This window comes from Mixophyes fleayi, chromosome 4, assembly GCF_038048845.1.
Source record: "Mixophyes fleayi isolate aMixFle1 chromosome 4, aMixFle1.hap1, whole genome shotgun sequence".
NCBI classification, from domain to species: Eukaryota; Metazoa; Chordata; class Amphibia; order Anura; family Limnodynastidae; genus Mixophyes; species Mixophyes fleayi.
This window is the reverse complement of record NC_134405.1, coordinates 225452531-225596709: the sequence shown is the minus strand read 5'-3', so window position 1 is coordinate 225596709 and position 144179 is coordinate 225452531. Positions and strand designations below refer to the sequence as shown.

General features: G+C 38.2%; 1 protein-coding gene across 7 annotated transcripts; it reads left to right on the top strand.

Moving 5' to 3' along the window:
* The first annotated feature begins 34723 nt into the window (after nucleotides 1–34723).
* ATP2B1 (ATPase plasma membrane Ca2+ transporting 1) lies at nucleotides 34724–123088 on the top strand. 7 transcript variants are annotated; one of them, XM_075209384.1, is made up of 23 exons: nucleotides 34754–34822; nucleotides 56459–56574; nucleotides 61992–62418; nucleotides 85367–85564; nucleotides 87538–87792; nucleotides 87873–87998; nucleotides 88993–89124; nucleotides 94667–94705; nucleotides 95208–95363; nucleotides 99552–99766; nucleotides 101408–101650; nucleotides 102406–102647; nucleotides 109679–109916; nucleotides 110157–110336; nucleotides 110407–110494; nucleotides 110985–111091; nucleotides 115186–115377; nucleotides 116556–116769; nucleotides 116858–117069; nucleotides 117627–117734; nucleotides 117977–118159; nucleotides 118499–118585; nucleotides 121691–123088. In XM_075209384.1, the coding sequence occupies exons 3-23, from the start codon at nucleotides 62220–62222 to the stop codon at nucleotides 122000–122002; spliced, it is 3726 nt and encodes a 1241-aa protein (XP_075065485.1). In that variant the 5' UTR covers nucleotides 34754–34822; nucleotides 56459–56574; nucleotides 61992–62219; the 3' UTR covers nucleotides 122003–123088. The 7 variants fall into 7 exon arrangements, with proteins under 7 accessions (XP_075065486.1, XP_075065485.1, XP_075065484.1 ...); XM_075209383.1 differs by lacking the exon at nucleotides 34754–34822 and adding an exon at nucleotides 35114–35404; XM_075209385.1 differs by lacking the exon at nucleotides 56459–56574 and having other exon boundaries at nucleotides 34724–34822.
* The last annotated feature ends 21091 nt before the right edge of the window (nucleotides 123089–144179 follow it).

The window sequence follows — 144179 nt, the reverse complement described above, 5'->3', positions numbered from 1 at the left end:
TTTTAAATCTGCAGTGAGTCACTGTTGGAAACGTAGGGCCTGATGCTAAGTTAGGAGCAAAGCAAAAAAGGGAACAAATTTGCACCTTGGCAAAACCATATTGCATTGGAGCGGATGGTGGGTAAATTTAAAATGTGGGAACAGATTTATAGTTGGGGTAGGGCATGTCTTAGATTAACTTAAATTTCAGTATAAAATAAAGCTATAATGTATTTGTTTGCTACATGAAAAAGCAGATAGCACTTTCCATCCATGCAAAAAATAAATTAAGTTGCACCCCTTGCATTGTCACATGGTTTATCCAGGAGCAAATTTATTTTTTTGCTTTGCTCCATACTTAGCATCAGGCCCATAGTTGATAAAGTCATAACATATTTTTTTTATCTGGGGGTACCTTACACTGTTATGAGCAGCTGATTACAGATTTTTTAATGGTAGACATAACACACTTTCGTTTTTATTTTTATTAACTATATTTGAGTGTTCTGGTCATGACAATAAAGATAAACCTGTATTAATTATAATAGACACTAATGTCTATATTATTTGCCATAAAGTTCAAATAACTGAAATATTATCTATTTAAGTGTAGCATACATAATATGCAAGCTATTGTTACTTTTTATATTCCATTGCAAAAGTCATTTTTAATGCTCATGTGCACAAACATTTACAATCATGTTACAATAACTCTTTAAAAAGCTGTATTTGTCTAGATTTAATGAGCAAAATATCTACTGCAGATATGTGTTATACAGGTCCTTATGTAAATTCAGATTCTCTTATTAATAATATTAATGTTTAGAAAGTTTAACTGAAAAGAGTTTTATTTTCACTAAAATTGGAATGGTCCTTCATCGCACTATGAGAGCAAAATTACAGCATCAGCTTGAAATTTCGGATTCTAAGAGGGCTGATTGGATGCAAATAAGGAAACCATTTACAATAGAATGCTGAATTCTGAAGATTGTAAGCCAGCAAAATAATAGCACAATTCATTCTATTTTTGGATAGCAGGATTTTTATTTTATTTTTTCGCTATAATAAACTTGTTTTGACAATTCTTGAGATCTTTGAGATGGAACATTACTTTTGCATTGGATATATTAATGCAATATACAGATGAATGTGTTATTTATATATCTGTCCTGCATTTCCCAGATAAGAAAAGGAAAAACATATGACATTATAGGGCCAGTTCAATTAGCCTTGAGGTTTCATAGTAATCACTATTTTTCTGCACATATTGCCGCAATTACGCTACTGAAAATTTTGCTCTTATGAAGCACACACAAAAATGAGTGAAGATTGTTACCTACAACATCACGCAAGGTTACTACGGAACGCTGTGGGTAAATGAATTGGCAATTGGCCCCTATGTATGATATGAGCATTTTTGCACTTTACCGTTTAGCATATAACAGAGATATGAGAGACAGCAAGGACATGATTTAGCCTGTATCGCTGCTTCTTAGTGGTTAGTAATCATTTATCTGAACGGATGGGTCTTTGATGAAAGATTAAATAAAACAAAGGGGAAATGATAACAGACTAGCAGAATGGTGATTAAGAATGAGATAATACGATTTATCTTCATCAGGAAAAACCACTTGGTACCAATCCAATGTTTAGTGTATGATCTTATGATTCTCATTTGATGGAACAAAGCGAACAGGTATACCATAATACCGTAAAATAAAATGTTTAAAAATGTTGTCTAGCATTTCTTTCTGTGTGTATATATAATGATTGATCTGTAATGCACACACAAATCTAGTCAATTGCTAACCCAGAAGCCCAAGACTTCTGGACAGTCTGTTTAATTCTTAGTCATGCTCCGTCACACAACAATAAAACAATTTTATTATATGTGCCATTAAATGGTACAAACTTCAAACTCACAATCAATAGGGCACTGACAGAACATGCATACACATTTCCCCTTCTATTTGGAATTCAATAAAACAGATATCTGAATAAGATTTATCGAAGACATGCAAGTCAGTTAAATTTACCACAGCAATGAAAATAACCAAAGGCAAACAATATACCACAATACTTTGTGTTGATGCGCAGCAGACATGCTAATGGTCCAGGATGGTCATGAGGGAGAAATATGTCAGAAGGGGAACCAACTCCAAAAGATGGGTGTGGCTTAATTGGCTTGGAGTGTGGTTCATGCATAAGAGGTAAGGCCAGTAACAAAGCAGAGTCCATTCCCAGGAGGTCAGTGCACCATACTGAGCCCATTTCCTGACATTCAGTGTACCACACAGAGAGTAGTCCTTTTAGTCTACCCTACAGAGTTCACTGCCGGATGTTCAGGATAGCATACAGAATCCAGCCCCCGTGAACCACTTTTCAATACAGAGCTAATTGCCTGGGGGCCCTTTGTACAGATGTATTTCCAAGTCCATTATGGCCCAGTGTGCCCTATAGAGAATAATCTCTGGTGGCCAAGCAGTATTACGTAATTCTACTGTGCTCCATTTCCACTTCTGCACTTAACTCCAGCAGTGAATTGCAAGTCAGAGCAGGACAGGAAACATATTGATATGAGCCAATAATAGAACAAACTCATAGTAGTCAGTTTCTGCAAAGTAAGTGGATCTTCTGACATCCAAAAGGCTGAGAGCAGCTGTATGATTCTGCAAGATCACTGAGCATTTTTGTCAGGTCAGTGATTACAGTGAGGGGGCTTTGAAAGAGCCCCAATCAGGTCTGCCTTGAGCAGCCCCTAACTTTGAGATTTTGATAATAATCAAGAAGTGGAAAATTGAGGAAAAACTAGGGAAGACTCCTACATGATGCACCTGACATGCAGAGCCGGATTTAGACCTCATTGGGCCCTAGGCAAGAAACTGGTTTGGCCCCCCCACCCTGAAAAATTCCATACACTGGCCCCACACACACAATACAAATACGCTGGCCACACACACACACACACACACACACACACACACACACACACACACACACACACAATAGAAATACGCTGCCCCTCACACACATATTACAAATACAATGCCTGCCCACATACACAATATGTACATAATATAAAAATTTTACTTACCTTTCTATTGTCTTTTTCTCTTCTCTTCTCTTCTGTTCTTCTTATCTTGCATTCTTCTTTCTTCTTTGTCACGCTGCTCCTTGACTGCCGGGAGCCACGCAAGCAGGTCGCCGTACATGATATAGTAATATACGATAAACAGATAGCCACAATCGGTAACACACTACATAATACACTTAAAACAAAATGCAAAGACATCTACTTATTTAACAAATAATAAAGAAATAACTTGGTAATGCAGATTATTATGCAATTATTTAAGGGGCAATAAGTAAGAGTGATGGTAATGTACACCGTGAAGTAGATCTGAGCTCAAGAAAACAGGTCTAGGGAAGTAGGCCTACACATACGGGTGATATAAAAGTAAAAGGAGAACACTAGGATAGAAGACCCTGCTCAGGAGAGATTAAATCATAAAGGTATGGGGAAGACACAAATAGGGGGGCATCAAGTTGGGGAGTGGAGGTGATAGTTGAGGCAAATTAGTTAAGAGCGTGAAGAGGGTCCAGCTATTTCCACTCCACATAAACACTTTAGAGCAAATGGATCATTCACTATTAGAAACCACAATTTGTGAAATTCGTCCAATAGTCAGGAATAGAGCTTCTACGTTTCATACATCTCTTCTGTATACATTAAAATAACATAATAAAATTAAAGATGCCAGTGTGACACATTAAGATACAGTAGCTATATGTCACTAGTAAAGACAGTTTCTACAAATCAGACATATATTAATGTTCAGGAAGTCACTATACAAAAGAATGCAATTACTTGTTCAGCACGTAGGTTGAACTCATCCTCTTAATTAATTCTACATATAGAAGGGATGTTTCTAATTAATGGGTGTTATTCAAGTTTCTGCTGTCCTAGTGACAATCTGATAGAAACTGGGTCTTTGTTGTAAGGGTGTAAAACACTAATCAGTGGGAAATGTCTTGAGGCAAATATGTGCTCATTTGAATTGTACAGTAAGTGTAAATGATGAAACAAAGTCACAAAGATAACACTGTTTTATTGCCAAACCTGTACATCCACTTACATTCTATTAGTTTTGTTTTGCTTTGCAATTTCTGGATAACAGTGTCCAAGGAATGTAAAATAGTCCTACTGCATTTGGCCATAAAGGAAGAAATGACCTGGAAGAACATAGGGGTCCCACTATGAGGAAGAAGTGCTAACCGCTAAGCCACCATGCTGCCCCAATTATGCCCATGTGGCATGATGTTAGCAAGGTAATATAAGCCTCATTGAAAACATTTTTAACAAAAATATTTAATTAAAACAGAGAAAAAGTGTTGAAAGAGGTCCTCAAAAGTATAGTTCAAGCATTGACTGTACTTCAACTTTCACTTTTATATATTTATTTGCACCAGTGTGCCAGGTCATAAGTAAAGAAAGTACACACATAACTCATTGGTTTTGGTTATCAACCCGCTTAAATGTTATTGAAATAAATGTACAACATTGGTACACACTTCCATTCATATTTACGTTGAAACTATACAATGGCGTGTGTGTCTTTCTGGCAGACAGTAGAACACTGAGTAGATTGCATTATTGCGTCTTGTGTAAATATATATTATAAATGATATGTTGGAAAAAATCCATGATGGTAATTAAGAGAATAATAACATGTCTATCATGAGGCTGAGTCATAGCAATGACAGGCAGAATATGTGACAATACAGGATAGTTATTCATCACAGCTTTTAATTAAAAAAAATGAAAGGAGAGCAGAATGTTATTTTACAGTAACAGCTCCCGCTGGCAGGAATATATTTCCACCAGGTGAAACTTTGCCACCTGCTATGTGTAGATTTTCATCATTATTCTCCCCCAAAAAACCTATAAACTCCTATATTCAAAGGGAAACAAACATGTATTTACCCAGCAGGAAGGTAAAGACAACACCGTCATTCTATACAACACTTTAATTCTCACATTCCCTTCACATAGTCATACTTGCCGCTTTGTTGAGGTGACACATTTGTATTGATTTATACACTGCCTCGTTCCGTAATACTAATTAATGTGTTCATATCACTCTTTGTTTTCTTTTACTTGAGAAAAGATCTGGTGAGCTGAATACAATTACAATTTATGATGGATTCTAAACCTTCTATGTAACTATAAATAGTTTCACAAACACTGTAACCAGTGCTTGCCAAATGATTCAACTTTAAACCTGCACTGCAACTTAGTAAAGGAGTTTACTAAGGTGGCCCTTCATCAAGCAGGAGCATTGGTGGCTGCTCTGTTCAGCCATTTGTAGCTCCTCTGTTCTTTTTACGTGTGTGTTTGTGTGTGTGTGTGTGTGTGTGTGTGTGTGTGTGTGTGTGTGGTGCGCGCGCAAATGTGATCGGGTGAATCAATCACAAGCCACAATCAAGAGATTGCGGCTTGCGATTGGCCCTCCCGCTCACATCCCCTGTTCTGTCATTAAAGTTGGTGAGTGACATTGATTTACCAGTTTTGCATTACTGTATTTTAATTAGTAGAACTGACAGAGCCCCAGGTAAAATGGCTACATGTGTGTATTTTAATCATGTGTATCTCAAGGTCCATGCAGATCAAAATAAAGCAGTATATCTATGTCAGGTGTACAAAGGCTTATGTGACCTGACAGCATTAGTTAGAAATGTGAAAGTCCCAATACCCTATTTATACACAATACAATGTACTGAAGTATCATATGCACAAAATAATAGTGTCTTGCCAGTGTTACTAATAAATGCAAAATTTTTCATGCACATGAAATTAAATACAAACACCCCACTTCTGTCAATTACTGCATTATAAATCCAAAGAGAAGTAGTACAAATGTAAGTGACAAATAAAAAATCAAAATAGATGGCCGCAACTTGACATATAATAGCCACAATGTAAATGAATAAAGAACTGGAGGGGTCAATACACAAACAGCCAATCAGAAGCGGCTAAACAGTGCTGCTGCTGCCATCATTATCATCGGCATGTATCTTTACACCAGGGCTCCAGTACCCACAAAAGATATACCTCTAAAGAAGCGTATCTGGAGATGCGTCAAAGTTTAATTAGGTTGCATCTTCAGGGGCCTTGCTACACCTGTATGTACATGCCCTTCTTGTATTCAAACAATTGTCCTCCCGTGTTCCGCCTCTGCAAGCCTAAGGGGACGCAAGTGTAAAACATGTTCAGATAATCTGTCCCTGAAGCTCCAGGCAGCTTATATCCACCCGATGGTATGGTCTGAACACTCCGCCGTATCTGTTGATCTTACCTAACTGATATAGTCTTCTGACCCCGCCCCGCTACGTGGCACATCATTGACATCATCCTACACAATCCGCAACTTTCCCTTGAAATTCGAACCCTGTAAGACGAATATTTCCTCCTAAATGACCTTCCAGATATGCCCCCCACGAGCCTCTGGGAAGCCCATAAGGCGGTGATACGGGGTCATCTGATTAACATGGCCTCACATCGTAGGAAACTAATTATTTCTAAACGCACTTCACTAGCCATCCAACTTCAGACCCTGGAACGACAACATAAACTTTCCCCATATGAAACTACTTTGAACAACTCCTAAAAGTACGGTCTGATTTGAATCTCCTCCTCTCGGACTCCACAGCCATGGCCCTGAGACGGCTGAAACAGACATTTTATGAAAAAGGAGACAAAGCAGTCAGGATCTTGGCCGCCCGTTTAAGGGCTCAAACCTTCCAAAACAATGTTATGGCCCTGAAATCTGCCTCGGGCTCCCCCATCTACAGCCCTGACCAAATAGGACGAGAGTTTCAGAAGTTTTATTCTGCTTTGTATAATTTAGATAGCTAGAACCCTGGAAGCACCCCCCCCAGCAGAAACCATAAAGGCGTTTCTGAAACAAGCAAACCACCCCACTCTCTCCTGTGATTCGGTCCAACAACTAAATGAGGAAATCTTGTCAGAGGAAATACTGGCTGTTATTAAAGCAAAAATGCCTCTGAGGCGCTGGGCCCAGACGGCTTCACAGCGGCCTACTATAAGAGATTTTAATGCTGAAGATTTTCAAGTTTTACTTCTGGAAATTGGGAACAATAAAAACCAAACATCTCTCACTCCATGCAAAAGACGCCACTGCGAAAACTTGTGCAATTGTGGTACAGCTTTTTGTGATGCTCTGTAAAGACCATTCAATAGTCCTGGTCTAGAGAAGGAAATGCAGATACCTGTAATTAACACTACACTTTCCTAAGCTCTCTGGGGGAAAGTTATACATTTGAGTGGTAAAAAAGAGAAAATGTAATAATTAACTTTTTTGCAAAATGATCCCTGAATGGCTGAAACCTGGAGAAAATAAATACTCAACATCCTACAAGTGTCCCAACTTGCTTTGCATTGTACTCTTTTCGGCAGTTTCCAGCTGTCTTGCACTAGTCCTCAAAAGTTCCAGGTTGTCACAAGCACTGTTAAGTGTGCCCTATCCTGGTAAAAAGTAGGTGGAGCCATGGCAGTCTAGGAAATAAGTGAGATGGATCTGGGCCTTTTTGGGTTAGGTTAGATTATGGCCCCTACAAATCAAGGGTGGTCCAGGAGGAAATAAGAGGCATGCTAGTGGGCTTGGCCTGTGCTTTTTTTGCTCTCATATGTTGGAAAATATGAGTACTGTCTAATCAATTGAAATATTAATACCTAAAATAATACAAATATTATCTCTGGCCTACTATAAAAATACTCTGCATCAAGTCTAGTGCCACCAATTATGTCTTTAAACAGCATTATTTGATTTTTGACATTATCAGTTAACACTTATTTTATAACTTAAAGTGTTGTAGAAAAGAGTGCTGTAGTATCATAGGGGGAGATTCACTTACTAGCAATGTGATCACTGTGACTTTTGGATGTGCACATTGCCAGCCATTACAATAGGAATCTCCGCTCATTTTTCTGCACATTTCTATGATGTGCAAGAAAAAATGAGCAGAGATTCATGCCATAACATCGGTGAGCAATTTCTACATGGATGTTCCAGAGACACCTTGCGCCAAATTGAATCGCCCCCATAGAATCCTTTTAATCTAACTCAGTGGATCCCAACATTTTTTGTGTAGTGACATACCTGCCAACACAGATGCCACATGATTCATATTTTCCCCGTTACACCTGAATACTTGTGACACATTCAGCCTGGCATCAGAACACATAAAGGTATTCTGACACACTAGTTGGAAATCACTCATATATATATTGTATATGCATGGAACGGGACATAATTATACTATTGATTTTCTATCTTGCTGATGTTGTTGAAGATGAGTTACTGATTTATCATTTCATTCTCAGTTGACATTATGAAACAATGTATAAAAAAGTCCTCTGTCAATATTCCTACAAAATTCCTTTAGTCTGAACAATGCTCAAAAAGCTGAAAGAGAAGGTCATATGACTCTTATGTAGTCCTTGCCTTTCTTTACAATGTATTTTACATGTGACTCATCGCTATCATCTATTTTCTCTTCACTGACATTGGATGTAAATGTTCTAGATCCATAATCTATCAGAACTACAGGTACACACTAAATGGAAACGGCTCTACATCTAAATCAAATGTGTGAACACCTACAAAATGACTTTAATTGCACATTTATAGACAGCAATTTCTCACATTTGAGTATATCCTGGAGTGGCAGGATTTTTTAAACCACCTAACAAACACATTCTGCATAGACGGTTCCATCCATGTGATTCAATTTTATAGAAATTACAATTCGTGTGCAGTTTCACTTGTATAATAAAACAGCTTCACTTCTTTCCTTAGTATGAAAAATCATCTCTTAACAGCAAACAACAGATCAATTTGTCTTCTTTCTTTTTCTTCTAATGCAGTAATGCTATATACTTTAACTGCAATACATGCAAGTGTCTGAGCAGTGTAAACAAAGCTGACACTATGGTGTGAATATTTCATGAAAATGCGAACCCATCAGTATAACCTCCACAGATGTCAAGTTAAAACTTACCACAGTGCATTTTTTCCAGTTAAGTGAAGGGTTCCTATCTAGCAGTTGCCAGCTGGTCTCAGATCTCAATCTTGCAAGTTCTGGTGTTTCTTAAAAACTTCATTTTCACTACTTACTGCATAAAGAGCTCTCTAAAAAGTAGAGTGGCCAGCAAAATTTAACTTATGGAACCAACAAGAAAAATAATAATGAAATTAGGTATTTAAAGTGTATATCTGACAAAAGTTACTATAACAAACCTGTGTTTATGGTTGCTCCAGCTCACACTGCTTCTCTTCTTGCCTTACTTTCCTATATGTTGAGATGCGAGTAATGCTATATACGTACACAGGCCAAAGAGACCCTTGCTTCATTCAGGTTACTGCTTAGGTTCTCCACATGACATATGTGCATGCATTTGGATGCATGCCAATTAAATCAATGCTCTATTTAATATGCTCTGCCCTTTGACTATTGCATGAGCAACAGGTTTTGATCCTACAGTTACTTGATCATCTTGATCATCTGACTGTATTATTGAGTATGAACCTGGCTTTTTTTTTTTTACTACATTTATTTTCTTGTGACCCTGACATTTCTTTCTATTTATGAATCTGTGCTCTCTGAACCTTACCTTGGACAATATATTGATTTTGATCCAGAGCTACCAACCCGAGCTTTGTTTGTATCTGACCATTTTCCTGTCGGTCAGCATCTGCCTATTGAGACTAGCCTGATAGCCTTGATGATGTGTTTCCCACATCAAAGTCCCCCACTTCCTTGTGAGGATCTTTGGTGAACATTGGGTTCCCATTAGGTTTGGCACTCTGGGTGAACCACTAGCAGCATAATGGGTCCACATCTGGGAAAATTTGTGACTATTACAGTACTAGAGCATTGCAGGTTTTTTCTTATGTAATAATTAGAAATTGTTTTAGATTGCTTAACATAATGTTATTGGTACAACACTGTATAACTTTATTATTTTTGTTATTACTGATCGATTATTTATCAAGCATTGAAAGAAAGAGCGCTAATACCCATATTATGCACTCCGATGACTAAAATTTACTTATAAAATGTTTATTTAAGACCACAAATTTCAATATAATGCACAATAATAATGTATAGAGCTCATCATTGAAGTGACAAAGTTAACTGTGCCCAAGCACATGATTTCAGCAATGTCATGAGATGAAAAACAAAACATGATATAGAACAATAGTCAATGTCTTTTCCAGTCAAAGCAAATTATAATATGCATAACCTCACAGAAACATGGAAATGACAATTGCCAGATTTTGCTTTGTATATCAAAAATTAGCACAGGTGATATAAATGTTAGACTTCTGCAAATTGAAAGACAGGGATTTATTGAGCTAATACACTCAACCCCTTCAAATGAAGTACTACAGTACCATATACTTTTAGTGGTTTTAATTTGTTTTTCATTGGTTATGTTTTTATTGGTCCAGCGGCCTGTAAAATGATCTGATGGTCCTTCATGTCTTCACCTCTGATGAAGCATCTGGATTGGGCATGAAACAGTTGTTGGGTATAAGTCACATATAATGGCATCATTGACAAGAGCTGAGTGAAGCTGAGCCCAATTCAGGTTGCCATTGGTATGGTTGGCAACCCATATATTCATTTAAACCTTTGCAGTAAGGAATGTTGTACAACAGAAGATGACTATTAATAAACAAAAAAAGAGTTATGTAAATAAAAATGTATATGAATACGTTCCCAGAAGTTGTTGCAAAATCTGATTTATTAAAAGATCATCATAAAATATATATATTAAAATATATATATTATGTATATATATATATATATATATATATATATATATATATATATATATTAAAACATATATTGCAATACCTTATATATGTTAGTACATCTTTTGCATACATACAGAAAACATTCTCTACAGATATCAGTATGAATGAGCAGATGCTTACAGCACATTAGCCAAATCGCTGAATCAGATCTGTCAGAAATGTCTGTATATCAAACAGAAAAGCTGATTGGCCATAATAATAATAGTTGCACAGATGAACTCAATACTGGACTTGTATAGTTGAATTACGTCAATTAAGCAGAGTTCGCTGGGCATTCATATGCCTTGTGGTACATTCACAGATAATATGCAGCTGAATGTGTGGTCATAAATGTGACCATGTTATAAATTATTGTATGGTAATAATTACCATCCGTTCTCCTGAATGGCGATTGTCAATATCCACTTTAATATCGGACATCTCGGAAATAAAGATGCTGTTCTGTGCTCTCACACTTGTTCAGTCTCTGCAATGTTGAAAAGCCCAATCTCATGAAGCCAGATATCAGCAATAACTCCTAGATCCTATTTTCATTAGAGTATATGTATATAGGAATATTAATAAAGTCCTATTATTAATGATGCATACTTTTATTTACAACTGTAAAAGTCTAAATGAAGTTCTTGCATCGGGTAAGGGGGAAGTGTAATATGCTGTGTTACTAAAACACTACCGGGATCCAGCCAATAAAGATGCTGACATAGTGCTTTTTACTGTTTATGACAAACAGCAACATATAAACATGAGTTTCCACAGACGTATGGAACTGTATACTGAATTTCATCACATTTCACAATGTCTTATGAGGAAATTGTTCTAATAATGTGCTGACTATGGACATTGTCAATATATTTTCTTATCTTTTAAAGTGTGTGGTGTGTTAACCATTTTCAAATTGCATCCTGTGGAAAATTGTATTGTTTTGGAAACTATAAGTGTAAATAAGATGATAAGCTATCACACTACAGTAATAAAGTTATCTAACAGTATATTTCTGCAATAAACAACACACATTAACTAAGTCATTCTTTTTAAGCTAATTTATATTACAAATAAAAGTAAAAGAAATGCATGTATCACAAGGAGAGAAATACCCTGTTTGAATTATATGGAGTAAATCAATCTTGTGCAATATTTCTGCACAGTCATGGAAACAACAGATAAAAATGAATAAAATAACTTTACAGAAGTAATATATGTTAAATCGGTTACATTTTTCCATTGTGATTATAAAACATATTATATTGTTTTACAGCATGTGAAATTGCAGAAGTTCAAGGAAATGTTAATTCTGTCCCTAAATTGCCCAAGTTTAAAACCCCAGTAAAATATTTTAGCCAGCAAGTTATACTACAATGATGGTGTAATAAACTGGATATAAATAGCACAAACAACATGATAGGTCTTTTTTTTGTAGAGGCTTTAAAAATAAAATAAACTGTTCTCATATTTAAATGTCTAAATGTCTAGAGGTATAAATGGTATCTGTATATGAGGTTGGAGTAGGGCAAGGAGGGAGTTTGAACAAATGTAGCAGGATCTGGGGAGGGCAACAACAATAAGAGAATAAAAAAAATATACAAAATCCGAAATTAAAGTAATTGTAGGTAACAGAGATTTACTTTGATCTATTTGTCCACTGACCACCATTGAAATTGCATGTAAAAATAAATCAATGAATAAAACAGCCTTAAAAATGGGAGAAAATAATTTTGTTTGTTTAAAAATATTCACCATTATGAAGACCTGTTAGATTTTTATGAAAGTACCATCTATATTTTGAATTTCTTTTTTGTATTGTTGCGGATTTTACTTTTGGTACAGCTACTCTTATTGTATATTGTTTGTAATTCACAGTGTGCTTTTCTGTATGTATGCACAACTGTACAGTGTCATGTATTTGCCTTGTATTCAGCAATATCTCGGGTTTTTCAAGCCTGGTTTTTGCCGGGGCTTGGAGCGTCCCAGCTCAGAAACACCATACTGCACCTCGGACCCAGGAATTTCCTGGGTTGACCCCATTCATACTGCACAAGTCTGTGCCCTGGCAATTTGTGGGAGTCATCACTAGAGCAGTTTTCATTGGCTGAAAAATGGTGATGTCATTGAAAGGTGACTGGTTTTTTGATGCATAAAGATGATGCAAAAGTGGGTGGTGATTGTTTACCATTTACCACCATCCACCATTTCTCCTAAACTCCTTCTCGAATCTTCCACGGGCTCCCACCGATGACATCATCCTCCAGAGACAGGCAGACAGCCAATAGGCTTGTTTTCTGTGCAACCCGGGTTGAAAAACCCGGGTTGCACCATTCATAGTGCAGGCAACCCGGGTCCGACCCGGGAATTACCCCTCGATAAATCCCGGGTTGAAGACCCGGGTTTTTAGACCCGGGATTTTTGTCTTGTACCATTCATACTGCACCAAGACCCGGGTCGTTTGAGCTCGCCCCGGCAAAAACCCGGGATTTTGGTGCAGTATGAATGGGGTATAAGTCTGGTCTAACTCTGTAAGTATGGAAAATTGCTCAGTATGCTGGAATATTGCTCAGCATATCCTCTTCTTAACTGTGTATGGAAAAGGTCAAAGTTAGAGATGGGTAAAGTTTCAGCAACATTTTGTACAAATCAAATTTTTCAAGTATAACAAGATCTTTCTCAGGTGGAGTTTCAGCTATTCAGTGAATTTTTGCTAGCGTCTAGTCATGGTGCCAGTTTTCTTCTTCTATCAGCTGGGTCTAATCATCTGTTTCTTAAACGGTCAATTTAATGAGTATTTAAATTACAGTATAATTTTTTTGTGTAAGGAAATATGTTCTCTAATACGATTTGACCTAGCTAGGCCTCCTTTGTACCTAGCATATAATACAGTATGGTTCTCTAAACTATGTGAGAATGTCTCATATTATATATGATAGCCCCAGTAATTGAGTCCATAAAATATGACCTCTTTGCTGAAGAAGATGAACATCACCCAATTCATTTACTAGTTGCTAATAATAAATATATTCACAAAAAAATTAAATCATGAGTGTTGACCCTAAATACCATTGTAGAGAGGATAACCTTTTGTTCAAACAGTATTGCCCCATGCAGCTTTTTTATCACTACTTGGTAAATGCAGCATAATCAGAACTGCATATAGGGATCATTGACCCTTGTGACAAATGTGTCTATAGTATACAGTGTAAGAAAGTACAAAGTGAACACGAGAAGCACATGGGTGCAGCATATCTTATTGCATTGTATCTTGTTCATTCTCAATGCTTCTTGGTGCAGTCTTCATAAGCTTGAATCATCATCATCATCATCTTTGTTTATTTGTACAGTGTCACAAAACTCTGCAGCATAGGACAGTCACTATGACAAATCATACTAAAACAAATCATATATAAACACAAAACAAGTACATATGAGGGTGCTGAAGAAGGTGTAGACATGAGACAGAGGGCAGAGAGAACCCTGATCATGAGAATTTACAGTCTCACGGTAGAGCACAATGTTGATACAATGGGAGCTTGTGGGACTGTAGCTGGTAATAAACAGAGGGAGTAGTATCAAGTAGGGGTAGGATAGGCTATTGTGAAGAGGTCGGTTTTGAGCAAGTAAATGTTAGCTGAGAGTCTGGTCAGGCGGAAAGGGAGTTCCTTAAGTGGGTAGCAGCACAGTCAAAGGTTTGGAAGTGGAATTAAAAGGTGAGATGTCAGAGTGAAGGTGCTTAAAGTAGGTTTGGCTGACAAGAGAAAGGGCAGTGGAGTAAGAAGATTCTATACATTTGTAGTGGAGCAATTCATGATTTTCTTCAATTGGAGTACATTTGCATGTGATAGTTCTGTTTGGAGTTTGGATTGCCGGAGACCAAAGAAGAAGGTAAGTGTCAGGATCTGCCTGCAGCCCGCTGCATTGCATGCTGCTTTGCATTGGCAGCTCCTGCCTTCTGGACTTTGGACTTGTTATATTATGTTTATCTGGCAGTACCTTTGTTCACCAGAGGTGCTGCTTGTTATGAACACGCTCCCAGCTGCCGTGACTTTGGGGTGTTTGCTATATAAGGTCACACGATTCCAGCTCGCAGTCTCTCTTTACCTATCACAGAGTTTATAGACCTACTGAATTGCCCCAAACAGCGCTCACGCTCCCACACACTTCAGGTTTACCACCACCTATTGAATACGGGCAATAGGACCCCAATATACTGTCCCACACTGGCACACAATGCTTCTAGCTATCCACAGGCTAGCAAGACCTACACCAGCAAGTAAAGGAAAAACTCTTCACACCTCCAGATTGTTACACAAATGTAAATGCAAGCACACACAGCTTGTTAATCAAATGTATCAACAAATCACACACTGGCATTTAAAGGGTTAACTTGACCGAGCTATATTCTTCTTAACAGGCTAATAGATCTGTTAGAGTATCAAGGACACAACATATTAAATTATAGATTTAATATACAAAAGTACATGGCATACATATATAAAAAATAATGAATAAACAATTAATATATTGACATAACAAGCAAACAGTTTAAAATAAAAGGGGTTACATTCAGAGTAGCACTTATGTGAATAGCCTTTTCTGGCAAAGGGAATTTGGCTTGGAAGATGGACAGCTTAACAATGAGAATTGATTTCCCCAAAAGTCTGAGAATTTGCTGTACCTGGTCTCAGCCTTTTAAAGACACTTCCACACCTCTTTCTACCCCCGGGGGTTGTGGCCTGTGGCACTTTTTTTAAATCACCATTTACATGTTGCCTGATTTACTAACAAATTCTACTATGTGACCTAATTTTTCTGTGGAGCGTCACACAGATCCAATTTTAGCATTAATAAATCCCCTATGAATCTGTCCATCTTTTGATACTAAACACACCTTAATACAGTGTATTCTCAGAGCTTACACTCACTTCCTTAATTTCTCTGTGGGGCAAAATTCTTAACTTGACAAATGAGCTGCCCTTCATCATGCTATTGTGAAATATGTGGTTGATCACTACTTTTATTGATTTTTAGTGGCATACTTTAAACTGAATTATTTTTGTCTATATCACATATAGTCTATGTCAGCACATGGCCTCTTTGAGGCAGACAACATGCTGTGGTTCCTAAAAGTGTATTCAGGTGTCACAACTCAATTCCAGGCTAGGCTATATCTCACGGCAGGAGTTCTTTGAAGCTGCCATAGGTGACACTCCTATCTTCTCACACTGGAATGTGCAAATACGCATAAAACAGACTTTCTGTCTTCACATTTTACACTTTAGTAGCTGAACTTATCAATGGATTCATTTGATATAACATATTTACACTGCAGTTATGATTTATCTCTTATTCCTCACAAGTATGTGATGGGTTAACCCTCCTTATAAATAACTGTAAGTTCTCTAAGTTCACGACACTCCTATTGTGCCTGTTTCCTTTGTTATTGCTAGGGGTTTACCTGTGTCACTAATTACCTCCTGCACCTGGGTGTTCTCTATTTATACCTGCCTTTCTGCCTTTCTGCTGGTCATTGTTGTTTTGCTGCCTTCTCCTTTGGTTTGTCTCCTGGTTCTCCTGTGTCTTTGGACTTTATATCTGTACTATATCCCTCTTCATCTCACCATTCTTCCTGCATCTGCAGTATTCCTTGCAACCAGTATCCAGTCATCTCAGATATTCCTGTGCAGTTTCCGCATTATTTGATTTTTACTATTTATCTGCATCTTGATCAATAAACACCTATATTCTTTATCACATCCTGGGCTCCATAGCTGTTACTTTCTTAAAGCGTGACAGTAAGCGAGAGGAGTTTAGAGGCGGCAGTGTTAGCAGGTTTATCAAAAGGGAGGTTAAGATCTTAGATTTAACGACTGAAGGTGACTGGATTATGCTGCTGTTAGGTGCCGTCCCTGCGGTTCCTATGTGGAGCCGCCTGATAGTTCCGTCCTGTCGCTAACCAACAGGCTTGCAGCGTCCCCGGCCGTCTTCGCAAAATTCTGTAAGGGCCACCATGTACCGCCCAATGGTGAAAAACTCACTTGTGGGACTCATAGCAGCTGTAGCCCGTCCACCTATGTTAGCTATGCCTTGGCCTACAACTCAAGTCCCCCCAAAAATAGAAAGAGATAAAAATATAAAAATAGATAGAAGAAATGAGAAAAGGAATGTAAGAAAAGATATAATAAATACATAAATAGAGAGAGACATAAAGAGAGACATGCGAGAGATATAAAATAAAAGAACAAAAGATAAGAAAAGAGTGAGAGACAGGCACGGGCTGGGAGAGGGATGGCCGGGGGGCACACAGGCGGCCGCATCATATGACAGGGGATGCGCACTGCCGCATCCCCTGTCATGTGATGCGGCCGCCTGTGCGCTGACACGGCCGCCAGATGCGGCCGCGGGGGGAAAACTATGTTTTTTGCATCCCGGGGGCGGCCGGCCTACCCCCAGCCCTAATAGCCGTCTGACCCCTGCCCCCCGGGCCAGCCCGCCCCTGGTGAGAGAGATGGAAAAAAACAGAAAAGGTGAGACTATAACATAGAAATAGAGAGACAGCGATATGGAAAGAGAGATGTAGAAGCTGGAGAACACTTTAGTGTAATCTTGTGCCTACACAAATGGACTAGTTCTTACAGGCAGGCAGACAGATTTCTGGGCCAAGATAGCAACATCTGCAGGGTTCCATACTATTCCATCATCTGATTGAAGGAGTTGAGCACATTGGGGGTGTTCTTTGCTATGTGCAGATTAGATGAGTTTAGTTTTGTAATGAAAAGGAACAATGAGATTTCATGTTGTGGGACAAGATTATTTAAATGAGTTTGTGAGGTGAAAAGGCACATTCAGGAGGGAGGCATTCTCCATTAACAGGTACATGCACAGCCTTCTCCTTCCAGAAACTTCAGTTGTTTCTCTGATCAGAGATGCATAGCACTCAGCATCACCTTAATTATGCTATACTTATAATTTGACTCATTCTGTACCTTCCAGTTGCACTTTTGTGGGAAAGTGCATTTCTAGGGTCATTTCCACCAATGTGTTAACCTTCAAATACCTTACACCTAGTTTCCCATAAATAAAGCAAGTTGCTTGTCAGAGGTGTACATGATAGCCAGGTGTGCATTCCCCTCTCTGACAGTTATGCGTAGCATTATGGAATACATGAAACATGTGACATCACCGTTCCCCAAATGCAAGCTTATATTTTATAGAATATTTCATATTTCACATATATATGCTTGTCACTTGTGTACTATGTATATTTATATGTTTATATTCTTGCTGCATTTAAATAATAATAATAATATAACAGTGTTTCATTTCATAAAGAGCTTGTAAGCCTAGGCAATGCTGTGGAAAAAATCATTGGACATTCCCACTAGAGATAAGCACACACACCCACTTCTTATGTGTCAGTGCAGCCATCTGTGTGTGCTGGATGACACTATGAATGTTTGATTTCTATCTGAATAATTAACTTCTTCCTTTAATGGAAAAGAAGTTCTAGACATAAAATGGTCTCTAGTTGCTTTTCCTTTTTAGGAGCTTTGTGGTCCTTTTAATACAGCAGATCGCTACCCTGCTCTTTAACTCAGATCAAGGCTACGTGCATGCTTAACGTAATAAAAAACAGTTATGAAGCTGCAAAAATACAGCCCGACATAGGGAATGCCATTGTATTACATTATGCATTATGAGCTATTGCATCTATGTGTATGGGTTCATACATGGCTTATGTATCATGTCATGAACATAGGGAACTTACAGTTATTTATAAGGGTTAACCCATCATATAATTGTGGGAAATAAGGCCTAAATCATAACTGTAGTGTAAATATGGTATAATAATTGAATTCATTAATAAGTTGAGCTACTAATGTGTAAAATATGAAGTCAGAAAGTCTGTTGCATGTGTATTTGATGGCTCTGCACATCCCAGTGTTAGAAGATAGCAGTGTCACCTGTGGCAGCTTCAAAGAGCCCCTGCTGTGAGCTATATCCTAACACACGATAGTTTTTGGACACCGGAATAGACCTTTAGGAACTGCTCAGCAGGGTGTCTGGCTCAAAGAGGCCATGTGCTGACTTGGCTATAATTTTATATAGACAAAGGAAGTCAGTTTTAAAATATGACACTTAAAATTAATAAAAGTAGTGATAAACCACATATTCCTCAATAGCATGATGAAGGGCATTATATGCCAAATTAAGCATTCTGTCACAATGAGAAGTTAAGGAAATGAGGGTAAGTTCTACTAAGACACTGGATCTAGGCCTGTTTGGTATCAAAAAATGTACAAATTCATAGGATTTATTAGTATATTATTTTGGTTGCTGAGAAAGCAACTGCGGGACAGCTTCAACTGAATACCCGAACCAAACAAGTGGATGGCCAAATAGCCCTGAATTCACTAACCAAGAATGACCTCACTTACTGTATGGCTGGTGCCAAACCTGACATCAGAGTTACTACACCGCCTCTAGACTCACAATGACGTGCCCACATGAAGCAAATCAAGGGGTCCTTCACACAAGAGTACCAAGAGTCACCTTTACCTCGAGGAGGGCAGTTACCTGTGGCCAATCACTTATAGGTCCATGTATATCAGTCGCTGATCACAGTGGTCTCCCACCAAACTCTGTCTGCTCTGTATAACGTGAAAAAACAAGGTTGGCGACAAACATCAAAACCCTTAAAAATGAGAAAAACTGAGGCTAAGCAACGATCAAAGAGGACTTATATAACATCACCCTAACCACTCCCCCACCAGCTCCCATTGGCTATTTTGCAACTATCACAAGCACTTAACCCTTGGAGGCAAGTGCTCAGTGTATGTGAGCAGAAATATATTTGTTTAAGTGCTTTCGGCTCAAATGCCTCTCTTGTCATAGTGTCAACAGCCTGTCATAGCCTAGTGTTGGTCGCGACTGCTTCAACAGGACCCCGCGATAATGCCACTACACCTAGGCAATGAGCACTAGTGCTAGTAGTACTTTTTTGGGGTGAAAGGTGTGCTGTTTTTTATTTATTTTTTATTTTTAGCAAAGTCTGTACTGATGATCATCATTTATCATGCACAACAGGTCGAGCATCCCCAGTAGATACGCCTCCTGATAAGTATATCTGCGGGCGATTCCGCCTCTGAATGTGCCATAATTATGTTAAGATGTGCTTACTGTTTTTGCCCAATACTTGCCCATGCTATCCCTCCCCCATTCCATCACTCTAAGAGTGAGGGACTTGCGTATTTTTCATGTGCACAGTATGGAAATGTTTATACCACACAAAAAAATGGACTTCCATTCAACTCTACATAAGTTTCACAGTGTGCTTCATTGATGAGGTCAACAGTGATCTTATAGAGACTTTTGAATAATGAATTTACTTTAAATACTAATTGGAGGAGATACAAAAAGCAAAAAGATGGAAGTTAGAACGGAAACAATACTTAAATGATAAAATATTTCTAACATACAATTTGAACGGAACTTATAATAATATAATAAGTATTGGTCTGTGAGTGTATTAAACAAAGTTCAGGTGAAGAGGAAGAGTGTGTGGGTCCTAGGAAGGCAGGGGTTGTGTGTTAATAAGGGGAGAATATATGGTGTGGGGAGAGTACAGAGATGTTCACTAGAGATAGATAAAAGTCTTTAAACAAACTTTTTATTGCAAGTGTTGAGCTTGTATGTCATAAAAGTTAATCCAGGCTGCTGAGATATTATCAAATATGTCAACTTCGTCATCTATTAAAATACTAGTTATTGTTCTGAGTGATATGTTTGCCAAATGTGGTCAACAATAGCTGTTATCAGTTGAGGGTCATGAGCTTTGCAACTAACTGCAATCTAACCTTTGGCTGCATTTAATATGTGTTCAATTAACCTAGGTTTATGTGTGGGAACATTCACAACAGTACAGAGTATGAGAGAATATAAGGGACATGAGGACAATTGAACTCATATTATTCTAGTAAACAATGAACTTCGTTCTAGAATGGAGTACTTTTAGGACAACTCCATCACATGTGAGACAGAGTGCCCTCAGACGAAACCCCTCCAACAAAGATTAGACAAACTCGAGGCGATCGCATGGACGTGTGTACGAATTATTCTTTAATTAGTAGAATCAAGATGAGTTCTTTAGAGGAGGACCAAAATGCTTCTAAAATGGAGGGCTTAACCGTTGTTAAGAAGCAGACAGTGGAGGTAAAATAAGTGACTAAACTACAAAAATTTGAAGAAACTAGTGTTTGGGAGGCGAAGTACGCTTGCAGCTTGTTAAAAATGGAAAAACATTGCAGTGGAGCGGTTTCTGGCAAACATTTTGGGCCTGATTCATTAACAAACGCAAAATGAACGTAATATGTGTTTTTAAAAAACAATACATCGGTTATATGCATGTCTGTATTCAACAAGGCACAGATCTAAAGATACGTCTGTTGATCAATATGGGTCTAGGTTCGCTAGGCTTTAATAAACAAGACACTGCAGGATATGTCCAATACATATGTGGAATATAAAGCCACAAAAGAACGCACAGGAAAAAAAATTCAATTACAATCACCTATTAATAATATAATCATTAATGACAAAACATGAAAAAAAAATATTAAAAATTCACATACAATACATTTATTAGCATGTTATTAATGTCTACTGTACATAAAATACATTTTACAGTTGCTCCTGACTGCAAACTCATGTTCTAGCATACACAGCCGTCATCATTAGCAATCAGCACTTAAACAAGACCTGTAGCTGCAAGTGTTACAACTGAAAATAACGTACATCCGAGATGCCCAAAGCTTGAATCGAATGCTGCTGTGTGCGCTTGAGCTTGGTACGCCTTACTGTACATTGATTACATGCATTCGCCCCTGCCCCTTCCTGTACCATCCCTGAAAAACTAGGCTGTAGTAAGGGTCCTTTGCGCTCGAAAGATCAATTGAACTTTTCTGTGTTCTCTGGCTTATGGTCCAGTTCTGGGCATGCACAGGGTAATTGTGCACACAATACACAATGTATCACCATTTACGCTGCTTAATGAATCAGGCCCTTTATGTTATATTTAATCCAACGAGCAAAAGTGTTGGGACTGCGACTGGCTGGGAAGGCTAGACTATTCCATAGAGCAATTGTCCTTAAGGCAGTGGTTCCCAAACTGTGCGCCTAGGCTCCCTGGGGTGCCTTGGGGATCTCTTAGGGGTGCCTCGACCAGGGCCAGTGGGAAGCAAGGCGGGGGACTACATAGTAATTATTTTGGCTTAGGGGTGCCTTGAAAAAATTTTGGAGACCCTAAGGGTGCCTTGAACTGAAAAAGTTTGGAATCCACTGCCTTAAGGGGTTTGTGATCAGGTTATATCTGCATGTGTATTGATCCCACACAGAAAAAGCTAGTGTAAGAGGAAGATGCAGTGAAGCAGGTCTTTCTCCCAGTCTAAAGCTGGGTACACACTACAGGTTTTTCACCCAACTATCGAGCCAATTATATGATAAACGATGATTAGGTCCTATATCACATTAGTGTGTACACTCCATCGATCATGTTTTATCATAGCAAAGCACATTGAATCGTTTAATTTGATTTTATAACCAGACTAAAAACCTCCATAAATGACGCAATGATGTCATGACAATTTTGCATAGTGTACGCACTCACGACGATCTGTCCGACAATTCTGCTGATAGTTTTTCCAACAGCGACGCCTTTCTGGGGGTGTATATTTACTGTTATGATGTTGTCTCTTATGTTTCCCACGTGCCATGTTGTCTAAATGTGAAGCACATGGAAATAGTGATCTTTTCATAGTGAATTTATAATAAAGATTTTTACATGCTCTATAAGTCATATATGTGTTCCTGTATGCAAGTGTATACAACATGAATTGTAAATACATGTTCTCAATATTCTCAGTAAAGTCTCATTTATTTACTGATGTGACGTGTCCATTTCATCAATTCTGTATTATCTGCCAGTAATCATACCATCATACCGGTGTGACTCGGATTTTGGGGCCAAACTCGGATCACAAAACTTGGCAAAACGTGATTTTGTGTGTGCGTATATATATATATATATATATATATATATATATATATATATATAGTCCTCCCTCATTCTCTCAAGTACCATTTTAGAACAGACAGCATGTAGGGTGGAGGTTAGCTGCGTTGCTCTGCTCATAAAATAGCATTAAGGGTGAACCAGGGACATAGGAAAACAATATCCTATCATTATTGTATAGCAGTTTTGTAGAGATTAGTCAACTTGAACAGTTTGCTGATCAATTGCTTTTAGTTTCAATCTTTAATAGACTTTACACAGACTAGTGGCTACTGGTTGCTGCTAATGCATTGCATTGCATGTATATAATAGTGTCCCTCTCTGTCTGTCTGTCTGTGTGTGAGTGTGCGTCTATAGTAGGGAATTTAGACTGTAAGCTCCAATGGGGCAGGGACTGATGTGAATGAGTTCTCTGTACAGCGCTGCGGAATTAGTGGCGCTATAAAAATAAATGATGATGATGATGATAGTGCTAGACTGTATATGCAGACTGAGCTAGATAGATATAATTCTAAACTAACTAGTATATTTATTTCTTTGAGAAAAACAGTCTGCTTTTGCTGTCTGACTATTAGCAGCAGAATCCAAAAAAACATAGTTTTCCTTCTTTTAAAATTCAAAGTTTTGAAAAAATGGTGTCTGCGTGTGAGATTCAGCAGCAGTTGCACACCCCAAAAAGGCCATATATTATTATGTTCTAATCTTTTCTGTTCTCCAATACTTTAATACTCTAATTTGGAAGGGTCATTCAATGAAATCTATATTTAAAAATGGGAGTTTGTGTGTAAGCATTTTTTCTAGGCATTACTGGCATTCAGTGTCCACATGTAGAACATTGCAGCACCTGCAAAAAAAATGTCATCTGCCATGCCACCAACTGAAGCATGCCGATTGGATAAATTAAACAAAAACAAATTTAGTGCAAGGTACAAGAGATACAATTGTTAAAATGCTATTCACACACTAAATTTGCAACTTTATACAGCAGGCAATATGGAGAGTGAATGTCACGCGCCGGTTGATCGGGCAGCACACCAGACACCTGGCAGACTTACCTGCCTCCGGTGCTCCGCTCCGTCCTGGGCACTGCCATCTTAGATCCGGGTCTGCACAAGCGCAGACCCGCCGGCAGTATTAAAACCTCCCCCCCTCTCTCATTGGTGGATGGTTGTGGTGCCCAGTTCAAAAGGCACCTCCTCTCTACCTACGGTGCCTGTTCTTTGAGTCACCCTCTGGTGATAGAAGTGGCTTCCCTACGTGTCCTGTCTATACTCTGGTCTGCAGAGCTGCAGCTCTACCTGCGGCATCTACCATACTCTTGTCTGCAGAGCTGATGCTCCACCTCCTGCAGCTACCATACTGTTGTCTGCAGAGCTGACGCTCCACCTGCTACATTTACTACACCATGGTCTGCAGAGCTGATGCTCCACCTGCTGCATCTACCATATTCTGTTACTGCAGAGCTCACGCTCCATCTCCTGTTCCAGGGTGTCTACCTAGCTTCCTGGACTGCTCACTAGTCCTCCTATGGTCCTTTCTCCTGTAGCCTTCCCAAGGGCTTCCATTCAGTACTTCAAGTGGAGGCCGTGACCTGCGAGGCAGACGCAGCTAAGACCATACTGCTTTACGGCGGTTCCTCGTGAACACCATCTCCTCGTTAGACTCCGTGCCCTGCTTGAGCAGTACAAAACTGTACGAACCCTAGGATTCGCTTCATTAGCTTGATACCTCATGTGGAACCGTGAAAGTGAATAGGCAGTAACAATCCAATGTCATCAGATGGATAGAAGCATCAGTAGATATTTAGACAAGTTAATACACAATTGTAAAGAGCTACCTAATTTGCTGTCGCTATATATAAATAAATAAGGATGCTGAGAGATGAAGGTGCCCTGCACCCATACTACAAAAATTCAAAGATTAGGCACACAATACATTGCCAGAGTATTCATCAGTTGCCAAGAGCATGGCTTTCATTACCTTGTCTTACTTTTATGTTCTGTGCCATAATGCTGCCTTTCTGAATCAAACCAGGGGACTCGTATATATTTATGGGGAGGTAAAGCTGAAGAAACTTCATCCAACCCTGAAGTAAAGAGGATTGCCCGAGACTTACAGTGGAGATGGTCCCCAAGACCCATGTGTATGTATTGTATATAAATAATATTTATTCATGTACTTTAATTCATGCACTCATCATCTCACGCATTGACTATTGTAATTACCTCCTTACTGGTCTTCCCAAAATCAGACTCAAGCCCCTACAATTAATTTTTCACGCATCGGCTAGGTTGATTTTCCTTGCAAATCGTTTTTTCGTCTGCTGAGTCCCTCTGTCAGTCTCTACATTGGTTGCCTGTTTTTCAACAAATCCAATATAAAATTCTTCTACTAACATACAAGGCCATTAACAAAATCGCACCAACATACATCTCCTCACTTGTCTCAAAATATCTCCCAACTCGACATCTCCGATCTGCACAAGATCTACGTCTCTCTTACACTCTCATCATTTCCTACCATTCTCGGTTACAGGACTTTTTTCGGGCTGCATCCATTTTATGGAATTCACTCCCTCGTACCACAAGACTTTCCTCTAGTCTTCAAACCTTCAAGCGTTCCACCTCTTCAGACAAGCTTACAATATTCCTCTACCACCCTCTTAATCTCCCTAGGTTACCCTATTATCACCCTCTACACAAGACAACAACCCTCTGTACAACATAGTTGTTTGACTGAGCATACAGCCCTCTAAATACTTTGTAATCTTTGCATTCTAGCTGGACAAATATTCAATATGATTTAGCACTTACCCTTGTGTATTAAACCATTGTCCCATGCATTGTAAGCTTGCGAGCAGGGCCCTCTTACCTCTTTGTGTTACCCAGTATTGTTTTATTACTGTTTGTTCTCAACTGTAAAGCGCTGCGGAATCTGCTGGAGCTTTATAAATAAATGTTGATGATGATGATGATATTTATATGTTCTATTGGTGACGTGTAAGAAATATGTAAAAGAGACAGTTCAGATAGGCCCAAAGTTTCCCTTCCTACACAAGTAAGTATGTATAATTATGCAGATTTGGTTGCCCAAAACATGTCTTGATAATGCAATTGAAAGTCCACATTCTGAGAAATTAACAGGACAGATTTTGGAACTGACAAAGAATACATGTATCGATTGAGATATGATAGATGATGATTTATGTGATAGAGTTAAAGAACCGTAAAATATGGTTAATTATTTTTTAAATTGAATTGGAGAAAGCAAATGCACCGGTAGCAGATTTACAAAATTCTTCATTAAGACAACAGTGGACCACTACAGACGGCGGCAGTAGTAGATATTTAAACAATGATGAGCGGGCACAATGTTAAATGGTGGAGTTGAAGCTGGCATTGTCCTTGGAGTGAAGTAAATCTGTGTCGTAATGCTGCCCTTGTGAAACAAACCTGGGGACTGGTTTATGTGGGAGGGAGGGTGGGAAAATCATTGCCCCAGGGTAAGCTTCATCCAACCTCGCAGCAGAGGCGTTCCCCACGGAGGGGTGTACTCACTCTGATGCCAGAGCAAAAGGGACACCTCACACTGCCGCTGCCTCCCAGCTAGTGATAGGCAGCTAGGGTGAAATTGTAATTAAATTATTGCTGCCAATGGAGTGAACGTGGCAGCGTGCTCTTGGCCCCAGTTCTCCTATTTCCGTGCTACGGGTTCCTGCTCCTCATAAGCTTTTATCATGTTGAGTTAAGTCCTGGGGCATCCAAGTACCTGTGAGTGTGTCCAACTCTACGGGAAATGCGGCTGCAATAAGTGAAGATCTCTCCTGCTGGTTCTAAAAGTTTATGAATGTTACTGGGAAACCGTAACATTGTAAAGGATTATATCCTGTTACCAGTGGTGTAATAGCAATCTGACCTTACACTGTTTGGTTTTGCTATTAGTTGTTAGCTGACTCACATTTTTAAATAAAAACTGTGACCTTTTGCTAAATTTACATTGGGATCTGTGTGGTTATTTATTTGTTCAATTACTGTCTTAGTATGCAAAGGAGGTTTGGGTGCAATGAAAGGGAGATATCAACACTATGTAGTTTATTATTTTTTAACTTGAATCAGAGTAAGCAAACGCAATGATGGCAAAGTTATAAAATCCTTCATTAAGACAGCTCGTTGCAGAATTTGGGCAAAATTGGAGAAAATTGGGACCATTGTGAAGGGATCATTAAAAAATAGACTGGAAATTAATGTCAATGCAATAAATAAGTAAAATAGGGGCAAAAACAGCTCAAAATCACATTATGTTACCTATTTTTCACATTTTTTAATTAATTCCAGATCCAAAACCAAATCCAAAACCTTTCAGATTTGTTCAACAAAACAGGTATCAAAGATGAAACATGAGGTTGGTTTAGAACCAACAGCAGTTTCGAAACACGAGGGTCAGTGTGCATATTTATCTATCTATCTATCTATCTATCTATCTACCTATCTATTTATCTATCTAGAGTCCATAGGTTCAGTTCACTTGTGTACACCCTGCATCTGTACCACAGCACAAGTGAAGTGGACAAAAGTATATTCATCATGAAATGCAAGCACATGTATATATATATGTACATATAGGTCCATCAAATCTACAAAGTCTCATTTATTTACTGGTGAGAAGCAACTAAGCACAAGCTTTTTCATTTATTTATAAGAGATGATCATTATTTTTCAATAAATTTTAAAAAGTGTACAGTTGTGAATGGAGTTGCTAAAAGCACACTACATACAAAGCAGAACAAAGCAATGAATGGCGATGATGGTATTTCTTTAATTGATGTATGTTTGTGGGTGTTGTGTACGCTGAGGTTCAGCCCTTTATTTAAATGATGTTTGCATAGTGATGCATTGATAGCAGATATCTGTACAGTGTGTACAGAGTCAAGATAGTTTGAGCTGATAGTTATGACAGATGAAAATGACAGATCTCACGAAAAATCTTATAAAACGTGCATAGTGTGTACGCATGAATCGGCATGCTGATCCGGACTATCAGTCAGGCTGGGCTGGTGGGCAGGGGGGCAAAATTTTACCACTGTTTGGGCCGCCCCCCCCCCCCCCCCCCCGTGGATGCAAGCGGTGCATATTTCCAGCGGCGCACAGGCGGCCGCATCACATGACACGCGATGCAGCCGCGTCAGCACACAGGCGGCCGTATCACATGACACGCGATGCGGCTGTGTCTTTATTGACGTGTCGTGATGCGGCCGCCTGTGTGCCCCCCGGGCTGAAATGTGCCAGCCCGCCACTGCTATCAGTCATTGTTAAAATCGTTAGCGATATCACTTTGAGAGAAATTTTCTGTATTGCTATTTTTCTGCATTTGCACCCAGTTTTATTGGAAAGTGTATGGAGCCTCCTACTATAATTATAATGGAACGCACTTGCATCATCCAGATGTTTCCTAGGTGAACTTCAAGCAATGTAATAAAAAGCTTCAATTTCACAAATGTGGCATATATAGTAAAAATAGACCCAATGTCCCCTAGCTCACATGATAAATTTAAGATATAAGCCCATGTATAAGAAGGGGACAGGAAGAGATGGAGAGCAGCCTAGCACTGACGCAAATGATATAAATAAAATTTTAAACAAAGGGCACTCACCCTATTTAAGTAAGAATCTGGTGCCTGGGTCAAATATACATATATACTAGTTGCTTTCCCTTAAATTTATTTCCCTTAACTTATTCCTACTGGTTCTTCAAACATGATGACTGGTTTGGGTGTTAGATTTCCATGCATTTTTCATGTTCCTATACTTATCTGTTAAACCATACTGTACTTCTTTAGGTATTGAACTTCATTTTCTCAAGCTACCTGTTTGACTCTCATCTAAATTGCTATTCAGGCCTGTTCTGAGCATCACTACTCTTCCTTGTTTTGCCTTGCCTGTCTAGTTTGTCACCCCTGATCAGTTCCTGTGTGTAGATAGACCCAATGGAACTCAATTCCCTAATTCTCCAAGCTCCATCCAGCCCTATATGAGGCCATTCTTGACACCATGCATTGTTTGGTTTAGAATGGCCGTATCCAAGTTTCTATCCAAATATATGGTCAACATTTGTTCTTGATTGCTCTATTTACCTACAGGTAAAGATACACAGGTGTATCTTTAGCCTGTGTTATAGCGGTAACAGTTCCTATGTTGATGTCCTGGAAGTTTTGCTGGCCCTAGTTTGTTACATAATCATGTGAGCACTCTTCTTAGCTGGCATTTATACATGTTTTTAATCCAGTTGTGATGCTTATAATAAATCTGTGGTTGCCTTGAAGTATGTTGTATGTGTTACATGCAAACGTTTTGACAAGATATCTTTGATCAGTGATTGAGATTTTAGGCTTGAATTAACTGGTATCAAGTAAGCAGTAGACAAGCAAATGTGTTTTGTAGCCCAATCCTGTTATGATGAACAGTATATGTACGTCTTGTACAGTTTAGTCTGGATACAGAGTTGATAGTAACTAGTAGGACTAGCTTCAGGGGCCCTTCCTGCTGGCAGTAGGCAGTTACCTAAAGTTAACTGGGATTGCTAGTATGACAAAGGAGTTGTTTTCTTCTCCTATTCCAAAGACTGAAAGTAAGAAGAGATGACTAAAAAAGTTTGTCTTTATTGTCTAGCGTTCTTTTGCTCTGAGAAAAAGTAAATGTCTAGAGAGGATTTAAAAGAAACCTTTCTGCCTTCTACCCTCATCCATCCCACATCGCATTTATTAAATACTTCAGAACCGAAAATGTTTCTAAAATGCTTGGTGCCCTTTTCTTTAACACCACACTCAGGACCGCAAGTCAAGCCAATAGCAATGAAGTGATGTGTTAATAATTGTCATCATCCATATTTTGATGTGACCCACAATACAGCAAAAGGTCCCACAGACCTATTTTACAGACACAGTTACAAAATGTGTAATATGGGCAAGCGCTTAAGCACACCCAAATAATTAAATGCACTGTAGATGCCAGTTTATCTTGGTCATAATGACTCAGATTGCCTGGTCATATTCACAGTATTTTTGCACAGGTGGTCCATTCATCGCCATGAAATAGTATAGTAACAGTATATTTTTCAATGAAGATTTATTACAACAGCAGTATCTCTAAAGCACATTTGTTAGCAAACCTTATGTCACATTTAGGATGCTTGTTATAGTATTACTTCCTTTTGATGCATCATTCTAATCTTGGTGTCTTGAGAAATCTTCCTCACTACTTAATACTTTAGGGGTTTACAAAAACCTTTTTCGATTTTATTATTTAATATTTGTACTACAATTTTTATCATCATTTTTAAAACATAATTGTACACTTGATAACATTTACATTTAGAAGTAGTCGTACAATTCAACTCGAGCCTACTTAGACTGAGTTACTTGAATTTTTGTTTCCTTTACAATGTTCCAAATAGGTTGCTCAACTGAGTCTCACCCTCTGTGCTAAACTTTTCCTGCCAGCTCCTGCCAGCTCCTGCCACCCCTCCTTCACTCCAAGCAGGAGCAAGCTGCTTGCGACCTCACCTTAAGTACATGTGCCTGGTGGTTGAGGGGCAGGTAGAGAATGCTGCCGGTCGACTGTGTTTATAACACAATCGGAGCAGCTGGGCAGGATTCTCTGCCTGCCTCTCGGCTGCCAGGCACATGTACTTAGGGTGCCGTAGCAAACAACTTACTCTCTGGATACGCTAGTGATTACCACTATTTTTCTGTTTTCTTAATATAAACTCCAATACAGGAAAGCCTCAGAAAAGGCAGATTCAGTTGTAACATTTAATAATATAATTCAGGTCACATTTGAACATACTAATATTAAAATAAGAAGCAACATAGCAAGTCCAGAAACGGATGCCTCTTTCAAATGTAAGACAATTATAAATAAGTTAACATTGTCCAGTAACTAATTTTGGGCAGTAATAATTATAGAGACAATAACAAAGTCACTGAACATTTGGTGCTTCATGCTTGGGAGGAAGGAAAGTCATAATTGTTGCTTGTGTGTCCTTTGTCTTAGTCTGAATAGTGCCTAAAAACCTAGCTATTTATACAATGCAAACATGAGATTCTGTACATTGCCCAATTTGGGTAGGGCATAAAAAAAAACTTTCATGCCACATAAACGTTATTAGTGAGAAAGATATATAAACTGTCTTGGTCAGATAATTGTTAGATCTTACACAAAAAAACAAATGTTTGCATATTATAAAACATTTTTGAAAGTGCAAATATGCAAATTCATCGCGCATATGCTGTTTTGTGCAGTCACAATCCCACTTTTGTACATTTTTGCAGGGAAGCCAATGGATTTGTCTGTCAAGCTGGTGGTTAAAAAGTTTGTACCAGCCAATGGGAGCCTATGGGTGGATTGGAGGCATTTCTGACTAATTGAGGATTAGATGCACAAGTTTTGCACATGAGTGGAAAAAACGAGAGGTCAATTGTGGGACAGAATTATTTAATTGAGATATAGGGCACATTTACAAGGGTGTCCCCTACTTTCCATAGCATTTTTTTTTCATACAGAAGGACATTTTTATTGGACATGTGAGGTGCTGGATTATATTTATTTTAAATTAATAATAATATGTTTTTTACCCTGGTACCCACAGGCCAGCAGTTTTGCAGCAGTGTGGGCTTTAGTAAATTGTGCGTTTTCAAAACCACCCACAAAAATTCAAAAAATTGTCAGCTTTAATGATCTTTGGCTTTAAGAAGTTGCCTGCCATTGCTGTTCTTGCTTATAAGCTGGCTGTAGTATATTGTTTTATTGTTCTCTTACTTATGTTTTGGCCCTAGTGTTTTTCTGTGATTTTAGGATTAAAAAATTCAGAAAGTAAGTATAATATTTTATATTACCTTTTAACTGGATGTGAGGGGAGATTAGTGTTAATTTTGTAGAGTTATATTAATTTACAAAGAATCGTATTCATTTGGTAAGATGTTCAAGAAGGATTAGACATGTAAAGAACATTACATTAATGCACTGCTTTTTTATTTTACTTTATGCCTTAATACATATATATAATTTTATATACATTGTACTTTTCTAATCCTATTATTATTGCGACAAGTGTTTTTTTCTTTGTTCTGAAATCAAGCATTTGTTAACCTCCCTTTAGCAATCCACCCCCAGATGATTAAGTAATTGTTATATTCTCCGGCCACAGGAGGCAGGAGAATTCTGAATTATAGTGTTTTTGGCTCATCGTGTGTCGGCTGCACAGTCAAATCAATTTTTTTATCATAAGAGTGCAATGAGTTATGGAGAGCACTGAAATTCAGTATTGACCATGCCACCTGCAGCAGAGAATTTTACTGCTACTGCATCATGGGGTTAATATCCCCGCCAGTTCTGCTTGCTGGGGTTGTTATAAAATATTTCTATATGTGGATATTGTATTCTTTAAAAGCATGTTTTTATTAGTTACTAAACACCTCTTGGGACATTCATCAATGTCAATGCATATTTGTGAGGAATGTATTGGTGAATATAACATATAAGAATAATTTGTAAAACTGAAAAAATACCAATGTGCAATGCATTTTTTTGAGAAAACAGACCGTTTTAACCATAAAGCACATAACAAACAGCAAACTCACTTTCCTCTGTGGGAAGAGCCTCCATGCAAACACTCTGCACTACTGTTTGCAGGATTGCAAGTGCGTGGAGAGTAAGTGGACACCAAGACTATCTTTATTACATGTCATACTTTTATATTTTAATTATATTGGTATTTGTAAGTATAACAAAGTGCAAAGTGTTGGTGTAAAAGCAGTCCCATTGAAATTATAGACCAACACCCATTCTCTATCACCTCCAAAGATGCGTGAATAAAAGGTAATTTTAAGGGGGGTTAAAGGCTCAGTTTGGCTAAATGTGCCTGGCCCATATTCCTGTCAAATATTCCAGCCAGAACCTCTCATAAGAAGTAAAATTTTATATCCCCCATTGTATCCAGCATCTTGACAAGCTTAGCCATGTGTAAACCTGTACAAGAGGGTACCGTCGCACAAAGTGTGATTAACACAGAAAATGTTTTTTGACCGTAATGGAAACAGCTTCTGCTGTTCTAATCCAAAAACCACTTAATAATAAAGTACACAATGGACTATTAAAATACCTCAGACTCAAAGAGGGAGATTCAATTAAGAGCGATATCATTTAATTTATAAAACACTAAGAATTCCACAGTGCTTTATAAATATGAATAGGGAGGAGAGTAACTAGCAATTACCTGGCCTCATAGCAAAATCTTGAGCCTCTGCCAAGACTGGACCAATGCAGAAGCCAGACGACTACCCAGCTGCATCTCCTACGCACTTTGGTAGATTGCTCTACATCAGTTCCACCCCTAAAGCATACAATCCAGTGCTTAGGTGGCAGAATGACTCAGCTTGAGCAGCTTGTCGGCTCAAAAAGCTGTAACCAATTTATTAACTGGCAGCATGTCAGTTGTATCTTCTTCAGAGTACAATACAGGCCATTCTCTGGCTTGGTATCATTTTATTGAGTTGACCATTTTACCCTTGAGGGAAAGCATTGCAGAAGAGGGATCTTCAAATCCCTCCCCAGCAAGCTTTGTGCTCCTCCCCTCCCTCTTAATTATTTTTCTGATGGAAGTAAAGCGATTGCGATTACGATCGATTTATTATAGACTCTTTGCTGGGACAGGTTCTTATCAGAGATGCTGAACAGTTTTGAGAAGTAGCTACATTAAATCATCCAACACTGCAAAAAGAAATTATGATTAACATTGAAAAAAATGCATGGAAAGTAAAGCAAAAAAAGGAGTACCTGTGCACCCTGACAAAACCATGTTGCATTGAAAGGAGAGGTACATTTAAAATGTGGGGACAGATTTGTAGTTGGGATAGAGCAAGTCCTAGATCAACTTTAAGGGGCATATTCAATTAGCCACGTTACTCGCAAAAATAATGCAGCGTTAAAAGTATCACCATTATTACGGTAATTCTAAGCTGGATTTAAGCTCGTACCTCCCTGAGTTGTGAGCAGAAAACCGGCGTTAAAGGTACCGTAGTAACGGGAATTACGCACACTATTACCGTAATAACTATAATAGTGCGCAAGCCACGTTACTCTTGACAGTAACGCAGCCAATTGAATATGTCCCCTAAATTTCAGTGTAAATTATAGATATCAAGTATTTGTATGCTACATGAAAAAGCAACCAGTATTCTCCAAACATGCAAAATAATAAATTCATTTGCACCCCTTGCATCGTAACATGGTTTGTCTGTGAGCAAATTTACTCCTTTTTTTTTTTAACTTTATTCTCCTTAATGAACCAGGCCCTAAGTCTCTTTAACAAGAAATTACTGAATTACATTTGTTAGTATTGCACATACATGTCAGTATAGAAATGCTGACTATAGAGTATTGAAATGCTGACTTGGAATAATGTTGCATGTTAGTTACTTAATGCTCAGTACGAGATAAGACAGCAGGCATGAATGAGGATGTGTAATGAGATCAGATAACAAGTCGGTGTGTGAGCGCTGATACATCTTTATTGCTTCTCCAGTAACTAGTGATGTGTGCCCACGTACAGACCGAGAATACATTACACCCAGGGGCACAGCACACAGTCACCAGCTCTTGCACAACGCTCCCGTACCATATGTACAGCCACACACACTCAGACACAATGTACAGCGCGACGTCATGGAAAGAAGTACGTCAGGACCAATTAGCCAACAGGAATGGCCCGGGTGGGCGTGTCCAGCTGGGAGGCAAGGCGAGCGCGGGATGCGCGCACACTGGCAGTGCCTACTCCAGGGCGCGGACCAATGTCCGAGCGGAGGCGCTGAGGACGAGACGTCACAACCCTGGTGAGCGAGGAGCACGTGACGGTGGCGGGCAGCGCGAGGCGGGCAAGAGGGCACTGAAGGGGGTGTGAGGAGGGGGTGTCCGTGTCTCCTCCGGCTCCACACAGCAGCTTGCGGCTGCTCGCAGCGCTCCTCCCAACCTGCAATTAAAATATAGTGAGACACTGTACTTCTATCCCGGAGTTCCCTTTCTTGAGCCAGAGTGGGGAGGAGAGCGGCTGTGTAGTGACTGGAGAGTGTGCTGTGTGACAGGTAGTGCCGGCTGCGGGAGTGACAGTGCGCTGCAGAGTGAGTGTCTGGGCACGGGGAGGTGTGGGACGGGTGGCCGGCGCTCTGCTTGTCATTTCAGTCAGGTCTGTGTTTGTCGCCGGTCCTCCCCCCCCCTCCCTCCTCATCCTGATCACCACTCCCCTCCTCCCTCCCCCCATCACCTCTCCAGCTTCTGCCGCCTTCAGTCTGCGTGTGAGGGAGAGAGCGGCCGGCGGGGGAGCCGGGGGACACCATGCTGTGATCGGGCACCTCCTCTCTCTCCCCCACAGCTAGACTCCCGGGAGCGGGCTCCACCTGCATCACCTCCTCCACCAGGTAAGCGGCCCAGGCTTGGACATAACGGGATGGAAGTGCCGGGAGTGGCCGCAGCTGCAATCCATCCTTCAGGCATATTCCTGTGTGCTGTCTCTCTCCCAGCCATATTGCCCGTGTCATTGGCAGGTGCGGGCAGTGCCAGCCATTTACACCATCCTAGTCCATATACCGCCTCCCCCGTTATTGTTTGTCAGGGCAGATGCCTCCACAGGAGCAGGCCAGTGCCCTGCATCGCCACTGCTGATGCCACCAGAAGGGAAGAGAATGATGGTGGGATTAGGTGGAAATTGTTTGTATGGCAGCAGCACCGGTATCGTATTCCACAGGGCTGATTGGGCATTTGACACCTTCTTTCATCTGTGTAAGAGAAGTGCTAAAACTGCAAAGGGCGCACACCAGTTGGTTTTATGTCAGTGGGTATTGAGGTATCTGGCTGCTTGACCTTGAGTTAGCGCTGTACCTGTATCTCTGAATGTAGAGCTTTGGCTGTTTGCGAAATGATCTCCAACTAGGCTGAGGGGTCGGCGTGGCCCTGTGCTGAATGGCCTGACTCGCTTGCATTGTATAGGTCAGACAGGTCAGTAAATGGGCAATGTAAGCACACTGCTTATTCATGCACAGTGCTGTGGTGTGTGGCTTCATACTTCAGAGATTTGTGGTAACTGGTAAGGTGAATAGTCTCTACTGCTCATTCAGTCAAGTACTTTTTACTCCATCAGTATGTTTGTTTTTTTTTCCCCTTTCAGAAATACATATTGGTCTTATGTTATGTAGTGCTATTGGTTAGGGCCATTAACTTACTATTATATATGTCAGCAGGGATGGTAAATGAATTGGATTTATGAACCTTTTTGCGTGTGCTGGTCGGATTAAATAGCTGGGATTAGTCTCCTGGCTGCTTACTATTTCAGATGGTGAGCCTTCCTCTGCTTTATGCCGGGGACACTGCAATAATCTGGAATTTACCAGCTACAGGTTTTACTACACATTGCCATTTAGTCTGACTGCACTTTTTTTTGCCATTGAACTATATTTAAATGAACGTAGGCCATTGCATGGATCAGTCATATCTGTTAATGCAGTTTTGTATATGGTTTTCGTACCATGTTGTCTAGTTAAACTATATGTTGTAAATAATTTGGGATTGCTTCAATTTACTTTCTATGTTCAATTTGGGTAGCGATTTGACTTTTCTTTGGAATGAAAATTTAAACACTAGCCTCATGATGTTTTTTACTTAAGCACACCTCTTAAATAAGTCTTCCTGTGAGAGTAAATTAAGCAAAAATCTGATGAGCCAAAAATATGTTCGGTTAAAGTGATATACCTGGGGCATAATGACCATTGTAGTCAAATCTCTAGGCTTTCCCCTTCTTGGCTAGTAAAACTCGTCATGTTGTAAAAGTTGATGTGAATCTTGAGGGCTTGTTACTTATGTTTCACTGTGGTAAATCCTGTATGCTATTTTCATTACCTGCAGCCCTAGGGTCAAGTGTCAGCAGTGACCAGTTATTAATATGGATGTTCTCGTGCTGCTTTAGACATAATTTTTACTTTGTTTAGTTTTTTTTTGTGTAGAGTTCTTCTTTTCCCTTTTTTCTTCGGCAAGCTACTAATTTCTGAGGTGGTGGTTGTGCTGAGCTTTGATCTATTTTCTTTGATCCTTCAGTCACCGCAATGCCTGATTGTTTCTAGCATGATCTAGATTAGGAGCCTTTAGAATGGAGGTTTGTGTGTGAGACTGTCATTGCAGTATTTTTTACTTTAGATCTACATGATATTTTTACTGGTGGTGAGCACAAGAGAGAGAAGCATGGGGAACAGTTTCTATGAATACGATCAAGCTGTCTTTGCTGTAAGCCGCACAAAACTAAGGCATTTCCTTTTAATTTTAATACTTTTGGATGTAGCAAATGTACTATAGCGTTTTACAAGTCGTTCGATTTAAATATGTTTTGAAACATAGGCAAATGTTTTGAGGAAGTAACTTAATATATAACAGCTCAAATGACGGACCTTAATTTTATATATGTCTAGAAATGTACATTGCTCACGTATCAAACATTGTCATTCATGTCAACATTGTGTTTGTATGTTTAATATTTCAGGGTTATTGTTAAATCTTGACCCACTTTATTATAATTTCTGCTATAGAAGTGTCTTTGGTTCAAAATTCCTTATAAGGTGGTTGAAATGTCTACCTGCAGCTTTTACAGACATGTATGCCAATAGGGTTTGAATGAATGTCCAAATATCACTAACTACTTATTTTATACCATTTGATTGTTGCTCTATTTTTTTATTTATTTAGATCTTTATAACTATTTTGCTTTTAGTTGATACCATGTTACAAATGCAGGGCTTTTCCCAGTTGTTGACTACAATGACATCAGGGGGTAAATGTATCAAGCTGAGAGTTTTCCGGTGGGTTTGAAAAACCAATCAGATTCTAGCTGTCATTTACTTAGTGCATTCTACAAAATGTCAGCTAGAATCTGATTGGTTGCTATAGGCAACATCTCCACTTTTCAAACCCGCTGGAAAACTCTCAGCTTGATACATTTACCCCCAGGTGTACACATTACTGGTGAAATACAGTGCTCCATACAGTAATTAAAGCTTGGCTGTTGGGGATACTGTTTGTATCTATTGACATTGCATCAATATTCAGAACTAGAAATAGAAGTGTCAGATCATAATTGAATGAGTGGGTTCTGATGTATTTCAATGAAATTGTGACAACTAGATATAACACACATTCTATTTAATTTTTGGATTGACACATTTAAATTGAATTCTCAAAGTTGATTTTCTGGTTTCATATTTTATTCAAGTATTACTAATAGTAAACATATGTGGTACCTACTCACAAACATATATTATATATTAGTTACATGCAGCTACTGTAGATATTGCACTATTTTTACTATGGGCCTTTAAGATATGTGCTAATGATGCAAATGAGATTCAACAGCCAAGATAAGTCCAATCTTTAGCACATACAGTATTCACACTTTTATGCTAGTAATGGAGACTTTTTCCAATTAGGGGACACAGCGCACATGTGCAATTTCAGATGTGTGTCAATAGAGGCAAGACAAATGATCATTAGCACAATCATTTTGCAATTTCCATTGGTGGGTGGAGATGGGCAGATAAAGTGATTTAATGGGGGTAGGCAGGAAAATGCATGCCAGACTAAGATTTAAGAAATATTGGTAGAAAAAATGGGCAGTGCTTATAGATTACAGGATGGATGCAACATCACCTTGAATGACCCATGGGAGCCAATCTCTGTGAAACTAGTCAGATGTGATGTGGAGAAAGCATGTGGTTTATTTCATGTGTGTGTGTATTTATGTATGTGTGTGTGTATATATATATATATATATATATATATATATATATATATATATATATATATATATATATATATATATATATTTTATGTGTATATATATATATATATATCTGTATTAGAAATTAAGCACCATCTGATTTGAATGTAGACACTGCAGTTTGATATAGTTTCTTTGTAACCAGTTCTGGTAATAGGAATGTTGACGTAAACTGCAATATTACACACAGCTCAATTTATTTGGAGACAAAAAATATTTATATTGTAACTTAAACTTTATTGTATTGTCGTATCATAGCTTAGATTTATTACCTTTTTATCAGTCTGCTAAAACAATATAAATCGACAATAATTTGACATTTCAGTTAGTACAGTAATGAGGTCATACAACTAACTCTTAGGCCAATTTGTGTCAATCAATACGTTTGTAGTAGAGTCCACTTTCAGCTTCTTTGGTGCAGGTGATGTAAACTAGTCTATTTTGTAATGTGGTTTTGCAATTTGAGATCTTCAGTAAAGTATTTATATTGCAAAGTTATGCTTTTGGAATGTTTAACTTTTACACCTGTAAGTGGGTTAGAAGCTTAGCAGAGGATATGTCATATACTTATAATTTTTTTATGAATGTCTTTGTGTATTATCTTTGTTATAATGTTTGCATGTTCCTAATTCATGCATAAGATGAGGTCTAACTGGAGCTCTGCGTTCACATAAGTGATTGGTCACTGACCTCATTCCTTGCCAGGCCATTATTACTACTTTTGTCAGAGCATCCTTTGTTACAGAACATTTTGGTTCGTTTGTATCAAGTTGCTTATTAGAAGCTTGTGACATCAGACTGCATGTGACTGAAATAGAGCCGAGGTTTGCAGAAAGGCCATCTATATATGTCTCAAGCTTTTGTCATTGAAGGGGGTTCTGAACGTTCAAGTAACTTCTCTTGTCTCCTGGTTATTTTGTCACTCATTCTCATTGCTTTCATTCTCTAATAAAAAGACTTTGTGTTATTCTCCAATTTATGCATACATAGCCAAAAGTTGTTTGAAAGCTTATACATATTCAACTTTCTTGCAAAGATTATTGTCTGCATTCTCATGTCTATATTCATTTCTCATTGACTTCCTATTTGCCACCCTTCCAATTAAGGTTTTTTTCCCCAGTTTGTCACTACTGTTTTGTCCTGCAATAGCTTCTATTTGGTGTGTATATAAAAATTAAAAATAGCTTTTCATATCAGCAAATTGAAAGTCGATGATATTGACGCAACGGTAAGGGCGGACCAGTATGCAAAATCCATACCGACGCTGAAGATTTTTTAAAGGCAGGACATTGTTAGATGCGCTACTAGAGAGTAACTGTCTGAAGTTGATATTAAAGAAATTGATGGTCTGTAAATGTTTTGAAACAAGCCATGGCTGCCTTTTTGTCCTTAATTGCCAAAGACCGTTGTCTCTCTCTTCAGTTTTTATTCCAGGGTTGCGCAAAATTATGTGAAATTCCTCAGTAGAAAATATTTCCAAAGTTAGGCACCAGCATTAATTTTTAAGGTTCACTGGTTTCTGGGATCTGCAGAGCTCGGATTTAAGGTGTGCGGGCAGCGGCAAAAATCTGTAATTCGGTAAAGACGTAGCATTTATTGAAAGTATTTATTTAAGTTTTAATTGTATTTTGAGCATACCCCCCAAAATGTAGGTTGGCTTACAATGTATTACATTCTTACAATACGCCATTCTAATGAATAATTAAGTGGTGATCGTACATCATCTTTGTGCAAAGAAGGCAATGTTTTGGTTATCTGTATCCTATTTGCAATAAAAACACTTGTATAACAGAGATGTAGTATATGTTTAGTAGTAAATATGCAAAGAATTCTGTTTTTTTTACCTGAGGTTGCTGCATTCTATCTTGCTTATTGGGCACAAATTGTTCTGTCTAGAACATACAGTACATGTTGAGAAATTGTTAGTTGCCAGTCACTTAGCAGATTAATTTTTCTAGGCCATTTGTAAAGTATTTTACAACTCCCAAGGCTTTAAGTTTAAGTAGGTTTTGTGAAACAAATTCAAAACGATCTATCGCCGCTTGTTAATAAAAAAAAAAAAAAAGTGAATGTGTGTGAGACTAGGCATGTAAACCGCATTGTATTTATGTACACAAGTTTACAGTCTTTGTACATGTGTCTGTGACAAAACCAGAAGTTATCATGTGCATATATAAACGGTTCTTTAACAACCTTTTGAGGATGTTTACTGTGTGCTCCAATGAAAATTAACGTAAGTCTACAACTGCAGTGATGATCTGAAATGGGACAAGTGTTTGAAATAACGCATCACTAGTTAAATGCAAAAAAATACCCTGTTTTATTTGGTTCATTTATTTACATCTTCACAATCCTTTATATGGGTTTTGTTAGCTTGCATTGAAAATGCAAGTTCAACGCACAATTGTAATGCCAGTGCGTATGTACCTTTATGCTTGGCATCTTAGATTGAATTTATAGTTATTCCCTTTCTAGTTTTTTAGAGGTGTTTGTATAGGCATCACTATGTCCTCTTTAAGAGGTCAAAACACAGCGTTCTCCTTTTCATTTGAATGGCTTATTGTTGCAGTCCTTGTCACCTGTCTATTGTTCTACACACATTTCTTTTCAATGAATTGGATCTGGTATCAAAACACATAGCAGCTAGGTTTGCATTGTCTTCACGTTGGTCATGTATGGTGCATATAAGCATTGCCATGGTTGCGTAAACAGGAGTATGTTATGCTTTTAAATAAATAACACCTTTCTCCCTCTCTACCTGCACTGTGATATAGCTAGGCTTTCAGTCAACTATTTCTTTTTCCAGTGTAGTTTTCCTCATTTTAGTGTTTAAGTAGCAAAGTTTTTTTTTTTTTTTTTCTTCATTATGACAGTTTAGATAAATTATTTCATTGATTTCCATAAATTCTATTTGGTCTGTTTCTATAGTGAGTTACTATCTTGCCAAGTGTTAATAACCCCTACATGCAGAACTTTAGTGTCATCGCCAAATATGGACCCTTTTTTTCTAGACCTTCTACATGGTCTTTAATCAAAAAGACTGAAAAGGACACCTCCTCCAATAATACACCACTAATGAATTCAGCTTAGTCTGAACATGTTGTGTCTGCTTATGTGGAATAGTGTCACACTTCTGCAAAATCAAATCGATCACATCGGTTACGCTGCTAATATACAGTTTGTATCTTACCACCTCGTAAAAATGAATCAAATTTGATGCGACTAACTGGTACTCTATGAAACAATGCAGATGCTGTTGTCAAATTATTTTCCACAATTTGTCAGAATTTAATTCTTTCTAATGATTTAATACCCATCACTGAAGCCAGGCTTGCAGGTGTATAATATCCTGATTCCAGCTTTTGTAAAGGTTGGTACCACATTTCCTTTCAACGAGTCTTTTTTAACCGACCTGGTTATCATGGAGTCAAGTATAAGAAATGGTGGTCTATTACTGAACTAGGATCATTTAGCGCGTGTGAGTGGATGCCACCTGGGCTAGGTCTTGCACTTGTTTTGTTGTAACTGCATCTTATTTTGGACCTGTAACTTTTAGGGCTCATTCACAAATGAGCCCTAAATGAGCCCTTTTGTATTAGAGGTGAAATGTAAAAAAAAAATACAATTCCTTTCCCACCTTGCAGCTAATGTATTCATTTCTGTCCTCTGTTATAAAGAATATTTAAAGAGCATATCTTGTTAACATAAGCAGTTTAACTGAAAAATTTCAGCATTTGCTACATAATCTGATATAACTAGTAACTACTTGTATCTTATCAGCCATGCACTATGCACTTTGCACTTTTGCCTGTCTGCTAACCTTTTATTACTTGCATACTTGATTTGGGATCTTATTCTGTAATTTTTTAACACCCCCCCCCCCCCCCCCACACACACACACACACACACACACACACTCTTGCGCACACATTCTCTCTCAGAAGCAGTGTATATAACAGTTCTTCACCCCTCAAACTTTACTGTTGGTTTTAATTTGGGGTAATGGGTATATGCATCACACCTCTATCCATATCATTTTCCCAGTATGATTGTTCTGGCAACCAGCCCCAATCGTTCTACTGACCGTTGAACTTGTTTATACCACATCCACTGTGGACCTTACAACTATTTTCCATGGGAAAATTATATAAAAACTGAAAGAGAGGAGCCATTACATACACTTAACATGGAAATGCATATATACATACATATGCTATCCCATTCATAAGTATGTGACAAAACAAGGCATAGCTCTGGGAGGCTGGGCTGAGCAGCCTGATCTACCAGTTTAAACGAAAATTTAATCTGAAGATGATGGATCCACTGAGCCTAAAAGTTCCCTCACCTTTTATTTGGTAAGTCAGATTCCAATATAAATTAAGACCTTGAATGGTAATCTTTAATTCAAAATAAATCTATAAAAAACATTTTGGGTGAATATGTGAGGGTTCATTTACATGCTTTTTTTCACCCTTTTATCTCCTTGGTTATTGCTGGTAGTATGCGGTTTGTTCTATATTCCCAGTACCACAAATGTGTATAACTCACTGCTGGTCTTGGGCAACATGACAAACTTTTATACGAAAGGGAAAGAGTTAATACCGTATTCACTGTTCTTGTGGCGTCTCCTAGAAGAACGCATTAACACTAGACAGATGGTAGCAAATGCATACTTCTGCCAGCAGCAAACACCATTTGAGTCATCCTTACACATGCTAGTAGAGCAGATGGAGTTGTTAGGTAGAAAATAAGATAAATGTACTAAATCTTGATTTTGGAGAGTAACTTAACAACCCAGAAATCTTTAAATGCTGTAAAACATAGACCATACATTTTATAGTACTTCTAGGTGTGTTAAAAGGGCATACAATAGTCCACACTTTGTTTACCCATCCCTTGTAATCAAGATTTTGTGTGTGTAATATGTGTGTGTGTGTGTGTGTGTGTGTATATATATATGTATTCTTTGCTTTTTGAGTTTTTTAAGAATAAAATGAAAGTAAATTAAGTGGTATTTGCCAACATAAAATATTTAGATACTGCAATACAGCAAATGGTGCAGAAATAATTATGCCTCAAATTCCTTAATTGGTTTCTTTCAGGTTGTTTTGTCCCGATCGATGTTTCACTGCTATGGGGCAAGTCCATTCACTTCAAGAGAGAGCTTAGGAGTAGGGAAGGGGGAATAGCCTTGCATATGAGTGTACTGCATGCACAGGGGAAAGGGGGGGAGTTTGACAACTACTTTCGCTTTATTGCATAGTATAAGATAAGATTTGTCAAGGAACAGAGATTCTAAACTGTTATAGTTTGGGCAGCAGCAGTGAAAGCCAATTCGACATTCCTCAAGAACTAACAAAGACACAACTATAAATGGGTATTGTTTAAACATATTTAATTTAATTAAAACATTTGGCTTGAGTTCTTTTTTTCCAGGTAATATAGCATAAAATGATATCTCTCGGCTTACATGTGCATTACTGCTTGTTGGAGCAGCAGTATTATATTACCAATTATATGCATACATAAGCAATAGAGCTGTACAATTGTTACACAAGCAAAATACACACACTGAGCACAGGGCTTATAAGGTCTGTCCATAAGATCATGGACCATATGAGAAATGTCTGGGACAGAGGAGACTCAAATAAGAGATAATATAATTTAAGACAGTTGCATGCAGGGCAGGTTTTGTCTAAGGCTTAGAGGCAATATCAACAAAAGGCAAAAGCGGACAAAATACAATGGAAAGGCTATTGGATACGTGCTTTCTAATTGACTGAAATGTAAAATTTGGATATTTTCACTTAACACCCCCTTGCAAACACTCACCCACTGATCCTGCTGTGTAGGGATTCTCTCATTTGCTGCACAGCCAGGCATGCATGCTCACGACTTACTTGTCTGTTGCCTACTCCTCTTCTAGTTTGTGGGGGTAGAAGTGGGACTGCGGTCTTGTCACACTTCTGATCTGTCTTTAATCAATGCAGTCTATCACCATGCCAGCAGGTCCTCACACTGTAATTGTCTACACCTGTATTTTATGCAGTTCTAAAAAATTCCCAACCCCGGCACAATGTATAAAAACTTGCCCAACAACCCCCCCCCCCCCCACTCCTCGGTCTTTCCTTACCTTGGCTCCATAAAGCTGGTCCTCTCTGCCAGGTCCCGTCCCTCACTGAAACTGTCGGGCCGTGATGATGATGTCACGCCTGACAGTCAGTGAGGGGAGGGGGGAGACAGAGAGCGCCCCATCAGCTGTTGGAGGGGAGGGCGGCGGTGGTGGTGATCCATAGCCCCTCCCCGTGGATCGATCTCAAGCTGTGTGGCGGCCGTTTAAGGTATGCTCAGCGGTCGCAGCACAGTTTTCAACTACAATAGTAATTGTTTTTTAATTTTGAGGCGCCCTAGGCAACTGCCTAACCTTGCCTAATGGGAGTGCCGGGCCTGAATGCAATGGAAATTTGTACCTAGTGCGCCTCTACTTCATGGTCAGCCAGTGAATCATGCATTTGCTGATGGATATTCAGCAACCTGGTTTCCCATTCTGATGGGTCAAAGCAGTTTTGAGTTTGATCACATTGTGCTAAATGGTCTTATTTAGTAATAAATAACTGCCCAATCTCTATCCTAAAATACAAAATTTGCATTTGTGCTAGAAAAATGCATTACTGTCAATAGCTCATATTTTCTAATGTAATGTGCCGAAATTTATTCATTCGGGGTGTGTGTGTGTTATATATATATATATATATCTATCATATTCAAATAGTGGGATAAAACTAATAACCAAGGGAATTTTTGGCCACAATGTAGGCTTATTCCATTTTTTATTTTTTTTTATTGTTTTCTATCTTTAACTCTGACTATACACTGTTGCTTGGTTGTCACTGTTGATATAAATGCTAATTGTTTTTAGTGAACCTCTAATTATCAAGTGGCTAATTTTCACAACCAGTATATGACTGTCTGTTTAACCTGATAAGCCATTTACATCCTTGCTGGTCATAGGCTGTGTCTTCTCTGTCCTTAGTGGTCTTACTTCTGATTGGTGTTGCTGTCATGCTGCAGTGTAATTATTTATCCCAAAAGGAACAGTAAGGGAAAACTATTGTGATTTGTTGATTACCCAGTTTATACAGTATGACTACACTTTAGAGATATTATGTTTTGTAATTCAATTTTCAGGATGTACCTTTGTTTCTCTATTTTTGTTCTTGTCGTCATTTTAGTGAAGGAAACCAGTCTAGTGATAACATTAATGCACAATTTTCCTGTGCTGTGGGCCTTATGACTTCTGTGAGCCTAATGGAATGGTTCAGACTTTTTTGTGGCTTGTTCATAGACAAACGCCTTTATTTTTTTGACCCCTTGTTCATTAATGGTGAATGACCTGTATATGTTAATATTGAATTACTGGGTACTAAATTAATAAACTTGTCTTTTAACGCAGTGATTATAAGCCAAATTAAATTCTGCTTTATATCTATGTTCAGTTAAAAGATCTACAAGAAACAGTGATGAGCAACCTGTTAGAATTTGGAGGTCTCACATGTGATCCTCGAATTATCCAAAGCACCAAGTATTTGTGTGTGATGTGTTATAGGAACTGTTAGACACTGTGTACAGGAACCCTGAGCTCACTATGCTTGTTCCCATAGTCAAGAATGTTGATTAGTTCCCCTGAGAACCAGGGTACATGCCACTATCAAACTTTAATATTTCTACCCTTCATTATACACTGCAAGTATGTGAGTAATGCCTGTTAATGGGCCACCATTAGTAGTAATGCCCAGTAATGTACTAGCAATAAATGTAGTGCCCAGCAATTTACTATGAGCAATTTTAGTGCCTAGCAATATACTGGCAGTGATAGTAGTTCATAAAAATAAATCCTCAGTAGTACCCTGTAATAAGTCACCATTAGTAGTAATGCCTAATAGCAGTTATAGTGTAAAATATTGTTACTGTGCTGCTTGCATAAGTTGGCACCAATTTCCACTAATGCTATCTCATCTCACCTAGCACATCATGTAGTAGTGCTATTTCATGAAGTATTCATTAGTACCAATTTATTCACAAAGTGTCTGAAATCACTTGACCTAACATGAGGGTTACACTGCTTGCTTCTCATTGGATAGCTCTGGGGTGCAGGTGCAGTACAGAAAGATCATATGTAGGCCACCGATTGTGCACCAGCGTCTTAAGGTAAAATGATATATTACTTCCCTGTCTGAGCACCATCTTAAAACAAAGGCCAAAACTGGTGGTGGCAATGGTGGAGGTATAAGGAGAGAGAGAGATATATATATATATATATATATATATATATATATATATATATATATATATATATATATATATATATATATATATATATATATCTCCCTACAGGTTTATGTACTTTTGAGCAAAGAATATACTTTTTAGGTAATCAGGGGAGTTTGTAAAGGAGGGTTATATAAAGATGGAGCATTGTACTTTGTCACTTCTCATGTCACGCAGAACTTCAGAGTGAGGCCATGTTGCCTCATACACTAGATACATTTTTTTTTAGACAATTTGTGACTCTTTTTGGTCTAATTTTTGTAATTTTAAAAAAAATTCCACTGTCCCACACCCCAATCTGATCGAAACATTAAAGCACCAGACTTTTCATGGTACTTTGCATGTGGGAAGCCAAGGTCTGACTTCCCAGGATTTTTTTTTATTGTCCAAATTCAGCATAAAGTAGCCATATATGTTGGCAATTGTAAATACCCTTAACCTTGGTATGGATGAGTCATTGCTGTTTACATCAAGACAGTTGGTACACTTTGTCCATTAAATGACATTTAGTCTGGTGGTAAAATCACTATTTTACCTCCAGTGAATCTGCAGTTTTATGTTTATAATGCATGACAATCTGATAGTTGATTCTATTGCTAAACAGTAGGAACGGTTTGGCCATAGTGGTGAAGTGCCAAATTACACAGATGTGCTTGTCCAGGCACAATCGTCGGTTTACAGTGTAAAAGTAGTTGTGTACTCTCCCCTAGGGAACAGTATGGCGGCACAGTGGTGAGCATTTCTGTCTCACACCAGCATCCTATCTGTGTGGAGTTTGTATGTTCTCCCAGTATATATGTGGGTTTCCTCCCACAATCCAAAAATATACTGGTAGGTTAGTTGACTTCTGAAAAAAATGGGCCCTAGTGTGTGGTGGTAGGGAATTTAGATTGCAAGCTACAAAAGGGCAGGGTCTGATATGATGTAAATATTCTCTGCACAGCACTGAGTAATATGTTTGCTGCCATATAAAAAATATATCTTAACCTATGTACACACTACAGAATTTCTCCCGATGCGATATCTTAAATAACGATTTTACCAACAGCTGAAAGTCCTGATCAGCATGCTGATTCATGTGTACACATTTACATGATTTACCTTCAGATCTGTGCTCTTCATCTGTCACAACTATCTGCTGAAAAGATCGTGACTCTGTAAACTCTATGGAGATCTGCCTACACTGCTGGTTGTGACTGCATATATACTTCAGAATTTGCCCGACATCATTCCATTGTTTATAGAAATTTTTAGACTGGTTATAAAATGAAAAGAAACAATGTGCTTTGGTATGATAAAACATGATTGTGGGAGAGTACACACTAATGCAATATTGGACCCAACAGTCAATTATTGGCACAATAATTGGGTAAAAACTGTAGGGTGTACCCAGCTTTACATGATCTACCACGTCTGGTCATTGGCTGACCTTGATTCCTGTCCTGCTGAATCAAATTTTGATTTAGTACAGTGATGCATACTGCAGTGACCAGCCAAACTGCTCAATAACACTGCTGTAGTACACACACAGCCTAGTACAAACTGCATAAATTGATATTTAATGAACTCAAACGAAGTGGCTACACTTTAGTTTATATATTGTCAAGTCTATCCTTCAAAATTAATACCCGCAATAATAGGCTACTCTAATTGTTTTTTAACCGAAGAAACCTAAATTTATACTTTGTTATTTAACCAAAATCTGAATGTCCAGCATACTGATGTCATTGGGTAATTCACCAGACACAATTCTACTATATTGAATACAACAACTAGATCCCTTTTTTTTCCAGTATAAACAGCAAAGTGCATGCATATCTACAAAAATGTATGTACATCTACAATATGTCGAAAATATAAAGTCTTTCCTGTTTGAGAATGTATGAGGGCAGGAAAGCAGTTCTTTTGTTGATGATGGCTTGTACATTTGTGTGAATGCTGTTACAGCTCAACAAGCCATTTCTCGTTTCATGGACAAGCTATTTTCCAGCTTGTCAGACAATAAGTTCTCAGTGACGTACATAGTTACTTATCTAACCTCTGAGACTGCGATGTATTTAAGAGATGCCATTAGGGACGATGTTCAACAATGTTATGCAGCAATAATTAAATGCACCTATTTTACAATGCAATTAACTGGTTTTAAATTTGTTGTGAAATTTAAATGTTTAGTATCCTAAACTACAGTAGAATACAATTTAGTGTACTCAGTTTTAAGGCAGATTTTTTTTTTCTGCAAACCAATGCCCTTTCTTCTATCTGCTATCTAACTTTCTGTGGCTTCCAGCTTGCCTTCATTATGCTCCTGCCCTTAATAATATAATCATACAAATGGAATTGATAGTATTATTTGTGTATTTTGAGCACATATATATATATTAGATGGCCAAAAGTATGTGGACACCCCTTCTAACTATTGTTTGACCATTTTAGCTATACCAATTGCTAAGAGTTGCATAAAATCAAGCATACAGCCAAGTAATCTCCATAGTAGATCATAAGCAGTCGAACGAGTTTTACTGAAGCTCTCGGTGACAAGTCAGTTTGTCGCGTTTCTAGAGCTGTTCCAGTCTATAAGAGCCGTTGTTGGGAAGTGGAAACGTCTAGAAGCAACAGCCCAGCCACAAACCAGTAGGCTAAACAAGCTCACAGAATGGGACTACCGAGTGCTGAAGTGCGTAGTGTGTAAATATCCTCTGTCCTCTTGCAACACGCACTACTGTGTCTCAAACGGTTTCTGGAGAACAGGAGCTTCTTGGTTTGGGTTTCCCAGGGGCGAGCAGTAGCACACAAGTCTCGGATTACCATGTGCAAAGCCAGACGTTTACTGGAATGGTGTAAAGCACACTACCCTTGGACTTTGGGGCAGTGGAAGTGTGTTCTCTGGAGTGACCAATCAAGCTTCACCATCTGGCAGCCTGATGGCTGAAAATGGGTATTGGGTATGCCAGGAGAACACATACTGCCAACTGAAGAGTAGTGGAGGAGTAATAAGGAGTTTGATTAATAACTGTACGTCACTGAGAACTTACTGTTTTTCATGGTTTGGCCTGTGCGCCTTGGTTCCAGTGAAGGGAAATCTTATCACTACAACATACAGTGGCATTCTAGAGAATTGTATGCATCCAATCGGTTGGGGAAGGTCCTTTCCTGTTACAGGATGGCAATGCCACTGCACAAAGTGATGTGAACTTGCCTGTCATGCACAGAGCCCTGACTTCACCCAGTCGAACACCTTTGGGATGGATAGGAATGTCTTTTGTGAGCCAGGTCTTATTGCCCAGCATTAGTGCCCAAACTAACTATTGCTCCTGTGGCTGAATGGATGCAAATTCCCACATCTATGTTCCAAAAAATTGTGCAAAGCCTTCCTAGAAGAGTGGAGTTCTGTAAAACTGCAGAAATTGGCAAAGACGCTGCCCTCCACTCACCAGTGTGCACATAACTTATGGTGCAATATAGACTGATATAGGAGAAAAACAAATAGAAAGAAACCAAGTAACTTAGTCTGATGTTATGTTCCCAAATGCTGCGGTAGCTACCCTCAAATGTAAACTGTTAAAACTATTATATTCAACGTATTTGAAATTAAGCTGCAAAGCCTTCCACTTTGCAAAATTTGTGTTTTTTATGCTGCAATATCACCGATATTGGGCAAATGGCTTGAAAAGTGAGCATTGTGCCCGATGATCAGACTTGAGATTGTTTGAATCCTGTGTACTACATTGTAGTAAATGCATTTTGAAAGGTGACTGACTATAGGTCTATGTGACTTGTATTAACAGGCCCAGTGGCTTGAGAAGCCACATTGCTGGCTTTCATCTAGCTTGGACACTTCAGCCTGTTGCCAGCTTAAGACCATAACTTTCACTTTTCTTACACCAAATTTACTTGCCAGATTTTGAGAATTTATTTTCACATACACCACTATTTTGAAGCAGCAATGTCACATAGATTTGTTTTTTTTTTTCCTTTTTAAATGGCTGTCAATGGCTGCAAATCATTCCCCTTTTCAAAATATTTTTGAATGGTAGACAAGTATGGCTACCAGTAACACTCAATCTCTGCTGGAACACATTTGTGACTTCTCAGTGTTGTGTACTATGTACAAAATCTTTGGTTCTGTCATGGCAGACGGGAGGATTTTACAGTGCAAGAGGAGGCATTCCAAACCATGACACTTTGCAGACCTATAAATAATGACAGCCTGAAGAAACAAACCAAGGAACTTGTTATTGGCAAGCTTCTTCTTTTAAAGCATGCATCAGTAATTTATGTTAAATAAAAAAATGTGTTGGGGGCCTATTCAACATTGTTTGCCCACTTAAGAATCATCTGTCATTGCAGCGATGACAAATTACTTTAATGGTTAATTGCTCTGTCATGTCTGGTCAGTACATCCGATAAGGGGATGTTTCGGTGATGACTTTGTTCTAATGACAACTGAGTTTTGACCCAGTCTTTACTGCACAAGGGACAGTGCTGTTAACATAGGGGAGAGGATGGAGGCTGATGGAGAGGATTACACCTAGGACTTTTTTCGAGCTGCACCCAATTTATGGAATTCACTTCCTCGCACCACAAGACTTTCCTCTATTCTTCAAACCTAAAAGCGTTCTCTGAAAACCCACCTTTACTGACAAGCTTATAGTATTCCTCCACCACCCTCTTCATCTCCCTAGGTTACCCTATTACCACCCTCTACACAGCTAACACAAGATAACCCTCTGACCAACAGTTGTGTGACTGAGCATACAGCCAACTAAATACTTTGCATTCTAGCTGGACAAATATTCAATATGATGTATTACTTACCCTTGTGTATCAAACCATTGTCCCATAGATTGTAAGCTTGCGAGCAGGGCCTACTTACCTCTACTTATGTATTACCCAGTATTGTTTTATTACTGTTTGTTCCCAATTGTAAAGTGCTGTGAAATCTGCTGGTGCTATATAAATAAATGATGAGCAGATCCTAAAATCCCTTTTCTGTGATGCTCTCCCCACAGAATTGAATGACTAATATGAAAATTAAGTGGGAAGAAGGACCCCTATGAGTGAGCTGTAACTAAAGACTTTTTTTTTTCCCCTCTGCTTCCACACATCTGTCTCTGCCCCTAACAACACTTTGTGTAACTGACTTTTTTCAATGCAGTTTCCTGATTGATTGCATGGTATGAATTCAAACCTCCACTGAATTGTGGTAGGTGAGGGCACACATTACTTTTCATGCAAGTTACATATGTATTATACAGACAGTTACTGGTTAAGTAGTCTGATTTTGTTGATGGTGTAATGTAACAAACATGAGTATTCCTGGACCACAGGTTTCTATCAGTGAGTGTTATTTTACATCATTTGTATACCAGTTGGTATATAGGGATGCTCGAGAGACCGTTTTTTTTTTTGTGTGAGACGAGAACACTCAATAGAGGGCATGAAATGTTCTTTGAAAATATGTCAGATATTCTAAGAAGAACTATGACATTCACATTTATGCATGTAAGCAAATGTTTCTCACTCTCAGGTATTAAATAGTCTTGGCCATAGTATAGCTTTGTTATGTGTCTTTGGACAATATAAAGTGAAGCGATTGTGGTATGTATTCCAAAAGGAATACAATTGTTTTATACAAAAGGAACAAGTGCATGTTTTAAGCAGCAGGCTACTCATACGTGTTGATGGGTATAAATTGTAAATCTGTTCAGGAGTCCTGGGTTGAAGTCACCCACCATCCTTCTGGTTTGTTTGAACAGAGAAATAGTTACTTGGTAGGCAGCTGTCATCGAAGGCATTTGGTTGAGATGTGTAGTAATGTTGCAACTGAAGTCTGAGGGGGTAGTTGGGAATATAATAGTGCTTTAAACATAGGAAGCATATGACTGGGCTTCTAATCTACCAAGGACTTACCCTGATATTTAATTAAACTCCACCTCAACAATTTTTCTAGTGCCATAACTTTACCCTTGACTTACTCTTTTGGGCAAACTACATAACTAGAGTTCTCCTTTAAAACTATTGTAACGTGAAAATCACACTTTTTAATTAAAATAGTGCAAAGCGAAAATGCGTTTTGAATAACATTAGGAACAAACATGATTTAGCAGCCTCTTTCAAACCGAGTTGACACTTACTAGTTTACTGATGAGTAAGCCAGTTAGTAAAATATTGGAATAGTCAACATGGCTAAGGTGAGTGTTTTAGGTTGACAGTATTTAGACTGTTTGAATGCCAGTGATGAGACTAGGCAGAATAAACAATGGCATCTGATTTAGAAGTGTTGACAGAAAAGGAGATATCAGTAGGGGAATATTAGTGGAAGATGGGAACACCATGAGATCAGTATTTTAACTCCTTTAAGACCAGAGGTGCTTTATACCTCTGGCCAGACCCAATTCATTATTTTTGCTCTGCGTTGAGTTTGCAAATAACTACTTAATTTCTTCTAAGCAAATGCCATACTTTTTATGCATAACATATCAGGGTTTCATTTGATATATTTAAATATTTTGTTTTGCTGTCTTTAGCTACTGGAAAACTGACTAATCACACAAATGTATAGGGTTACTAAATGTCTGGTTTTAATAAGGATCTTTGGGAGTTATTGGAAGAATTATGGGGATGTGCTTTGTCCATCACTCAAATTTCCTGTGGCAATATATTTGTACTTTGGTATTATCAAACTGTACAAACTGCTTATAGTCTTTATTGTCGTTTGTAGATCTTGGGCCAGGATCCAAATAAAAATGTTCCTAGCCCAATTGCTATACATAATCACCATCAATGACGTAATCTTCTAATGAGACTCTGAATGAGCAGCTTGAAAAATAAACGAACACTGTACAACTCTCTCCTAGTGTAAAACTAGATCTGTGTGTCTAAAAGACAATCTTGTATAAGATTTCATAGGTTACAAATATATTAAATATTAATGTCCATCAAAATCTTCATTACTAGACCCACGATAGTGCAGTATCCCTTAAGCTGTCACTATACAGGCCAGTCCTGCCACTTGCCCTAGGTGCTGGACATCTGGTTTGGATTTCGGTACAAATAGGCAGGTAGTTGTAATTTTCTGGACTGGTGTATATGTCAGATGACAATTGGACCATTATTAAACATTCTTGCTTTATGTTTGCAGAAATATCATACTCTGGTCACATATGTGTGACCTACATTAGACCAATGGATTGGTGTTTTGAGCATGATCAAATTAATGATTTGTCGATATTTTACTTCAGGAGCCAAAAGATCATTTGGTGGTTCTTCAGTTGTGGGCACAGCAGATGGCGCAGTTAATTTGTTAAGCTCAGTTGTCCTAAACCAGGCCTGTCCAACCTGCGGCCCTCCAGATGTTGTGAAACTACAAGTCCCAGCATTCCCTTCAAGCTATCAACTGGTTGTCTACCAGCAAAGCATGCTGGGACTTGTAGTTTCACAACACCTGGAGGGCCGCAGGTTGGACAGGCCTGTCCTAAAGTGTGCAGGGCCCGGCTTGCACTGTAATGGGGATACCTCTTATTTCAAGGCTGACCAATATCCTTTACTCATGCACATCATGGAATCTTTGACTTGACTGCCTTTTTTTTTTATTTTTGCACAACAATAGTCGGGAAGGGTCACATATTGTGCAATGGAAAGAATCTAATCTGCATGAGTGCACTAAGCTCCAGCACAGTGTCATTGCAAACAAGAAACACCAGTTCTAGCTGAGTGAGGAAAAAGATTTGGGTCAGGTGTCCAATAAATGTTGATGCAATTTTGAAATTTGCAAATACTAATGACGATGAATCGGTTCTTTAGAATGGAATAATTTTCTCTATTAATCAAACATATGCTAATCATTGTGATCTAGTACTGATTTTATCTTTTCATAAAGCACATTTTTAAAGCATTGCAATTGTTTCCAGGTATGTTCATTTAGTATTTTGTAATGCACATTCATCTCCATGCTTTCTTCTGCCCCCTTTAATGACCTCTTCCTATAATATCCATCTAACGTGTTATTCAAGCTGGTGTTTAAAAAAACAAAAAACAAAACAAGCACTTTCTTGTATTTTGATCTTCATGGATAATGGCTAATGAAAGTGAACTTTAAGCTAATGATGTATTATAAAGTAGAATTACATCTTCCCTTCTCCAGTTGTAGTTTTTCTCTAGGCACACATACGTTTCATATGTATAGTAAATTATTTTCATAATATTTTTTTTGCAAGCACTCTGATTTTTATATCTCAGGATGCACAATCTTTAACTTTCTGTTTCATTTGCTTCTGAGGAGGATTTAATAACCTTATTTCGGTTACTTACTGGTAGTGGCAACTAAGTGGTTTACTATGTGGGATAACTGGTCGGTAGTGTGTAACCATATTTAGCCCTTCATGAAGTTACCTGGCATACTAAGCTTCCTTTCATGCCATTTTATTTCACCTCTGCACACATCCAATTGGAGGAATAACCCTGCCCAGACTGGTGATTATTTAACCAATTTCAGTCTACATTCAGTTCGTATTGTGTTATACTGGTTTTTTTTTTGGGTACAGCTGCATCTTTAGCTACACATCTAGTCAGTCGGAGGGCATGGAGAGTATTCTATGTTGAGAATAGTATTCTCAGGTCAACCAATTTGCAGAACAAACATTTTAAGAGCTCTGACACAGAAATTAGGGGGCCCGCTAATTTTAATATGTTGCATTATGGTTTCCATGAAATATAGATAAGGACCTCAGAGTGATTCAATAACTTTGCCTATACTAATGAATAGAAAGAATCCTTTCTAAATAAGCCCTTCTTTTTGATCTTCACAAATGTTCATCTAGCTGAATCAAGTGGTATGATTTCTGATGTCATTGTTTATAACTGGTTAGTTCTGATAGTCTCGCTTCAGTGTTCGTTAGGAAAACTTGTGTATTGTAAGGGATAATGCACCCCAACTGTAAATTAGTACAGGTATTTGTGACCTGTATAAGCTCCCAGAACTCCACTGTTGCTTTTAATAATTTTCGATAGAAGACGCAGAACCTAGTCTTCACCTAAAATGTGATTAAAGCCCAAAATGTGAGAAATAACAAACATATTTAACTTCAACAAAAAATGCAACACTTGAAAAATAGTAAGTTCGTCTCACGATTCAGTGGTTTGCTTAAGTAAGCAATAACTTGAAGTAATTTTCTGTGTGAGTTCATATTTGAGATTTTGTTCCACTTCTCCTTACAACACTGCTTCAGGCCATTGATTGAAGGCATTCATTTATGCACAGCTATCTTAAGGTCTGCACTTGGCCATTCCAAATCCTTGATTATTTTTTCTCTCTCCCTGATCTATTCAGCTGTAGATATCTGGTATGGCGAAAAGTTCATGGTGGACTCTATTGCGAGGTGTGCCGTTCCTGTGGCAGCACGACAACCCTGAAATCCTCACTATCCCCACTGAGCTTAACAGTTGGTATGAAAACCTTGATGTGCATTATTTCCAGACAGTGTATCCCAACATGTTTGGCAAATACCAAATTACTACACTTTGGTCTCATCTGTCTTATTTTCGTTCCAATGCAGCTTTGCAAATATAAACCTTACTGCGGGTGTTTTTGCCCTCTACTTGGACTATTGCCAACTTTCTTCAGTGTTCTTCATTTGTAATCCGTCTTTCTCAGTGTAGAATTATGTTTTTCAATATTCTTTAGAAGTGGCCTTCTAAACCTTTCCAGACTGCACATCCAGCATAGTATTAGCACGAGTCTGAATGCTCCAGACTACCTAGGCAAAGGTTCTGCTTTTATAGAAGTGGTATCATTTCCTGATTGGGAAAATAAGCAGTGCACTTGGTTAGCACCACTTCAAATTACCTTCTATTGATATGGGTCCAGTGAGAGTTTAGATTTTCATTCATGACTTCTGCATTTTGGCTCATTTTGGCTTATTTTATTTGTTGAATAAATGAGTATTTTTTTACATTAGATTAGATCAACTTTTAGAAATTTGAGTGCTAGATTGCTAATTATGCCCTGATTTGTATAAACATAGATTTGAGGGTGTACTGTGTGAGATTCAGTGACCAATTGCATCAGGTGTCTGGAGCTATCTTTTGACCTGTAGGTAAGCTGCATGGGATAAATAACTTGTACACACAGTGAGCAAGAAAAATAGAATTGCCAATGTAAAGTAATTTAAGAGCATTGGGATACCGCCTGTAGGCAGTATGAACTGTATGTAAAGTGCTGGTGCTACATAAATATATGCTGTGAAATGGAGTCCGTCTATGTCTGGAATTGTGTGGGAGGGATGCAGCACTATTTCTCTGCAAGAGTCGACTCACACCTGGTCTGTGGTGGAAAATGGTGTCCTGAACTTCGTTCCAGAATATACTATAAATATGATGATGAAGGCTATGACTTGGATAAACCTACATGTCATGCTATTCAAACCGTTGTTCAGCCACGTATGGGGGGGGGGGGGGGGGGAGAGATTTGGCATTGTTCTTTTGGAAGAAAACCTCCTGTAAGGTGGATGTCACTCAGTAGCATTTAGCATTGACCTATACTAAGTGACTGCACCCAAACCATGCTAGGAGAATGTCCCGCACACCGTTACTAAATAGTAAAGACCCTTCACTGTCAGAAACAAAGTTTCATGACTGTAGAGTTCTGTAGTTTGGTGGCACCTGTGTCCTGTGTTTGTAGAGAAGGGTGATTCATCTGAGAATATACCTTTTCTCCACTGCTTGGCAATCCATTTCAGTGATGGAAAAAGCGCAGGCATTTACAAAAGTACTTTGCTAGGTGTGCTGAGTAGCTTGGTGGTAGTCTGCATATCGATGCTGACTACACCGACAAGACTTACCTCGACATCTTCAGTCCGGATGGCTGCTTCCCGACGAGGATCCATGACGACTTCTGTAAACCGACTTCAACCAATCCCGAAGAAAGAAGACGCAGGCGCATCTTCATGACGTCACTGACATAGGCAACGCTGGTTAACGGCACTCTTAAGGGGGTAATGCAAGTATGCGGCCATGTACAATGTAGTTTTACAAAGAGTTCTACATAGTCGGTTCACAGAAGAGCCCTCATGGATCCTCGTCGGGAAGCAGCCGTCCGGACTGAAGATGTCGAGGTAAGTCTTGTCGGTGTAGTCGGCACCATTATGCTGTGCCCCACTCGAGTAGCTTATAAACTGCAACCAGACTATAAAATCTTTTAATGTTTTTGATAAGCAGTTGCTTTTCTTTTTTTTGCCTTCAGTTAATGCAGATGTCCCGATCCTCTGCTATTCCATTTTGTCCACTGCATTTGCTGATGATTTCCACTCCTCTGGTTCATGCTAACATCATCTTAGACACCATTGCTAGTGAAACATTAGCAAACTGAGTGGTCTGGATTAGCTCCTGCTAAATGCGTCTCAACAATTGCCCCTCTTCCAAATTCACAGAAGACTCCACTTGCAGCAATGCTAGCCTTAATTCTAAGCAGCCAGGTTAGTCCAGCATATTTGTATACATGACCCTGACCAAGCTGAGATGTTTGCTTTAACGCTTGAACCACTCTTGTACTTGAAGCTCTTGCTTCCAATGTGCTTGGTGTCCATGATCGTTAAATTTTGTTTGCTTTTTATATGGCTATTTTTTGTGTAACATAAATTGCTATTGTATTGGCCTAAAACAATGGTTCTTAACTCCAGTCCTCAAGCAGCCATAACAGCTCATGTTTTCAGAATTTCTGTCTGTGGAACAGGCAGGATAATTTCTGACCCAGTCACGTAGACGAAGTCACCTGTGCATAAATAAAGAAATCCTGACAACATGAGCTGTTGGGGCTGTGTGAGGACTGGAGTTGAGAAACTGTGGCCTAAAAGAACTATCCCAGGAAGCAGTGAAGACATTTTGTGGGTAAGCAGCGAATATGGAGCAGGCACGGCTTAGTTTCTGTTCATAACTGACAAACTTTATGCACAAGATAATGTTACTGTTAATGGATCATGCCTGCAGTTAGAGAAGACTTTCTGGACGGAGAAGAGTTATCAAAGTGTTGTGTATTTGGGGGGAGATTTTATTAGGGAATGTGACACTACATTTTTATTTAAAGAGATTTAAAGACGTTAATGTGTACATCCTCTCAAACAGGAATGTAATTCCAACTATTGTTGGTTACTGGAAAAGGTTGAATGAACAGTCTAACCTGGCTTTGGAATTAGGCGGCTATAAATTGCTAATCCAAGTATTGTTGATGGTGGCTTTGTGTATTCATACTTTTAATAGTGACTCTGTATTAAAGTTATGTAGTATTGCAGGCATTCCTAGAATCTTGAATGCTCTCAAAGATTTGCAAGTGAGGTTTAATTTTGACCCCCACAAAACCACCCTTAACTTGAACCAAATGTATAATCTTGGCGAGAGAATGTCGCTTTACTTTATATTTTCTATACTTCAGTCACAAATTAAATATATCAATGGAGAAAGGGATTAAAAGGCAAATGTTTTTAAAAATAGAACACGCGTTTCATGGTTCTCACCACCCAAACCTACTATAGTGAAGGCTATCCCATCTTTCAGGTCTCCTGGCCTATTGTTAGCAAAAGTGGCAGTTATTGCAAATGTAGAGTAGAAAACCATTAAGGTTTGTAAACCTGTGTACCCAGCCACACTGGAAATTTCAACAGACACATGGGAAGATATGGAAAATATCTAGGCCTAGTTTCCCCATTCCTTCCACTACAATAGAGTTTAAAAAGCAGCTACTATTTCTAGAAGGTTTCTAGCTTATTGAAATGCATGAAATGCTTCAAAACCCAAATTAGTGATGCATGTCTGCTTTTGATGCGCTGCACATTATGACTACAGAGTACTGGTAGGAACTAGTCCAAACATTCATCTTATTTTACAACCATAAGTACACTGAAATAAGTGCGTCTTAACCAATTATAATTTGGAGGTTTTTTTTGTTTTGTTATTTAAAATATTTTCATTTGAAACAAACTATGCAGCTTTCTGATCTTATTCCTAGCACAGTGCATTTACACGGCCTGTGCAGCTGCTTAGTCAAGATTGGATGGTCATGTCTCATGATCAGCTTGGCAACTGGATCCCTAGGATATCCTATTGCTTGGTATGTGTACATCAATATACTAATTCATACCTTTGGGGAATTGGTTATCCACGGAAAGTTCTACAGTAAAGGGGAGGGGGTTTAGTAGTAAATTTTGTAAGTATTTTAATGGTCTAATAATCTTTCACTTGTGGCTTCTTTTGTTTTTTGGCACCATGCACACATAACTGGGGGAAAGCATTCATTTTTGCTATGTTCTGTAAGTCCACACTGCATGGGTTTGTCAGGCCTCAGATGAACTAATTAGATTAACCAAGAAGCTTTCCTTAGATAATCATTTAGGGAGCCATTTCTTATGCCGAAGCTCACTGCTGATAATGTGCAGTTGAAGGTCAAATGCTTAGCAGAGAATAGCAGCAGCAGAGGCTTAATCTCAGCCAGGCAGTGGTTTAAAATTACTTAATGATTGCCTTTTTAAATATCCATGTGGATCTGAGACTTTTTATTTGGCTGAGATCTACAGGAGAAACATTTGCAATATTCAATGTGTAATTTATTTATTTAAAATAAATTCTGTTTCCCTGTGATGTATGTTGTAGAAGACAAATGGCAAGTGTTCTTTTCTTGGGTAGAATATGATACAAGGATGAATTGGGATAAGAATATCTTGTCTTTCTTTCAACCTCCTTCTTTGCAGGGTTACAAACTAGCTGGAGACATTTGGTGTTTGCTGTACACTGCCCAAAATAGTTGTACTTAAATTAGGCACATGTTTGAGAAGTTTGTCACTGACTGCTAGCAAACTTCATTAACCATGTTTGAGTAGAATTTGTAAAAATTGCATGTTTTTAAAGCTAGAATGAAAATTAGCAATTGGGTTTAAATAGCAATCAAGACCTGTTTTGCTGGGTACTTGTCTATGCAATCTTGCTTCAGATGCAATTTCTGAAACTAGTTTACAAACGATTGAAAGTCCCAGTGAGCATACAGATTCATGTGTGCAAACCTACATAATTTACCTGCAGATTTGTGATCTTTATCTCATAACCATCTGCTGAGCAGTTTGTACCTCTGTACACATTATACAGATATCTATCTACACTGCTGGCCGGGAGTGCATGCACCCATCCATCGTTGATCGTGGCTTTTTTATTTTTTTTGAATTTTATAAAATCAAATCAACAGATGCAATGTCTGTTGGTACGATAAAACATGATCGTGGGAGCCTACACACGAGCATGTTGTGTGATCTGCTTGATAATTGCATAGACGACAAAGGAAATGTTACAGTAGGAGGGCTTTTCCAACTTTGGATACTTGTTGTAGTGAGATGGTGTAATGGGCAAATTCTTGTAAACGTACCCTGGTATGTGTCTGTTGGGTAGAAAATATGATTGTAAACCTCACTGTGGAATATAATGAATAATTATAGTACTCAGATTTCAATTTTTATAATTAGAATCTGAGGAAATTGGTCACATTAATTGTGAAATTTATTTGCTTCCTACTGCATACATTTTTAAAATGGTTTGGTTAGGTCAAACTCAATGACATATATATTTATTTCAGCAGTTACTATGATTGGCAATAATATACTTGTTCACTGAGGTGAATGCTGTAAAGTGTACTGCCAGGAAGCATTCCCCTGGAAGTACTTTCCCCTTTGCTGCCCAAAACAATAAAAAATACTGAATGAATGCTCACTGTAATTTAAATGTAATCCTTTTGTTTGATTTTTCTATTCTTTGCATTATACTTTTCTTAATAGAGTGTTCGGTTTTAACATTTCCTTTTTTTTTTTTTTTCTTTTTCTCCCCCTTAGTGCATTCTGGATACAATTACATGAAATCACAATGTTTACCATGGAACAGTATTCAAGACATATCTGTGGAAATCCCCTTTGAGTTTTCGAACATCCTCTGACATGAACTTGGTATAGAGTTCTCACAAAGGGTTGGTTCAACAGCTTGGAAGAAAACATATACTCCCAACTGGATTTCCCAACTGTTTGTACTCATTTGGCTACCCTGAGGGATTTTCTGTGGCAAAAATGGCAAACAATTCGGTTGCATATAGTGGTGTAAAAAACTCTATAAATGAAGCAAATCATGGTGGAGATTTTGGGATCACAGTTGAAGAGCTCCGGACCCTTATGGAATTGAGATCAACGGATGCATTACAAAAAATACAGGAATGCTATGGAGATGTCTATGGCATATGTAGTAGATTGAAGACTTCACCGCACGAAGGTATGGCAAATCTGTCAGTGTTGTGGGTGTTTTTTTTCCCCTTCTATATGCGTTGTATAAACATTTATGTATGCAATTATTGGTGGTTGATCCATAATATTGATGATTGCGGTTCAAAGCTACAAAAGAAGAAAATTCAGCAAGCTAAGAGAATTATAGATATAAGTGATGTACCACTACTAGAAGCATTATGTAATTTCAAAGCATACTGGTTATTTATAAACCAAATCATGACATTTTGGAAACTAGACAATGTAAAATTCTAAATTTTCACCCTGTCCCATTGCAGCGGCTTACATAATTGTACCCTGTACCAACAAGTCTGTGCTTCGTTTAAATATCATTAAATGGAAGTCAGAAGTATTTGTTTTTCTTCAGGGTAATTTATACACTTCCTTGTCCCTGTCATATAAATGGATACCAATGTCCAGAGATCTGAATACATTTTTCCTTATGAGCCTTGTTGGTCTTTTTTGTTTAACTTTTTTTTATTTATTTTTTTTGAATGCCCGTATCTGAACTGAAATGATGAGCTTTTTTTTTTTAATAAATGTTATGTTAAGCTTTATGTTGATGCAGTACACACTGCATATTCAGTATGCAGGATTGCAATAGTTTTGGCACTAATAAAAGGAAGCAAGTGTACTCATGTCTGAGGGATGCTTAGATCATTAGTTGTACTACATGGAAATGTCCATGGATGCTTCCTGACTTACCGACTGCAGAGTTTTAAAAAGGTTACAATGTCAGCAGGACATTGGCACATTCCCACTCACTTTGAAAATGACACTGAAATCTGGAGATTACAATCTTCAGTAAACCTGTAACTGTTCTGCTCGTCACAGAGAGAGTACATTTAATGGACATGATCACCAAAATAAAACCATAAAATAAACCTTTATTTCATGCTGTTTTAACACTGACTTTCTTTGAATAACGCTGTTTAATGACATTTATTGTAGAGATCTTTAGGATGTGAATGATTAAGTATTCTCTGTAAAGCACTGTGTAATAGAATATGTAGGCACTATATAACTTAATAAATAAATCTATTTTATAGCTGGTTATGACTGTTAAACTCCTTCCCATATTTACAGACTTTAGATCTCTGGCACGACTTGTGGCTTCAGGGCATGCTGTAAACAATTAGATTGTGACCACCATAATTAATTTTGATCAGTCCATAGATCAGTAGTCGATAGTTTTGATATGCAGTAAGTCATTTATATTTAAAAAATAATAAATAGACCAAGTTCAAGGAAGAAAATAAACTCTTTAAATTCTGTCTGGCAGGAAATGGATGGACTCTGGTAATGGCTGAGTCTGCCAACAAATCAGATATGTGAGAAATGGTTTGAATGTTTTATATTGGGGTCTATGGTTCCCACCTTTTTTGGGTTTAAAATACTGCCGGGTCAAGAACCTTTTTATTTTATTTTTTCCTTTGTATAATGGAAATTAGTTGACTAATTTGTTCAAATAAAATGTGTTTTATGTAAGAGGTATGAGTGTGTTTTCATTAGGGCTAGATGACATGGTTCTTTTCAATCTGTGTCAGTTAGGCAAAGTTGCTATTTCGGGGTCATAATCACTTATAATATGTTAGACTCCATATACCCCAGAATGATCTGAAAGAACCCCATTGCATTCATTACAGCACAGGGCTGGTAATCTCTGGGGGATGTTGGAGGGCATGCTGTTTATTTCTGTTGATACAGGGCCAGCACTACCAATGTAAACAATAAATATTAATAAAAAATTGCATAAACGCTTTGAAAGTACCAGCTGTATGGTGAAGAGTGCTGCTTTGCTTAAGCACTGGGAGACTGAAGTAGTTCAACCTGGCCATACATGTAGGTAGGTGGCTAAATTGAAGGAGATACAGATGGTCCCCTACAGTCATGTCTGTACCTGTAGCAGTTATCTGCTGTCATATGGGGTACGAAAATGGCAGAGCAATCACTTTGCACATGGTCTGTAGCTCTTCCCTGTGGAAGAGCTATGGACGGACTTGGTTGTCCACTTCTGGCAGTAGACCAGTTAGACACTGATGTCCAACCAAAAGTTGTATAAGTGCACACTAGATACCGTGTTTTAAATTCTTTTTGAGAAGAAGGGGTGTTGGACATCGTCTATGAGTTGTGAAGTGCATATAATGAAGGTGCAAGCCTATCTCATTGTGTTACATTGAAAAATGACCGATGCTTCTCCTTATTGGGTGCAGTAAAAGCACCCATATTTATTTCAGTAAAGTCTGCTCAGACAAACATACTTGTGCACTCATCCTCTCATGGATCAGTGCAGAGTTATATGTATAATTGTGTACTTTTTGAAGTAAGACTGAGCTTGCTTTTTCTCTACTGATTTTTCTACTTGCATTTGAGGCACATGCTTGATCTGCACTAACTGGCTTAATCTTTATTACATTGGTATTAACCAGTTACTGGAGTTCTGCGGGGTACAGCAGTGTTGTATGCAAGCAGCAAAGCAGTGTATGGAGAATAATTGGGCACCAGTGTTCTTTCAGTAGTGAGCTGTGTTGGAGTATGGAACAGTAACAGAACGGAGTGTTGAGAACAAGGATTTCAGGCAAGTGGGGGGCACCATGAATGAATGTAAGTGAAAGAAACCAAAACCCTCAGCCTTAATTTAAAAGTGAATAACTGCACTGATTGTGATGTGGATGGACAGTTAAGTATGATTAGATGAGTAGTTAATTGAAAATATTTTTCAGTGGTTGGTTAAAGTTCAAAATAGGATTTTACTGAAATTTCAGTTGAATTCCAGGTCAAAATAACTGGTCTTTCACAGGCAGCAGTTGCTCATCTCATCTTCAACACTGTTACTCTTTATTGACTGTGTCAGTTGCCACCTGCTGTGTGAATTCTCAAGTACTTAGGCTTTGAAGTGAAGTACAGAAATACTGAGCTTGTATTATTGCAGTGACATCACAGGCACTAGAATCTCTAATCAGGTGGTTAAAGCAACCTCGCTGTGAACTATAGTTTCATGATCTTCCTGCTCTCTGGCTGACATAGCATTCATGTCTGGGGTACAGATTTGAATTTTCACATTGCAGAAAAGTAGTTACAATCCTCCCTGAGACTCCTAAATAAAAGGTATCCGTTCTGGGCACTTTGCAGAAAAAGACGTGAGCCTATATAAATAGTATGAGCATTTCAAAGGGTAACATGACATGTGCAAAGTTTCATTTTAATAAATTTTCTTAGTTTAAAGGCACTTCACACAGACAAGTGGTATGATTTTGTGGCATTCTGTGATTCTATCTTTTGTTGAATTTGTTCAAGTAAAATCATATAGTTTATCTGTAAATGAATCCGATTTAACTATTCTAGGAATCTGGTGGCCATTGTGCTTGAATGTTGGTGCCCAAAGCTGGCTATATATGTACAGAAATGCAACAGATTGGAAACAAAAATGCATTCAGTCAAATCAATGTTAAATATAGGCACATACATTACAATCCGGTCTTTTATGAATTATCTTTTTTCCAGTCTGTTTTAATTTGATCACAAATCGGAAGAATGAATGATTTGTTGCATTTTTCAATTTTATACGCGCCTGTCATCTTTAGTCTCTTCCTTTTTGGATTACAATTTTCCACCTAATTTGTTGTGATGGTTGGTTGACTTTGGCCTTGATCTAAATAAATTGTATTGATTCTCTTGTTACCCACACATCTGTTTTCTAACAACTCAACATAATCCGATTGTTTAATTCAAATTTTATATCTGGTTTTAATGTGTGTGTGTGTGTCCAGCTTAAGGGCAAGAGAACATTTGAGAGAGGCTGGAAGATCTTTACTATGAGAAACTTACCCCATATTGGCAGTACATCACTTAATTTTAAGAGGCAAAAACTCCTTTAATTGAGGGTTAAATTCCAAATTCATTTGGAAATTACTTGTCCACACAGCGTAACATCTAGCAGTAGACATTTTTGCCCCAGGCTACAGACTAGTACAAGTTTCCATGCTACTATAATCTTAAAAGACAATTTTTTTTTTTCTTAACAAATGTGAACTTGGTATTTAAGTCAGACTTTCTTTGGTGTAATATAAAACTCCACTGTTCTGTTAGGTATATTGGCAAATTATGCCTTGCAACATTTTTTTGTGCTTCATTGTTTTTGTAGTTCTGTTTATGCAGCGTAAGCCACTGAAATGACATGCACATTCCTAGCTTTGTGGTACCAAGCAGGAGAAAAGCTCTGCATGTCCCATTCAACAGAGAACATGGACAAGAAGGAAATGCCATTTCAGCAGCTAGTTTCCATGGAAACTGACTAGTCTTTGAAAAATGATCTTCAGATACAGCCTTTTCCAAGACTGTTTATAAATTTAGTGGTTTTCCATTTCAATTTTCTTTCCACATGTACTTGCGTATTTTGCTATATATTTTAAACTAATAATACAGCCATTTGAGCAACATCCTGAGCACCTATAAAAAAATCAAACAAATACTTGGAAGTAGCTTGTGATTCTGTCTTTTTTTTTTTTTTGTTACAGGTAATTAGATCAGCCTGGTTATACCTCGCCTTGCACTAAACACTTTATCAATATATGCAATCAATTGTTTACTTGACACACTGCAAAAACTGTGATCCAATCAGAAATGCCCCTTTGTTTTCTTGTCCATTGTGACTGTCCGATGCCATCCATTCTCATGCTGCCGGCTTATTTCCGGATTGCCGCTACATATTCAGTCTTTGCAGCATCACAGCTGAATGTTAAATGTATTAAGTTGCTGTTTAGTGCAGGGAGCGGTGCAATCCCTTTTTCAAAGGTCACAAGTGATGAAAAAAAATAATCAGGATTTGGGGCCACATAGTAGTTTTTCAGTGGTAGTCAGCATATCGATACCCCGGCAACACTTACCACGACAAGATTATGAAAGCCTCCTTACCAATGATAACCGACGACTACTGTTGAAAGCGACTTCACGAAGAAGTAATAAGACAACTCCCCTTCATGACGTCATTCACCATGGCGACTGGATTATCGCAGCTGTTAATGGTGTAATGTAAGTATGCACCTGTGTACAATGTAGTTTACAAAGCCTTCTACATTGTGCAGAGGCGCATACTTACATTACATCATTAACAGCAGCGATAATCCCGTCGCCATGGTGAATGACATTGTGAAGGGGAGCCAGCTTATTACTACTTCGTGATTGGTTCAAGTCGCTTTCAACAGTAGTCGTCGTCGGTGATAGTTGGTTTTTACAGTAGTCTGGTCTTTTTGACACTAAACATTAAAAATGAAAACCCTGCTTTCAGCCCTTTAAAAAGGCACTGTTTCACAGTAATGTAGGGGCTAATATGCCTTAACTTTAGAGTGCCAGAGGTTTGGGAACATCTTCTTACCAATATGGCAAGTGCTGTTTTGCAAGATCCTTGATATTCATCAGCTTGGCCATCTATCTTGTGAATACACACAAGTTGTATATAATTTTGGGGGTTTTTTTCCGGTGGGGGGCATCTTCAACTTTTTGTTATCTCTGTTGAACTGAATCTGACTTTAACAAAATAAAGGTGTTTAAGAACATCATATAAAGGACATTTTTATTATGTGCAGCAAACTAAAGTGGGTTAAAACTAGGTATACATTGAAGTCTGGACTGTAGAGTACATTGTACACATATTATCAGTAGAACTTGCATACTGAACAGTGCTAACAAGTTAAATATTAACATAAAAGACCATAAAAAAGTCAATAAACAATAAAACAAATATGATATCCCATAGATCCTTATCTTCTGAAACTAACACTCCAAAGAATCAAAAAAAGTGACTTTTAAGGTTGGACAAAAAAATGTAAAAAAAGATTGTAATAATTTTTAAATTGAATCTCCACTACTGAGCAAGCAGGAGTATGTTGTCTATTTTAAGCCACTCATTGTCTGAGATGGCCACAGGAAAGTCTCTAATCCACAACCCAAAAAATCGGAGAGTGGAATGCTACGTCTTCCAAGAGGACTGAAGTAATCTGGTTAGGGGCTGATGTGAAGGCGCAAAATTGTCTTGACTTATTACAAATCAAGAGAGCTCTTTCACAACTCATCAGAGCCTGACAACGAAGTGTCTAATTTGTAAAATTGCCTAATGTTCATGATGGAAGAGTAGATATCTCCTGGAAAGAGCGTACTCCCTCTATACCCTCTTGCTGCCTTTTTGAATGAAAGGAGTGAGGGAGATAATTGTAATGCATTGTCCTTCTAAAAACTGCATAATTTCTAGGATAGGCCCAATTGTTGGGTGCAAGAGTATAGAAAATTTTTGGAGCCATGGTAAAATATATTTACAGGTGTTTTGAGTAATCCTTTTCCACGCTTATCCTATTGCTTTTACTCTGTTAGAACAGGTTCAGTCCAGTATCCTAGTAAGCGATTTGCTTGATAGTACCAAGGAGCAGAGGTAATTGGAGCACACATTTTTGCTTTTGTGCTTGTATTGTAGTACATGTTTTACATCTGGGTTTCTTGCCCACCCTTGTTTCTGAGCTTCAAAATGGACCATGGTTTTGGAGCTTAGAAAAGAAACGCTGGGGAACCTTTATCAGGGCCTCCTGTAGAATGTACAGAATTTTATTGTGAAATTCTTTGCTCTCCCAAGTCAATAGGTTTTCTGGGTCACAACCTTTTCCAAGTTTGGACAAGGTGGGTGAGAAATTTAAGCTAAAAAGTTGTACTTGTACTGGCAAGTGTAATTCCTCGACGACTAATCTGCGTGGAATGCCAGATAAAGGGTAAGACTGTCTGAAAGCCCTTGGCTACACTGTCCGGGATGTTCATGTTGAAGGCCACTGATTTTTTTTGCACAGTAACTCATATTTCTGAAATTCCTCTATCAGAATAGGTAGCATTGTAATAGGATTAGTTGTTCTAGCAAGTATATCTGCAAATAATGATAGATTGAACTTCTCTATGCCTAGCATTAGGCCCCTAATGTCTGGGCTGGAGTGAATTGCCATGGCAAGTGCTCCATACAAAGCGCAAAAATTAACTTAAAAAAACGGGCAGTTTTGACAACAAGTGCTGTTGGCTATTTTTGCTGCCTCTGACAGGCTACCATTAATCTTGATCCGGGCTGAACAGTATCTATTAAGCTAGAATTTTATTCAAGCAAGAAAGAACCCAGTCACATGCTCCAGGACCACTGTCGTGAGTTGCCAAGCCACATGATCAAATGTCTTTTTCTGCATCTATTAATAGTAACAAGGCTTGTTTCTTGTGTTCAGAGATGATTGTGTATTGAAAGTGGCGTTGGTGTTTAGCTTTGTGGATCATTTAACATCTATATTTAAGAGGAAGATAGGTCTATAACTTCGAGCACAGGGGAGGGTCATTCACCTCATTGGGAAATACTATTATGTGGACCGCCAATGACTAGAAAAACATGACTAAAAAGACTGGAAGATTGCAGAAGACTCAATCTGATAATTTATTCAGGGCTGCCCTAGTTTCTGTCAATTCCTCATGTATGGATTGGGATGAAGTACCCTTATGACTAGATTAGAATTTTAAGTAGTAAGGCTCAATCCTCCCCCCCTCTCATTACACTTTTGTGCGGCTCCCACAGAGTCCTCTTGGTGGTTTCTCTATTATTTAGGGAGATATAGTTATCCCCTCTAGTTGTGCTTTTTAATACAGAGTTACTATGAGGAGGGTCAATCGGTATGCAGTAACAATAGTTATGTAAGGCATCTTCATTTGCTATCCCATGTATGCAAACAAAATTGCGTGGTATAGGTCCTATAATCGTTTGTGATGTATATAGAGTGTGAATATGAGTAGAATGTATAATCCCTCATCAGGGTGGCGAAGTCACCAGGTGTTGACCGCTTCTGATCATGGAACACACACCTTACGAGCATCCTACAATAAAAATTACTTCCTAATGCAACTCAATCTGTCCCAACACGGGGTAAATAGGACGGCTGGCCCTGGTTTATAGTTACTAATTTAAGAAATTGAAACATTTGATTGAAAACTCTTCCCTTATACTGCTACCACTCCCAGTGGAATGTCCACCATTTGAGCTAAATCATAGGCAAATAGAAGATAATATTGCATCCCTTTGAAATTTTCCTTCCAAATTGCTATAAAACACTAACAGAAAGTGGGGGTTATAATCTACAAGTAGATTATTTGTAGTGATGGGTGAGAGCTGGTGAAAAACTGAACCCGGTCCAGGACGGAGTCCAATCATTTTGGGAAGGAGTGGTGAGTATGGCCAATAAAATGCTGTATTGAGTTTAGTCTCTTGGGCTGATAAGATATTAACTTGCTGAAGAGATATCTATCTCTATATCTATCATAAAAAACATTTCTCCCATTATCCAGAACATACTGTGATGCAACTGTGCTCTGTTGGTAGACTAAAGTCTTCAGAATTTTAGACTAAAGGTACTTCCAGGAGGTACCCTCAATTGTGCTGAGTGGCCATTACTTATTTGTGCTGTGCAGTCAGATGACTAGGGACTTTGTCTTCAGCTGGCTGGATTCATTGCCTGTTACAATTTTGTGGCAATGCCTCAGTTTGCAGTATTACTGGAGTTGGATCATCACTCCACCTGCTGCTTTTGCAGTGTGAGGAGGGAGTTTGCAAGTGGTCGGGATTCGGGATATAGTAGCGATACATGCAGGGGGTTTTTGTGGGGTACTGTTTAGATTCCAGTTCTGGGTCTCTGTCAGGAATGGCACAACAGATGGCGGATAGCAGAATTTATTCGCAGGCTGCTACAATCTTTCAGCCCTCCTCCACACAGAGTTTGTGAGTGAGTTCTCTTGTCTTATGGACTGTCGGCAGGCCCTGTGGCTATGACGCGTTCATTTGTAATTGGATAGCCATCAGGCGCATATATTGTGCCAACAGCTGGTCTGGATACCAGTGAACATTGATCTTGAGTGACCCCCGAGGCTCTCTGTTGGGGGCTCGCTGCTGTCAGGAGGTTAGGTGGAGCCTTGTGATCCTGGGTGGGAATTCAGTATATTAGACCACAACCGGATAACTTGTTTTTCCAAAGAACTCTTTTCTATTCAATGTCTAGCTCGAACTCTTATTGGGATGTCCCTACATATGTCTTCTAATTTAGGCAGCAATACTCGGGGATACTCTTGTTACGTGACTGATTTAATCCAGTCACGGAGCTCCACTTTTTTTTTTAAAATCGTTAAAGTTCTGTGTGTCAAATAGACACCCAAAGAATGAATAATGAACCACTACATTGAATCAAGTAGTCCATTTCTTCAAAATTCATAGGCTAAGCAACACACTCCCCTTTATGTACTTTTTATTAGCATTATTAATTATGTATGTGGAGAAATATTTTGTGATAACAACTAGTGCCACTTTCTAAATTGGTGCATAGAAATTTTTTTTTTTTTATATAAAACAATACCTAAGTGGTCTGTTCATTCTTTCCAATGAAAGGCATTTTTTCACTATGAAGTCACAATATCCTGTTTGCTTTTGACTGTTATTTATAGTAATTATAGAGCTATGACCATGAGGAAAAGTAGTCCCCTTCAAAACAAAAAAAAATAAAAATCTAACTTCCCTAAGGCCAATTTGGTGCTTTTGTCATGAGTCGAACACATTAAGTTATGAACTCGCAAGTCCATGTTAGTTTCGCAACTACAACTAATGAACCGTTATCATACTCTTTATCAAATGGTAACAGTGGTTTTCTTATTTCATCACCCTTTTTGAGGTCAATTACCGGGTCCTAAAAATTGGAATTGTATTTTGTTTTCACTACTAAGTGCCAATGAGCATTTGCTGCAGTTGGAGGTTGAATATCTTAAGACTGTAGTACTGTGATGTAGTAATCATCCTGAGAGAAGGAATAATGAACAACTTATTTTTGTACTCAAGGGTGGGAGATGAGGATGGAACTATACACCCATGAGCAAAAACTTGGTATGAAGAAACCAATGTGAAGTAAAAAAAAAAGTAACAATGCTAGTAATGATATAAAGCAAGGTGCCACTGATGCACCCTGGTCAAACTTAACCAAAAAGTCTAATTGGTGGAAAACTTTTGCCAGTCGTACACAATGCGTGCTCGTAGATGCTGTTGATAATGCTCAGTAAGCGTTTGCAAAGTTAGGTCAAGAGCTGATGAGGAAATACATATTCATTATTTATAGTGTTACCAAATATTTGATCTGTGTTTTAATGGTTTAGTGCAACTGTGACAATTGCATGTGCTCATTTATTTTTGCTGCTGTATTACGATACAGACGCTTAGACCTCTCAATCTTGTAGTATATTAGATACTCACATTTTTAGCCTATTGAGGAGAGCTGATCTGCTCCCCCTCTTGAAGTGTTGTCATAGTGGTCATAACTTGGATGACTGTTCAATCTGCTTCTCCACTTCTGATATCTCCCTTTTCATCATGGATAGCTACATCCACCAATGTTACTTAAAGTTCAATATGTCTAAAACTGAGCTCATTATAGCTCTCCTCCATTTCTTATGTCTGCTGCCTGGGTGCAACCCTGGGCTCCAAATTGTCTCTTCCAAGCCTGTTGCTTTCACCTTTTGAAACACCTTCAGGAGACTTTTTCTCGCCCTTGTTTCTTCAAAAAATCTCCCTCACACTCTATCTCCTGCCTCCACTACTATCTCCTCCTGTCTGGCCTCCCCCTCATCTGTCTAGCCACACTTCAGTCCATCACCATGGCTGCACCATGACTGATTTAATTCTCCAGCCACTCTACTTCTGCTTCCCTGCTCTGTCGATCTCTACACTGGCTCCTTGTTGCCTACAGTATTCAATTCACATTCCTAACCTACAAAGCCCCCCCCCCCCCCCTGCTTCTCCCCCTACATCTCGGCCTCATCTCACTCCACACTCCCTGCTTGATGACCTCTACCTCTCACCTCCAAGATGTATCCATTTCTACTCCCTACTTATGGAGTATATGTCCACCCCCAAATGAGCCTCCAAAGTTTTAAATGTTCCTAAAAGTCCCATCTACTCATTAAAGCCTACAAGTCTTTCCACTTAAGCCCACTCTTGATTGCCCAGCCTGCTTCTGCTCTGATTGTCACTCAGCCTCCTTCCCCATATTAGCCTTGCCTCTCCCCATTAGATTGTAAAATTCCACAAGTAGAGCCCGCTCTCCTCCTGTCTTGTCTACTCCCACTTAGTTTGCCTGTGTCCTGCTCAAATTACTGTCCTATACTGTCCAACACATTCCATTTCAAATGTTTGCTGCTTATGATCAGTTGCCACTTTTCGTTTTTATGGCGTTAGTAACTCAGGTGGCAAGTCTGACATTCTGGACTGGAAGAAATACCTTTTTCTATTAATTCAAAACCTTAAGTCTACTAAAATGTTCTCAGTGGGTAGACTATTACACACACATTGCAGTAGAGGAAGCCAGCCCTGGATTGAGCACACTAGTCTGGTAGCCCAATTTGCCCTCCAAGTTGAGCAGTTGGACTGCAGTATGCTCACTCTTGGGCCAGCTTCATCTACACATGATGGCTCTCACTTCTGTGCATGCTGAATACAATGTCTATACCAGGTGAATGTTTCAGAGGAATCCCATTTTTTTTCCCATTTTGTTTAGTGCATAGAGTGCAATGCTTAATAAGATGTCTGCTTTAAAAACTTTGTTAGATACTTACCTGAATCTGTAAAAACTTCTTTATGGGTGATCATAGTACAGTCATGGCCAAAAGTTTTGAGAATGACACAAGTATTGGCTTTCACAAAGTTTGCTGCCTCAGTGTGTTTAGACCTTTTTGACAGGTGTTGCTATAGTATACTGAAGTAAAATTACAAGCATTTCATAAGTGTCAAAGAATTTTATTGACAATAACATTAAGTTTATGCAAAGAATCAATATTTGCAGTATTGACCCTTTTTGAAGACCTCTGTAATTCGCAGAGGCATGCTGTCTATCGACTTCTGGGCCACATACTGACTGACTGGCCACCCATTCTTGCCTAATCAGTGCTTGGAGTTTGTCAGAATTTGTGGGTTTTTGTTTGTCCTTCCACCTCTTGAGGGTTGACCACAAGTTCTCAATGGAATTAAGATCTCGGGAGTTTCTTGGCCATGGACCCAAAATTTCGATGTTTTGATCCACGAGCCACTTGGTTATCACTTGCCTTATGGGAAGGTGCTCCATCATGCTAGAAAAGGCGGCGTTCATCACCAAACTGTTCTTGGATGGTTGGGAAAAGTTGCTCTTGGAGGATGTTTTGGTACCATTCTTTATTCATGGCTGTGTTCTTAGGCAAAATTTTGAGTGAGCCCACTCCTTTGGCTGAGAAGCAGCCCCACACATGAATGGTCTCAGGATGCTTAACTGTTGGCATGACACAGGACTGAGGGTAGCGCTCACCTTTCCTTCTTCGGACAAGCATTTTTCCAGATTCCCCAAACAATCTGAAAGGGGATTCATCAGAGAAAATTACTTTACCCCAGTCCTCAGCAGTCCAATCCATGTACCTTTTGCAGAATATCAGTCTGCCTCTGATGTTTTTCCTGGGGAGAAGTGGCTTCTTTGCTGGCCTTCTTGACACCAGGCCACCCTCCAAAAGTCTGCCTCACTGTGCGTGCAGATGCACCCGCACCTGTGAGTGCACACCTTCTCTCCTTGAAGTTCTTGATGATCCGTTAAATGGTTGATTTAGGTGCAATATTACTAGCAGCAATATCCTTCCATGTGAAGCCCTTTTTGTACAAAGCAAAGATGACTGCAAATATTTCCTTGCAGGTAACCATGGTTAACAGAGGAAGAATAATGATGTCCAGCACCACCCTCCTTTTTAAAGCTTCCAGTCTGTTCTAACTCAGCATGATAGAGCGATCTCCAGCCTTGTCCTCGTCAACACTCTCACCTGTGTGAACAAGAGAATCACTGACTGATGTCAGCTGGTCTTTTTGTGGCTGTGCTGAAATGCAGTGGAAATGTTGTTTTTGGAATAAAGTTCATGGCAAAGAGGGACTTTGAAATTAATTGCAATTCATCTGATCACTCTTTATGACATTCTGGAGTATGTGCAAATTGGCATCATAAAAACTGAGGCAGCAGACTTTGAAAAATATTTGTCATTCTCAAAACTTTTTGCCATGACTGTACACAGATAACATTAGTGAGTTTGACTATAGATAGATATATAGAGAGAGAAAAGCTGTGGTATGCAGTGGTGCAAAAATATATTTTATTGCTGATTTTCAGTGTTGCTGACTGTCTGCATACTATTCCCCTTCTCCTATGGACAAGGTAGATTCTTAGATCTTAAGATTATATTGCTGAAAATTCTTCTTTTTTCTTTGTCCCTAAAGACTCAAACATTAGTTTTAAAAAAAAAAATAAAAAAAATAAAAAAAAAATGCCCCTTTTTGTCCACTTTAAGCTTGGTAGATTGTATATTGCAAAATAGGAACGATGATCTTTACAAAAAAAAGGGGGTCGGGGGCTAGTCCTTCTAAAGCAGGCCTGTATAGCATATGGCTCTCCAGGCCTTGTGAAACTAAAAGACCCAGCATGCTTTGTGAGCCGATGGCTAGCAGGGTATGCTGAGACAACCAGGACCATTTTAAAGGCTAACTCAATCTCAATATTACAGCATGGTTTCTGTCATTTTTCCTTTTGCATTTATGTACTTACAAGTGCTATTGTAAGTTTTTTTGTAAATGGATATACTGATTGAGGGAATTTCATTAGGGACAAAAAGAAATATAGTAAAGCAATTTGTTCGCTTTGTAGGACAAATGGAAATTCATTTCTCTGTATAGACTACGATGATGGCTTCCAGATCCCTTCACTGGCTTCTGCACCAGACCAAGTTACCATGGCAACTACCAAAAATTGTATTTATACAGATTGAGCATGCAGTGTACATTCACGTAATCTGTTAGGACGTGTGATGCTGGGGAAGAGAGGTCAGCATAGCAGTCCCCTTCTGTTTCTATGTTCTCTTTTTGGCTTAATTTTAATTTGTGAAGGATCCATGTCAATTCTGGTATCACTATTCGCCTATCATACACAAACAGTCTTATGTATATTTGTTTGGGGCTTGTTGAATGTAGAGAGATTTATTTCTAAACACCGCCGCTCCTTTTGAAGATCTGTTATCTAGAATGGTCTGACAGATTCCAACTCTGTTAGGGTTTGTCCAGTCATGATTGAAAGAAAGTTTTAGCCAAAAAAGACACTTGTGCCTCTCCCCAATTTTCTGTTTGTATATTCTGTGCCCTTTATTGTAGGTGAAAATTTCCAATATGCCTATTTAAATTCTAGAATCTTAATTACAACAGTAGTTTTAGCATTTGGTAGTACTACAGTGCCGTGAAAACGGATTTGTCCCCTTAACGGTTTCCTCTTATTGCATATTTATCACATTGGATCTTTAGACAAAAATTAAAATTATATAAAGGGAACTTGAATGAACTGATAACTTAACACATTTTAAAACTCTTATTTAATGAAGAATAAACAAATGCCTACAACTGTAGTGAATCTTCCCTAGAGTGGGCAGCTTGTTAAAAAGTCTTCATAAAGTCATTCAGAAAGTCTTCTCTCGTCTCCCCTAAGCTCAGTGATGATGACTCCACAACTGGAAAGAGGCTGGGTAAAAATTGGTTTAATGGGAGAATAGCAACAAAGAAATCACTTTTTACCAAGGAGAATATAAATGTTTGTCCCATTTGCCAAGAAGCACCTTGATGATCCACAAACGTTTTGGGAGACTGTTCTGCGGACAGATGAGTCAAGTGTCGTATTATTTCGGTTGTAAAAACCATTACCAACAGGCAAACAAGCTGATGGTAGTGTGATATGGCATCTGACCTGGATAATTTGCCATAACTGAACAAACCTTGAATTTTGCTCTGCATGAAAATATTCTTATGCAGTGTGTCTGGTCATAGGTCCATAAACTGAATTGTAGTCTGGTCATATGGCAAGACAATCCTCAAAACACGCATATCCGCATCCAAATGCCTTTTAAGAAACAAAATTTAAAGTTTTGGCTGGCCTATTCAAAGTACAGACCTTAACCTGATAGAGATGGTGTGGTGGGACCTAAAACAGACAGGTCATGCTCGAAAACCAGTGTTTTGCAAATAGAGCAGTTGTGCAGTTGAGTGAAATACAATTCTTCTACAGCAGTTGGTAACGTTTGATTGCAGTCATTGCAGCAACCAGTTATTAGTAGGAAATTACTTTCTCACACAGTGTTATTTGCTGTTGGATAACTTATTCACTAATGAAATTAAGTTAGTTTAAAAAAAAATAAAAAAAGTGACTGACTTAGATTTCCTTTGACTGATACTTTTTTTTGTAAGATCAGTAAACACCAAGTGTGACACACATGCAGTAATAGGGGAAATCAGGAAGCCTAATGATTTTTTTCATGTACATATGTACATAAACCCAAGAAACAGCAGCTGGCCACCCACATGCCTGAGGAATTAACACTTAATAATTATATATATATATTCTATTATCAAGGTGAAAGATAGACTTAATAACCTTTGAACTAAGGATGGAAAAAAAAATCCAAAAACACAACTCACGATATTCAAATTGTTTGATTTTGAGGAACAGAAACCGTTATTCAAAGGGTCTGTGCTCTCAGGTTTTTTTCCCTCAGTTGTGTGATCATTTTGATGGATGAGAAAAGCAGTCAGTATAACAAAACACAAAAAAAATAATTGTAAAACACCCCTGTTATTGTATAAAAACATACCACTGATTTTTTTTTTTTTTCATTTTACATTTAATTCTTCTTTGACATGTCTTTAACATGGCTGGGTGAAAGGCACCTTGAAATGTAATTGTGACAAAGACTGGCGCTAATGTATAAATGTGCAGCCTAAGGGTACACTAAGGAAAACCACCAAATTTTTTAAAGGAACCAGACACATGTACAAAAATGTGTACCTTGAGCGCTCATTCTCCCAAAAAAGTCAACCGAGGTAATTCCTCATTTCTATATTGATCTTCCACGTTATACAGCACTAGGAAATAAACTCAAATCTACAAACAGTAATATAGTCTAAAAATAAAATCACAATAAAATAAGAATGGAGGAATGAAGTCCCAAAGAGGGACAGACCCTTCTCCAAAGTGTAGCAAATGGTGAGAACCCTCTTAAGTGAAATATTTCACACAGAATAAAATCCCTTAGGAAATCTTACAGAACCGCTGCATATATGTTGCACATCAAAAATGAGGCTGGATGGTGTCGTAGAATATCTTGGTCGCCAAATCTTCCAAAACTCTCCGCATGCAAACAGGAAAAATAAAACCTCTGTATTGAGGGATTTTATTCTGTGTGAAATAGTCACTTAAGAAGAGGGTGCTCACGATTTCTTACACCTTTGAAAAAGGGTCTGTCCCTCTTTGGGACTTCCATCCTCCATTCTTATTTTATTGTGATTTTATGCTTCGATTATTATTCTATGTTTGTATATTTTTGAGTTTATTTCCTAGTGCTGTATAATGTGGAAGATTATCAATATACAATGAGGAATTGCCTCTGTTGAATTGTTTGTTTGGGAGAATGGTAAACATTTTTGTACATATGTCAGGTGAAAGGCATCTAAAACAATTATACTAACTTAATATACACATTTTTAGAAATGAGAAAATTATGTGTGTATTTCTTGGTCGTCTTTTTCATTCAAACAGATGTCTATCAAGTCGCCAATACAAACTCCATTCCCTAATGGCGCTAAATGGTTGTAATTATTATGTATTGTGAATAACAGATTGCTGCAGTCACAAAGGTAGTGGATATACCTAAAACAGTAATGAAGAAAAAGTACGTGTCTGCGCTAATAAACAATAAAGACAATATAGAAAATGGAAAGAGTCACATTCTATTGCATAAAAGGAGGAAATACCAAAAGTATTATACAAATATGCAATCACATTTATTAGTTTTCTATATAGTCTTTATTGTTAGCGCAGACATATTTTTTTTTTCTTCATTTTAGAAATTAAAGTACTTACTCTAAACCTTTTTGGGTACTATCGTTTCTATCCGCTATGACGAGCTGTGGCTATAAAACTTATTCTTGTATTTTCCCTCCTTTTATATTATCGGTTTGGAGGTTTTCCTGTGGGGCATTCTGTGCTATATTTAAAGTTTTTTATATACATAAAACCAACAGTCAGATCCAACGATCTCCTTTTATTTAAACTTTCACTCAACATTACAATGACGCCAACATACAAATCTATGACACAAGATGTATATGCTGTTATGCAGAGAATAGAAATGAGCACCATAAGTGTTGGCAAAATAAATAGTAGAAGAATAAAGATTGCATAAGCCCAGAACTATGCATAGGGTCATAGATGTATCACAGAATACCCTGCAGAAAAACCTCCGAACAAGTGATATCAAGAGAGAAAAAGGAAGAATAAATGTAATAACTGCAGCACTAGATATTAGCCAGGTAATAAAATGTGTAGCCATATAAATTAATGACCAAGTGACTGACATACCTCTAACAACAGCTATCTATTGGAGTAGCATATCATACAATGGAACTGGTGCAGAAATGACAGGAGTTTACATGGACACAATGTAAACAGAGAATGTACACCTGTGACAATATTTTTCCTTTAAAACACACTTTAGCAAATATTTTCATATTATGGACAGAGCAAGGGCATGAGGAAATAACTCTTTAAACGTTGCTGTCATAATGATCATTTATCCGTATGCTGACATTTGCTTCTACTTCACAGCGATGTTAAACAAAGCATGAAAAAAAGAGCACTCTCAATTACCTTGCATTGCAGAATGTGCTATGTTCAGTAATATGGCCAGTGTGAACAACAGACTCATGTCAACATGAGGATCGATTTCCTCCTTTCTGCAACCTTTTCTGAATGCTTTCCTGTGTCTGCCCTCTCCTTGGAACATGAAATGAGGGAAAGTTTAGCACATTCATGTCTGGGGTATTTTTTACCATTGTGACAAAATTGCGTTTTGGCTACGTGTTGGTTAAAATGTATCTTTTTGTATTTGTATTTTTTGTAGCAGTTAGCTTAGGTGTATTATACAATGGGAGACACATTAAAAGAGAAACTATCCCCCCCCACCCAAATAATTAAAAGAACCGGGAACCTGTCCTCTGGTTCTGTGTATTGGGCTGCACCTGTAACAATAAAACCATCAGCACACAGGACCGAGTTAAATTCCTTGTAAGTTACCTAAAAGAAAAGCGTTTGGAGAGATCTCTAAGCAATACTGTCAGCAACACACCCAGACACCCACCATTGTTCATTGTATACTACACGCTACCTCTGAAATACTTGTGCTAGTTTGTATAGCTAGCCACAGACATATTGGTTCAAGCGACATAATCTGTTTCCTAATTTGGGCACACATACAGGTGACTAAATTTGGATGAAATCAAGCACCAAAGAAAATTGTTCTTGAAATCTTGCTTTTTAAAAACTGTTCTTTTTCAGCAGCAACTTTCTGTCTTGCGCAAAATAGAACATAGCATGAGAACCAGGGAAAAAGCGTGGTGTCCAAGTCCGTGATCTATGCTGTACTGTGTGGTTAATGTGAGAAAATAAATTGTCAATCTGTGAGTCAGTGAATCTCTTTGCTGTGCACTCTAGCAATGTAGTTTTGTACACTCGCCAAAATATTGCAGTACTCCATTAGTAAACACTACATCAGATATATTAGATATTCTACAAATTAAAGCAACACAGTTCAGCTGACCAAATCAATAGTTGTATTTTATTTCTGCAATGGCAATTTTTGTTTGCCATATCTTGTTTATTCAGGGACACTATCTACATTCTTGTAAGACATTGGCAGCTACTGGCGTAACTGATGTTCTCGAGCGATTCAAGTGGATCCACTTTGTTACTTATGTTTTACATTGTGCTACTAAAGGTTATAATAAGTTTAGATTTAACTTGACCGTAATGTTCATTCTGTTTTTGTTTGTTTTTTTTCTTTTTAAGAGGTTCAAAATACTATAGATCCTTTTGACTCTTCAGTTTAACAGGATCTGGTTATTTAAAAAAAAATCATTATTAAAAAATCATTATTAAAGCTAAATTACACAATCCTAATTTGACATACTGTAGATTGCCTTGGTGTATAATGTGTTTTGGAAGCTGAGTTAATGTAGGGATTCCTAATATGTGTATCCATGATGCAGTCCAAAGAAGTGCTACTGACTATTTAATTAGTAATTATTGTGTAGCAAGTTTCAGTTCTTTTTATTTGCAGTACTTACTGTAATATGGATAAAAGAATCCATTTTTTTTTAAAGAAGCAGAACAGTGATTCTGGAAGTTGTTTTAGACATCTATATTCTGGCTGATGAAAGTGGTTAAGATTTGCCATGTGATATGAACTTATCTGAGGTGCAAGAAAGCTTTTAAGAATTATGAGAATAGACAAACTGTTTTTGTAAACCTTCTTTTTGAGCGTGTTATTGATGTTTTTGTCTTTGTGAGAATATCCGTAAACATGTAGGAAGCATAAGAAAATCTGAAATCTGACCATTAAGTTCTAAAAAAAAAAAAAAGTTTCTAATTAGTCATAAATGTATACATGTTTCTGGAATGTATCAGAGCAAAAGTTTGTCGACAGAATCTCTTTTTTTTTTTTTTTTTTTTGGTCTTCCTGTCAGTAGAATCTACTAAAGGAACAATGTATAATATAAAATGCTTAGGACATGATGCAAATGGATTTTCTCATGTGTTCATATTTATATATTTGTGATTAACATTTGTGTATTTTTTACAGGTTTAGTTGCTTTAAGTCCCACCCCCATTTCATTCATGACTACATCTGTTTTAGCATGAGTTCATTGCGCTCTTGACTACAGTGTGAACTTGATCATGTGTTTGTTTGTTTCTTTTTTTATACTATGCCTGTATGAAATGGTCTGCAGCAATTTCCCTCTTTAAAGCCGCAATCCCATGAGAGATTTTCTTTGTTTTTTGTTGAGGCAGGCTAGAAGTAGCATCTTACAAATAATTTCCTTGGTTTGTTCAGGCTGCAAATAAGGATTTATAATGCTGCAGTGTCATGGACTACCATGGCAACCACAGTTGCATGTCACATTATATAGTGAACAGAGAGACTTTGGAATGTCCCTCTGAGGTCTGTTTGCTCTGTGTACTGTCAAGTCCTCTCATCCCCCCCCCCCTTAGCCCACTCATGACATGCTGAGAGCTTTGGGACTGTACAAATGGCAGCCATATTTTTGAAACCTCTAGAGATATTTTGAAAAGGGGATGATTTTGTAGAACAGCTAAGAAAAATGCATTCTTAATAGGTACTTAATTTTGATATTTTAAAAGAGAAAAAAAGCAATACAAGATTTCTGCTTTAAAGATTTATTGATATATTTGGCATTGTTGCTATGGCCATTGCGGCCAAGAAATCTTTAAGTAAATTGCGGTTCTGCTTGCCTATCTTCCTCAGCTGGCTTCATTCAAGTTCACAAGGCCCTGAATAATGGGAAGAAGTGTTGTGGAGATAATTTAATCATTTCATTTAAAGGGATATAATTTGGAAATTAATTATTTCATCATTGTGTTAAAATGATTACAGCTACTCTTCTAAAATCTATTGAGTACTTCCTGTGGAAGGTGGACTTCATATTTTTAAAGTAAATTGAAAATAATTTACATTTTTAATACTGCTGTAAACATACATGTCCTAAAATTATTTATGTTGAATCAAGAAATATCTATAGCCTAAAATTGAGAACATATTTGGTAGTGCTTTTACCCAGCAAAATATTCTTTCCTAGACCAAAGATACATGTCCTGGGGAACAGCAATGGGATCTTGCTACCTGTATTTCTTATACCCTTTACTACTATCAACCAAAATTCTCCAATGATGGGGCAACTCCATAGTAAGTGCCAGAAGGTAGCATTAGTATCTCTGCATTTTGGGCAGTTAGCATCCGATCTGGCACCCATCCAAAGCAACCTGCGTGGGGAGTAGTATACTCTATGTAGGATATACAGTTGACCTTGTCTGTATCGAGTACAAGAGATAGCTTCCCTAGCGCTGTCCAACATAACTCCAATCCTCGTCAGTTACAGGACCCAGAAGTGATCTGTTTGCAATATATGTGGAAGAAATGTTGATGGGTGGTAATATCTACTCAAGTTATATAATTTTGTAGAAATGTGCATAGGTATTGGCATTATGTGGATGTTATTTAGCAATCATTCCCGTTTATACATTCAATAGATGAGTTAACAAATTTATTTTGCGTGAAATTGTATGGTGCCTTTACATTAACCTGTGCTGGATATTGCACTATTCCATGTTGCAGCACTTAGAAAAGGTAGAAATCTGTTCTGTGATCAATTTCTCATACAAATGCTACAATCCCTAGGTTTTAAAGACACTGTCCTATCCTGGTTCTCATCCTACCTATCCAATCGCTCTTTCAGTGTTCATTTCTCTGGATCCACCTCTGCTTTGCTTCCCTTATCAGTAGTTGTCCCACAAGGCTCAGTCCTAGGTCCTCTGCTGTTCTCTATCTACACCACTTGTTTTGGAAAACCTAATAAGCTCCTTTTGGATTTCAGTATCATCACTATACGGATGATACCCAAATTTATCTATCTCCAATTGATTTCTCACCATCTGTGTTGTCCCGTGTTACTGACTTTCTGCCATTTCATCTTGGATGTCCTCTTGCCAACTCAAACTCAATCTCTCAAAAACAGAGTTGTTAACTTCTGTTGGTGGGTGGGAATATTATCTACCTGATATTTCTATATTTGTTGACATGACCCTAAATCCCACCCCACAAGCTTGCTGCCTAGGTGTGATCCTGGACTCGCAACTATCCTTTGTTCCCCACAACGACACTATATCTAAAGCATGTTACATGCATCTAAAAAACATTTCCAAAATATGCACATATCTTAGACAAGACAATGCAAAAACTATAATTCATGCACTTATTTCCTGCATAGACTGTTGCAATTCCCTCCTTACTGGTCTTCCCCATAAACAGACTCAACCCCCTATGATCTATTTTGCACGCAGCGACCAGAATGATCTTCTGCTGAGTCACCCTCTACATTGGTTGCCTGATTTTTACAGAATCAAATATGAAATTATTTTGGTAACATACAAGGCCATCAACAAAACTGCACCAACATACATCTCCTCACTTGTCTCAAAATATCTCCCAACTTGCACAAGATCTGCGTCTCTCATCCACTCTCATTACATCCTCTATTCCCATTTACAGGACTGTTTTCGTGCTGCACTCACTCTTATAATATTCCTCAACTACCCTTTTAACCTCACTAGGTTACCCTGTTACCACCTTTTACACAATTCGCACAAAGACAACAACCCTCTAACACCAGACCAACATTGCTGTGTAACTGGATCACAAAGCGTACTAATTATTTTTTTCCTTTGCGATCTGGCTGGACCAATATGTAATATGTAGATTTAACCTCATGTATCGAACTCCCATTGTCCCATATATTGTAAGCCTATGAGTAGGGCCCTCTAACCTGTCTGTTTTACCCAGTATTGTTTATTACTGTGTGTGTCCCAATTGTAAAGCGCTACAGAATTTGCTGGCCCTATATATATTGATGATGAATTTGTAGTGAAATATTCATATTTTCTACCCTGATAAGAACAAGTTGAGAAACCCTGGGCTACAGTAATAATTATAGAAAGTGGTGCATAAACCCACTTTACAGATTTGCACTTTATGAATAAAAGTGCTCATGGTGGCGGATACCTCCCAGATATTGAGATCTAGGATGTTATTGCTATGTAATGCTCTTTCTGAGTTCTATCTGCACTTTGTGCTATGGTAGCATAATACCACAAATGTACTATGGCATGATTATCGGCTTTAAGATTTGCCTCTAATTATTTCTTTTTTTCTTTTTTTTTTTTTAAATACAGGTCTAAGTGGAAATCTCACAGATCTTGAAAGGAGGCAAGAAGTATTTGGAAAGAATATTATACCTCCTAAAAAGCCAAAAACATTTCTTCAGTTAGTATGGGAAGCACTACAGGATGTAACTTTAATTATATTAGAAGTAGCAGCCATAATATCTTTAGGCCTTTCTTTTTACCGACCTCCTGGTGGAGATAGTGAATGTGAGTATTCTTTAAGATGCCTGAACCTTGTTTTCCTGGATATTTGTGTTGATATAGACTTTGTTAAATAAAGGATGAAAGCTACTGATACATGGTGGATGTTGCTAAACCTACTTATTATAGATTACATATGTAATATTGTTCTCTGTTCTAAGGAGAGTAATGAAATTCAAATAGATAAAAGGTTGCCAAGCCCTGTTCTAGTATATGCATCTGTCAGTGTGCCGGCTGAAATCTAGTCAAGCACAGGTGTGCCAGTGGGGAAAGGGGGTATATGTGTGTATATATGTTTTGGAGACACCTCTTCCATTCCAGAAACCTAGGAGCTGCTTTACTAAATCCGCCAATGACGGCCAAAACTGAGGTGTTGTGCATGCATGGAAGCTCTGTTTTGGCCATCTTTGGCGGATTTAGTGAAGCAGAGTGCAGGCGTGCCAGACAGAAGTGTCCTGCGTGTCATGTCTGGTACACATGCTGGGCGTTGCCGGCCCCTGTACTAAGAAGCGTACCAAATCCTGGAATTTGAGGTTAGCATCTCTACTGTCATGGTTGGTGGTTTGCAGAGTGTTCATAGACAGATACAGTTTTACACCTTATCTGTAGTTTAGTTGTCATCTTTCATGGACAGTCATTTAAAATCAGTAAATTAAAAACGTATATTGGCGTTTTTTTATTTTTATAAATGATCAACCGGTACTTGTTATAATTTGGATTGTGAAATTTTAAAAATAGTATAATGATGTACCATGATTACAGAAAAATTGACCGCTAAAATAAGTGGCACATCCTATTATATGTTTGATATACAATTTGAGAATATCCTGAATTGTATTGTATAAACTATGTTCCATACATAATAGGACCATGCCACTTATTTTACACAATACAATTCAGGATATTTTCAAATTGTATATCAAACATATAATAGGATGTGCCACTTATTTTAGCGGTCATCTTTTATTTTCCCCCTGTTTGTATTTTGCATACAGGTAGCACATGGTTACTGTAGGCTGTACTACAGAGAGCATTTGTCTGGTGTTGACGTTTTAAAACTATTTTTACACTGTAATCTAATGTCAATTGATTTTAACTTGTTCCACACTGTAATAGATTATTTATGTATAGTACCTTTCACAGGAAAAAAAACACTACAAAGTAAATAGAAATCCACTTTTCTAGAACACTAAATGAAAGTGAAGGTTGGATAACGCCCCCATCTTCTCTGGTCATATCTGACACATTAGTGTTAAGTAGCAAACTCATTCTGTATTAAAAATCTAATTGGCTGTGACGTGGTTAATAACTTGGTATGAGCTCACTCAGTCCTGGGAATATCCTTATTTTACCCGGCAATATGCAGAATATTTGTATAGTGTGGTGTTGGTTTTTTTTTTTTCCCTCCCTTGCTTTATTATATTTGCACAGCTTATTACATTTGTACACATAGAAGTAAGGTCACAGAAACAAAGGGAAACACAAATGTTCTTATCCACTAAAATAAATTCAAAATGCTTTATTTGTATCCTTAATGTTGAAATCCTAGAATTCTTAAGTTTATCCTTTTTGGTTTAAACTGTAGTTAAATTTGTCCCTAAATTAACCTGTATGAGTCCGAGCACTGTTCCAAAGTTCTCTTTTCTAAGAATAAAAAGCAAAGAGCTGTTGGCTCTCAAATAATAACCACTGCTACATAAAAAGAATATAAATTGGTTTGTATTTAAAAGCTGAGCAGGTCAGCATTGAGAGTATATACCACTTAATAAAACCTTAAAATCACACACAAATCCATATGGGAAAAAGATTTTGGAATGCTGCCTGCATGGAAACATTAGCAGCTGTTTTAAATAGATGATGTATAAACCTAATGTTAAAGTACATTTCGGTACCCGCAGCTGTATTACAATCCTGAAGGATGAATTCCAATTGGAATGCTGTACCTATAAGTTGTGCTTTGACCATGTTTTATTTTGCAGTGTGCGGAGAAGCCAGTGGTGCTGCAGAGGAGGAAGAAGGGGAAGCAGGTTGGATAGAAGGAGCTGCTATTCTTCTGTCTGTTGTATGTGTGGTGTTAGTAACAGCTTTCAATGACTGGAGTAAAGAAAAACAGTTCAGGGGATTGCAAAACCGGATTGAGCAGGAGCAGAAATTTACAGTTGTCCGTGGGGGCCAAGTTATCCAAATTCCAGTGGCTGATATAGTTGTTGGGGATATTGCACAAATTAAATATGGTAATTAAATTCACATTCTGTTGACACGCCATTGCAATTTGAAAATATCCTTCTTTTGACATGAGTTCTGTGTTTTTTAGGTGATTTGTTGCCTGCCGATGGAGTACTTATTCAGGGAAATGATCTTAAAATTGACGAAAGTTCGTTAACTGGAGAATCTGATCATGTTAAAAAAATGCCAGAGAGAGACCCCTTGCTGCTTTCTGGTTGGTATCCTCCGTTGTTTTTTTTGCCTTTTTGGTGTCCGTTCATCAACTTTGTTAGTCCAATACATTCCACTCAACATGGCTTTAAAGAGGAGACTGTTTGAACCCCAATACTGCTAGAGCCGCATGGCTGAAAGTAAAGACAAATAGAACAGTTGTTTTTGAATGTCGTAAATGCACTGAGGCCATAACAGAAGTATTTGCACAATAGTGGTTTAGTGCTCTAAATCTATTAATGGTCAGAGCTCTGACTTAATAGAATTTACTCTATGTGGTCCAATTTGGTTTTAAGGTAATTAATTAAATCACTATCTTGACATTGTCAGCAGTTAATGTATAAACCTTTTTTAAAGCATCTAAGATAATTCTCTCGTGAAAATACTAATACTGTTTCATTGCAAACGATCATAACATAATTTCACTTTTCTGTACATTAACTTGCTCTAGACCTATGGAAGCTAATATCTGATTGTGCAAACCACTACAACTAAAGTTATTGAATAAGATTTTTAAGCATATTCCCCTACTGTTGTTAAAGCACTAACACATAACTATCTTCTATAACAATGCATAAAACAGTCTAGATACTTACTAGCAGCTCTAAATACAGGCGTCTCTTATAAGGCCAATGTGTATAGTCTATTATACATGTTAGGCTTAGAACGGACTTCTGTACGTAGATCTGCCAGTAAGTATTTAGGTGGTTTTAGGCATTGTTATAGAAGATAGTTGTGTGTTGCTGCTTAATTAGGACTGCTGATTTATGACGCCCTTGATCGGTTTAAAAGGGTAACCGTTGTGGTGAATCATTCTATTAAATTGTAGATATTATCTTGCTGGTCTGGTCATTCTTTTTGAACAATCGTGGGGATATACTGTATGGATGGGTGTGTATGGATGGGTGTGTGTGTATGTATATGTATACATACTTACTGTTGTTGGCAGCATAATCATTAAGAATTACTAAAACTTATTTTATATGTATTTTTTAAAGGTACACATGTTATGGAGGGGTCTGGAAAGATGGTTGTCACCGCGATCGGCGTCAATTCACAAACTGGAATTATATTCACTTTACTTGGAGCTGGCGAAAATGAAGAAGAAAAGGAAAAGAAAGAAAAGAAAAGTATGTTTTAAGTAAATTTTTTAAAAAATTGTTTAGAACTATAATAAGGACTGGTATCCACCAGCAAACGTCCCATTCAAATTGTTAACTAGACTTTTAATTGCATTTGGGAGGTAATTGGAGATCACTTAATTGACCATGTATTTAACTTGCATAAAATGGAGCAAGGTGTTTGTAAAAGCGTAATGCTAAAATAACACCGGTATTCTCACGTTGGAAACAATGGGGTTTACTGTCTGACCTGTTTGGCATGTGTTTACTAGTATTATAAATGCTAATAAATACATGTTTCTTTAACACCAGGAGACTTCATGTAATCGTTCTGTCAATCTGTTTAAAGTATTTGGGGGAGTTTTAAAAGTCGTATGAAAAAATTATTTGTAAATATACATTGTGGACGTCTATGACCCCCATTATATTGTGCTATTTGTGCACCAAGCTGAAGAGACATCCCAAACTGATCAGTGTTCAAGTACTTACTGTGCTTTATTCTGTGCACCACCCACATTACTGTTGTGATTACAGCAGAATGGATCATTATTGCTGCATTATGGTCATACTATGAAAATGGATTTATTTCAGTCTAAATAAATATTGAAGACTTTTTAAACATATCTGAAATTTTGCTGTGCGCAAACACAGGTGTATTGCAGCTCTTCCTACACTATATAGAACCTTGTATTGCAGACTCTGCATGCCAGATTAATTTCTAGGGTGTTGGTAATTTCCTGCAATCCACTGTGGTGAGTGTGTGTGCCCTGTTCCTATGAAATCACATGCAATGAAAAACACAGAAATATGTAGTTTGTATTGTTAATGCACACATAATAGGGTAAATAACAAATGTTTAGCAGATGTCTGGCAGACACCACTCTGCTACAGCTAGCCTCATCTGCATGGATTGTCTGTGTTGGGAGCAATTTCCCATGAAAGGTCTCCTGTCAACAGCATATGAGGAAAGTTGACATTCAGTTTTAAGTCATCACCATGGCAACATTCCACTGTTGAAAAGGACACTAAGTGACTTAAAATTAAGAGCTTCAGATGACAAATGCCTGTCTGAATCTGTAGAGCATATTAGAATTAGTGTGAGTTAGTGTGTTGTATGAGGAAAACCATGAATAATTCTTTAACAAAGTACTGGCATTGGTTAGTTTGTGGCTTATGAGTTGGAGACAAAATATTTTGCTGTTGAATTTTAGGAACTGGTGATGGGCAATAGGTGGCCCTCTAAGCCTCCACCTGTGGCCCCCAGCTTCTTCCCGCTTTATTGTCTGTGTTTGTTACAGCTTTTAACACTGTGGATATGATATTAATGACAGTATGTTTCTCTGATTAAAAGTATTGTTTTAACTTATTTCTGAGATTAGGGGTAATGTGTGTACCTCTTGAAGGTTAGAGGGCCACACCTGCAGCTTACAAAACGTATCTGGTTGCCCATCACTATTATAGTTGCTTCCAGGCATATTCATTTTTGTCAACTTAATCTCTCTAAGAGGAGAATGTTGAGGCCTGGGAATTATTGTTCTATATTATATTCAGTAAATATACATCAGTGGGTGAGGATGGGATGTAAATAACAGCCTCATGTTCCGGTAAAGTGCTACCTGATCACTGTACATAGCTCTCAAAGTGAACGCTATGTGCAGCTAAATAGGGAAGACTAGGCATCCCACTGAGCACAGGAAATCCTATGATGTTACAGTGTAAAGTCATCAGGGATTTCCCCCAGTGTAGGGAAGTCCACGCTGCTGCAGGAAGATCTCTCATATCTAACTTGGCTGTCGGCACTGAGAACCATACAGTCTAGCTCGCATGTAACAGTGACTGAAATGTCAGCTGATGTTAGATCTAGTTTACACTGAATCTGTCGGTGCGAACTGTAGTGGGATACCAGAGGTAGGCTCCCTTTTTTAAAATACTTTATGTAATATAATTTTGTGCTCAAGTTCTCTACTACACGGGATTTAACAATGTTGAGGTGCTGGTAGACCCATTCACCTTGTCGACTATTTACCTTTTTATTTCTTTTTCTTATAACTTGTATAACATTTAGTACCCTAAACTAAAGAATTTATTGTGGTTTTTATTTTTTTATTTTAAATCTTTAATAATTTGTATTAGTTTGATAAGCATTTGGAGAGGGAGTACAGGAAAAAAAGGGGAAGTTTACATAGGAGGTGGTTACTTTTTAGGGCTCCCCTAATTATGTAGAAGTATCTATAGAAGGAATTATGGTAAATTGTGTGAGCAAACTAATCTTGTTTTCTCTATACATATATGCACTAAAATGAAAATTGTATTTCACTATGCTACCAAAAAGTCTGATCTTTCAAAAAAATATTTTGCATTTACTAAGTTAGATAAATTTTGGCTTAAGCCACACACAGCAAACTGAAATGTAGTTTGGTCTCTAAAGGTATGAAAGTAGTGTTACATAATGCTGTGCTATAAATGCCTTCTGTGCGTGTGATCTCTACATGCCCAAAATAAGTTTTGATCCCCCGTCTGATGCAATGGAGGCTCAGGCTGGTTTAGTGTGTTGTGGGACCACAGGCTGGTGCAGAATGGGTGAAGGGGGCACAGGCTCTGCATGTGTTGATCATATGAGCTATATAATTCTCCACATTTTAAATACTGACATTATTAAAGAGCAAGTAAGGAAATGTCAGATATGTCAAAGGCCATGCATTACTGAGCTAAATAATGTGCATGAAATAACTGGAGTGTTTTATTTAACTAGATATCATGTTCTGTCACTCCTCTGCAGCAAGTTGCCATGTTAGGCAGGTGCTTCTCTCACTAAGCAGACAAGTTTGCAGAATTAAACCAATGATTGAGTAGCACTTTTTGTTCCATTAGCCCTATGTTACAAGAAAAAAAAGCTATAAATGCCATAAGTGTCTTAGAATAATCACATTTAATATTGACAAATAGTTGTGTGTGTATATATATAAACCACCTTTAATGAATTATCTATCATCTGAAATAATTAAAATAAATGGACACACACTGGCAGTGTGAATGTATAAAAACTGCAGTTAAATATATAAAGCCCCCTAAAGGAAGTAAACCAATTGATCAGAGCTTCTTTGCAGGTATGTGGGACTCTTGAATCGGAAGTTTACACAGTGCCCTCCAGTCTTTATAAGTAACTGCCTATGGCCATCCATATCATAATTAGGGCCATCTTTCCTAAGTATACTTTGTAAAATTTGGCAGATTTGCTGTGCAGAAATGCAGTGTGTGGATTCATACACAGGGGCAAGGCCTTTATATTAAATTACCTAAAATTATTGTGTGAGATCCCATTAGGACAATGTCCTAAAGATGTGAAATGAGCGTCAGCGGTCTGTATTGCTGCAGGGGAGATGCATTAATCCGTCCTTTAGCCACACTGCCTCCATGTTGAGGAAAGTGTCCTGATGCATCTTATACAGGTCAAAAAACGGACATGACTGGGCCTTGGTGTTTGACTCCATCAATCCACACAATGACTGGCATTCTGCTAGTTTAATGAACCTCACTCCTAATGTAGCTTCCCTCTACCTGCCATTCCCCACTTGTCTGCCAGCCAATAAAAAAATATACTTACATGGCACCCGGCATCCTCCTCCCTGCTCCGTTCACATGACCTTTTCAGTGAAGAGCGGTGCAGTGAGAAGCCAGAAGAAATGACAAAAGTGAAAATAGACACAAGGGCAAGTAATAGGTAAGAAAATGAATGGAGGATGAAAGGGGCACAGAGTAAATGAAGGGAATGTGATGGAGGGACAAGAGTGACAGTGAAGAGGCACATCCTTGGATTTGTGTATTTTTTTTTTTGCAGACAACTTGAGTATTTCTGTCCTGACCTAAAAACTTATTACATTATTTCGCGCCAACTACTTACAAAACGGGACTGCTAGGTATATATTTTGACTTGGGTAGTGCCTTCAAAAAATTATGGAGAACCCAAGTTTGCCTCCAACTGAGAGTTTGGGAACCACTGTTCTAGGCAATAAATCTTTTTCACTGCTTTGCATTGCTCTTCCCCAAAATGCATTTTGTGCTAGGTTCATACATTATCTGTTACAAAATGGCTAACCTTTAGTCATGGCTCCTAACATTTGGCCAGTATTGTGATGTGCTGGATTTCACTAGGAATTTACTTGGTTCTATAACTAGTGACTAATGTTTTCGGGTTTGCTTTTGTTTCCTTTTTATTTTGTTTAGGTGATGGAATAGGGAACTTGGATCTTTCTGATGGCCGTTTACTAGGAAAATGTTTGTAAATAATATAAAAGAGAAAGTAATTTTTCATTATTCTGGCCATACTTTATTTTATGCAATTAGTGCAACCCCAGAAATATACTCCAAAATATGCAATATCTCTATAGCATTGCCATATATGTGCTTGTGTACTTCGCTCAAGGTTTACTCTATTATAGAGCAACAGATACATATTCTAGACTGCTCATAGGTGGTTTTATCCTTATAAAGAAAACCCTAAAGCTGCCCTCACACAACACACATCTTGCTGTTTGGCATGACCCTCAAACAACAATCAGATTCAGGCAGTGAGCCAGTCATCCACTTCATAACATGAAAGAGCAGGTTTAATTCATTCACCATTTCTGAGACAGTGTCTCTTACGCAATATTGTGATTTGTTAGCCCTTTTTTCTCCTCACCATGCTGTATTCATTCATTTGTGACTGTAGTTTAAATATGATGAACCCATACTCTGGAATTTACATATTGGAGAAAAAGGTTTCCTATTGAACAAGTGCCTGGTGGCCAAGTCACATTGAACCAGGAGCTATAAAACAGTTCATTTGTGCACTAATTTCACCAAAAGATATTTGGTTTAGCAAGCTATTTAGTGGATCTCCCATAAGTCTGATGTGGTCAGGGAAGAGTATCCTCACTCTTATCAGCATCATGTTGTTGATGAACAACCTAATGCCTTTTGCAAAGAACAAGGAGAGATGTAGAAAGAGCCATCTGAGTAGATTGCAAAAACACACAGGTTGGTAGTATTTTGAAATGATGTTTGTTTTGACTCGAGACAGAATTTTACATTTTGATTGGAATTTTCCTTTTCCTTTTCCTTTTCATTATATATATATATATATATATATCTTTTGTTCCTGCGAAATGCTTCCATAGATCTCATCCCATTGCAAAATTTGAAATCTAAATATTTGATTTTTAATTATTTTTTTTTTTAGGTTTTCCGCAATATACTTGGGTTTAAGAATTATATTAAAGATTAGAAAAGGTGTTATCTATATGCCTTAAGGTAAAAAAAAATTCAGTCAATTGAAGGGTATTGACATCTTGTTTATGGACATTTAAACCTGTGTATATTTTCATTAAAGTAGGAGGTATCCTAATAACTTTGCACTACATTTTCAGAGGACATAACCTTCATAATCTCCTTTTTGTCATTGAACTTATACGTTGATCTTAGATATTTGTTTGTCAGTTAACGCTAGCAAAGTACAGTGGGTTCTAATTGTTCTGAATGAAAAACTTAATTTGTGTATGTTTGCTTTCAGGTAAAAAGCAAGATGGCACTGTTGAAAATCGTAACAAAGGTATTTTACTTCTTATTTCATTCAATCCTTTATAATGCTTTGATACATTTAAATTTAGACATGTCCTTGTTTTTTATGGGAGTAAATGTGAAATGTTTGCATGGTAGATACCACTAAATATTTTTGGGCTGACTGATGATCTCGGGATCAGGAGACTGTGTTGTGGATGCAACTGAAGGCCATGTGTTAATTCGCAGATCACTTCTCAGACAGGCAGTGTTTTCAGTATTAATGTCTGCTGAAGTTGATGTTTTGGAATATGGCACTTTAATTTCCTTACACCCTTTGCAGTTTTACTACTTCTTCTTTGCTGTAACATCTGCCTGATGCATAATATTTTATAAATGGAATTGCATTGCCGACAAAGAGAAATGCTGGTGGGAATAGAACATCTCTTATGTTCTAGTGTGCGTTTATTTTGCTATTACTGTGTGCAGGGTTTTGTTTTTTGCTTTGTTTTAATTGTCTTTTTTTGGGGTTTTTTTTGTGTCTTTTAATAAAGCAAAAGCTCAAGATGGCGCAGCCATGGAAATGCAACCCCTCAAGAGCGAGGATGGTGGAGATGGAGAAGACAAAAAGAAATCAAATTTGCCAAAGAAGGAAAAATCTGTTCTGCAAGGGAAACTTACTAAATTGGCGGTTCAGATTGGCAAAGCAGGTATTTCAAGACTTCTTGCATTTAAATATGTGGCATGTGTAGGACTAAGTACTTTTATATTGTGGTTCTTTACACATTTTTGTAATGTTTCCACCTAGAGTGCCATGTCCCCCGCGTAAAGTTTAAACCACAGAGGAGGATGATGCTGGTTGCTTTAAGTTTGAGTTTAATTATCTTTAGTAATTGTATATGTTTTGAATGTGTGTGAAAATGAAAATACATAATTTAAACGTACATTCTTCAGGGGTTCAGACCTCTGCCACAGAGAGTTGCACTGGCTGTTTCTCTCCTCATAGCTGTTTAATGTTTCCTCTTGTACCCCTGACTACTTAAGGGGTACAAGTGTTCATTGGTTATTAGAAAACCTGGTTTAGAAGATGAAATAAAATATCCATCATTGAGCAGCTCCATCTCAGAGCATTGAATACTTTACACTGATTACAAGGCTTTTAAACCGTGTAATATGTTATTGTCTTCCCTTGTTGCAATCAAGATATTTGTAATGTGCAGATACTAAAAATAAAGATGCTTCAGAGACAGTACATCAAACCCAGTATAGCTCAACAATTGTTTTGAGTGTTTTTCTTCTAATGGAGTGAATGGCAGCTTGTAGTTACATATCATTTTGCACATTATACAAAATTTTATTTTTCAAGTCTTTCCTCTTTTTTTAAAGGTTTAAAGTAATATTTCCATTAGTAAGTAAAAGGCAAGAGGATTTAATTGGTATATCACAACTGACTGCAAAGATGAGGTTTATATAAGCGGTTGAGTCCACTGCATTTAGAATAGGCCTCACCTAGACACTAGTGTATTACCTTGCTGTTGGCTCACTACAGATGGGAGAGCAGAAGAATAAAGGAAGGCGATCATAAATTGTATGTGTGTCTGTTAAACACTCCATATGTAACTTACTGTAGTAACCTCAAATACATCAGCTGTGTATAAAGTCTCTACTAACAATAATTTTTACTTCAGTGGTGACCTATATTCAGTTTATGTTTACATCCATCTTCAGACATTCAAAAATAACTCTCAGCCAGGGTGTAGTTAGAGCTTATCCTGCCCTAGCCACAGGTCAGTGACGACACCATATGACGCAGGAATAAATTATTGGCTTCACCCCCTGTTTAACCCAAATCACTACCTGTCTTGAAGAAACAAATTAAAATTGGTTTTGGTAGTGTAATATATAATTGGGGTTGGCATTCAGAGGCTAGGAGTGAGCGACTCACACAAAGTAAATTTGTGCACATTATTACTTTGTAACTAATGTTAACACTCTTCCATTAGTAGTGTAACAGTGTTTTTATAATTTTATTTTACAGGAATAAGGCTATACATATTCTAACATGCCTACTGAACTTGATGATTTATTTGTAATTATTTTGGTTCAATCATGTTTAACATGGAAGGCCCAGCGAACAAGAATAGAATTGCATCCAGTATACAGCGTATGTCTAATTTTTACCATGCAGTGGGCCAATACTTAAAAATATGGATATATATGCCCAATATGTGTCACCCCCTAGTGGCTGCTGCCATAGGCACATGTCCCTTTGCGCCTCTGTCAGAAGTAGCTTGCACCAGTACACTAGAATAACATACTTTCATAACAAATTACTTGTGCAAGTCATTCTGTCTGCTTTGGAATCAGAGGAGCCTTGGGAAAAACTTTCGGTGTGCAGTTCCCAGGGCTCCACTAAGGGGAAGGAGCAGACCAGATTAAATGAATAATCAGGAATGCTGTATTTTATGTATTTTTATTTTTTAAGTTATTTGTTCTGTGATATATATTTAAAAAAAATCTACATCACAAGGATCATTTATTAACATTTACATTTTTAGAATATATATACATGATTTCTTTATTTATAGCCCTGTAATGCTAAGTTTTACTTCCCAGTTACTATGTTCTTTATATGTAAGCTTTGATGTTCGGATGTGAGTGCTTAAATATTTGACCAGTTGTGTTGTCATTTCCTGGACCTGTCAGTAGAAGGTCATACAGAATGCTGTTCTGTGGAGAGATCTGCTCCTCTTGTCATTTGATGTAACAAGATACACAGTGCTTTACTGTAGTTCATACAGAGCTAAGCTGATCACTTAGCGATCACTGGTCTGACCTCTTCATGTGTGGTTTCCACTCTGATTGTATATTGTTCTTCCATAATGATTGTAATTCAGTATTCACTAACATATTGGTGGCTATAGCCACTTCTCCCTACATTTTGGAATAAATATGTAATAGCAGAGATCATTTTACAGACTGGTATAGACAACAATATAGTCATTTTGTTGTATAGACAATGCTCCATGACAAACAAGGAATATTGCAAGCACTGTCATGCAATGTTCTATGTAATGAATAGAATGCAAATTGGATGATGAAGGGAAAATATCAATGACAAAAGCATGCAGTAGTTTGTTAGTAACTGGTTTTTTTTTATCATCTTACCAATTCACCTCTCTTCCAGTCTCATGTAACAGATCTGACAGGAAATAATTTTAGTATTTGTATTCATTCAAATCTGAAATGTACAGGGAAACCTATTTTAAAGCATTACATGTAATTATAATTCATATTATAATTCCTGAATACATGTAATTATATTTGTGACTTGGCATATTGATTGCACAGCCATGACTAATTGTTTGACCAAGCTCAATGATGTACAGAGAACATATATAATCCTACACATCAGTCCTTAATCCATTTTGTCAGCAGCAATTTAACCTGCCAGTATGTTTTTGGACTATTAGAGGAAAACGATGTATCTGGAAGATGCCCCATGCAAGCACGTGGAGAGCATTCAAACTTCTCACAGATAGGGCCTTGGAATCAAACTCATGACCTCTGCACTGTGAGACAGCAATGCTAACTACTGTGCCAGTGTGTTTCCCTATGCATATTAGGAGTGTTTAAACCTGATAGTAACTTCTGGCTTACATCCAATCAGTGTCAAGGGATTTGAGTGTTTTTTTTTTTTTGTTTCTTCCTTCATTTCTGTTTAAACGTAACAAAGTCCATTGTGCTCAGTTTCATTCTTCTGCAGCAGGTTTCCCTGTTAGGCGGAAGGTGCTTCTCTAAGTAGGCAGTTTCAGTGGCAGATTTTCAGAAATTCTCTGTGGATTGAAATGCAGGGGTAATGCCACCGATGTCTCCGTAACCGTAAGACCTGCACTCTCCACTTTTTCACCTGTATAAGATCCCAAGGCAGTCTCTGTAGTATAGTGGGGAGGTGTTAATACTTTTTAAGCTGTAGTGGAATGTTAGATTAGCGCTGAACAATGTATTTTATCTCCTTGATTAATATCTGAAAATGTAAATGTTCTGGTTTAGTGGGCCTTTGAAGACTCCCTGACCTAAAACTGTAAAGATGTTTTAAAAAAACAAAACAAAACACTTTGTGTTTCTCTCCCCATCCCACATCCAAAAAATAAAATCTCATAGCCCTCAGAAGGAAATCTGAACAGAGCAGCCCCCAAGGCTCTGCAGAGAAGGGGGGCGTAATACTACCTCCCTTGGTAGTAGTGCAGCTTTAATTTATTAAGTTTCAACATGTGTGTATTCTAAATGATCCATTCCTGAAATGAGGAACTATGTTGAATTATTCCCCTAGCTTTGACATTTGCAACAGACTGTCAACTTTTGCTTAAACTAGCAAGTATTTGTTTTTAACTGCAGTACAATGAGTAAAGCAGTGTTACTATTCTGTATGTCAATGACACAAAACAAATACAAGTTGTACCACAGTGTTGTATAAGTGGGGGACAACTCACTTCGAGAGTGCAAATCTAAAAAGCCATAAAAGTAAAAACTATATTTTTTTCATTTTTAAAGGTTTAAAGGACCCAGTTACAAGAAAAAGGGATACAATAATGGTTATGGCCAAATATAGAACAAATTGAATAACCCCCTACAACCCAAAAGAAGCAATGATACAATCAGTACTTTCTGTACTACCTACAATTTTAAATCTGGCTTAATTGGTATCATTTTTATGTTAAGCATTTTCCTACATGGACCAAAGCTATATTTACAAATGCTAAATTTTGCCAGGCAAATTAATAAGGTCATCTTACACGATGAGAACATGTTTTGTTTGTTTTTTAGATATACTTTATGGATCTCATTTGTAGACATTGTCCTATTCCATACTAAACTGTTTTCTTTACTCTTTAAAGGTTTGGTGATGTCTGCAATTACAGTCATAATCCTTGTACTATACTTTGTCATCAACACTTTCTGGATTAATAAACGCCCCTGGTTGACAGAATGTACACCAATTTATGTCCAGTATTTTGTCAAGTTCTTCATCATTGGCGTCACAGTTTTGGTAGTAGCAGTACCCGAAGGTCTTCCACTTGCAGTAACCATTTCACTGGCATACTCTGTTAAGGTATGTGTTTTTTCTCGTTCCTAGATCTTGGCTAATTATCTCTCATTAACATTATATGGCAGACAAAAGAAAATATGGAAAGGTGCACACTTTATGCAAATGATTCAAATAGTTTGTGTTTTTAAAATGCCAGTTACATTTTGATAAACAAATTTTAGTGGGCATCCATGCTTATTAGTTACTATGTCTGTGGTCACATCTGCAATCCCACACCAAGCGTTTGTGCTAGTTCCCGGCAGGGCAGCTAAAGTGATTTCAATCCAGAAGAGGTTTATTTCCCCTTGATGGCTTATATACAAATAATAGAAATTGGGGATCACTTGTCAAATGAACAGAGTGCCAATTTGCAACCATTCACTTGCCTTACTGTATGAGATTGTTGATGATAATAATAATAATAATAATCAAAATCTTAATGATATGCGCTATTAATGTGCACCTCTCCATATATTTTTTTTTTTCTCCAATTTTGGGGAAACTATATTCTATTTGGCCCAATTTTAATAACCGAACACTTACATCATATTGTCAGTATCCCATTTTCAACAGTCGTATACTATGTTGGTGCTATATGAAGTGGAATACTGCCAATATACTAATCAATATGCAGCAAAGGTCTACGGTCACTTAGGGTTATTGCTGAAAACGTTAGAGAAATATGAGTTTAACACGGTGATGCAACCTAACCTATGTTTGCATAGAATTTAACATTTTAATGTTTACTCCCAAATAAGTTATTGGTTTTAACTCCTTTTGTCCTGTTTTCACTTTCAAGGGCTATGAAAAATATTCTTTTTAATTTACTTTCATATATGGTTATTAAAGAGTGCTTAATTTTTCAGTTGTGTACAAACATTAGTAAACTAGTAAATAGAGACTGATATCGTTTTTTTCCTTAACTATAGGCATTTTGTCTAAGTGTGTGCATGATGAGACAACGCGGTTCCCATACCTGTCTCTAGCATGTTCGTAGGAGACCTTGGTTTTTATTTTGGTTTTTCCTTTACACATCAAATAACTGAATGGACAGGAGCATTAGGAGCATGTCTCAAGTGTCAAAGTGTTTTAAGTACAATAAAAAAAAAAAGTCCCATCTGGACGAACCGTTGTTAGTTATTCCCTGTTGCTGGCCTCATTCTCCTGGCATACCAAGAATCTGCCTTGGAAGCTAGTGCAGGTTGTTCTTTCATTATCTCCTAATGGGGAGTTTTATTTAGACATTACTTGGTAAACTTTGTTTTATGTTTGTATCAGCAATTATATAAACATTAACATTACACAATTATTTGGAGTCTGTTTAAATTCTGACCTATGATGTACGGTATAAAGGATGTCTACACCACAGATACACTGCACTGTCTTTTTTTTTTTTCTTCTGAAAACTAAGAATGTTTGTTCAAAACCCACTTTTTATAAACTCGGCAGGATCTACATTAATTCATGCTTATCCGTCTGTGTATGACCTTGCACCACCCAGTATTTAGAGGTATAGGAGTGGTGGTGATTCATGTGAGAAGGAGGTGCAGCAGACTTTCCATACAATGCCACCTCCTCGCTATTTTGGGGGAGACCATTCATGGTGTCCTGGGGAAGGTGAAAAAAAAATGATGCTGATAACTATACTTTCTATTTCTACTGCAGAAAATGATGAAAGACAACAACTTGGTTAGGCATCTGGATGCTTGTGAAACCATGGGAAACGCCACTGCAATCTGTTCAGATAAAACTGGAACATTAACTATGAACAGAATGACTGTTGTCCAAGCTTTCCTAAATGAAAAACACTACAGAAAGATACCGGATGCAGAATCCTTACCTGAAAATGTGCTGGACCTCCTTGTAACAGGGATTTCTGTGAACTGTGCTTACACATCTAAAATTTTGGTAAATCTCTGCTATTGCATAGCATTTTCCCTGAACTACCGTTCAGTTCAGCATAAGAAAATATTACATTTATATTTGTACCTGGTTTATTACTCCTTATTCTTAGAACATTTTTCTTGTTCTTTTTGGGCATATAAAAGGTTTGCGCTTTAGCCACTGAGAAATATTTATTTAGTTTTATTTTTTTATTTAAATATGTGATCATTTAATACACTGCATTAAATATATTACTAAACTATAGGTTTCTTTCCGCATGATATGTGGATGTATCTTGTTAAATTCACAATTGTAGAATATATATATATCATGCATATGTGTTGGGTTTTTGTGGAAGGTGAGGCCCCATTCACTATATGGTAGCCAGGATATGTTAGGAGGGTTGTCCAAGAGTTCACCACCCTGTTAAACTATAGCAGTATGCTACTTCAATTGAATTGCACAAGAAAATATCTTAACAACATAATAAAATGACAGAATGATCATGTAAATGGCCACATCTCCTTTATCTCCTGTCAGATTGTAGGGGAACATATGCAAATACATTTATTAATGGAAAGTGGTAGAGTACCAACAGTCTTTTATCTGTAGGTGGTGCAAATTGCAATGTGTAATTAGTTGTTGGGTTTTATTTCCCTTTTTTATTGTATTCTGTGTAATTTCAGACATCTGAGTATTGTTCTAACATATCACTAAACATAATATAACTAGGTGTTCAAGTTTCTGTCTGAAATAAGACTATAATCCTCTTTTCTCAGCCTCCTGAAAAAGAAGGTGGCCTACCACGCCATGTCGGTAACAAAACTGAATGTGCCTTGTTGGGATTTCTTTTGGATCTTAAACGGGATTATCAAGATGTAAGAAATGAGATCCCTGAGGAAACCTTATTTAAAGTGTACACTTTTAATTCTGTGAGAAAATCCATGAGCACGGTGTTGAAAAACAATGACGGCAGTTACCGAATGTTCAGTAAGGGTGCCTCTGAGATTGTCCTTAAAAAGTAAGTGTGGCACAAAGTGTTCCCATCTTATTATGAAATGACTTTGTGAATTTGAACTTAAACAAATGTTTGTCAAATGTAAGCTTTTATACTATAACTCTAAACAGTTGTGCAGATGTACAGTCTAAACAGTGAATTATATGTTCAATATACAAAGCTGACAAAATACACCACTAATAGTAAGGATATAAAAGCTATAGGCTGCAGAACAAGTGCATTTATATTGATCAGTGTACCCATTTAGTTTTGAATATAATTATTTAAAATAGTTGTTCCATCTAATATATGAGTGAAATAACTTAGGGCCTGATTCATTACTGATCTTATTTGCCGCTTTTTGCTTATCTTAAGCAAATCCACTCTGTCCATGCTCAGAAAAGGGAGATAAGAAGCAAAATCCACTGCGTAAGTGAAGAATTTTTAAGTTAAGATGAAAATCTATCTTAACTTCACTCTTATCTCCCCGTTTCCTCTTAAATATAAGCATCTTAACTTTTGCACAAGATAAGATCACTAATGAATCAGGCCCTTAATTACGAAGTGCTGTTTCAACTCCTGAGAATATATAATTTGTATAAACACCTGTATATAATTCCTGTATAATGGGTGCTTACTGCTGTCTTAACTTTAATATTGTTTAAAATAACTCCTCTATTATCTGGCATAACAGAATTCTTAAAGTACACATTGAGCATTTCGTATGATAAATATAAATCCCCCTCAGATGGTAACTTTGTATCTAAATTTTTAAAGCGAACTGAAAGCAACTGTATACAATATTAGAAGCATATTCAATTAGCTGCGATGTTCGTTGCACATGGTTTCCGGTATTACGGTACCTCCAATATCGAGGATTTCTCCTTTCTCTCTATGGGCGGGGGGGCGGGGCGAAAATGATTCTGGGATGTTACATCATTGTGGACTGCCTTCCCAACCGTTCCGGAGGCATTCCGCAGTTTTTGAATATGCCCATTAGTGTTTTACTGTTTACATGCTTACATTATATTCACAAACACTACATATTTAAGTGCGGACACTTATAAATCTGCTCTCAGATTAGTACTTTGTGCCCTAGATTAAATGGCTCTCACTTTTGTTCGTATTGTGCATTTCAAATATGGGCGATTATTGCAGCTTTCAGCAAGTGACATTACATGGCCATGTGTGGAGGGCTAGCGATATTGTCTGATGTGTGAAGGAAAAAAAATGTTGGGTTAGTAGTGTTCTACCTTCCCCCTTTTTGCATATTATGAATTGGAATTTTCAAACATAAGTTTAAAAACAGTAATATTAATCTACTGATAAAATGTAGTTGCTTAAGTCCTAGTATAGTGATCACAATACATAATTGCCATCTCTCCCTAATCTCATGGAAGATTTCCTGGTTTTTAAAGATTTGCCCGTTTCTTTTTTTTTTTTTTTTTTTTGTTATTGAGCACCATAACTTTCCCATCTTTCTGCATGTTTACTGCAGTTCTGACCAATCTATCCCTGCTCTCTAGGTTTTAGTCATTAACGCGTATTAAATAGAAAGTGTTTATGTAGAGACTGTATCACACCTGAGTGGTCTGTTTTTTTTTTTTTTTGTTTTTTTATTAAAACTGAATTGACATTGTCTACTAAGGTTGTATGGGAACCCATAATGCTTTTATTTCAGATATGCCAAACAGGCCTAATGGTGACATTTACTTGTATTAATAATATACAAATAAGACCCATATGAACATTTGTTAGCCATCACTTAAAAAGAAAATATAACGGAATTGTAGACATTATTTTTAAAATAAAAGTTGTACTCTGATTACCAGTCACCCGTCCCCAAGCATTCTTTTTTTTTTAGTATAATTATTCAATATAGTGGAGTTACTGTCTGTTGAAGCTGGATATTTTGCACAGTTTGCAAGTGTTACGCACACTTTTTTTAAGGCATGTCAAAATACTGTGATTATATACTGAAATGGCTTTTCCATGTACATTTCTTTACTAGATATAGATATATGATGAGTTTATGTAAGATGCAGGTTTGTCGAATATTAATGTGGAAGGAGATTTCCTGTTTTTTAACAGAACGTTTTATTCCATAATAACAGCTGTTAGCTAGTACATTAAGTGTTGAATGTTGTGGGAAAATGTGTGTGGCCATGAAATGCCATTTCTGCTCTTCCTTTGTCAGTTAGTGGGAGTATTTGTCGTTTATCCAAGAGCTAAATACATGTCCTAGATATTGTTGCTTTAAGCATGTGAAAATGTTTATATGCAAGAAGACAGTCTATTGTATTACTGGTAAAAAAACCCTTCTTCCACCATGTATTTTACTGCTTATGTTGTCATTTTTGCCACCTTTACATTCTGCTGTTAAGTTTCCTATGTCAAATTAATGCCCTGGAAGTTTAAAAACAAAAAATAGAATAGAAACATGAAGCCCTTTTCTCATTACATAATGTATTTTGTAGAGATGTCATTCGTCTGGTTGCTGCTGTTCAGGCCATACATGGGCCCATTCCTGCTGCTGTGTCCAATCACAGGGTTACAATTCTGTTCCAACACTTAGGTAGTCTGGCAACCGGTATCTCGTCGTCCTTGGGCATAACTAGCATTTTGAGGCCACATACTTGCCTTTATTGATTTGTTGATATTGATATTTTTGTTGCTGGCTGTAGATTCACTTTACCAACCAATTTAATTTAAGCAAAGTATATTTTGGGCATAGAAGCTGCCTAGTAGTCAGCAGGGGTTGTTAACATGTATAGTTTTTAAAGCAAGTAATGTTACAGTGCAAAATCCTTCTGTCATAGTTCACTTGCACACTATATACTCTGTTTACCTGTCACTTGCCCCACTGGTGGTATTTGAAAATCCATCAATTCACTAGGAATCAAGGACCTAATTAATGCATAAAACACAAATTAGTAAATATAGAAAAATACTAAATTATTAAAGACAACTACAAATCCAGTGCAATAGCACTTTTATGATGCAAAGAAGAGTTAATGCGAGAGTGAGCATACCTTAGATGACCTTTTACTTCATCACAACCGAAGATATTTGAGAGGAGAGCTTTGATTATGGGGAAAGTGGTAAAACTTCTTATAAACTACTGATAATGCAACTATTGCCTGCCGATTTTGGTTTTTCTTAACTGTAGATAGCTGGTATGTCTGGGTAGCTAATTGCTGCTGATGACTGCAGCACTGTCGCCCAACTAATGAGCACTGTGCAGATCTGTGCATTAAGTTGTATGGCATGGACTCTTTGTTAAGGCCTTCCCTTAACTTTCAAATATTTGCTATGTATTCTTGCTGCCAGGCAGTGAGTCTTGAATGCATAATCTGGTGTGTGAGCCGTTGGTCTGTCTCAGGTGAAAGTCTGTCCACTTTGGAAATGGTTAGGCAAAACAAGTTGTCAAGTATGTTTATGGAAACTGGTAATGGTGTTCTAGGATGTAATTTTTTTGACATTTTCCTAAGACGAAAAATAAGGCCTTCACCCAGATTCACTTAACGGTTTCCTGTTGATAAAATAACTTGTTGCCTGGTTGACGAAAAGAAAGCATGTGCCATTACATGTTAATTAAAAAAGAAAGCTATAGAAAAATCCTGGTGAAGAAATAAGCCTCTGCTCAGATAATTCCATATTACATATGGTACCAGCTGCATGGTAATATAAATAGCCTATATGTATAAAAAAACAAATACACAGTTGTTGTCAGTACTTGACCTTAACACAGCGTATCAGTGTGTATCTAGAAAAATGGAAACATGAGGTTTTGGCTTATTTTGATCAAGACATTTAAGTCTGCATCCCAGTGTCAATGGTACCTCATAGTATGCAGGTCCTACACTGACCTACTGTATATGCTTTTAACACCATTACAATGCAGTTAAAATCTGATGAAAATAATTATTGTGTATATATAAAGTGCAAACATTACAGTGTTGTATGTTTAAGAGATTGTGATACAAATAAGTAACATGCAATGTCACGAAACAGAAGGCAAAGATGGCCCTCTCAAAATGACCTTAAAATCTAAGACGTTAGGAGTTGATGTACGTGGCAGCGGAATAACAATTGAAGCTGATGGTATGGAAAGTGTTGTGTGGCTACTGTAAAACAAAAGTAGTATTGGCAGCCATTGGCAACTGGCATGTCTATGCATCTGCTGGTGGTATGGTTGGAATAAGACATTGGAAGGTGGAAACATGAAGGATGAATTGGTCATTGTAAGCCTGTTAGACAGCTACTGCAACCATCACTGTCCTTTGACATTTATCTTAACTGAACCACCTCCTTGTTCTGGAGAAGTCTGTTGCCTTGGTGACACATGGGGCTTTCTTGTAGCCTGCTCATAGTAGCTGTGTGCCTATTATTTTTCTTTGTGTCCACCAGTGAGCATGATGGCAAAGCTATGTTCTCCATGTATGCCGAATTTGTGGCTGCATAATAAAGGCCACAAAGATCACCAAAGGAGGAACTGAGAGGACAACAGCAATGGCAGCAGAATCTCTGAACGCTGTAGTTTCAGCAGCCGAACTCCCTTGATATTCCAGTAGTGAAACATTTCTGTCCTTGGTGTGACACTTCAGGATACTATTCTGTAATTTTCCACTGCTTGCAAACGCTTTTATAACTGTTAAAATGATTGTGGGGGAAATAGATCACAGAGCTGATCAAATGAGCCACCATCACTAACTGCCAGCTGCACGTCGATAAAATAACTGTAGGATAACAATAGCTAGGTATGCTTTTTGTACTAGAGGTTAGACCGCCTTCAGAATTGGAAGGAGTCCCATTTAAACTTTCATTCATTTTTCTACCTAATATCTGTACTCTTCATTTCAGTTTGATAGACTACAAACATAAACCGGTTAGTACGTGGCCCTCACTAGACTTTTTATTCCCATTGCATGAGCAGGCAGCCCCCACCCTGTCTTTCAGTTGGAATCTAAGCACCTAAAGTGTTACTGATTTGGGGCATATACCCTTAGGTGGTGTGGTGGAAAGTTTTATTATTGTGACAGATCGAGACAGATTTATCAATGTCGCACAGGAATTAGATGGTGATCATTGAAATGCTTTTAAAAATGCTTGAGACACTTTGCTTTAATGTTCCAAATTGGCTTACTCCGTTTTAAAATTGTACTCTCTTCACAATTCCAGTTTTATGACACTATTGTAACATTGGCGTGTGACAAAATTGCAGAGGTTTGCAACATTAAAATGTTACTGTTTTTTCAAAATTTTATTTTTAGATTTGTGTCCTAAAAAAAACCCTCCGTTTTTGGTAATTCTTCCGATGTGCATTTTTTTACATGTGAGCACATAGGCTGGGTACACACTACAGAAATTTTCTCCTGATGTGTTATCTATAACAGTTTTACCAATGGCTGAATTAAAGAGTCTCTATCAGCATGCCGATTCATACACACTATACAAGTTTTACAAGATTTGCTTTCAGATCTATGCTCTTCATCTGTCATATTCCATTAGCTGAAAACCTAATCACTCTATAAACTCTTTGGAGATCTTGATCGTGAGTGTATACACACTGCAGGATAGGGACAACCTCGTTCCAGAGTTGAATTCGATTTTTAGTCCGGTTTAAACATCTAGTTCAATGATATGATTAGCTTTTGAATGATGATCATTCATCGTTGCAATGCTCACAGTAATGTGATATCTGGCCAACTGGTTGTTTATCGTCTGACCCGATAATCGGCTGAAAACACTGTGATGTGTACCACCCAGTCACTGTTGCAAACAATGCATTAATTCTTAAGCTATACACATAAAATTAACTTTTTTTTTATTTTAAATCTACTTTTGTGTGTGAGTAAACAATGGTTCTTACAGGTCTGAGAGATGCTGGAGGGATTCTTTTTGTTCTCTAAATTTCACATGCAGCTGTAAAGTGTTTACAATATATTGGTGTACAGTCTGAATTAGTTTTTTTTTCTCTTGCCATAATTTTTTATTTTAATCTATGTATTTTCACACTTTGTTCCATAAACAACATTGTAGAACAAGTACATTCTTGCCATAATTTTAGAAACTCTATGTATATGCCTATATGGTGTCGATACATAATATAATATAATTTTTTATACACCACGCATACTATAATGTTGAGTTGTGGGGCAGATGGTGAATTTCCTAGGCAGTTTGTGGAATATCTGCTCCTCAGGCATTTTCCTCCCAAAATCTTCCCCATGTAGTCAGTATTTCCCGAAGCAAAATGAGCACCAAAGTGGCCTACAGTGGAACTAGTACTGAAAGTGGACACAGAATAATTAGAACAATGAAAATGGTTAAAGCTCTTTTTAAAATACGCTCCCTAGAGGCAATGTGCAAATGAGTCATTCCAAAAGGAAAATTGTCTTCTGGCTCATTGTCCTTTATGGCAGCAGCTTGCCTTATGAAACTCTTCTCATTGTTTTATTGTGACTTTCTCAATAGCTCTTCATGTGCTTGTAAGGACAACCGATTCTGGACCAAGAAATCCATACACTATCACAATAGGTTGGCTTTAGGTCGATGTTCTGTGTCTGCACAAACTCCAATTAAGAGTGACACCTTGAACAGGAGAGCTGCTGTGTAAATGGCCTAGAACTTTATTCTGCATTTAAAATGGCTTGGTAACATTCACAAACATGCATGTAAAAAAAATAATTATCAGCATATCAACACTAAAGATGTGCAAGCTCTATACCGAAGATTTCCTGTGTGAAAACACACTGCAGCAATCTATTCCGAGTGTGGGATAGCTGATAACAGAGCAATGGTTTACACTCTTCTGCAAAAAACCTGTGAACAAATTCAGTGTCTGCCGTGGTATACATGTCTGACTTGTTACCAGATATCTTCTTATACTCGGCCAAGTTGTATTTTTGTAGTAGCGACTCTTTAAATGATTGTGAAGTATATTAAGTTTTGCTGTTTTGTGTTACAAATTTTTTGTTTGTACTCCACTTATTTCATGCATTGTATGTATTGCTTAAGTTTGTACTGAAATTAAGCATTTTATTCACTTCTAGGTGCTTCAAAATTCTCAGTACAAATGGTGAAGACAAAATCTTCAGACCAAGGGATAGAGATGACATTGCTAAAAGAGTGATTGAGCCAATGGCTTCTGAGGGACTGAGGACCATATGCTTGGCTTACAGAGATTTCCCTGCTGGGGAACATGAGCCTGATTGGGAAAGTGAAAATGATATTCTTAGTGGGCTCACCTGTATTGCTGTTGTAGGAATTGAGGATCCAGTCAGACCAGAGGTCAGTAAAGTCAAAGTGTTGATGGAAATTACAAGTAGAGTTTGTACACTGAAGAAGTGAGCACATACTATTGTTTAAGAAAACATGATGTGGAGGGATGGGGAAAAGTTTAGGAAATTAACAAAGTATCCATCTTCTAAATATTATGCATTAATATTAATGAATTGTATTCTGAAGCAACAAATACTGTGTGTGTGTGTGTGTGTATATAATTCTGATTCTAGATTTCGTATCTCCCAGGTACCAGACGCAATAAGAAAATGTCAGCGTGCAGGTATTACAGTGCGCATGGTTACAGGGGACAACATTAACACAGCACGTGCTATCGCCACAAAATGTGGAATTCTTAACCCTGGGGAAGACTTCATTTGTGTGGAAGGCAAAGAGTTCAACAGGCGAATACGAAATGAAAAAGGAGAAGTAAATAGCATTCCCCCCACCCCTTTTCCCCTTATTGCTTTCATTTCTTAATACTGTTTTCATATGACAGATCGAACAAGAAAGAATAGACAAACTTTGGCCTAAACTTCGTGTACTTGCTAGATCCTCTCCTACTGATAAACATACACTGGTAAAAGGTAAGCAGCTTTACTTGTTGGGTTATTCATAAACTAATAGCATGACTGTTTACAATTCTAGCAGAATTCTGAAGATGGCGATGAAGAATTGTAAACGGAGTATATTGGTAGAATTAAATGTGTGTAAGAGTTCTGTATAGTGCTCCTTATGTAGAACCTGGAAGCTACTAGTAAAGCAATATCTATCGTTTCCTTAATGTTATCATTGAAATTACTTTCTGAAATGACGATTACCTTTACTATTGTTTGCATGGGCTAAACTACGACTTTATCGGCTTTAGAACCTTCATAGAAAACTTTTGGAGGTCTTTGTTTCTGTTCGATAAATGTTCTGTGATTATTTGTAATATTTAGTGTAAATGACTGCTTAAAGATCTAATTTTACCATAATGGATATTCTAGCATTCCAGTATTTCAACATCTCGCCAGAAACATTGCCTATTTTGGTTTTTGTTTCCTGGACTGATTCCTTAACTACTTTTAACTTCAGGTATCATTGACAGCACAATCTGTGAGCAAAGGCAAGTGGTAGCAGTGACAGGAGATGGGACCAATGATGGGCCTGCGCTGAAGAAAGCAGATGTTGGGTTTGCCATGGTAAGACCTTTATTATGAAAGGTTTTTATTCTCTTCAATCCAAGCACATATTTAAAGATCCGCCAATAGTGTATTTAACATTTGCCTGTAGTGTTTGTGCCTGAAGTTATTTAATTAGAAAAAAAATTGCTTATAGATGGAAAATTTCATAATTTTACAAAATGATTTTGCCAGAGAGGGAAATTACCCCTCGTCTCAGCATGAATGTAATCTGACTGCAACCTCAAATAAAACTAGCTTCTTTCATAATGTACTTTTCTATTTAAAACTACTAAATTCTATTTTACGTATGTTCAGGATTCAGTCAGAACTTGTTTTACAGTTTTGTTGTTTTTCCTCCATCAAGCTTAATGCATTTCATATTGAGTTTCTTAAAGTCTTGTTATCACGCAAGAGATGTCATTACAGCTTCAGACTTGTGTTGCACAGTATCTCTTTCAAGGTGATCTCTGCGTAGCAGAGTAATTGTCTCTTCTGCTCACTTGTATCCCATAGCTACATAACATTTCTCAGCTTTGTGTTTTGTGTGCCTCCAAAATGGATATTGGCCACTCCTAATTTTATGCTGTAGCAGGAAAGAAGCTTTGTGATTATATATGCAGCTGCCTCCTAGATATATAGATATAGTGTATATCTCTTGCAGTGGTTTTACATTTTTATGTACAGTCTTAGGAGGCTGTACATATTTTTATACTATTGTTTATTTAAAATAAACTATATGGAAGTCTTATAAAGCAGTTGAGTGCCGTTGAGGACATGCTCTAGTCTGGCTAGTCAAACTTCACATTCCAGTGAAATATTATGCCCATCATGGATCATTAGGTGGACTGGTGAATTTAATTGTAGCGATCTTATCTAGACCTCTGTATGTGTAAACTACTCATGAATAACAATCTTCCTTCTGTCTCAATTTTTAAGGATTTATGTCGCCTAATAGCTACATTTCACTAGTGTGGTTGTGTTTTAATCTGGGAGTGGTATGGATTACTATTTTGACAGCAGTCTGTGTGGCTTAGCACATGGGCGAATGGTCATCTGTCACATAGTTGGTCTACACTGCTTAAGTATAGGAATTTCCTATAATACCCCTGATTGTGAAATTGATGTGCTGCTGTCAATCTTCTCATCAAGCCACCTGTGAGTTATGTATTTTTGGACATTTAAAAAATATAGAGTTCACCCTAGTGATGAGAGTTCACTTTCTAACGTCACTTCTGACTATATTTAACATACGTGGCACAATGAAATTCTAAAACAGGCTTCTGGTTTCTAGTTGTTCAAATATATGTGATGCTTGACATCAATATTTAGTTTTCGGCTAAGTATACTGGTTACAAAATATTTTGCATATAAAATTTTAGCAGGAGACTCTTGAATTGGAAATTTTTTAGAAACCTCTGAATTCAAATTTGTATGGCCCAATCTCAAGAATACAGCCAACCAAAGCAGAAAATCATTAGTTTGGTCAGCTCTATTCCAATTGATACTTTTAGTGAGCTTTCTCTGTCTACAATCATCAAAATAGATGTATTTTGCAATTTTATTTTCATGAATACCTTTTGACTATCAAACTCGAATAGCTTGAAATAAGAAATGGGATGGGGGGCTGGGGGAAATTGAAGCTATTGTGCATTTTCCCTTGTATCATTCCATGATCATGTGCAGCAATACTGTACAACAATAATATAAATTAAGCTATGTGTATATATTGCATAGCTACAGAATACTTTTACACTGCACTCAATACAAAGCCTTAACACAGTCTTGAAATTTAATTACTAACAGTTTGTCAAGAAATTGAGCAATGGTAATATTTCATGTATGAAACATGGGGTCTTCACTTTGCCTTGCACTGCAATTTTAAGAAATTGTGTAATGCTTTATTTCCTTATTACATTACCATGTAATGTTTGCAGTTATCAATATATCCTTAGGATTTGAACTGACCACCTGAACAATTTCATCAAGTACATTGGCTATAGACCATCCTGGACAAATTTATTTGTGATTAAATCTGAGCAGGACAAATTCCAGGAGCCAGGTCGCCAATATGCTTAAAATTTACAGCTAGCGTCTCCATTTTTAGGGCTAATTGTTACAGGTGAAAATGGATGGACACCTTCCCTGGCTGCTTATAGATACTGTAACTAGATTTGACTGACCTGTGTCTAAACCAAGGGTGGACAATATATAGAGTTCAAACACTTGTGTCCACACACATTCATATGGATTCATTGTGGCTACCAACTTATTCTAATTGCCATTCCGTTAATGGTGCACAAAACAAGAGCTACAACTTGCTGTCCTATGGTCTGAATTCCCTCAGTAGTCTGCGCTTTTCAATCTTCATTTTTTTCTTTCCTCAATTACATGTCAGAAGGGTGGCTAATACCCCATTCATGCAGAGGCACGCTGAAAAACCCTGGTCTTGGTGCAGAATGAATAGTCCAACCACAAAATCCTGGGTCTAAAATCCCGGGACTTAGACCCGGGATTTTGCGAGGGGTAATTCCCGGGTTGGACCCCGCTCGCCTGCAGTATGAATAGTGCAACCCGTGTAATTCCCGGGTCTCACCATTTATACTGTAAAAAAAAAAAAAAAAAGATTTTAATTAATAAAAAATACATAACAAATGTTTACTTAACTTATTTTCAGCCAGCGGTGTCTCCGGTGCGTTGCCGGCTGTCAGGGGGACCTCTGGGTACTTAAATGACGTCATTTCTAATGGACTAGAAATGACAAGAAACACAAGAAAATACTAGTAGCAGCCATTGTCCTTTCAGTGTTCTGTGAACACATTTTCTATAGGGCTCAAAGATTTCAATTCTCAAATGTCTTAAATGATGCATTAACTGTGTAGCTGACCACAGCTCTGGCTTAATTGATTCCACAATTATTGAAATCAGTGTGCACAATCTTAAAAAATCAGCGGCATATTTCCAGATAAGACCAGTTCTGTTTTTTAAGGAATTAAAACGAACACATTGAAATGCTGCCACCTAGTGATTTAATAGGGTTTCCTTTTTCAACCCTCTATACTGTGGTTCTTTTGTGTTTGATATTTTTGTGTCGCGTAGATTGTTACATTTTTTGGAGGTAATTTGATTAAACCCTAAGTACAGGGTATCTGTTCTGTCTGTGTAGGAGAGAAAGGAATAGTATTAAGACAGTGTGCAGAAATATAGCCTCATATTTGACATGGCAGCTGTAAAAGTTCTACAGCATCTGCAATATCAAGTTCAAATGGATAGAGATGGAACATTATTCTTTATGACGACGAGGGCTGCCCGCTATCATTAAAATGCACTGAAGCAGAGTATGGTTAATGCAATGTCTGCAGCAATTCTGGGGTCACTAGGTTGTAAAGCAACACACTCTTTTACAATTCATATGCAGGTATACAGCATGCAGAATATATGGTTGGTAGCAGTCTGAAAAAAACAGATACAACAATAATTAGTGAAAACTTTTAGCATTATTGAATACAGTGTGAAATCTAAAAAGGAAGCCGCTTCTTTCACACCTTCTAAAGACTGTCTTATGGTGACACAGTATCTTTAGTAGCATTTGTAGCAAAGAAGTATCTTGAATTAAAAAAAGGGAACGAAAGCAGCAACATAGGATCCTTGATCAGGTGGAACTGAGGATCACCATTACAGACACAGCAGGGCATATATATTTAGAGGACTGGTGCGTCCCTACATTGTAAACAATTGAATGCGTTGCTTAACGCATTCATTTATCATTTAGCATACGTGTTGGACTATTCAAATGCAAAGTCTCTGAATGAAAAAAGCCTGCATGTGAATTATTGTGGTCACCCCTGAACCAGGGGAATTTTGACTGCAAAGTGCACTATATTATCTCATAAGAGTTTTTGCATGTTCTTCTGTGTCTTGGGACTGTGTCTTGGGACCCACATCACTAAAAATGTTTGAGATGCATTTTTGAGAGCACTCGGGGCAAAATAAGTGTCTCTGGTTAATTCATAAAACATAATTTAACGCACTTTATCAGTGCTGTCACTTGAGGGAATGCATGTGTTTTATTTAAGCTATATACTCTTAGCTCTCATACATTCTTCTCCTCATAGGGTATTGCTGGAACGGATGTTGCTAAAGAAGCTTCTGATATAATTCTCACAGATGACAACTTCTCGAGCATTGTAAAAGCAGTGATGTGGGGAAGGAATGTATATGACAGTATCTCAAAATTTCTTCAGTTCCAGCTTACTGTCAATGTAGTCGCTGTCATTGTGGCTTTTACAGGCGCATGTATCACACAAGTAAGTTCTGTATTTCAGCTGGTTTCTCTTCATTGCCTCACTCATATTAAATATGCAGCACTTGACAGATGACAATGCACATTTTAGTACTGTGGCCTAGTTGAATCCAGGACAGCTAATGTTACTTGTTCTTCTCTACATTTCATGCTAGACAGGAGCTGAAGATTACGAACTGAGAATTCTGGAGAAAGAATTTACTAATTACACTCTGATTATTTATTTATATTTTTGGTACATAAATGATCAATGTTTGCCGAAAAAAGTAATTGGGCTTAGTGCATAGTTTGTGACTTCAAACTTCCGCAATAGGCGTGAGTAACCTATGTAATAGGCTTCCACTAGAGGGGAAAGAAATTATGGACAACCTTCTTGTACAGCTAAATCTGTTAAAGCAAAAGTAAGAAGAGTTGTAGAAGCAGCCTCGTTGGCTAAAGTAATGGCCAGGAGACTTTCAGAAAAGATATTCATAAAGCTTCTCCACAAGAAGAAAGGACATCTGCTCTAACAATGCCAATATGTTAGCAGACGTCTATGTCTTGTTCTTAAAAACCATTGACTCACAAGGTGCTACTTAAATGGTGTTTTACATGTCTTCTATTTGTCACAAGGAAAAGCATTGTCAGACTTCCTATTGATACCCATTGTTCTAGTGAAACTGGCACTGTAATATATTTCATTATTTTGTTTGTTTTGACTGCTTTGTATTTTGAATTAATTTAAAGCAATCATTTTGAAAATCCCGTTTTAACATATTCTGTTAAATTTCTGATTGTGTTTTATAAATGCCAAAATTGTAAATGGATGCCTGTTTTTCCATTAAAAGTTCATCTTAAAAACAGGCCTTTGATTGTTAGAAGATAGCTGTTTTGTAAGCATAAAACTTCAATCTACACAAAAATACGTACAATTGACTAGCGTGTGATTAGCTGAAATAGTAATGGCATTGTCTAGCATATACCAGCCTGAAACCCATGCGCACACTGTACATTATCCAGATGCTGTAGTGCACTTGGAATAACTACATTGTTCGGCTGGAATGTGACCTTACTCACCCATATGCTGTTTATCTTTGTTGCTGTAGCCTTTATTCATATTGAGCATAGCCACATACAGAACTAATGTCTCTTTTTTGCTACTTTAAATTGTATTTATACATGTATATTTGGCCCATTTTACAGGACTCCCCGCTTAAAGCTGTTCAGATGTTATGGGTTAACCTTATCATGGACACGTTTGCATCACTTGCTCTGGCAACTGAGCCTCCAACAGAGTCTCTCTTATTGAGAAAACCTTATGGAAGAAATAAACCTCTCATATCTCGCACAATGATGAAAAACATTTTGGGTCACGCAGTCTACCAGCTGGTTGTGGTCTTCACGCTGTTATTTGTGGGTAAGTTCACAACTGAACTATTGCATAAAATTGAAATAACTCAGCTGGATGACAAAGTATGGTGGTGCTTTTTTGTTCTTTTTTGCAGGTGAAAAACTTTTTGATATAGACAGTGGGCGAAATGCCCCTCTCCATGCTCCTCCATCCCAACATTATACCATTGTGTTCAACACGTTTGTTATGATGCAGCTTTTTAATGAAATCAATGCAAGAAAGATTCATGGTGAAAGGAATGTTTTTGAAGGAATATTTAACAATCTCATCTTCTGCAGCATTGTATTAGGTACCTTTATTATACAGGTAAGCATACAATAATGTTTTCTCTTATATTACAGACTAAATTCTCTCTTTATGGAACATGTCTGGAGGTTGTACTGCCAGCAATAATGACCTATAAAAATCTTTTTAAACTCTTTGTGCATTGCTTTTTGCTAACATATAAAAATGACTTACGACCTTTGTGCTCGCACATGACCACTTGTGAAATGTTGTTTTCACATAATTATTCTGATTCTCATCTCTTTGATTAAGAAACCTTATTCATATGTTGTGTATTTTCTAATTTATTCAAAAGCGTGAATAATATATAGTTGTATTGAAATACCTAGCTGAGATTGTCACTTGCTAATCTATAAAAATGTTTGTATGTTTAACAATTCTGTCTGTTTTTCACAGGGTGGCGATTGTCTCAGAATGGTCTTTTTATGTTTTGGGTTTTTTTCTCCTCCCTCATTAGTTTACAAACATGTTTGTTTGTTTTTTTTTCTTTATATAAAGAACGTCTCCATAGTTATGACTGGGTGCTACATTCAGTTAGTGTGTCTTTAATGATGTTTTTTCTTATTCCTCTCTTGTAGATCGTTATTGTTCAGTTTGGCGGAAAGCCTTTTAGTTGTACTGAGTTGACAGTAGATCAGTGGCTGTGGTCAGTTTTCCTGGGTATGGGAACATTACTTTGGGGCCAGGTAATAACCTAAACCTTTGATTTCCTGTTTACAGTACTATATTAACATAGCCCGACAGGGCAGTGATAAAATACACACAATGCTTTTAAAGTAATCGTACTAATGATGCAAAAGCTGCATAGTCATCAGGGATCTCTAAAATGTCTCTTTATTTTCATTTACAAATACAATTTTTGGTGGCTTCTCATCCAACCTTTTATTTTATTTTTTTCTATTGTAATCTGATTTTTACCTTTGTTTAGCTGGTAACCACAATACCAACCAGTCGCTTGAAGTTCCTCAAGGAAGCAGGTCATGGGACACATAAGGATGAGATCCCAGAGGAAGAGCTTGCTGAAGATGCAGAGGAGATCGATCATGCAGAGAGAGAGTTACGCCGTGGTCAGATCTTATGGTTTAGGGGCCTGAACAGAATCCAAACCCAGGTATGGTTTTGAATGAGTCAAGAACTATGTAGGGGATGAAGTTGCAATGTTTTTAATGACACATAGTTCATTTGTTAGTGCGAACTAGGTTCAAATGTGACTGGTGTGTGTGTGTGTGATCTCTACCTTATCTGTATTTTCCTCAATACGCTTGAAAGAATCTCTTTAGTTTCACTTAATCTTCCTTTAGCTTTCTTCAATTTGCTTTTATTAGCTGCTCTATAAAAGTGCCTTTTCTCTTTTTTTTTTGCTTTTTATTTGTTGTAGATGGGATGGTCCTTTCTCTTGTTCTCTCTCTCTCTTGCTGAGCAAGCTGTCACAATCTCTGATTCCTTGCAGATGGATGTAGTGAATGCTTTCCAGAGTGGAAGTTCCATTCAGGGGGCTTTAAGGCGGCAACCCTCCATCGCCAGCCAGCATCATGATGTAACAAATATTTCTACCCCTACACATGTAGTGTTTTCCTCCTCTACCGCTTCTACTACTGTGGGGTGTGAGTGTGTGTTCCTAAGTGCATGAAATTAACACATCCTAATTTACACACCTAACGTTTCTCATTTTCTCCTCAGTAATCTCATTGTTCAGGCTGTTCATAAAGCTTTCCCTTCACAAGGATAATACACCCCATGTGTTTATTTTAGAGGGCTAATACCTGGTTCAATTATTACCAAATGCAAGCTTAAAGACCGAGATCCTGCACGCTTATTTTATATCATGCTTCATCAATTTTTTTTCTTCATTTTTTTTTAAAATATTGGTGTATGTGTGTATATATAGAAAGTCATGATGTTGTTGTAAATTTTCGAGTATATGCCTGATGTCTTGTGTATTTGGTTCTTTGTCAATTTCAGGAATTTTGTCTGTAGCTGACGGTGCAAAGATCACGCTTTATATATAGATTTATAGGAACTCATTGGGAGCATAAATATAAGCTGGCATGCATAAAAACAGTGTTGCTTTTACTAGCATTTAGCACTAGTAAAATCATATTGGTTCCATGTCCCCATAACTACGAGCTGTCCAGAATGGGGAGTGTGTGTGTATCGTCATCTATTTATATAGCGCCATTAATTCCGCAGCGCTGTACATAGTATTAGTCCCTGTCCCACCATTGGAGCTTAGTCTAAATTCCGACACACACACACTTGAGAGCAGCCAATTAACCGATCGGCATATTTTTGGAGTGTGGGGGGCAACCTACGCAAGCACGGGAAGACCATACAAACTCCACACAGATAGGGCCATGGTTGAGAATCAAACTCATGACCTCAGTGCTATGAGGCAGAAGTGCTAACCACTAAGCTACTATGCTGTCCAAGTCAAGCTTTGAATTGTAAATTCAATGCAAGGAAGATTAACGGTGTCTCAAATAATTATTTTTTTTTTAAATATATAAACTTAATTTAGCGGTAACTAACATAATAGTTTAGATTTTGATCAGTTTAATCATGAACCAGTTCGTATCTGGATCTGCTTTGAGGTACGGAGTCCCCATCGACACCACATGTACTATCCTTTAAAATGTTCCTCAGTAGTCTTATGGTATGGGCAGTCATTTCTTGAGCCAGAGATTCATTGAGAATATCTTTACCATGCAGATTAATGATCAAAGTAGCCAAATACAAACATTATCTTCCCAATAATAATGCCTCCCCCAATGCAAAGAGCTAAACTAATTGGCTGCTTTCATAAACACCAGGATGAACTTAAACACCTTGCATACAGCAATCACCAGATCTATAAATCATTATCTTTTATGGGTCATTCTGGAATGTACAGTCCTATTGGTTCGTCAGTCATCGTTTCTAAAACAGATGCTTATCTTTTTAATTAATGATCTAGTATCCTGTAGCTAAAAGTCTGTGTTGGTATTGCAAGAAGTAATCGACTACAAATAGGTTTTTGTTTTGTTTTTTTTAAACCATTTTAAATAGCGGTAAGTGTTGTAACATATAAAATAATTTAAAACAAACAAGATGTGAATACAAAATAAAGTTAGATCATAATATAACTCAACGCTTGTGGCATACTTCATTGTTTGAAAAGACCATATTCTGCCAATAAAAGAAAGTTTGTGGGGGCCACTTGACGTCCATTTTTGAAGCATCAGACAGGTGGCTGCCAGACAGATTTGTCCTATTAACGTATTAGAATATTTCAAGAGATCTTAGGGAAAAAGGAGGGGAAGGAAATAAAATGATGGTGAATATGGTAAATCTCAACCCTCATTCTAAAAAGTGGATAATATAGGACAGCGGCACCAAATATGGCAAAAGGTTTGGCCATAACTTCTCCCTGGCACAAGGACTGTTTGACACTGCATTGTTCCTGCCACTGCATGGAGTGCATTCAGAACAGAAGCACTCTGTTGTGACAGTGGAACCTTCAATATTGTTGTTACAAAAATGCAGGTTTTTTTTTCTTTAAAAATACGCAGCAATCCGTTGCTCTTGTGTGATACCAGCCTTAGTCATTTAAGAGGTCTGTTCTGCTGTTTGGTCTCTGGACATCAATGATGCTATAAGTTCAGAATATAAAGGAAGTCTGGTCAACTTTTGGCTCTCCAGGTGATGTGAAACGTCAAGCCCGAATATACTTTGTCCGTAGATAGCTGGTAGGGCAGGGTGGGACTTGTAGTTTCACAACACCTGGAGAACCACAGGTTGGCCAGGCCTGATGTAGAGGTTACATTTGTCAGCTTTGTCTCCCTATTCTGAAACTGGTCTATACTGCTGTTTTGTATTGTCTGTTAAGCGGGATTTCCAAAATGTGTTGTTACTTTTCCACATTATGTTAGTGAAAGTTTACAAATGATGCCCATAGTAAGTTCTGTGTTTATTACAGTGTCATTACCAGTACAGGTAATCACTTATCCAATAATCTTCCACAAGCTTCCAGTTATTCATGCAGTTACTTTTTGAAATGTTTGTCTTGCAAAAAGCATTTTTCGGAAATAATTTGGAATATACTCGAATATTTACACTCGTGAGGTAGTTCACACAGTTGTTTTTGTTTGCCTTCTGCATGATTTTCTGCAGCTCCAAATTCATTGTGGCTTACAGCTTACATATGCCTGGCTTCATTGTTGGTATCCTAATTCCTGGCATGAGAATTGGTTTACCTGTCGTGCTAATAGTTTTCCTTTTTTTGTTCCTTAATGTATCTATGAAAAACATTTAAAAGTTTCTGAACATTTTTTTAAAAAAATATTTTTGCAGCAGCAACTTTTTATATGAGTAGAATTGAGTAGTGTTTGGTAACTATTGCAATACAAGAAAATATTTCATATAATTTATCTATCACAAAACATCAATGTCATTTTTACCTTATTGACTAAAATGTTTTTTATTTGTTTATTTTTACAGTTTGTTGCAAGTCCACTGCATTTTGCACAGTTTTTTAATTCATTCGTTTTAGTATTTGTGAATTCAGAATCACATACAAACCATTTTTAACATACATTTATTCTGCTTGTTAACTTTTTTTTTTGTTTTTTTTTCTTCTTCTCAATTTGCCTCATGACCTATACAGATTCGAGTGGTGAATGCATTTCGTAGTTCTCTATACGAAGGATTGGAAAAGCCAGAGTCACGAAGCTCTATCCACAATTTCATGACACACCCAGAGTTTAGAATAGAAGACTCTGAGCCTCATATTCCACTCATTGATGACACAGATGCCGAAGATGATGCTCCCACTAAACGTCACTCTTCTCCACCACCCTCTCCAAACAAAAATAACAATGCCGTTGACAGTGGAATACATCTTACAATAGAACCGAATAAGTCAGCTACCTCTTCATCCCCAGGCAGTCCACTACATAGTCTGGAGACTTCACTCTGATTGTAAGATGAATGTTAACATTCTAGCTGATTTGCAAAGAACACTGGGTCCTTCTCACATATTGTGGCGGGCAGCTGAGAATGCCTGCTTATTGGACTTCAAACGAAGACACACTTGTATGAATGTAGATTTATTTTTTTAAAAAATGCTTTCTGCCAGACTGAGGGTGCTTTTCTCGGGAAGGAAAAGGGATGGGATTATTGGGATGAACTCTTGACAGATAAATCGTAACCCAGAAAAAGTGACCTGCAGAACATCCGTGACACTAAATGGTGATTGGCCTGGACAGTGTGTTAGCAATGCTCTCTAGTTTCATTATTATTTTTGGGGGCCCTGGGATGTTCATTTGATTATTTATGTTATAAATGATACAGATCTGTTTACAAGGTTTATAGATATTTTGTTCCTGTTCATAGAAGGGAAGTTTCCTTAAATATGATGAAAGAGAAAATGTCCTTTTAAACACTGCTGTATTTTCAAGAAAAAGGGGTGTTTCTATTGAAACTGTACTAAATTTTGCCTGCAATTTACTTGTTAAATATTGTAGATAAATTAACTAATAGCCAAATAGAAGAAAAAAAAACAGCAACACTAATGCTTCAGATTTGAGCAGCGGTGTTAAGAAAATGATGGCCTCTCTTTAGTTTCTTACAAAAATACATTCATTTACTAATCAATGGTTTTCAAATGATTTTTATGTTGAAGAAATGATAAAGAACTTTTTGTTCCAAAGCTCAATGGAATTTTGTGAAATGCAGGGCATCGATGTGTGGCGGATCATGGTTGGAATCCTTTTGCTATCTCCGTCAAAATATAAAATCAAAATACATCAAAAATTAGTCTTCTTAATTTTTTTTGTTTGTCTAAACATGTTAGTTTTAGAACTGTCTTGGTGAACTGTGAGTGGAACCGTGTTGATTTTCTAATAAATCTTTAGATGACCTTCATACAGCATGAGGGGCTGTTGGCATTTACAAAAAAAAGAAAAAAAAATACTACTAGAAAGTAGTAACGTCATACGTTTTCCTTTTTGTTTTTGAAAGTTGTTTGTAAACACAATAAACATGCCCTTTTATTAAATACAAATGCAGCAATGTTTTATTGCCAATGTTGCCACGGCACTTAAGTGGCTGTACGTGTTTCAACATATCGCCTTATTATGTTGCATGTTGAAATATGTACGCAACTAATGGTGGCTTCAATAAAAATATCAGTAATACAAAATGCCATTTATTTGGGGGAAAAAGTAAGTGCTAAACCATAATTTTCAGCATCTTAAATGACGTGTTTCTCCTTACTCCTGGTATTTTAATATTTTTGGGGATTTTCTATATATTGTTTACTAAACTTGGTATAATTTCCAGAAATAACCAATATCCTGTGTATATAGTGCCAACATGTTACACAGCATTATGTTTTTCAGGGAATTACATTACAGATAAATGACATGGAATGGAAAGCAACACGTTCTAAATGGTATTTAGCAAACGGACATTAACCGGCAAAGTGAACTTGGGAAAGTGTATGGAGTAAACCTTACAGAAATTGCAGAGGAGTGCACAAATCTTCAACTGTGTTTTGTTACTCATTTATCTATAAACTATAAAATATTTAATTTGATTGAGTAGTGATATCCAATGTCATAGGACTCATTTTGGTATGTTCCATCATGATATATAGAACTGTCACACAGCTATGAGTCATCTCATCGAAGTAGCTGTTTTTCTTCCAAATAGCAGCTTTTTATATTGTAGTATAACAAAGTAGTATACTCCCTTTTGTAACATAAAGAATAGTAGAAGTCATATGACCTTTATTAATAAGTCATTATATAGGGCTAACCTTTAGAATTTACATTGTGGTACATGAGTAGTACAGTATTGTTCAAAGCCCTTTTGGAATACTCTCCAAACTTACAGAACAAATCAAATATGTAATATAACATTGTTTGAACAAAAAATGCCACCGGTTGTTTGAGAAATTATACAATATAAGCAACACAGAAAAAAATAGTAACACGTACTGGTGATGATCATTGATTCAATCAACTAAAACAATACATTACTTTCCGAAACTTTGAAAGCCTAATTAGGTTTTTCCAAAACAAGGAAATGACCCATCATGGTGTACTAGTTACCATCTGATATTATTCCTATTAAACTGATATATACTGTACACCAATTGGAAAGCAAATGGGTTCAAACATATTTTTACTTTCGCCCAGCACTGGAACACATTGCCTATTTCAATCATGATATACCATGCAAAAAAGAAATTTCTCTACAGTAGTGCTAAATACCAGTGCACAAAAGACATTTCATTTTATTGACTGCTCAGTTTTTTATATTGGAATGAGATTATTACTTTAAATAAAAATGGCACAAAACTGTTTTCCTACCTCGTTGGGCAAATTCAGACTATCCTATCTCTCAATAGGCAATATATCACAAAACAGTAACCAAGAATACACATATTCGTTAAAGTAAATTCAGCTATTCTTTAAAGGTTCTTGGTTAACAATTTGCTCAATGATGAAACCTATATACAACTTGACAGCAACCTCTTTTTATTGGAGTATCTCCAATAAACGATTTACCGTTGGCTTGCATTGACAGACCATGTACAATGTATAGCTAACTGCTGGCTATATTCTATGCTTAGCACATATGTAGCCAAATGGGGAGGGGTACTGGATCACATCAAAATTAGAATACATAAAACTATGTGCTGTCTGCATGAACCCAATTCTTTTAAATATGTTGCACAAGCTGCTAAAGTTAAAAATAAATGATCCATTCAAAGGGGCAGGAGTAACAAAGCAAAATCAGCAATATATAATAATGAAATGTGGCAATGTTATAAAACTGATGTTGCTTCTGCTTTAAATACATTTGACACTATGCTATTTTATCTTGCTACAATGCTAGAGTGACTGCTTGGTGTTATTAGTGTGCTTTATTGTAAAGTACTTTTTTTTTTTTTTTTAATTAACAATATTTCCACATGACCGAAGATCTAAGCACATTGTAATTATACATTTTAATAGCAACTTTAGCAACTCCCATAAATATATTGGGAATTATTCAAGTGCTATCCAAACCACACTGACTTTGTATACATGATTAAATAAGTAAATATAAAAAATATATTTATGATTTGATGGGTTCCACAAAATCCAACACTGCAATCCAAAACCTGTAAAAGAACATAAAATACACAGATAATTGTGAAACACTGTGTGGAGAAGTGGTCTAATTATTATACAGCCAAAAGATAGTAAATAGCCCAAAATTATCGCCAAAATGTAAATCAACTTATGTGAGAGAACTTATAATTCACAAACTTGTACTAGTGCCTTCAGAATATAAACCTTGGTGTATCGCCTTCCCACAAATTCTCCCCTATAGGTGTTAGGCACTATGTTTTTATAGCAAAAACAAGTTGATTTTTTTTTTCCTTAGCATTACATACTAGATATAAAAACAAATGAGGGCTACAGGTACTCCTACTGGAGAGAGGTCAGTAATTGGCATATCAAGATGTTTTAATCCCAGGACGCTAGATTTCTCTCTGATGTAGTAATCCTGTCTAGGTCAGAACGTAGTACTCTACTCGCACTGTCCAACGTGTTTTGGCCCACTAGAGGGGGATCTTTGTCCAGATAAGTGATTGAAACTAAGATTATTAAACCGTACGGACCAACCAAATGAAATGTCAATCAGCACTTTGGAACGGCTGTCGTTCATTGTGTAAGTATACACACTAACGCGATATCAGGTGATTGGCCCAATTGGCTGAAAACCCTCCAGTGTGTATTTAGCCTAAGTGAATGCTGTTTGTTTTTTCTTTAATTTTATTTCCATTATAAGTTTCATGATGAGTAGCTGAGTTGTGTCCATTCTAAGACCAGGTTAAAATGAGCAATTAAAAGCTCAATTCCATCTTCATTTTTTAAAGCTGCGGAATCACAGAACTTCTCCCATGATTTGTGCATTATTGTAATTTGGGGACTTCTATCCAGCTGATAACAGACTTGAAGGATTTACTACTATTTAGATAGTCACCATGGTATACACTGAATACATGAGGATACAGCAAAGAATTGTTTTAAAAATAAAAGTAAGGAATCTCCTTTGCCATAAAAAAAAAAAAAAAAGGTTTACTGTGGGAAATTAATTTTGAAATTTAGAAAGCAGAAAACATATAGGAACGGCATAGACTGAATAAAAAACTATGGTGTATGGGCCTATATACACAGCTATATAAAATGAATAGTATACAAAGGGATCCAGTGTTTGGTGTATTATTTTAATTTTACTACAGAGGAGCCATAGTCGCATTGTGGGTGAGGATAAAACACTGGTTCATAAAGTTCAGCTTCTGCATGTCTTGCTTAATAACAAACAAGAAGAAAAGGCTACACCACTTAATACCATATTGGATACAATTAATAGATATGTCAATCTCTATAAAAATAAGAGTTTGTGGTTTACTGATATTAACCAAGCCTGCTTATCACTTCATGGAACCTCAAATTAGAGCAGGTTTCTATCTTCCTTATAGTGTTTGCCGTTAAAAGTAGCAATAAAGTGAATAATACCTTCAAAAGTTATTTTTGTAAGTGTTGAAGCCACACTTTTCCATGATTCCTTCCATATTGAGCATTTAAATCATCCCCAGCAATTCACCTTAGCATTTATTTGGTTTGTTCTCCAGAGGATAAGGGTAACAAATATGGGCAAAAGCCTTTATAAAGAGCATGATGGGAGATAGACTGCTGGAGGCAGGATAAAATTACGGAGTTGACGCCATTTTATTTTTAAAGATCTCTCCTTTTAGCTGACAAATTAGCAAATTTGTCAGCTAAAAGGAGAGATCTTTACAAAACCAATTCAGAACAATTAATATAGCTCCCCTCAGGGTCATGAATGTTTCAGTAGTGGCAAAAGGTAGTCTGTTATGTATGAATATTACTACTCCCCTATGGTTGTTCTTGACAGAAGTGAAAAATGAATGCATGAAGTGTTTCTCTAAAAGTGATTGGGGGGGGGGGGGCTCTTCAAGTGTGCTTACTAATTTTTAAAAAAAGAACAAAAAAACCCAAACACATTTTGGGTGTATTGAGTTTGTTTACATTATGCAAGATGATTGTCAGACTCATGGAGGATGATATACCATGTAGAGTGGGCTGGCTTCCGAAAAAAAAGAGCTAGGGGCCACCTGGCACCAAGCAGTTTGGGGGGGTGGAGGATGGGATCATTTGAATAGGATTAAGGATTATTATGGTCTGTAACCGGCCATACAGCATAAATTAATGTGAAAAGAGTTAACATGTTAAAATTTCAGATTAAACAGGGATGGTGCACACTAACGCATGGAGAGATACAATAGGCGGTTGAAGAGTGCATATCACAACCTAAAATATATGATCAAAGAGAAATAATGGATAACAGAAAATGTGCATAACAGACAAGTTAGAATTATTTACATTATTGATAACTTGATGAGAGCTGAGGCCTCCAGGTTGGTGTTAACAGGCCCTCTTCCATGTGAGGAGAAGGGTCCTCAAGGTGGTTCACTATTGCAGTGTAAGCAGCTTGCAGAGATTCCCATCCCAGAGGCTAAGCGAACAAGGATATATTTACTTGGTTCAAAGGTTTTTACTGTAAAAGATTTACCATCTTCGTTAAATTGAAGTTGAAAGAGAAATCCACATCTATATTTGATAATATGATTCCTCTGTGTTCTGGTGATATCCTATCTCTCCAAGGTGGTGGGGTTAAGATCAGTATAAAATTACGGGTTGATCCCTTAGTATTGTATTGATTGCTTATTTCTGACCATGACATAATATCCTCTTTGTTTAATAATGAAAACATAAAATGATGTCTTGGTAAGGCTGGTCTGAGGGACTTTTGTGGTGCAGTGTGTGATGTGCCTGGTCCCCCACTAGTAAATTTTCTATTGTGGTGTCAGGGGAGATTTGCGTAAACAAAAGTTTGAAGTACGCTGGGACGGATACAGTGTCTGTTGATTCAGGGATTAACTGATATGGACATCGTTACTACATGCTCTGTGTTATAGGTCCTCAAACTTTTTCTCTTTCTCAATCAATGTCTGTTCTGAGGGCCAGGAGTTCTTCATATGCTATAACATGAAAGTAGCAGGCTAAGGCCCATTGGTGTTAGTCTTCTATCAAGCAGAGGAGTTTTGTTGTTCAGGCTGGCAACTGGATTTTTCCTGAAAAGTTGATATTTCTCAGAGTAGCTCTGACATAATCTTCATATGGAGGAGTATGTCTTCCTTGAGGGGTCGTTCTGAATTGTGGGAGTATTGCTCCTGTGCTGACTAAAGGATTCTAGCCTTTTTTTTATTATTACTCTTTTCTTTACATTTTTTTCCCCCAGACACACTGTAGTAGTTTTATGTAGTTTTCTTTCTATGCACCATTGTTTGCTAAACTACTTCCATTAAAAAAATGGAATTATGTATAATTAGAGGTACACTATGTGTAAGATAAGTAATAAGTGATATACAAGATGGCTCCACTGTAGGCCAAACCAGCCAACAATATATACTAGGTAGAATGCGAAAGTCCTGCTACAGCAGTTATTAAACAGGTTGTAAGACAACAACATTATGGGTGACCTAATACTATAGTAAAGTAAAACACAGGATCACTATTACTACAGAAGAATAGCCAACGTGTTAAGATAGTTAAAATGAAATAACATAGGTAGTAACTTAATATGCCTATGCGCCATAAAAAGGATAATCAAGATCATTTGTAAGATATACAATAGACATTTAAGCAGAACTCTAAGTCTATATACACTTTTTATTACTGAAAATAATAGTTCATTGACATACAAAAAAACAATTAAAAGACCATACATTTGCGCCACAGCACAGTTTAAACACAATACACCATTAAATATAAACTGGTCATACAGTATAGTACAATATAGGCCATATGGCATACGATGTGACATCCTACACTGTACATCATCTACTGCACTATTCATTACATAAACAATAACATTTTCAACACAGATCAAGCCGTGTGATGGAGGAAGGTAAGGGAGGGCGAGGTTACAAACACAGCTTCTAATAAAAAATATATTTTTGAGGATTCTGATGCTGTTCTGATGACAGGAGAACCAGCTGGGCTGACTGTGCTGTAATTGCTATTGGGAACATGAGAGTAGTGAATCTCAGGTGGCTTTAAGATGATGGCCGCAGGTGACAATATCTTGATGGAGAATTTGTAAATCAGGTAGAGGGAATGAACAGAAACTGAGTAAAGGAGATAAATAAAACTAAATGGTTAGCAAAGCATGTAGTCTGTGAAGCGGTGATGATTGTGCAGACGGCTGCTGCACTAAAAAAAGACTGAAGACTAAGAGGCAGGGGGGATCCAGCAACTTTATTTGGTCATGCTGGGGATGTTGGCGTCTTTGCGCTCTTGGTTAAGGAACTGATGGTTCACAAAGTGATGGATCATCATCGTCAATCATCAACATTTATTTATATAGCGTCAGCAGATTCCATAGCACTTAACAATTAGGAACAAACAGTAATAAAACAATACTGGGTAATACATACAGACATAGAGGTAAGAGGGCCCTGCTCGCAAGCTTACAAACTATGGGACAATAGTTTGATACACAAGGGTAAGTGCTACATTATATTGGATATTTGTTCAGCTAGAATGCAAAGGTTACAAAGTATTTAGTTGGCTCTATGCTCAGTCACACAACTATGTTGGTCAGAGGGTTGTTTTGTGTTAGCTGTGCAGAGGGTGGTAGAGGAATATTATAAGCTTGTCTGAAGAGGTGGGTTTTCAGAGAAGGTTTGAAGACAAGAGGAAAGTCTTACTGTGCGAGTGTTAGGAACCCCTCTAGCCGGTACAGCACAACCCGGAGTCTGCTCTGCCAGTCAGGTGTTCACTGGAGCCCCTAGTGGTGGGGACAGACTTGGCCGCAGACTAGCAGAGGGTCGTGAAGTGCGTACCGACTAGGGAGAATCCAGGAAAGCGGAGTAAAGTCCAGGCAGGGGTCGAGGCCGGCAGCAGACAGGGAATCCAATACACAAACCAGGGCTAAGGGTCAGAGGCACGGTAGCTAGGTCCAGTTCAGGCAAGAAGGTCAGGGTCACGAGAAACACGAGCAAGGTCCAAATCCAGGCAAGGGGTCATACACGAGCAATCCAACACGATATCCAAAGGACAGAGCAGGGCAGGGAGCAGGTCAGCGCACTGGCAACAGAAACTATAACCGGCAGTGAGGCTGCAGACCTCACTGCCTTAAATATACACATGGACCAATCAGAGCCTAGCTCTGCAAGCACACCCAGGGGCTGGCTAATTAACATAACTAGCTTAATAGCCTTCAGGCTGTCCCCTTGTTGCCGGGACGCGGCGCTGCCTAGCAAAGCGTCCGGCCGTTGTCTTGGCAACTGCCGGGGGTTAGAAGGAAGTGACATCCCGGTCATCATGGCGACGGCCGGGACGCCGGGGCACACAGGAAGAGAGCCGCGGTGGCCATGAGTACCGCCGCGGCTCGTGACAGTACCCCCCCTTGAGGAGGGGTTAAGGAACCCCGGCACCCAGGTTTCTTAGGAAATTTTCTAAAAAATTCCCTGAGGTGTTTTGGAGCACGAAGTCATCTTCAGGGAACCCAGGATCGCTCCTCCAAACCGCGATTCTTTCATTGTACTAGGAAGTGCACCTGACCCTGCACTTTTTTAGAGTCGAGAATCTTCTGAATAATGCATTTCTGTGATTTACTCGAACTCCGCACAGACAGACTCGAAGGCTGGGATTGGTTGAAATATAGCACAGGCTTAAGCAAAGAACAATGAAACGTGTTAGGGATCCTCAATGAAGCAGGAATTTTCAATCTGAAGGCCACAGAATTAACTTGCTTGATGATGAGGAATGTACCGATAAACTTAGGGCCCAACTTCCTGCAAGGCTGTCTGAGCCTAATATTTTTCGTAGAAAGCCACACTCTCTGGCCCACTTTGAAGGAGCAGATGGTACGGTGACGATCCAAATTTTTTTTTTTGCAGAGAGTGAAGCCCGTCTTAAAGACAATTGAACTTTTTTCCAGATGAACTTAAGATCAGCGGCTGTGGAGCTAATCCCCGGAACACCAACAGATTTGAGGGAATATAGAGAATTGGACCTGGGATGAAAACCAAAATTACAATAGAAGGGAGAGGTTTGAGTAGATGAATGGGATGAGTTATTATAGGCAAACTCTGCCCAGGGTAACAAGGAGGACCAGTTGTCATGATATTCTGAAGTATAACAGCGTAGGAACTGTTCTAATAACTGATTAACTCTTTCAGTTTGCCCATTAGACTGGGGGTGGTATGCTGAGGAGAGACTAATCTTGATTCCGAGAAAGGTACAAAAAGATTTCCAGAACTGTGCTATGAACTGGGAACCACGATCAGAAACTATATCAGTAGGGAGTCCATGGAGACGGAAAATGTGTTGTATGAACAAGACCGCCAAATCTCGGACGGTGGGGAGCCTGGTTAGCGGTATAAAGTGTGACATCTTGCTGAATTGGTCTACCACGACCCAAATGGTATTGTGTCCCACAGAGGGTGGCAGATCCACTATAAAGTCCATGGACAAGTGTGTCCAAGGTTTTGCAGGAATAGCCAAGGGAACCAACTGACCTACCGGACGAGTCCTGGAGATCTTATTCCTGGCGCAAACCTCACAAGAGCGGACATGACTCCTGACGTCAGCAGACAACGATGGCCACCACACAGTGCGGGAGAGGATTTCCAAAGTTTTATAAATTCCAGGATGTCCAGCAGTTTGGCTATCATGTGCCTCAGACAGGACTGCTTTCCTTAAATGAACGGGGACAAATAAGCATCCTACCGGAGTTTTATCAGGAGCTAACCTTTGGAACCTTTGCAGGGTGCAGCTCAGGTCTTGGGTTAACCCAGTATGGATCATGGACGAGGTAATAGGCTCCGGACTAGTAACTGGAGCATGATGTGCCAGGAAGCTTCTGGACAGAGCATCTGCTCGGACATTTTTAGAACCTGGACGGTAGGTAATCACAAAGTTAAAACGGGTGAAGAACAGCAACCAACGAGCCTGTCTGGGGTTTAGGCGTTTGGCTGACTGTATGTATTGCAGATTCTTGTGATCTGTTATAATGGAGATCTGATGTGTAACGCCTTCCAGCCAATGTCGCCACTTCTCAAATGCCCATTTGATTGCCAATAGTTCTTGGTTACCCACATCATAGTTGGCTTCAGCTGAGGAAAACTGACGGGAGAAGTAGGCACATGGGTGTAGGCGACGAGTATGGGGATCTTTCTGTGACAAGATGGCACCAGCACCAACGTTGGAGGCATCAACTTCCAGAACAAACGGTACTTTAGGGTCTGGATGTCTAAGGACCTGAGCAGAAACAAAGGCTTTCTTCAAGGTCTCAAATGTGGTTATTGCCTGGGGTGACCAATCAGTTGGATCCATTCCTTTGCGAGTCAAGATGACAATAGGAGCCCCAATATCAGCAAAGCCACAAATGAATCTTCTATAGTAGTTGGCGAAGCCCAGGAATCTCTGTACCGCCTTGAGGTTATTCGGTTGTATGCAGTTCAGGATAGCCTGGACCTTGGTTGGGTCCATGGAGAACCCCTCAGAGGAGATTACATAACCAAGAAAGGATACTTTCTGCACCTCAAATTCACATTTTTCTAATTTAGCGTAGAGATGGTGCTCTCGCAATTTCTGTAGAACTAGTCTGACATGATCCCGATGTACAGACAATGACTTAGAATATATGAGGATGTCGTCCAAATAGACGACCACAAAATGTCCAAGGAACTCCCGTAGCACTTTATTAATCAGATCTTGGAATACTGCAGGCGCGTTACTAAGACCAAACGGCATGACCAGATACTCGTAATGGCCAGAAAGCTTATTGAATGCAGTCTTCCACTCATCTCCTTCTCTAATACGGATGAGGTTGTATGCACCACGAAGATCGATTTTGGTGAAGACTGTTGCACCTCTTAATTGATCAAATAGCACAGAGATGAGAGGAAGGGGATAGGTGTTTTTGACTGTGATGACGTTCAATCCTCTGTAATCAATACAGGGTCTTAGTCCTCCGTCGTTTTTAGACACAAAAAACATCCAGCTCCTACTGGAGATTTAGAGGGCCTGATGAACCCCTTTTTCAAATTCAGATGGAACCCCAGCGGAGCGGGCGAACCCAATATCAAGGAAGTTGCCTGCAGCTCCGCTGTCGATGAAGGCCGACAGGGTCCCAGATACGGAACCGAAAGTGACTTGAGCAGGAATTAGTACAGCATTCTATGGGGAAATGAATTGCAGACCTAGGTGAACCTTCCCCTCATTCCCTAGGCATGCTCTTTTCCTGTTTTACTAGGACAGGAGCGGGAAAAGTGGCCCTTAGTACCACAGTACAAGCAAAGGCCCTGTGACCGTCTTCTATTTTTTTCCTCAGGAGAGAGACGGTACGCCTCTAACTGCATAGGCTTCTCACCATCCGTAGAAACAGGAATCAAAGCAGATGGAAAGGAAGACACCTCCTTCTCAGACCTCCTTTCCCTAAATCTCCTGTCAATTTTAATGGTGAGCTGCATAAGACTCTCTAATGAGGTAGGAGGCGGGTATTGCACCAAAGAATCTTTGATCTGTTCCGACATACCTAGGCAAAACTGACTGCGTAAGGCAGGGTCATTCCATCCACTGTCAGGTGAACACCTTCGGAATTCGGCGCAGTACTCCTCTGCCGACCGCCAACCACCGACCTTGTTTCAAGGCCCGTAGATGAGCCTCAGCGGAGACCATTCAATCCGGGTCATCATATAGTAGACTTAATGCCTCGAAGAAAGCGTCTACTGACTGCATGGCAGGACTGGTCTGCAGAATGGAGAAGGCCCAGGACTGGGGGTCACCCTGAAGGAGGGAAATGATAATCCCGACTTTCTGTTGTTCTGAACCAGAAGAGCGGGGTCTCAACCGAAAATAGAGCTTGCAGCTCTTCCTGAAATTCCGGAACAGGGATCTATCTCCGGAGAACCGGTCTGGCAGATTCATTTTAGGTTCACAGGTGGTATCTGGAGTGGATTGTGAAGGTTTTGCAGCCTCTTCCTGAACGGACAAACCCCCAGACAATCCCTGGACCATTTGGTATAGGGTCTCGACATGACTCGCTAGGGCTTGCGCTGGAGATGGTGTGGTTCCGCTTCCATCCATTCCAACCTCGTCTCCGGTACGTGTTATTATTAAGGCCGGTTATAATGTTAGGGACCCCTCTAGCCGGTACAGCACAACCCGGAGTCTGCTCTGCCAGGCAGGTGTTCACTGGAGCCCCTAGTGGTGGGGACAGACTTGGCCGCAGACTAGCAGAGGGTCGTGAAGTGCGTACCGACTAGGGAGAATCCAGGAAAGCGGAGTAAAGTCCAGGCAGGGGTCAAGGGCTGGCAGCAGACCGGGAATCCAATACACAAGCCTGGGTCAAGGATCACAGGCTCGGTAGCTAGGTCCAGTTCAGGCAAGAAGGTCAGGGTCACGAGAAACACGAGCAAGGTCCAAATCCAGGCAAGGGGTCATACACAAGCAATCCAACACAATATCCAAAGGACAGAGCAAGGCAGGGAAGCAGGTCAGCGCACTGGCAACAGAATCTATAACCGGCAGTGAGGCTGCAGACCTCACTGCCTTAAATATACACATGGACCAATCAGAGCCTAGCTCTGCAAGCACACCCAGGGGCTGGCTAATTAACATAACTAGCTTAATAGCCATCAGACTATTAAAGACCTCCGTGCACGCGCCCGGCTGTCCCCTTGTTGCCGGGACGAGGTGCTGCCTTGCAAACGGCCGGGGGTTAGAAGGAAGGGACGTCCCGGTCGTCATGGTGACGGCCGGGGCGCACAGGAAGCGAGCCGCGGCGGCCGTGAGTACCGCAGGGGCTCGTGACAGCGAGGGAGGGAATTCCATAGAGTGGGTGCAACCCGAAAAAAGTCCTGTAACCGGGAATGGGAGGAAGTGATGAGTGGAAGAGAAATGCAGATCTTGTGCAGAATGGAGGTGTTGAGTTGGGAGATATTTTGAGACAAGTGAGGAGATGTATGTTGGTGCAATTTTGTTGATGGCCTTGTATGTTAGTAGAAGAATTGTAAATTGGATTCTCTGAAAAACAGGCAACCAATGTAGAGACTGACAGCGTGATTCAGCAGACAAAAAACGATTTGCAAGGAAAACCAACTTCGCTGCTGCATGCAAAATAGATTGTAGGGACTTGAGTCTGATTTTGGGAAGATCAGTAATGAGGGAATTACAGTAGTTGATGCGGGAGATGATGAGTGCATGAATTAAAGTTTTTGCAGTGTCTTGTGTGAGATATGTACGTATTCTGGAAATGTTTTTTATATGTATGCAGCATGATGAAAATATAGAGTTGATGTGGGGAACAAAGGATAGTTGTGAGTCAATGATTACACCTAGGCAGCAAGCTTGCATGGTTGCATTTATGGTCATGCTGTCAACAGAAATAGAAATGTCAGGCAGGAAGTTTCTATTGTTGTTTGGGAATATTATTTATTTTGTTTTTGAAAGACTGAGTTTGAATTGGATAATGCAGGACATCCAAGATGAAATGGCAGAAAGACAGTCGATAACGTGAGACAACACAGATGGTGAGAGATCAGAAGAGGATAGATAAATTTGTGTATCATCCGCATAGAGATGATACTGAAATCCAAAGGAGCTTATTAGTTTTCCAAGAGAAGTGGTGTAGATAGAGAGTAGTAGAGGACCTAGGACTGAGCCTTGTGGTACTTCCTAATAAGGGAAGCGAAGTAAAGGTTGTTCCAGAGAAATTAACACTGAAAGCGCGATTGGATAGGTAGGATGAAAACATGGATAGGACAGTGTCTTGAAGATCTAGGGATTGTAGCGTCTGTATGAGGAGAGAGTGGTCAACAGTGTTGAATGCAGCAGAGAGATCCAGGAGAATTAGAAGAGAGTAATCACCTTTAGTTTCAGGGGCATGGGAGCTGAGAGATGGGGCGGTAATTTGAGGGAGAGTTTGGGTCAGACTTTTGTTTTTTTTAGAATAGGAGTAATCACTGCGTGCTTGAATTGTGATGAAAAGATACCAGTAGAGAGAGACAGATTACAGATTTTAGTTAGAGGTGGAATGAACACACGAGACAAGGACCTACCAATTAGTGAGACTATGTGATCAAAAGGACAGGAGGTAGAGTAGGAAGATAAGAGAGTAGAAACTTCCTCTTCATTTTTGGATCAAATAAAGATAGGGTGTCAGAGGATGCTTGGAAGGAATTGAGCTGATTGCTAGTCAACGGAGATGATACCATTTCAAGTCTGATCTCATCAATCTTGTCCTTGAAATAGGAAGCAAGATCCTTGGCACTAATAGTAGTCAGAGTGTTTGGGGTGCGAAGAATGAGAAGAGATTTAAATGTGTTAAAAAGGCGTTTGGTTAGAAGCCTGAGCATAGATGAGAGATTGTTAGTATGCTTGTTTAGCTGTGTCTAGAGCATTTCAATAGGAGTAGTAGATAGCAGTATATGCACTGAAATCATTAGAGGTACAAGATTTATGCCAGTGACGTTCAGCTTTGCGAGAAAGTTTTTGAAGATTTAGTGTTACTTTAGTGTGCCACGGTTGACACCAAATTCTACGGGGAGTATGAAGAGTCGATAGAGCCACTTGATCAAGGGCAGTTGCAAGAGTATTTTGAAAATGAGGAACTGCCATACCAGGGGAGGAGAATGTAGAAATTTCGGGAGTGAAGGTTTTGTAGAGAGGTGGAAAACTGTTGAAAATCAATAGTTCATATTCCTGCAGGTATGAGGAGGCTTGGAAGAGTTTGACAGCAGAGAGGTTAAAGAACTGGTAGTGAGCAAGTAACTAATTAAGTGATCATACGAAAGGGGGAATGGAGTGTTAAGGAAATTAGAAACTGAGCATAGTCTAGAGAAAACAAGATCAAGACAGAGGCCATCCTGTTGAGTAGCGGATTCAATCCACTGGGAGAGGTTAAGTAAGAATGTTATAGAGCAGCATTAGAACGTGGATTAGCAATAGGGATGTTTAAATTACCCATGTTGATGGTGGGGATGTCAGAAGATAAGTGAGGGAGCCATGCAGAGAAATGTTCAAGAAATTGTTGGTGGGGTCCAGGGGGGCAATAGATCACAGCATTACGCATAGAATATGGGTTAAAAATCCTAGCAGTATGTACTTCAAAGATGTGAACATGAGTGATGGGACATTTGGTAGAACTGTGAATGTGCACTTTGGGGAAAGAAGCCCATCTCCATCTCCTTGTCTGCCTCCAGTTCTGGGGCTGTGGGTGAAATAGAGGCCACCATGTGAAAGGGCTGCAGGTGAGGCAGTGTTTGATTGCGTGAGCCATATTTCTGTTATTGCCATAAGGTTGAGGTTGTTTGAGAGGAAGAGGTCGTGTATGGAGGTAAGTTTGTTACAAACAAAGCGTGCATTTCAAAGGGCACATTTAAAGGACTTCAGAAGAGAGGGGAGACAGGTGATGGGTTTGATGTTTGCTGGATTTCAGTAGCATTTAGATATATGTGTGGGGAACCTGGATTAGGTGATATATCACCGGGTAATAGAAGCAGAGAGGAAGAAAGATAGTAAAGATGATTGTAAGATGTGTGTCCTTTTAGTTTGTGGCGACAGGGTGAGGCTGTTATAACTATTGAATTTAAATAAGACAACAGTTCATGAGTGTTAACTAGAGGTGGATCAGATGGGATGCTGCAAATGCCAATCTCAGGGAGTGTATGGTAGGGTCAGTAGGTAGGCTTTTAATAGGACTGTGGTGTGGCTGCTGTCTGTAGAAGTCAACAATGCCTGAGTTCAGTGGATCGTTGCCAGAGCTGAGCTATTTGATGATGCACACTGGGATACTGTTACGGCTAACGGTCTAATCATAAACCCGTAGAACAAGACGGACAGGTCTTCACCTTTAGCAGCCGCCTTTCCAGTAGAGTTTGTTATGCTCACAGGTACTCGGATGCCCCCAGGTCTTATACTCAAGGTAGTACAGGTGTATGAACATACTGTAGCGCAGAGTAGCGGGATAGAAGCATCTAGCGTGGTCAGGAAACAAGCCATGGCCTGGGTCTGAAGCAGGTAACGTGGTCGTAACAGTACCCCCTCCTGAGGACGGGTCAAGGAACCCCGACATCCAGGTTTTCCAGGGAACTGCTTAAAGAATTCCTTGAGTTTGTCAGCATGAAGGCATCTCCGAGGGACCCACGAGCGTTCTTCTGGGCCATAGCCCTTCCAATGCACCAGAAAATGGGTTTGTCCCTGAAACTCTCTGGAGTCAAGAATCTTCTCTACAATAAATTCATTAGAACCAAGTTGACTGGTCGAGGTTTGGATTGTTCCCGAGTCTCAAACTTGGAAAACGAGACAACAGGTTTCAAGAGATAACAGTGAAATGTATTAGGAATTCTCAAAGAAGGTGGAATCTTCAGCCTGAAGGCAACGGAGTTAACTCTTTTAACAATAGAAAAAGGTCCAATAAACCTAGGTCCCAATTTCTTGCAGGGCTGTTTGAGCCTAATATTGCGAGTGGAGTGCCTGATTTTGTCTCCTACTTTAAGAAAACAGTTCTTACGATCTGCAAAAAATTTTGATCAAAAGGAGGCCTGAAGCAAGGCAGAATGGACCTTCTTCCAAATAAGTCTGAAACGGGCAGTTGTTTGGCGTACCTCAGGAGAACCAGAAGGATTGATTGAGGAAATAGAATTAGACCTGGGATGAAGGCCATATTTGCAATAGAAAGGTGATGTGCAGGTGGAAAAATGGCATGAGTTGTTATAGGCAAATTCAGCCCACGGAAGTAAAGAAGACCAATTGTTATGAAATTTGTAAATATATAATCTGAGGAATTGTTCCAATGACTGATTGACTCTTTTTGTCTGTCCGTTTGACTGAGGATGATAGGCAGATGACAGACTGATGTTGAAGGTGGGTGCAGAAAGACCTCCAAAACTAAGCGATGAACTGAGACCCACGGTCAGAAACAATATCTTCAGGCAGACCTTGGAGGCGGAAGATATGGTGAATAAATAGCGATGCCAGAGTTTGAGCATTAGGTAGCCCTGTCAAAGCGATGAAGTGGGCCATCTTGCTAAAACGATCTACCACCACCCAGATAGTATTGTGAACGGATGACCAGGGTAATTCTACAATCAAATCCATTGACAGATGTGACCAAGGTTTACTTGGAGTAGACAAAGGCATAAGTTGACCCGGCGGAGAGCCTCTGGAAGACTTATTCCTAGCACAATTTTTACAAGAGAGCACAAATTCCTTAACATCAGCGGTCAAAGAGGTCCACCAAACTGTGCGCAGGAGGACTTCAGTGGTTTTAAAAACTCCAGGATGACCGGTAATCTTGTTGTCATGTGCTTCTGATAAAACAGCCTTCCTGAGATGGACTGGTGCAATAATTTCCCTGAGGGAGTCTCAGGAGGGACGATTCTTTGGAAATGGTGAAGAGCGGCTCCCAAATCCTGGGTCAATCCTGTATGGATTGAGGAGGTAGGAATAATAGGAAGCTGAACAGCGGGTGGAGCGTGGGAGGAGATAAAACTGTGGGAGAGTGCATCCGCTTTAACATTTTTGGAACCAGGTCTGTAAGTAATTACAAACTTAAAGCGGGTAAAGAACAAGGCCTGGCGTGCTTGTCTGGAATTTAGACGTTTGGCGGATTCAATAAATTATACATTTATGTGATCAGTGAGCTCGGAGATAACATGAACAGCACCTTCCAGCCAGTGGCACCATTCTTCAAACGCCCATTTTATAGCTAAAAGTTCTCAATTGCCCACATCTTAATTTCTTTCAGCAGCTGAGAACTTCCGAGAGAAGAAAGCACATGGTTGCAATTTATGATCCCAAGGGTCCTTTTGGGACAAGACAGCACCAGCACTTCTATCTGAGGCATCCACTTCGATAATGAAAGGTAATTCTGGGTTGGGATGTCTCAAGACTGGAGCAGAGGTAAAGGCAGACTTTAGGGCTTCAAAAGAGGCTATAGCTTCAGAGGTCCCATTAGCGGTATCAGCCCCTTTATGGGTTAGGGCAGTAAGAGGAGCTACCAGATCAGAGAATGAATGGATAAATCTCTGGTAATAATTTGCAAAGCCCAGGAATCTTTGAACGGCCTTCAGATTGGTTGGCCGTACCCAATCTAAGACTGCTTGGACCTTGCTAGGATCCATCAAGAACCCATCTGGGGAGATAATATATCCTAAAAATGAGACCTTTTGGACCTCAAATTCACACTTTTCCAGTTTGGCAAAGAGTTGATGCTGCTGAAATTTAGAAAGGACTTGTTTCACGTGAAGACGGTGTTGGTCCACGGATGAAGAATAGATTAGGATGTCATCCAGGTATACCACGACAAAGTGTCCCAAGAACTCTCGTAGGACATCGTTAATTAGATCCTGGAAGACAGCAGGTGCTTTGCAGAAAACAAAGGGCATGACCAGGTACTCATAGTGACCTGAGTGTGTGTTGAATGCGGCCTTCCATTTGTCCCCATCCCTGATACGTATAAGGTTGTATGCTCCTCGTAGATCAGTTTTGGTGAACACTGAAGCACTTCTGAGTTAACTGAAAAGGAACGATATGAGCAGAAGTAGGTGTTTTTAATGGTGATTTTATTTAACCCACAGAAATCAATACAGGGTCGAAGAGAACTGTTTTTTTTTAGAGACAAAGAAGAACCCGGCTCCTACCGGGGATTTAGATGGCTTAATAAAGCCTTTTTTTTTTTTTTTTTTTTTAGATTCTCCTTAATATACTCATTCATGCCCTGCGTTTCTGGTATTGAGAGGGAGTATAATCTCCCTTTACAGAGTTTAGAGCCAGGAACTAGGTCAATAGCGCAATCGTAGAGGGGGTAGCGTGTCAGCCGCCTGTTTAGAGACTACATCACGAAACTCATGGTAGGGTAGCGGCATATGATCCAGAGGGACCTGGAGCAGACAAACAGGCACAGATAGGGAAGCTGAAGAACAAGAAGAACTCCAGTGAATGATGTCTCCCTTGTTCCAATCGATGACTAGACTGTGGAGCTGCAGCCAGGGGTGTCCCAGGATCACCGGAACGGAAGAACAATTACTAAGGTAAAAGGACAAGGCTTCAGAATGTAGCGCCTCCATGGTGAGCTGTAACAGTGGTATTTGTGAACATATTCTCCCACCAGGTAAAGGACCACCATCCAGGCCACAGACAGTAATGGGCGACTCGAGCTTAATGGCCAGAATCCCCAATGAATGGGTGAAATCCAGATCAAGAAAATTTCCTGCAGCACCTCTGTCCAGGAAGGCAGAGACAGATGTAAATTGTGCACCAAAGGAAATTACTGCAGGAACCAGGAGTTCATTTTTGGAAGATATTATCTGTTGACCTAGACGAACTTCTTCCACATTCTCTAGGCCTGCTCTTTTCCCGATTTGTCTGACTTGTTAGGACAGCTTTGGAGAAGATGGCCCCTGTTGCCACAATATAGACAAAGGCCTAAGGTACGCCTCCTAGTCTTTTCTTCCGACGTGAGACGATAAGCACCTAGCTGCACGGGCTCAGCAGTTTCAAATGGGGTAGCAGAAGGAGTCAAGTAAATCAGCAGGTTTACTTTGGGGCGGAACACCTGATCCTTGAAAATGCAAGGGCACATTCATCTAGATTGGTGGTTGCCTTTTGCACAGCGCAGATCCTCAGTTGAGCAGCTGTGCCGTGCGGTGCAGACCTCCACAAAGTTCAAAATTCAAAACTTTGTATTAAAAGATGTCCGTTTTGGATGTAAAGAACTGCACACTGCAAATTCGGAGCATACCCTCCCATAGGGAAGGCTTTCAGGATTTTTGTACTTAAATCATTTTCTTTTCATCCAACCCTAACCCTTTACAATCTTCTTGTTCTTATTTTTGTTCTATGTTTTATTTACTGTTATTCTTGTTAGAATTATTGTTCTTGTTGGTGAATGATGTTCTCTCTTCTACCTCTCGTCCTGTACGTTTCTTTGTCTTTTTTAGAAAAATACTGAAGTCCTAGGCAGCCAATGAGTATAGAAGTGAAGGAACTTGAGATTTTTCAAGTAAATTTAAAATGCCTAAGCTCTTGTCACCACACTATGCTGCAGCGTTCCAGTGTTCCCCATTGGGTGGAGAAAAAAGCAATTAACACAAGTACAAAAAATATATTTTTTATTTCCTATAGAATTAAAATAAATCTATATTTACCAGACCCACATGTTGGAGTTTGGCTTTAATAAAATCCTTTTAAAATCCTTCTGAAAAATCTGTGATTTTACAAAACTGATGGTTGATACATTTACCTCTTAGTATGGTCACAGGGCAAGTTTCCTTGCCACTTCAAGGCACCACGAAATAGGACGGCTTGAGTTCCCTATAGTGTTTGTAATTAAAACTGGTGTAAAAGTTTACTCTAATACGGCACAATCTAGAATAAAATGTGTTTTATTCATCCAATATCTGTTCCATTCTATGCATTATATATTCTGACATTTAACAAAGTTTTTTTCCACAGAACTAAAATCTTTGTAACATTCAGGCAATTTCTTTTTCATCTCTCTTATGTATATTTTTATATTACTAAATTAAATGTAACATTAGAAACAAGTAGTAGGTTACTTTAAACAGAGAACCTAATTCTTCTGCACAGTTGCATTTTTAGCATTTGTGTGGGCTTACATACTGCATATCAATGAAATAGTGCCCCCAGGAGTCAAATTACCATAGAAATTGTAAAATACTTGACTAGATGTGCAAAGCAATAACATTTGGACAAAGAAGGGACCAGTGTTGTTAAATCAAAATTAAGAGATTTAATAACATTCTATTGCAATAAGTGAATTATCTGAATAATTGTTCAATTGTATATGTCTGTCATCTAGTAGCAAAACAACAAAAGGCTATATAAAATAGCAATAAAAGCAAAAATATAATTGATTGCTATGAGCTCTCTATTTATTTGCATACTTTGGTGCCTTGTGCTTTCAAATTGTTTACCAGGTATAAATGAGGGGGTAACACCATAGAAATTCTGACTTGTCCATTTAAAATGTGCTTTAACAATTACATGTTCTGTTATACATGTAAAACATATGAGGTGGTGGATGTACATCCCCAGATCAGGTAAACAAAATGGAAAAAAAGCATTTATTATTATATTATTTATCATCCTAATGTATACATATTTTATAGCCTGTGTCCTTACCTTCTTTCTTAGATCTTTGCTGGTATTAATGATAATATGGAAAGTCTATCTGTCTTGCTGGATGTCACTGAAGGAATTAACTTGCCATATATAGCCTGTGGTAACCACAAAGGAGATCTATCCTTCTAATGAAGAGTAAATGTTTGTATATCTATCACTGTATGTATGTATGTATATGTCTATATGTGTATGTAACTAAGTGTTTGACATAGAAGCCAATAGCTTATAAATAATTTACTCAGTGAAAAAAACAAAACATAAAACCCTGAATTGAACGTTACTCCAAGCTTGTGCTTGCCTCTATTGCAAGCAGGGCCGGATTAAAGGACTGGAGGCCCCTGGGCAAAGGGGGCCTCCATTCCCCCATGAGGTCCCCCTGTGAGCCGCCGCTCCCTCCCGTGAGCCCCCCCCCCCCTGTGAGCCAACCTCCCCCCCCAAGCGCTTAACTCTTTCTGTTCTGCTGTTACTGTAGTCCTTCCGCGGCGTGCTGTAAGCTCCTGAGGTCCTAAGCTACTGAGGAGATTTCGTGAGAGTGAGACTCTTCTCTATAATTCTACTCTTAAGAGGTATCTCTCTTTAAACTACAATCATCTGACAAGTATAACTAATATAAAACAATTAGCATGAGATAAGTTCAGCAGCATAAATAGACATATGTTTACACTTTGGGTTTCACCATCTATTCCTTAGACATGACCATATAGTGATAGTCACTTCAATATCGTAGACTCCTCACGACACAGGTTTGTGAATTTCTCTTGTATGTGACTGAAAGAAATAGTAAGGTAGTCTGCAGTTTCCCATACATGTAATTCAGTCTCTACTCCCTAACTAACTGTCCCTGCACTAATC

What these genes read in the sequence shown, in the direction of transcription:
- ATP2B1 (XM_075209388.1), top strand. Translation starts at nt 62,220, where the DNA reads ATGGCAAACAATTCGGTTGCATATAGTGGTGTAAAAAACTCTATAAAT. An exon ending in AGGATCCAGTCAGACCAGAG is followed by an intron (nt 109,917 to 110,156) that starts GTCAGTAAAGTC and finishes CGTATCTCCCAG; the next exon opens with GTACCAGACGCAATAAGAAA. An exon ending in TAGGTACCTTTATTATACAG is followed by an intron (nt 117,070 to 117,626) that starts GTAAGCATACAA and finishes CCTCTCTTGTAG; the next exon opens with ATCGTTATTGTTCAGTTTGG.